Source organism: Gossypium arboreum, chromosome 5, assembly GCF_025698485.1.
Source record: "Gossypium arboreum isolate Shixiya-1 chromosome 5, ASM2569848v2, whole genome shotgun sequence".
Classification (NCBI taxonomy): Eukaryota; Viridiplantae; Streptophyta; class Magnoliopsida; order Malvales; family Malvaceae; genus Gossypium; species Gossypium arboreum.
The window spans coordinates 26784661-26928839 of NC_069074.1; the positions used below are offsets into that span (position 1 = coordinate 26784661).

Genomic DNA, 144179 nt, shown 5'->3' on the forward strand with positions numbered 1-144179 from the left:
TTTCCATTGGTAAGCACAGTGCTATAGCATGCAGTCCATATTGGCCACTTTGCTTGTTCTTTTCCTTTTTTATGCGCAATAACCCGTAGCAGATAAACTTTATCACTGAGAATGAAGCTACTTGCAGGCATTCCAGATGGCCTTGGAACAGTCATTTGCATCGCGAATCCCAGGTTTTAAAAAACCCAAAGATAAACGTCTTTGTAAGGTCACGGAACTTGTATTTGCTGACCAAAAAGGTTACTGGGGCACTCCTCTTATTCCAACCGAACGCCAGCCTGGCCTCAATGATGTTGGCATGATAGCCTGGAGCATGGAAATGTCAACTCCCGAGTTTCCTTCTGGAAGAACAATTTTGATAGTAGCAAATGATGTTACCTTCAAAGCTGGTTCTTTTGGCCCAAGAGAGGATGCATTCTTTCTTGCCGTGACCGATCTTGCATGCAATAAGAAACTGCCTTTAATTTATTTGGCTGCTAACTCTGGTGCCCGTATTGGGGTAGCTGAGGAAGTCAAAGCCTGCTTTAAAGTTGGTTGGTCCGATGAATCCAGCCCTGAGAACGGTTTTCAATATGTTTACTTGACCCCTGAGGATTATGCAAGGATTGGATCATCTGTCATTGCACATGAGATGAGGCTAGCCAGTGGAAAAACCAGGTGGGTGATCGATGCTATTGTGGGTAAGGAGGATGGTTTGGGGGTAGAGAACTTATCGGGTAGTGGGGCCATTGCAAGTGCATACTCAAGGGCATACAAGGAAACCTTTACCTTAACATATGTGACTGGTAGAACTGTGGGTATAGGTGCTTATCTTGCTCGTCTTGGCATGCGATGCATACAGAGACTTGACCAGCCAATTATTTTGACTGGTTTCTCTGCATTGAATAAACTTCTTGGTCGTGAGGTTTATAGCTCCCACATGCAACTTGGTGGACCTAAAATCATGGCAACAAATGGGGTTGTACATCTCACTGTCTCGGATGACCTTGAAGGGGTATCAGCGATTTTGAACTGGCTAAGTTGCATTCCTCCTCATCTAGGTGGGCCAATACCCGTTTTAAATCCTTTTGATCCTCCAGAACGATCTGTGGAGTACTTCCCAGAAACTTCATGTGATCCTCATGCTGCTATTTGTGGTACTTTAGATAGTAATGGGAACTGGCAGGGGGGTATTTTCGACAGGGATAGCTTTGTCGAGACACTGGAAGGATGGGCCAGAACAGTTGTGACAGGAAGGGCAAAGCTTGGAGGAATCCCTGTAGGAATAGTAGCTGTCGAGACGCAGACAGTGATGCAGGTTATCCCTGCTGATCCGGGACAACTTGATTCACATGAGAGGGTCGTCCCTCAAGCTGGACAGGTATGGTTTCCGGATTCTGCTACAAAAACAGCTCAAGCAATAATGGATTTCAATAGGGAAGAGCTTCCACTTTTCATCCTTGCCAATTGGAGAGGCTTTTCGGGCGGGCAAAGGGATCTTTTTGAGGGCATCCTTCAGGCTGGGTCAACCATTGTTGAGAATCTCAGAACATATGGACAACCCGTCTTTGTTTACATTCCCATGATGGGTGAGCTTCGTGGTGGGGCATGGGTTGTTGTGGATAGTCGGATAAATTCAGACCAGATAGAAATGTATGCCGAGCGCACTGCTAAAGGTAATGTCCTTGAGCCAGAAGGAATAATCGAAATCAAGTTTAGGAAAAAGGAACTAATAGAGTGCATGGGAAGGCTCGACCAACAGCTTATAAATTTGAACGAAAAACTTCACAAAGCCAACAGCAATGGAGGCCATGCCAAGGCAGAGTCTCTGCAGCAGCAAATACAATCACGTGAGAAGCAACTGTTGCCAGTGTACACGCAAATAGCCACTAAATTTGCTGAACTTCACGATACTTCTTTGAAGATGGCTGCAAAAGGGGTAATAAAAGAAGTTGTTGACTGGGACCGTTCACGCTCATTCTTCTACAGAAGACTGCGCCGGAGAATTTCTGAGAATTCTCTGGTCAAAACTGTAAAAGATGCAGCCGGTGACCAACTGTCATATAAATCTGCAATGGACTTGATCAAGAGATGGTTTTTTGATTCCAATGTTGCAAAGGGAAGAGAAGATGCTTGGGTTAATGATGAAGCTTTCTTTTCATGGAAGGATGATACGAGAAACTACAATGAGAAGCTACAAGAGCTTCGTGTCCAAAAGGTATTGCTTCAGCTTACGAATATTGGCAGTTCAGCTTCGGATATGCAAGCTCTACCCCGAGGCCTTGCTGCCCTTCTAAGTAAGGTAAACCATCTTGCTTCCCTTCTAAAATATCCCTTCTTGCTTTTATAGCATTCTTGTCTATATCAGAACTGAAAATGATTGTTTTAATCCAACGCAGATGGAGCCATCAAGTAGGAAACAAATAGCTAACGAAATCCGTAAGGTTCTGAGTTGATTAGACGTCTTCATGAGAATAACGTCCAACAATCTTCTCACTCTCATTTAAATTTTGGTAACTCGATGCGAGTTGATAATCAAACCATACCTGTAGTGGAACTTCTGCAACAATTCTAGTATTTATGATGGCAATTCGGTCCAACGACGTGAGGCTTCATGAGAATTGGAGACGATGGTGGAGTCTGCGGCAAAGTCCATAGCTTTCGTAAGTGTAATTTTAGGGGGGTCCAAGTTGATGGAGTATTAGATTTTTAGTGGCATTAGGAAATCATCATGCATTAGCAATCTAGTTTAATGGTTTTGCTGCAGATCTCATGAAAACTTTGCTTGTACTAATAGTTTCCATAATCTATGTTTACTCAAACTTGGCTTTGAGTCTGTATTCAACGTAGGTATGTTTTATCTTTTATAAGTTTTTCCATGTATTTGCAAAGGGTGATATTATACCATGTCCGAATATATGTCAGACACCAGGTACTTTCAGCAAAATGAAGGCCTATTTCTGAATGCAAATTTATCAGGTTTTGACATTTTGTATCAGCAGTTTTAGCCCACGTGAAGAATATCAGTGTTCATTTTAAATAATAAACATAATAAATATTAAAATATTTAAAACATAAAATATTTTATGGTAAAAGAATAGCATAAAATAATTTATAAAAATTTCGAATCACTCTATATTAAAATAATTTTATCTTTATTTTTAAAAAAATTATGATAAATTTATCTCTTAATGTTTAATTTTATTACTTGGCCTTATTTTTGGATCATTTTGGTCATCCATTTTCAAAATTTAGTCAGATAATTTCTTTTAAATAAAAATAACTAATTGAATAGTTAAAATTTTAATGACCTTAATATGGCAGTTTGCATTGTGGTCTACATGCATATCATTTCTAAAGTGGATAATTTAAAAAATATCTATGAACATTTTTAAATTTATTAAACTTTTAATATTTTTATTAATTTTAAAATTTTTATGAAGAATATATGAATTGGCACATAAATTGTCATATTAGTGTCATTAAATTTTTAACTTTTTATTTAAAAATAAGAAATTTGATTAAATTTAAAAGTTAATGGTCAAAGTGATTAAGAAAAGCAGGTTGAAGTGACAAAAGAGGTCAATATTAGGGTTAATTTTATCATTATATCAAAGTAAAAATATCATAATTTCAAGGATTAAATTATAATATATATTCAAATAATTAATTTATCATAATTTTAAATAAAAATTCTGACATATAATAATGATACATAGGAATATAATAATTTAATTTATGTTCATGCAAAGGGATTCTTTCACCGGTACCCCTCCCAATGGATCAACATTGTTTTGAAAAGTTGTATTTCATGCGCAAAGGACTCTCAACACTATTAACCCAATAAACGTGAGTTAATCTATGCATAAAAGAAAATCTTAACAAAAGGGTAAAAAGGAGATACAAAGACAAATCCATAAACAACCCTCATACACAAATGCGTCGAAAGATGCCTGCAGAACCCAATATGAGAACATCCGTCCATTTGTAACAACTCAAAACATCACCCCACACACTAATAATCAAGAAAAAGAATACGACATTAAACTTTGAAAGCAGGAATTCAACTAAAAGAAGGAAGGTAACCCAACACTCAAATGTCTCCATAGTCTCCTTAATGATCACGCTATAACCCAACTCGGCAATTTATCGGTTGAAACTCTCCATTTCCACTGACACAACATAAAAAAAAAGTCATCAAAACATATTAAAGAAACATCCACCCTTCATCTCCTTGATCAATGAAAGACCCTAATTCACATGTAAGAAAAGCATTGGTCAATAGTTTATTGAAGCATCAGTAATCAAAAGAAACATCAACACAATAAACAATCACCCATCTAAACCTACTTAACACTCGAGAGGAAATTTCTTCCCCGAGATTTTTTTTGTATTTATGCTTTCCAATTTCTCCTCTTTAAACTTATCTCTCAAGTATCTAACTTCAAAAAAATTTATGTAGTAACAATCAATCATTTTCTACAATATATGCATAGCTTCATTAACAAAACCAACAACTAGTTTCTTAAATTCTAATAATATATTATCTTTAATACACCCATCACATTTCATGGGTGTAGATTTTAACTCTTAAGACCTTGTACATATCGAAAGATCTATTTGATTGAAATTTAGAAGAGAAATTCTTAAAAGTCTATCCAAACTCTACTACTAACCATAAACTTGTTTAATTTTCCACTTTGGTTTCACCATAATTTTCACCTCATAAAATACAATAAAGCAGCATATATCATCAACTCCATTCTTAAAAGTTCCATTTGGTTAAACAAAACCCACAATTTCATGGTATTGAATGTAAAAATTAGTGTATAAAGAAACAACAATATCCCATTTATTAATAACTTCACGAACTTCTATACATAAATAAATTCATTCAAGTTAGGCTCAATTGCATAACATTCACTACATCCTTCTTTTTTTTCCCTTTGTGATCAAGCAACAATTAAAGTCTTTAATATCTCATCATATAGTTTTTCTACTTATCAATCTCGCATAATGCATACATATTAATCATCACCGTTATTCTTGGTTAGGGCTTTAAGCTCTAATATATCATCTAATAGTTTTTTGCATATCAATTTCACACAATGCATAAAACATAGGCCATCAAAATTTTAAAAATTTCTTACACCCACATTCTTTTAATAACAAGCAATCATGCTTAATACTATTCAAATCCCAAAGCTCTACCATCTATCATTGAAAAAATTGAACAATCACTCGACTAAAGTGTATCTTCGATCTTTTCAAGAGTTTTCGCTTTCTTTATTTTTACTTATGAACCCTTATCATCTTCAATTCTTTTTTGAGTTTTCTATTACTATCTGTTCCCCTTAATTTCAAGGTTATTATATTTATTTTCATTCTCCAAAAAATTGGTCATAACCACATTAATACATGAGCTCATGGAATATGTGTCTACATTAATTGAAGTTCATGAATTATTATGGTTCAATATTGGTGTTTTAAGCTCCCTTCATCTTCAATGTTGATCGTTTCATATTTCTCAACTTAATTTTACTATTTACATCCTCAGTGTTTAATGAGAGAATATCATGATTTTGAAATCCAACGTCAAAGGATTACCTTTGAAAAAAATTATGTATATACCTTAAACACTAAACCCTAATTTTAAGATTAAGTTTATTAATGATTAACTAATCATCACATTTTGCTAATAATCAAATGAGTTTTCTTATCCTCTATGTCTCCTCTACGTTTTTGCACAAAATTATCCTGTAATTTGCATATCAGAATTAGTAAAGACTTATCTGCGTATTTCACACTTCTGTTAATCAGTTATTACACCTCTCTCATTCGTTTGCTCTTTTCTTTTCTTTTTTTCCCTTCAAGTTTCTAACTAAAACGCATCTTCAATCTCTTCAAAAAAAAATTTACTGTCTTTATTTTTACTTATGGACCTTTATTCTCTTAAATACTTTTTTGAGTTTGACCATCATTATCCGTTCCATTAGTTCCAAGACTATTATATCTATTTTCATTCTCAAAAAACTTGGTCATAACCACATTAACAACATCTGCTCAAGGATTTTGTGCCCATATTAATTGAAGAAGCCTATGAACTATTTTTGTCCAATGCTGGTGTACTAAGCTTCCTTTATATCCGCTTGTCATTTCACTTTCTATTGTAATTTCTTGATAACTTCTTCCACATAGATACTCAACATCTACCTTTTATCAATTCATACATGGTTATGCTTGATACCATGCTTCTTTTTTTATTGTTATGATGCTTTTTTTTTTTTATGTTCATCATAAAAATCTCAAAACCAATTCATTAAATGCGCACATCTTTTTTTTTTTTTCCACGACTTATACAAACATGTTCCTTTCTTTCCTAGTTTTTTTTTTTTTATTTTATCAACAAAGACACTTGATTTAACATCAGATGGTATTGGAGATATGGATTGTTAGAATAATTTTCTAGACAAAAATAATTAACTGATGCCAATACTTCTTTGTATTCGAAAATAGGGAACTTAATGCAACCACAATTGATCATCAAAACCTCTTTAATATGACTTAATTGATTAATTAAATCTGCATAGTTATTTTATCGTAATCATAATTTTCTATGAGCGATTATTTCACTAATACTATCTCTTCTCACATATCAACAATGTTTCATATAGTCCAAATGTGTTGATGATTCCACCTCTTCAAATCATCTCGATTTCCAATCCAATCCCCTCTTAAGAAACATTTCTTTAATCCCATCCACTTGAAACTCGAGAAGAGATTGCATATATGATATTATTCAATATTTAGACAAAAAGTACAATTAAAAATATTAATTAGAAGAGTTTCACATTAATAAAAATTTAATGAAATAATAACACCAATAAAATTAATTAATATTTTAATTTAATAAAAATAAAATTATTTACGATTTGAATATTTAATTTTAAAATTTATTTTGATATAAATTTTAAAACTATTAAGTCCAAAAGTTTTGAAGTGAAAAATCTAATTAAATAATGTACGTTGAAAAGGAAAAGTATAATTAAAAATATTAAATAGAAGAATAAAATATTAAATAAAAAATTTCACATTAATAAGTTTTTAATAAAATAATACAACCAATAAAATTAATTAATATTTTAATTTAATAAAATAAAATTATTTACGATTTGAATATTTAATTTTAAAAATTATTTTAATATAAATTTTAAAATTATTAAGTCCAAAAATTTTGAAGTAAAAATCTAATTAAATAATGTACGTTTGAAAAGGAAAGTATAATTAAAAATATTAAATAGAAGAATAAAATATTAAATAAAAATTCACATTAATAAGATTTTTAATAAAATAATACAACCAATAAAATTAATTAATATTTTAATTTATTAAAATAGAATTAATTAAGTTTTAAATATTTAAAATTATTAATAGCATAATTACGGTTTAAATACTTAATTATAAAAAATATCTAGGGCAAATATGTCGTTTACTATTTGCAATTTTCAAGTTACTTTTATACATAATAGATAGATAGATAAAAATATAAGTTTGGCAAATAATGGTGGAAGTCCTATATTATAGGGATTGAATCAAACTAGCCTCTCTATTATTAAATGAATTGATATAGTTTTGTACCACTAAAAGGAATAAAAAGTTAAAATTTCAACAGAGTTAACATTTATTATTTAAAAAATCATTTATTGCTAATATTTTTAAGTGTTTTATGATTCTACAAATGAAATATTTATGACAAAGATTTTTATTCTTGGATAGGCCCAAGTTGAATTAAATAAACTTTAAAATATTTTTATTTAAATTTAATTATAAAAATATATAAACATTAATATAAAATTATCTATTTTATTATTTTATTATTTTTAAAGAGTGAAATGAGTTTTTTTCTGGGCGGGCTAACTCGGGCTTGGAAATTTCTTAAAATCAACCATCGGCCTGGCCCAATCAATAAGTACCTTAATGCCTTATATTTGTGTACTATTTTTGTATATCCTACATGTTCTGTTATTGCACTTCGGTGCATTTGTGTATTATTTTCGTATATCCTACATGTTCTGTTAAGTCTATTTTGGGCCTCTGTTGAATAATAAAAAACAAAAATAAAGCTATGAATAATATGAGAAGATTATGCGATAGTGATGAAATGATAATGAAAGGAAGTATAATAATTGAGTTGTTGTATGGAGATACTAATACTAAATTGTTTTATACTTATTTGTTACTATGCTATTAAACTATGTTTTCATTTATTTAATAAAAGGTAATTTTTTAATTCTTACTGTACTTACTAAGCTTTCACAAGTTTATCGCGTTATTTTTAATATGTAAGTAAACATGACGTGAGGATTTATCGAGGATTAGTCTCTTCACATCTCATCACATCCCAAGAACTTGGAGAAGAGTATGCTATCTCCACTATTTTGTTTTAAGTATATGACATGTACCTAGGTGAATGTTTATATAAGTAAATAAGAAACTAATTGATTCTGAAACTTGTGTTTGATGTATTTTGGTGAGAAAATATAATGTATTATTTGGTATGAGCTATGGTTTGTTATGAATGATTTTGGTATGGTTTGGATGTGTTTAAAAATAGAGTTTTTAAGTCCCCTATTCCAAGTCTCAAGACATGTGAAATGTGTTCGAGACATATAAACTTCAAAGCGAAACATCTTCAATAGTCGAGCCATGTCTCGAGACATAAGCTTCTTTGTCTCAAGGCTTACACTCACTTGTCTCGAGACAGAACAACATCAAAGCTAAACTTCTACAGTGCCTTGGCAATGTCTTGAGGTATATAGACTTGTAGCTGACAATTTTTATTTGAATTAAATAAGACTTGAAACAAATTTTATATGCAATTAATCTTTATTAATAGTCTAGTTATATTCCTAAAAATGTAATAAGATCTTGAATTCATTATTAAAAGTTTAATTTTAAAGTGTTTGAAATCATAAGTGTATGTTCAGTATTAAATGTAACATTTATTGTTGAAGTTCACTTGGGTAAGGGGTTTTACAAGTATACCCTTTATTATTCATTATATTACTAAGTTTACATTAAAAATAAATAAATTTTTATATTTTTAAATTAATAGAATTTTTATTCAAACTATATAGTTGAGTTGAAATTAAATTTAACATATTAAGAATATGTAAAAATAATTATTAATTATATTTATATTTATATTTATATTTATTTGGATTTGGATTTGAATTTCTAAAATATTTTATTAGAAGCTTAATTAAGATTAGACTTATCTTTATTTAATCAGTTCAGTAGGATCTTTTATCTTTTATTTTCCATTGTTATTCCTTTAATTCCATATTGTAGCCTCAACTCAACAAAAGTTCAGTGTTTGAATTGCGAGATCTGAAATTATACTTTATTTTCTTTTTCTTTGAATTACATAAAAAAATAGGATTATTTCCTAATTTTGGTTTTTGGTATTGTTCCGATAAGGGCCTCGTCTAATGCTTTGAATAATACATAATCAGTAAAAACAATTCAGTCCGTGATTGTCATTTTATTTTACCAAAAAAATAAACTAGCGTGGTTCAATTGGGTGCGCAATTGGGTGATGTCATGGGAACTAATTATCTAATTTAAAAGATTTGCATAGTTTAAGTTATTAATTAGAGTTGAGTTCTTTTCATTTGCAAGGCTATTGAATAATTAAATTATGAGAGTTGATAATGTTATTCGCTTGACAAGAATTAATTGCCAGGTGGCTCTCAGCCATAATTAATTTACCACCACAAAAGAGTTGAGATTGTTCCTCAATCAATTTAATTGATTTATCATCAAATGATGAGCCATTTATAATTCATGATCAGTTTAGAACTTAAAAGTGAAGTTACGCTTGAGCCTAGAGTTTTTATCCTTTTGATTCAATCTACTTTTAGTACAAAATTTTATATTTTATTCCGCATTTATTTTTATTTTATTTGTTTAATTTTGTTATACTTTCAACCCCTTACTTTATTTACGCAATTTCACACAAATCTTGGATAAAAATTATCTATTTAATATATGTGAGACTTTTTATTGGTTTGAATTCTAGGGTGTAGGATTTTTATTTTTGGTGGATTAATCAACATTGATCGGCATTTTATTTTTTTCATAGAATTTTTATTGGTTTGAACTACACACTTGAGTATATTAATTATTAATGATAAATACTATTTAAGATTGATTATCATTTAATTAGTGCCATAATTATGTACCAATTATATATTCTTTCATCATATATTTATTTAGTTTATTTTACATATTATACTAAGTTTATTTTAAATTCAATTTTATTCACTTTTCCTATCATTCTATTGTCATGAAAGTTACAGACCTACAAAAAGAATACAAGTAAAGCCTCAAGAATACAATGCCCACTAATAGATAAGGTATTGTACTCCAAATACGTGATGCTAGGAGTCTCTTGTCGATGATGTTCCTCAGACGCGAACAAAAGTCTACAAATATGAATATTAAGACAATTTGAAGGCTCAGCTTTACAGGCTCAGTGGTACACAACAAATCTACCATACTTCAAGCAATTCATAAATATAAACATGCAAATCAAATGAATACATAGAAACATGACATGAGTATCGAATAATTAAATCACGAGTCATTAAATCTATATAACCAAATCACTTGCATATCAAACTTGTCAAACTTGTTAGATTGCACATACTACTCAAATAATCAAGTATCCAGATGGTCCTGCGCCACTCATGGCCGCTAGTCAAATAATCACGGGTGTCCGTAGGGTTATCCTGAGCGCCACTCATGGTCGCTAGTTAGGTTAGAGCCTGAAGGCTGAGTGATGTGTTACTAAACCAACTAAAATCACGACAAAGGCAAGCGCACCTATCGAATAATAGTATAGCTATGGTGAGTCGGGAACATCGTATCCACGAGGACTAAAAGTACTTGTAATGATTGTTTTTCTATTATTTAGCCGATAAATTAATGGGATTGATTTTTATCTAAAATTAACTAACTAATTACTAAGAACGCAACAGAGAATGAATTAGGAAAATATTTGAAGAAAACCAATAAAATAGACAATACCCAGGGAAGAATCCACCTAGACTTCACTTATTATCCCGAATCTAAATTAAATGATTTATTCACTTATGCCTTGATCTGTAGAAATCTCTAAATCATGTTAATATGTCTTTCGAGAGTAAAAACAATGACTCTAGGTTGATTAATTGAAATCCCTTTCTAATTAAAACCCTTATTGTCGCATTAACTCGATCTATGCATGGATTCCCCTATTAGATTTGACTCTAATCCGATAGATTTATGTCGTCCTATTTCTAGGATTGCATGCAACTCTACTCAATTATGCTAGATTTACTCTTAAACAGAGACTTTTTCTCCACTGAATAAACACATTTAACATGAATCAATATCCTAAAAATATCAAAACATGAAATAAGCTTACATAATTGAGAACAAGAATTCAAGTATTGATCATGTAAATTAGAAATTAAATAACAAGATCTATCATAGCTTTCATCTTCCCTAGGTATCCTGGGAATTTAGTTCATAATCTGGAATAACATCATCTCAAAGTTAAGAAAACAACAAGACATAAAGAAACCCAATAGAACTTCTAAAGAAATTGAATGGAGATCTTCAATCTTGAAGGAGATCCACTTCTGAAATGAATCCGATAGCGTTTTTCGAGTCTTTTCTTTGTTCTTTTCTGCGTACTCCCTTAGGTCCTCTTCTAATGTGCATTTATAGACTTTAGAATGCTCAAAAAGCGTAAAAAAATTTTGCGTGTTTGGGAAACAGGGAGCTATATCTACATGGGCTGGTACATGAGCGTGTGGCCAGCTCGTGTGACTTACACGGGCATGTGCCCAGCCTGTGTGGAAGTGCCCAGGTTGTGTGGTTCCTGAAAATAGCTCTTTTTGTCCTATTTTGGCCCGATCTTCATCCTTTCACTTTTCTATGCTCACCAGAGCATAGAAACATAAATTTAAAGGATTAGGAGCATCAAATTCACTATTTTACATAATAAATAATCCAAAAACATGTCAAGCATGAGATTAAAACATGTTACTTTTATGGTTTATCACTAAGCGCAAACAAAGCATCAAACATATAATCACAAAAATATAACCATGGCATTTGAGTCTCATACTCGTTTCAACTTGCTTATCATTCCAACTAAAATATTAACTAATGAGATGTGACAGTCTGCTACCTTGACATTCTAACATTTTCTCATTCAAAAATTAATAACTCTTAATATATAATTATAAATTGAGCACCGTTTGTTTTAAATGAAACTAGACTTTTGTATATAAGGCTCACTTCCTATTTTATCTTATGAAATTTTTGGTGATTTTTCAAAGTCACTGCTAAATCTGTTTTATAAAAATTCGATCTGCTGTCAGATTTTTATGACCTTTCAACACTCAAAAATTCATATATTTTAAAATACAAATAGAAATCAATCTCTGTTTGTTCTAAATGAAACTAGACTGACTCACGGTTACAATGATGTATAGATCACTTTTTAATTATTTTTGAAGAATTTATGGTAAATTTTTAAACTTACTGTTCATGTAATAATTTGTTTCTGGCAGATTTCACAACTAAATTTTTAGCTTCATTTTAAATCATCCAAACATGATTTCCACCCAAAGACATATAACATGCATGCATTATCACACAAGCATCATATTTATGACTTAACAAGAAGCATAGGAGAATTGGAGGGCACCATCTTGATGGAAGAACACCAACAAAGTTTCTTATCTAGCTCTCCACCAATTTGCCTTTACCCTTAACTTTAGAAGATTCACCACCCTCTTTAACTAATAACCATGTAACACACAAGATTTTTTCTAAAAAAAAAAAGTAAAAGTTGATAGGATGCAAAAATACATGCTTTAAATAAATAAATAAATAATATATGAGAAGATGGGTAGAGACTTCCTCAAACTCAAACCCTCCCAAATACTCAAAAATCTCCACCTTCATCCTTAACGAACATAGATTTTTTTCCATGGAACTTAAAAAAAAAAAAGCTAGATCAAGATCCTTATCTTTTTTGAGATTTAGAGGATGAAAAATTGTGAGAACTCACTCAAATCTCTCTCCTTCTGCACAGTTTGCTAAGGGAAATAGATGGAAAGAAGAAAAAAAATGAAGAAATGTAAAAAAAAAAAAAGGATGATTATAATATAGGGAAAAATTGGGACAATTCCACTTTATCCCATACTTAAATCTGCCAAGCTATCTTTTCCTATTAATTGAGAGAAGACTTTTATTAAAAAATGCTAAAATCACCATATTAGCTATCCATCTTCTCTGTATTTCATACAAGCTTCCCAACATCCTTAATTTCTTATAAAAACATCCAAAATCCACCTAAATTAATTCTAACAAAATCCAATCCCAAAATAAATTTATCCATCGCCAATCCAGATCAACGCTCGAACGTTGACTCGAGAATTTGGAGCTGTTACAAATTATAATTTTATAAAAGCTCCAATTCACAATAATAAATTACTATTATTATAGTTTTGTAATTTTTAGGTAATTAATACATCAGAAGTCCAATGTTGATTGAAGATGATGATGAGAATGATAGATTGAAGAAGAATATCCAGATAAAAGATGATGACAAGAATGGTAAATTGCAACATAAGATTATAAATAAAAAAATTAAATAGACTTGTAATATTATTAATATTGATTTTTTAAATTATATTATATTATATTTTTTTAGGAAGTTGGATTTTTTAATTTGTAACTTTTATTTAACTCTTAAAAAGTGTTAAAATTAATCCATAGTCATTTTCACTATATTTTAAACTATTCAATTTAATCAATGAAAAAAGAGGTCTGCTACCCTAGCAAGCTATTGTCTGCCGTCTCTGGCAAGAAGTTTTAGGTTTTGCTGTTTTTTTACGTTAGTTTGTTGTGCTTGTTTGATTTTGGTCTCTGTGAGGCGGCGCCCTTGAGTGCTTAGCGGCTATTATCCGTAGGAAGGAAAGTTTGCAATCTACACCTGCAAGCATGGAGAACGAATTGGCTCAACTTTCAATTAATGAAGAAGAAGCCGAAATTATTCAAATTCAACCAGATCTGAACAGGCAAGAAGAGGGGGATAGTTTTCTATTAGTGGGTTGTTTCTTAACAGCCAGTATCATTCACTTTCCTGCAATGAAGAGTACTTTGGCAAATTTATGGCATCTGGTGAGGGGAGTTCAGATTCGAGATCTGGGGGAAAAAAGGTATTTGTTCCAATTTTTTTATATGATAGACTTGGAAAGGGTTCTTAAAAGCTTTCCTTGGACTTTTAATAATTATTTACTGCTTCTTTATAAACTGCAATGGGGGGGATCCGTTACAAGTACCTTTAGTTATGGCACCTTTTTGGGTGCAGATTCACGATGTACCTATTGGTTTATTCTCTGAAAATTTGGTGATGCAAATAGGGAATTTTATAGGTGTTTTTCTGGAATATGATCGATCGAATCTGGGGAAGGAAAATGGGACTTTCATGAGAATCAGAATTCAAATTGATGTTAGGCGCCCTTTGAAAAGGAAAAAACAGATTCTATTTTGTGGGAGACGTTTATATGTCAATTTTAAATATGAGCGATTACCATTATTTTGCTTTTATTGTGGTTGACTAGGTTTATAGTGACTCCTTTTGTGAAGCTAAGATGATGCTTGGTGTGGAAGCCACTGATATGGGTTGGGATCTATCTTTACGAGCTCAATCTCGAAGAGCCCTAGCTATGAATAGTATCTAGCTACGTCAGGTTGGAGATGGTAAAGTGGATGGTAGTAACGAAGTTAATGGATTCATAGGGAATGGACAATGGCGGGCGGAAGATAAAAAGAGTTGCAGAAAGAGGGTAGACCCAATTCTTGGATTCAACATAGAAGGGGGATCATCAGGTTTTGACGAACGGATGAAAGACGTTCTGTTAGGTCAGATCTATACTACAATGGAACATGACATGGAGGATACAACATTAATAGGAGAGGAGGGCAAGAGGGGAAGTTGATGAGTCATCAGGAACAAATGATGTTAGAGTAAATTAATGTCAAGAAGCGGGAGAATAGGGGATCAAAATCATTTATTATCGGCGGCTACCAGGAGGCAAGCCGACCGAACGCAATGAAAATTCGAAGACTTCGGCATATGCTGAAGCTTTATAATCCCCAAGTAATCTTCTTCATGGAGACTAAACTATGCAGAATTCAGATGGAGAGAGTAAAGAGGAGTTGTGGTTTTGTACATGGTATCGAAGTTTATGTGGAAGGCACTAGAGGAGGATTGTGTTTGGCGTGGAGACACGATATGTCCATAGCTCTTCAAAGTTTTTCAAAAAGACATATCGACGTACTAGTTGAGGATACTGAAATTAAAGCTAAATGGCTATTTACAGGGTTTTATGGTACCCCATATGTCCAGGACAGAGAAGACTCATGGGCCACTTTGAAGAATCTCTATCGTGCTGATGATATTCCTTGGCTTGTGGCTGGTGATTTCAATAAGATTATGTACAGGTTTGAAAAGAAGGGAGGGCTTCCAAGGGATGAAAATAGGATGAAGCATTCTGAAAAACGTTAGAGGACTGTCGATTACATGATATCAGGTTTTCTAGTAGATGGTTTACATGGGAGAGAGGAAATTTACCATAGACAAACATTCAAGAACGACTTGATAGAGGAGTAGCAAACGCGACATGGATGCTATTGTTTCTCGAGGCAAAAATTCAGCACCTGGTTCATTCTTTATCTGATCATTGCCCTCTTTTAATTGTTAAAAATAAAGTAGTTAAAGGGCGAAAAGAGGGTTGCTTTAAATTTGAGGCTTGATGGACTTTGGAAGACTCATTTGTTGATGAAGTAAAATGATTATGGAGAATGAAGGTAGGAGACTTACTGCAGAAAATATTTTAAAATTTAATAAAATAATAACACCAATAAAATTAATTAATATTTTAATTTAATAAAAATAAAATTATTTACTGATTTAAATATTTAATTTTAAAAATTATTTTGATATAAATTTTAAAACTATTAAGTCCAAAATTTTGAAGTAAAAAGATCTAATTAAATAATGTACGTTGAAAAGGAAAGTATAATTAAAAATATTAAATAGAATAATTGTAACACCCCATACCCGTAACCGACACCGGAACAGGGTACGAGGCATTACCGGACTTACAACGAATCATTCAGTCACATTTCACAATAAAAACTTGCATACAATTTAAAACTTTTGTACATTCATCCATATTGTCTCTTATAAAGTTCTATTGTACCATAAAATATGCTTAAAAGGGGCTCGGGATTAAATCAATAACTCAAGAAAACTTTACAAAACTTAGAAAATTTTCATCACTGCATGGGTCACACGCCCGTGTGCCCAACCCGTGTCACTCACAAGGTCAAAAGACACGCCCGTGTCTCAAACCGTGTGGATACAGAGCATACATACTGACTTCCTCACACGGCCAGACCACACACCCGTGTGTCCAGCCCGTGTGCCTTGCATACGCCGGTGTTCAGGCCGTGTGCTTGACCGTGCCAAAACTAGCATGTATTCTATTCATGACGTCAGCAATTAATAAGGGGCACATGGCCAAGGCACACGCCCGTGTCCTCATCCCGTATGGCAAATAAAATTCCAAAATCAATGTGCAGACTTCACACGGCCAGGGCACATGCCCATTGTGCAGGCCGTGTGTCACACACGGTCAAGACACACGCCCGTGTATCTACTCATGTGGACAAATCAAGGCTATTTTTCAAGCCGACTTGTCATCCTCACTTAATACACACAAGCACATATTCACCAGCCATTAACAAAGCACATTTCGAAACATGAATTAGGCTATCAAAACAACCTCATTTGAGTCTAAATCATACCATTCCTAGCATCAACTAAAACGTGCTTCATGACCTACTAAATCAACAACTAAATCACATACCACAATAAACCATCACCTAGGCATTATATATGGATCACATAATATGAGCCAAATTCACCATTTAAAGCCAATCAAAATGACCATAAACACACTTCATTTACGAGCCAAAATATACTATTATGACACTAGCCTTTACATGCCATATACGAATATATACATAACTTAAAAAGTACCAAAATATTGATTGATAGTGTGATAACGCTTCTAGACGATCCCTGAATCCAAGTTAGCTTCGATGATCTATAAAACAGTGGAAAAATAAACACAATAAGCTTTAAAAGCTTAGTAAACCATATACAAATAAATCATCTCATGCATCAATATCAATTTCATCATTTTAACAAGTTATACATAAGCACATATAAATGCATAAACAAATTCACAAACCTACTACATGATATACACATTCAATTCTAGAATTAAATCCATCCAATACTTTCTGTTTCAATACTCAAATGAGTCTCGTACGTACTATAGTCACTTGATTCACTTACACTTTCTTTCCCGATTTAACTTTGCCCGTTGAACCGTTGGGAATCGTTAAGGATACTCGATAATCACTTATAGCTCGTACAATGCCATATCCTTGATATGGTCTTACATGTTAACATGTATCGATGCCACTGTCCCACACAGGGTCTTACACGAAGTCGATTAACGATGCCAATGTTTCACACATGGTTTTACACGTAATCGTAATACAATGCCACTGTCCCATACAAGGTCTTACATGTAATCACATCTCAATACCTAATGTCATGACATTTATATCCTATACTATTCCTAAGGTTCGTACGGGGCTTTCGAATATCGCAACTTTGTCGATTCTTGCTCATAGACAATCATTCAACATTCATGGTAATTCAATGACAAAATAACATAAGCATTTCAATGTAATGATATTTATTTGCATATGAACTTACCTCGTACGGAATGAATGGAAACGAATGGTTATTCAACTACTTTTGATTTCTCCCGATCTAATTCTATTTTCTTTGGTTCTTGATCTCAATTTGATCATGCAATTGCTGAAATTTTAAAGGCTTCAAATACTTTCTTTTTCTTAAATATTCGGCAGACAACAACACAAAATGGCTAAATTTTGTTTTTGTTTTATTTAGATATCTAATATACATTATTTTACTATTTTTATTATGAAAAAATTCATTAAACATTTAACTACTATATGTCCATCAATATCCACTACCAATGTAATAGCCCAAAATTGGGTCTAGTTGGAACAGAGGTTTCGGGACCACAAAATCTGAGATAAAAATATTTATTTTATGATTATTTTGAGGTCTATGATATGATTTCATGATTGTGTGAAAATTTCATGAAGAAATTCTATGCATAAAGTGCTCAATTTGAAGTTAGGGACTAAATTGAATAAGTTGCAAAACTTGCATTCTAGAAGTTTCTAGTATGAAATTGCTTTGAAATATTAATTAGGAGGTCTTAAATAGAAATTTGACCAATTTCTAAGTGATGCAAAAAAATTGGATATGGATAGAATTTTTGAAAGTTTAGTAAGGAAGGGCATTTTGGTCATTTGTAATTAAAAGAAATAAAAAGGGAAAATAAAGCCAAAAATTGACTCATCTTTCTCATAGAGGCCGAAATTAGCATGGGGGAAGCCATGGATAGGGTTTTCAAGCTTTCCAATCTCAATAGTAAGTCCGTTCTAACCCTGTTTTTCAAGTTCTTTACGTTTTTGGAATCCCGGTAATTTGATTAAGCTTATTCTAGTAATAATTTAAGCTAGGGTCATATTTGAAAAAATACCCATAGGTGAAATGTGTTTATTTTACTGTTTTAGGATAGAATATGAGGTTTTAAATTATGTTAGACAACTTGTGCTACTCGGTTTTGAGTGAAAACGAGTAAAAGCGCTTAATCGGTAAAAATACCTAATAGTCATAAGTATATGTTAGAGTGAGAATTTGATGTTGCCACAGAAGGGAAATGTGATCAGCATGTCATAAAACATAAGAATAGGGGATGAAGTTTAATTCCCGAGCCTAGGGGCAAAAGTGTAAATATGCAAAAGTTTAGGGGAAAAATTATAATTTTTCCAAAGTTTGAGTTAAGGACTGTTTTCAATATTACATTAATTAAATAAGTAAAATATGATGTTTTAGATCCCGGAAAATGAGATTTGAACCTAGAATGAGAGAAAAATCGAAAATTGGGAAAGTTGGTAAAATGATCGTTTTAGTATCGAGTAAGTTCATATGTATAATAAGCATTAATTTATGCATGTTTCAATGTAAAATTGATATATTCATTATGATTTTCGAGGTGTTGAAAGTATGTAAGTTGGTATGATAATAATACAATGAAATAATCTTTGTAATTTATATTTGAAAGTTAAATTTAGTGAATTAATTGAATTATATTAAATTAAATGATTATGGTGCCAAGTTTATGAATTGATTTAAAAATATGTCTATGGTACATGAAGTGCATTGAATTATCATACATAAATGTGATTTCTATGATTATGGATATTATGGGAAATTGTAAGTTCATATGATTTTTAATAAGGCAATGTGTAATTTAATGTTATTGCCTTGATATTAAATGAGATGCAAGTTTATATGTAAGTAATACATAAATATTACTTGTATTATGATATTTTATAATAATATTGGAAATATGTTTGTGGATAATTACTTGATTGGTGAAATTGTTGGAAAAGAGAGAAATCCGGTTGAACCTTCGGAAAGATTGGATGATACAGATAGTATGTAGCTAGGTCACATGTATGGTGCTGAGTGCACATCATGTGTACAAGAGAGCTACAAGACATTATGATGTAGCTAGGTCGCATGGGTGATACTATGTGTACACCATGTAGACAAGAGAGCTACGGGATATATGTAGCTAGGTCGCATGCGTGGCTCCAGGTGAAGGACACCATGTAGACAAGAGAGCTACGAGATAAATTGGCTAGGTCACAGAGGTGGTACTAAGTGTTCACCATGTGTACAAGAGAGCCGAACTATATGATGGGTGGAGCTATGTGCTGAAACCACCAAGTATCGAGGATTGATCCGAAGTGTTCAACGGGAGACTCTCTATGTATTGCTTTGTGAGTTTTGTGATGAATAAGTGCAGGAACTTGATTATATGAATGATGTGTTCATTAAGTGACCAAGATGTGTTGAGGTTATAAACAAGTAAGTTATACAGGAGGATGATTTTATGGTGACCTTGTGATCATGGGCCTATACTTGTGATGTATGAAATGTGGTGAAAATGATTTGTGATATGTATGTTAAAATGAGGTTAATACAAAGAAAGTGTGAAAGAGTGAATTAGCAATAAAACTGATTTGGATAGTAGCAGTGATGTGATTTTGAAAAATCACAAAAAATAGTATAAATTGAATCAGAGACTAAATTAGATATCAAATTAAATCTTAATGAGTCTATTTTCATATAAAAGAAATAGAGCAAGAAAAGGAGTTCTATATTTTGAGATATTTATGTTTTTGTGAGACTGGTTCAGAATGATTACGTGATCCCCTGTTCTGACTTTGGAAAATAAAAAAAATTGGATAAAAATAATTAGAGGCTTAAACTTATATTTTTAAAATCCCTAATGAGTCTATTTTCAATATAAATCAACAAGAACATTATCCGATTTCTGTATTGTGAGATAATTAATTTTTAGTGAAGAGTGGTCAGAACTGTCAGAATGTGAAATAGGGGAAATTTTAATGAATAAACTGTACTAATTGGATAAACCAAAAATTATGAAACTTTTATGGTGGAAATATATGTGAGTCTAGTTTCAGGGGAAATTTACGGATCTTAATTTGGAGCTCTGTAGCTCGAATTATAAATAAGTAAGTGACTATGACTCGTGTGGATAGTTTGATGTGAGCATTTATTAGTAAATTGTGAAATCGTACTTACAAGAATGCTATATACATTAAGGATGTGGAATGGAGAGGAGGAGGAGGAAAATAAATATATGTGAAATACATGGAAACTATGGTATATGAAATTTTGATATAATGAAATAAATGATATGTGTTTATAAGAAAACAGAAAGAGAATGATATGTATCATGACATGTATATATATATATGACTAGTCTCAATGTAATGCTTGTTGGGTATGGAGTTGAATTGAAATGTTTCAGGAAAACATGTTATTTTATGTGTGTCTGAATTGTGGTATTTTATAAAGATATGATCTAGTTTTAAATATGAATGCTTGATGATTAAGCTGAAGATATTTGGTAAGATGATAATCTTGGTATAAATGTATAAGTGGTACTATAATAAACAAGGTAAAATGAGTATGAGAGACACATGTATGATGACATACAAATGTCATGTTTGTGGTTTAATTGAGAATATTTAATCATTAAATGAATACCATGTTATATGCTTTTGATTTTCTATAAGTGTGTAAGAGATTAAGGTTGACCAAAGCTTGGAAAATAGCCTAGGTATATTCCACACAGGCAGAGACACGACCATGTGTCTCAGCCGTGTATGGAACACGACTTTGGGACACGGGCATGTAGAGCCTTAAAGCATGAAATTTTCAAGATTTTCATAAGTTCTCGGTTTAGTCCCGAACCCTTTCTAAAGTATGTTTTGGGCTTCGTAGACTCAAATAAGGGACTATGTGTAAGTGAATGAACGTTTTGAAATATGAATGAAATTTTATGGCCCGTATTTTAGTTTAATGTTTGTATGTTTGTCCAGTAACGCCTCGTACCTTATCCCGGCCTCGGGTACGGGTAAGGGGTGTTACAACCAATATTAATGGTATAATTACCATGCAAAGACCCTTACTTTAAAAGCTAATGTTAATTAACACCTTTAACAAATAGCATGCAACTTTCACATTTTATACGATTAGGTCCTTTTTAGTAATTTCACATTCAAACGCTAAAATTAATTCACGAAAATTTCACACATAGCAATTGATATATTCTAAACACCAAAAATAATATTAAAATAATTTTACGACCTCATATTTATGGTCCCAAAACCACTATTTTGACTAGGGTCTAAACCGAGCTGTTATAACTCTCCCCCCTAAGGGATTTTTGTCCCCGAAAAGCTTACCATTGAAAAGGTTCGTGTATTATTTTCTCATAGCATCCTTAGGTTCCCACATAGCTGCTGTGACCCCGTGTCGGTGCCATAAGACTTTCACTAATGAAATTTTCTTATTTCTTAGTTCTTTGTTCTCACTAGCTAGAATTCAAATCGGTTCCTCACCATACGACATATCTGGCTGAATTTCAACTTCTATTGGGGAAATAACATGTGATGGGTCAGACCATTATCGTCAAAGCATCGATACTTGAAACACATTATGTATTTTTTCTAACTCAGACGGTAAATATAATCGGTAAGCCACTAGCCCGATTCGTTCAATAACCTCATACGGTCCGATAAATCTTGAACTTAACTTTCCTTTTCGACCAAATCTCAATATCTTTTTCCACGGCGACACTTTTAAAAACACTTTATCCCCGATTTGAAACTCAATGTCTTTCCATTTCAAATCTGCATACAATTTCTGAAGATCTGACGCAGCTTTCAAACTTTCACGGATTACTTTCACTTTTTCTTCAGTCTCTAGGATCACATCAACCCCGTGAATCTTACTCTCACTGAGTTCAGTCCAATACAATGGAGTTCGGCATTTACGACCGTATAAATCTTCGTACGGTGTCATTTTAATACTAGACTGAAAGTTGTTGTTGTAAGCAAATTCAATCAATGACAAATACTTTTTCCACGTACTTTCAAACTCAAGAATGCAACAACGTAACATATACTTGAGTGTCTGAATAACTCTCTCGGATTGACCATCCGTCTGTGGGTGAAATGCCGTACTGAAATGTAACTTTGTACCCAGTGCATCTTGCAACTTCTTCCAAAACTGTGACGTGAACCTCCAATCTCTATCCGAAACAATAAAAATAGGTACCCCGTGCAATTTCACTATCTCAGAAATATATAATTCCGCTAGTTTGTCAAGCGAATAATCCATTCGTACAGAAATGAAGTGAGCTGCTTTCGTCAATCGATCCACAATAACCCATATTGCATCATTCTTTCTCGGAGATAAGGGCAAACCCGTCATAAAATTCATAGTCACTCTATCCCATTTCCACTCGGGAATCATGATTGGTTGCAATAAACCCGACGGTACTTGATGCTCGGCTTTAACTAGTTGACAAATCAAACATTGTGAAATAAACTCTAAAATATCACGTTTCATACCATGCCACCAATAAAGCTGTTTCAAATCATTATACATTTTTGTGTTACTCGGATAAACAGATAAACGACTATTGTGTGCTTCGTTCAATATTACTTGTATCAACTCTGAATTTCTCGGAACATATATTCGGCCTCTAAATCTCAAACAATCATGTGAATCAACTTGAAACTTTGAATCAGGCTTTGAATCACATTGAGCTCATCTGGCTAACATCTCATTATCAACTTTTTAAACTTCACAAATTTGTTGTAAAAACAACGGTTTAGCTTTCAACTCGGTTATGATCAAACTGTCCTTGAATAAAGTCAACTGAGTATTCATTGCACGCAAGGCAAACAAAGATTTTCGACTTAATGCATCAGCCACAATATTAGCTTTTCCCAGATGATAATCAATTACCAGCTAGTAATCTTTTAACAATTCAAGCCATCTACGTTGTCGCAAATTCAAATCTTTCTGAGTCATTAAATACTTCAAACTCTTATGATCTGAATAAACATGATATTTTTCACCGAACAAATAATGACGCCAAATCTTTAACGTAAACACAATAGTTGCCAATTCTAAATCATGCGTCGGATAATTCTTTTCATGTGGCTTCAACTGTCTCGAGGCATAAGCTATGACTTTGCCTTCTTGTATCAATTGCAACCCAACCCATTCAACGATTGCATCACTATAAATCACGAATTCTTTACCCATTTCTGGCTGAACTAACACTGGAGCTTTAGTTAAAAGAGCTTTCAACTAATCAAAGCTTTTCTGACACTTCTCAGACTATTCAAACTTCACATCTTTTTGAAGAAATCTCGTTAATGGAGTCGTAATCATCGTAAAGCCTTTCACAAACTGTCTATAACAACCGGTGAGTCCTAGAAAGCTGCAAACTTCAGAAACATTTCTCGGAGGCTTCCAATCTATTATTGCCGAGATCTTATTTGAATCAACCCGAATACCCGATGCGGACACAACATGCCCTAAAAAACCAACTTCGTGCAACCAGAATTCACATTTATTAAATTTTGCATACAACTGCTTATCACGTAGGGTCTGTAACACTATTCTTAAATGCTCAGCATGCTCAGTTTCAACCTTTGAATAAATCAAATTATCATCTATGAACACAACAAAAAATTGATCAAGATACGGTCTAAAAATCTGATTAATCAAATCCATAAATATAGCAGGTGCATTCGTTAATCCAAAAGGCATAACCAAAAGTTCATAGTGACCATACCTCTTTCTGAATGCAGTTTTCAGCATATCAGAGTCTTTAACTCTCAACTGGTAATAACTCAATCTCAAATCTATCTTTGAAAAGACTGTAGCCCCTTTCAATTGATCAAACAAATCATCTATTCTAGGTAAAGGGTACTTATTCTTAATTGTCACTTTGTTGAGTTATCGATAGTCTATACACATTCTCATCGTGCCATCTTTCTTTTTCACAAACAACACTGGAGCACCCCAAGGCTAAAAACTCGGATGTGCAAAACCTCTATCGGTCAATTCTTGCAAATGAGATTTTAATTTTTTTTAATTCTATCGGAGCTAGTCTGTACGGAGCTATCGATATAGGCGTAGTTCCCGGTACTAACTCAACGCCAAACTTGTAACACCCCAAACCCGGCCCAGACGTTATGACCGGATCCGACATGCATTCAAAACATTTTATATTATTGGTCCAGAAAAACTTACTTAGTGTTTTAAAGGATAATTTCATTATAGGTTAAAGTGAATGGAAGTTGTGCACCAGGTAGGAAACCGGAAAAGAGGTGGTGAGTCCATCGGACTGCTTAAGTACCAAGCTCCCTTCGGATCCAATCCTAGACATGCATACCGCCATTGCCACACCTTAACGTCATGGATATTTCTAGGAAACCGATTTGATTAAGTCATTTTTAGGAAAAGTGATTAATTTTGGAAAATACTTTCATTGCGGAAACTTTGTTTATTGTCGTATTATTTTGAAATCAATTGTTTTTTTTGAAAACTCGCCCTAAAGCTATCCAATTTCAACAGTTAAAATAAGTAATACCTATCTTAGTAATACATATTAAAACTATCAAAAATAATTAAGCGGCCTTATTGCATTTAAAACCCAAAACTTCAAACGTAAATAAAAGGATGTCCAGTTCACGGAAGAAAATCAAACTTTCGAGCGGGTGGCCACTCAAAATTCCCTCACGACTCAAGCCCACTATGGTTGGGGATTTCTGCGTGGATGAAAATAAAAGGGTGAGTTTGGGGAAACTCGGTGTAAGGAAAACCCATTCAAAGCCCAAGTCACTCAAGCCTATTGGGCCTAAGCCCATTCAGTAACAATGGTACTGGGTCGAGCCCTTTTCAGATTGCAATAAACGGGCCTTAGCCCTTATTCAGATAATGATATGGCCCATAGGCCCATTTCAAAATACATGCAACATCAAGAAACATGCAAGCCCATTTAGGAGACTACTCAACCCACCAACCACTACACTCCACCGTACCAGCCATACACTCCATGTGGGAATAGCTCAACCCACCCAAACATTCCACATTCCACGACCTTTTTGCTAGTTATCATAAATTGAGGCAAAGCCTCCAATACGTGGACAAGCCACTTTCAGACTTCCTCCGTCAATATCCCATCCCATGCATCAAATAATAACAACATGGCATGCAAGAAATAACAACATCAAACATGCATTTAGGTCAATTTAACCCTAGGGGTATTTGGTAATTTATCTCCTAGGGGTAAACTGTAAATTTTCCACTTTTAAAGGTATTTCAGTAATTTATCTATTTTAGGGTTTTTCATGCATATTCCTACCTTTCACGTACTAATGTAATCACTACTGAGGGTTCTTATCGAATTGGGCCGTTGGCCCATCATTCCAATTTTGGCCCATTAAGCCCAAAAATATCGAGGGCACAGAAATCATGCACTTTGCAGTCCAAACATTGCAGCTTACCTAAAACATTAATCGATTTACCTCACGAGCATTTGCACACTCGCAAATCTACAAAATACCGATTTTCGGCATTTCGGCTTTTCGACTTTTGCCGATCTAACTATTCAAATACGAACTACGTATTAACCCCTTACAATATTCGGCCAACCACACCTACAGATCATAGTAAGCTTATAAGAAAACAATAAGCAACTCATTAACAAATTTTTGTCAATGTTTACCACATAATCATAATTTCACTGCAAGCTGTCTTCCTGAGCAACAGTCACTAAATTATTTATAACTGGAGCTACGAAACTCCAAATCAAGTTCCGTTAATTTTCTCTGAAAATAGATTCATATATCTTCTATCCATAAAATTTTCAGAATTTTTGGTATGGCCAATCAATACCAGATTTTTCTTAAAGTTTCCCATGTTTCACTGTTTGACTAATCTGACCACTCTTCATTACGAATCAAATTTCTCATTGTAAAGAATTCAAAATATGTTCTTGTTTATTCCATTTGAAACTAGACTCATTAAGATTTAATTACATAATTTATGCAGCTTCTAACTCATCTCCCACAATTTATGGTGATTTTCCAAAGTCACGTTACTGCTGCTGTCCCAAGCAGATTTATTACCAAATCACTCTTTCACACCTAACTTGCATGCCTGTTATTTAAACATGTATATCACCAATCAATATAACCAAATCACTTGCATATCAAACTTGTCAAACTTGTTAGATTGTACATACTACTCAAATAATTAGGTATCCGGATGATCCTGCGCCACTTATGGCCGCTAGTCAAATAATCTCGGGTGTCCGTAGGATTATCCCAAGCGCCACTCATGGTCGCTAGTTAGGTTAGGCCTGAAGGCTGAGTGATGAGTTACTAAACCAACTAAAATCACAATAAAGGCAAGCACACCTATCAAATGATAGTATAGCTATGGTGAGTCGAGAATATCGTATCCACGAGGACTAAAAGTACTAGTAATGATTGTTTTTCTATGATTTAGCCGACAAATTAATGGGATTGATTTTTATCTAAAATTAACTAACTAATTACTAAGAAAGCAACAGAGAATGAATTATAAAATATTCGAAGAAAACCAATGAGATAGACAATATCCAGGGAAAAATCCACCTAGACTTCACTTATTATCCCAAATCTAAATTAAACAATTTCTTCACTTGTGCCTTGATCCATAGAAATCCCTAAATTATGTTAATATGTCTTTCGAGAGTAAAAACAATTGACTCTAGGTTGATTAATTGAAATCTCTTTCTAATTAAAACCCCTATTGTCCATTAACTCGATCTATGGATTCCCCTATTAGATTTGACTCTAATCCGACAGATTTATGTCGTTATATTCCTAGGATTGCATGCAACTCTACTCAATTATGCTATATTTACTCTTAAACAGTGACTTTTTCTCCGCTGAATAAGCATATTTAACATGAATCAATATCCTGAAAATATCAAAACATGAAATAAGCTTACATAATTGAGAAAAAGAATTCAAGTATTTATCATGTAAATTAGAAATTAAATAACAAGATCCATCATAGGTTTCATCTTCCCTAGGTATCTAGGGAATTTAGTTCATAATCTGGAATAACATCATCTTAAAGTTAAGAAAACAACAACACATAAAGAAACCCAATAAAACTTCTAAAGAAATTGAATGGAGATCTTCAATCTTGAAGAAGATCCACTTCTGAAATGAATCCAATAGCATTTTTTAAGTCTTTTCTTTGTTCTTCTCTGCGTACTCCCTTAGGTCCTCTTCTAATGTGTATTTATAGACTTTAGAATGCTCAAAAAGCCTAAAAAATTTTCACGTGTTTGGGAAACAGGGAGAGATATCGACATGGGCTGGCACATGAGCATGTGGCCAGCCCGTATGACTCACACGGGCATGTGCCCAGCCTGTGTGGAAGTGCCCAAGTTGTGTGGTTCCTGAAAACAGCTCTTTTTGTTCTATTTTGGCCCGATTTTCGCTCCTTTCACTTCTCTATGCTCACCAGAGTATAGAAACATAAATTTAAAGGATTTGGAGCATCAAATTCACTAATTTACATAATAAATCATCCAAAAACATGTCAAGCGTGGGATTAAAACATGTTACTTTTATGGTTTATCACTGAGCGCAAACAAAGCATCAAACATATAATCACAAAAATACAACCATGGCATTTGAGTCTCATACTCGTTTCAACTTGCTTATCATTCTAGCTAAAATATTAACTAATGAGATGTGACAGTCTGCTACCTTGACATTCTAACATTTTCTCATTCAAAAATTAATTACTCTTAATATATAATTATAACTTGTGCACCGTTTGTTTTAAATGAAACTAGACTTCTGTATATAAGGCTCACTTCCTATTTTATCTTATGAAATTTTTGGTGATTTTTTAAAGTCACAGCTAAATCTGTTTTATAAAAATTCTGCTGTCAGATTTTTACGGCCTTTCTACACTCAAAAATTCATATATTTTAAAATACAAATAGAAATCAATCTCTATTTGTTCTAAATGAAACTAGACTGACTCACGGTTACAATGATGTATAGATCACTTCTTAATTATTTTTGCAGAATTTATGGTAAATTTTTAAACTTATTGTTCATGTAATAATTTATTTTTGGCAGATTTCACAACTAAATTTTTAGCTTCATTTTAAATCATCCAAACATGATTTCCACCCAAAGACATATAACATGCATGCATTATCACACAAGCATCATATTTATGACTTAACAAGAAGCATAGGAGAATTGGAGGGCACCATCTTGATGGAAGAACACCAATAAAGTTTCTTATCTAGCTCTCCACCAATTTGCCTTTACCCTTAGCTTTAGAAGTTTCACCACCCTCTTTAACTAATAACCATGTAACACACAAGATTTTTCAAAAAAAAAAAAAAGTAAAAGTTGATAGGATGCAAAAATACATGTTTTAAATAAATAAATAAATAATATATGAGAAGATGGGTAGAGACCCCTCATACTCAAACCTTCCTAAACACCCAAAAACCTCCACCTTCATCCTTAACGAACATAGTTTTTTTTCCATGGAACTTAAAAAAAAAAAAAGCTAGATCAAGATCCTTATCTTTTTTGAGATTTAGAGGATGAAAATTTATGAGAACTCACTCAAATCTCTCTCCTTTTGCACAGTTTGCTAAGGGAAATAGATGGAAAGAAGAAAAAAAATGAAGAAATGTAAAAAAAAAAAAGAAGAGGATGATTATAATATAGAGAAAAATTGGGACAATTCCACTTTATCCCATACCTTAATCTGCCAAGCTATCTTTATTAAAAAAATGCTATCCATACAAGCTAAAATCACCATATTAGCTATCCATCTTCTCTCTACTTTATTAAAAAATGCTAAAATCACCATATTAGCTATCCATCTTCTCTCTACTTCATACAAGCTTCCCAAGATCCTTAATTTCTTATAAAAAGATCCAAAATCCACCTAAATTAATTCTAACAAAACCCAATCCTAAAATAAATTTATCCATCACCAACCCAGATCAACGTTCGAACGTTGACTTTAGAATTTGGAACCGTTAAAATTATAATTTTATGAAAGCTCCAATTCACAACAATAAATTATTATTATTATAGTTTTGTAATTTTTAGGTAATTAATACATCAGAAGTCTAACGTTGATTGAAGATGATGATGAGAATGATAGATTGAAGAAGAATACCCAGATAAAAGATGATGACAAGAATGATAAATTGTAACATAAGATTATAAATAAAAAATTAAATAGATTTGTAATATTATTAATATTTATTTTAAATTATATTATATTTTATTTTTAGGAAGTTGGATTTTTAATTTGTAACTTTTATTTAAACTCATAAAAGTGTTAAAATTAATCAAATTAATCCATAGTCACTTTCACTATATTTTAAACTATTCAATTTAATCAATGAATAACATTTTATTATTTTAAATTATTATTTTATTTAAACCGAGGTTAATTCTATTATCATATGACAAAAACACAAAAAGAGGCATATATAAATAATCTAGCATACAAAGAGTTGTTACTACATAATAGACACAAATTAAACATTTATTCTATAACTGAAAATAACATTATTATTTAATATATTTAATTACATTGATTTTTAGTGATTAAAAGACTAAGATAGAAGAATTAAAATATAATTCATCTTTTAAATATTGTATAGATATAATTTTTAATATTGAGTTAATTATGGTTTAAAAGTCTTTTATGTTTTTAATATTATATATTAATTATTTTATAATAAATACAAAATATAAATATAAACACATATATTCCCTGCAACTTAAGTGATATTGAAAATTAATTTTTTAAAAGTATAATATTAATAGAAAAATAAAATTGAATATTATAGTTAAAATCCAACCATTGTTTTAAGGGTAAACTATTAAAATTGTTACTTTTGTTTACCTCATATTACATTTTTGTCACTTATGTTTAAAATGTTACGTTTTAGTCACTTACATTATCGCGTTGTAACATTTTAGTCATTGGGTTGTTAATTTCCATTAATGGTGTAATGGTAAATTGACGTGGCATGTTAAGTCATCATTTCAAACAAAAATTTTAAGTTAATTTATACAATCAGTCTCCATATTTTTTTTGTTTTGAACAATTTAATTTTTTCTTTTATTCTCTTTTAACTTTTCTTTTTTTTCTTTATTTTTCATTCACTTCTCCTCCCCCCTCTATTTTCCTCTCTTTTCCATTTCTTTTAATGTAGTTTTTCTATGTTTTTCATTTGTTAAAACTAGTCCCTATACTTTTATTTTTTTAATAATTTAATTTTTTTCGAGTGAGGCAAGCTTGTGGGCTAGTTTTAACAAATGAAAAATATAAAAAAACTACATTAAAATAAATGGAGAAGGGAGAAAAACATAGGGAGAAGCAGAAGAGAATGGAAAATAAAAGAAAGTTAAAAGAACATAAAAGAGAAAAAATTAAATTGCTCAAAATGAAAAAATATAGGGACCAATTGTAAATTTTTTGTTTGAAATAATGATTTAACGTGCCACATCAGTTTACCGTTACACTGTTAACGACTATTAATGGCTCAGTGACTAAAATATTACAACACAATAACGTAACATTTTAAATATAAGTGATTAAAATGTAACTTGAGAAAAAAAAAGTGACTATTTTAATAGTTTACCGTTATTTTAAATAGGTAATATATATTATTTAATGAAAACTCATTTTTCAAATATTTTATGGATAATTTTCGTATATAAACTATAAAAGCTTATATATGGATAAAACGATGAAGTTTTTTTTTTTTTACAGTTATTTTAGGTAAAAACAAGAAAATACTAAACTTTATCCGTCTGGCCGACTATTTTTATATAGAAAGTTGTTGATTCTAAATTTAGTTTTAGTCGAGGAAACAAAAAACAAATTACCCTTGTTGTTTGTATTTGATATAATGCAGCCCTCTGAGCCTCATAGACGTTCAAAAGTGCAATCAGCTTGGTCTCGAGGTCTTAAGTTCTTAAACCAATCTGAAAATCCTTTTAACGATGTTTAGTTCAAGCCTTGTTTCAAGATCAGCTTCTTCTTCTTCTTTGATCGGTGATTACATTGGCATCGAGAGTTGCTCTAGTATCGGCATTGATAACCAATACCAAGAGCTTTGCTGCGGAGGTGGCGGTGTTAAGGAGCCAGAAAATCGGGGTAGGAAGAGGAAGATTAATTTTGAGAGGGAAATTCCGCCGCCGATACCCTCGCTTGCTAAGTCCGAGAATCAGCCGTGGCAGTCGCTTTGGGTGCTTAAAAGGTATTACACTAGCGACGGACGGTTGATTCTCAGGGAAGAAAAAGTGAGACACCATGAATATTTCCGAGCTCATCGATCCAATGGTCGTTTAACGTTGCATCTCCTGATGGATTGCACCCACGACATTGATCATGTAGAAGCAAACGAGGCTCAAGTTCAACTCGATGTTAAAAACATCAATAACGACGCCCAAGGTGGTTCATAAGAACAAGTAGCAGTGTTGAAGATTTCATATTCAATTTCCGAATTACGAAAAAATGGAGGAAAGTGCTTGAACTGCAGCTTTGTAAGAGCAAAGTCCCTCATGTGTTTGCCATTGCCGGCAAGTAGCTTTAGGCTTTGATGCCTTTTCTTTTTCCTCCCTTTTTGGTTGGGTCATCTTCATCGATGAGATAAACTTGAGGTTGGCGATTGGGTATATATGATTTTATTAGGGTTTATTTGGATTTTTTTTTTTTTTGGCTCAAACAAAGGTTTCATCAAACAAACAGTTAATGTGCACTGGGTACAAGAAAAAGAATAGCTTCGACAGAAGGAACACCCTAAATATTACCCAAGTGAAGAAATATATTATAAGCGTAAGCACAAACAGGAATAAAACATAAACATGACGGCATAAAACTTGTAACCATCAAATTCCTAAAAGCTAGAGATAGAAGCATAAGAGCGTAAAAGCCAGAAACCATTGTTCGACCAACGATGCTTACAATAACGACACCAAACCTCGTGTAGCAGGCTTCAGCCAGCAGTCCTGAGAAAACCCAGACCAGTGCATTGGGAACGGTAAACCAGCGAGCAACAAGGACGCTAGCGGCGGACAAGTGAACACCTACCCCATGGGCACAAGGGCCGGGGTTTTGGAGGAAAGTTGAACGGTAACACTACAAGTGGAAACGTGACATTGAAACGAAGATAAGATTAGAAAGTTTTCATAGGAATGTATCTATATATTGTGCTAATTCAGAATCTCCGTATTTACTTGTTGGATATTTTTTATCAGATTTTACCTAAATCGTGACATTGAAAGTTTGCTCTCTTTGTAAGTGGTTTTTTACAGGAATTGCTTGATTCATTGGAATAGTGACAATTAATCGGAAGATGTTGTAGTAATTTAAAATCTTAGATTTTGTATTTTGTGAATAGAAAAAATAAAATTAGAAAAACTTTTTGATAAGGATACGAATCAAAAGGTTTTAAGAAAGGGAAAAAAAGGCAGTTAATCTGTAAGTTTTAAGTATATATAGATGTCGTCGTGGTTTAACAACTTACAGATCAATCATCATGCGTCTCTTGTAATCGCATTGTGGAAACGTGTGTGCATGTTCTATGAGGTTGTCCATTTGTTTCTTTAGTTTGGCTTATAGTTTTACCGGCATCGTCTTACAACGGTTTCTTTTCAGCTCCATGTGGACAAGACAATGTCGCGTGGTCAACTATGTTTGCTTTGACTTGCTGCTACCATGGAAACATAGGAACCCTTTATTTTTGCGAAAGCTGGCTACGTCTATTAGGAAAGCTAAGACTATTCAATCTGGCCACCTGTATACCACCAATAGCGGACTTGCATGGTCGACACCTCCAGATTCTTGGATGAAATTCGGATTCAACCATGGGTAAGCTAGAATTGTTGATGAAGGGTTGGAATATTATATAACATATAAATATTCTACTTTTAACAAAATATTTAAATTTGGGATAATTTTGGTTAGGAAAAATAAAATAAGTTAAATACTTAATTTGTGATAGATATTATTATTTAAGTTTATTTTTATCTAAATATTTAGATACTATTGATACTTAAATATTGCAATTATTAAATTTTATTTTACTAAATTAATATTTAGATGTTACTTTTTATTAGTTTACTAAATTATACTAAAAATGTTACTAAATTTATCATTCAAAATTATAAATCTTATAAAAATTCAAATTAAAAAACTTTCAAAAACTTTAGGGGACCAAACAAAATTTTATCATTTTTAAATACTAATTATAATATTAAAATAAAATTTTCAAAACTCAAAAGGTTTTAAGAGTAATTTTGCAAATTTTAAGGGATCAAGCCCTGCCAACCCCTAGATTCGCCTCTAAATATAGTGTTAGTACCACATCCATGTTGGCTTCAATAGAAATTTGATCCGATTCTTTTCAAGCTTATAATTTGCATTTTTATTTTTTATTTTATATATTATGTAAATTATATCATATGAAATTAAATATATATTATGTTTAGAAATTTAATAAAGGAAAATATATATAATGGTACTAAAAATATAAGGAAAATTATGGGAAAAAGCCAAAAAAATATTTGCAAAGTAGGTATTTTTTTTTCATATTTATAAAAATAGGCTAATTTTGGAGAGAGAAATAGGAACGTTTTCAGCTGACATGTTGGAAAACACTTTTTACAAAACGTGTTTTTTTTTAACACATCAGCTTTTTCGATTAGCTAGTTAAATACTAGTGGTTTTGTCATTACGCATCAAGTTTAGTTCCTCTCCTACTCACAATTATATTTTTTTTTATTTCATGTTGTTTTAAACTTTTTTTTTATTTTAATTAATAAATATATTATTTTCAATTTTTTAAATTTATCTTTGATGTGTTAATGGGGCGAAGTCAGAAAATTTTTTTAGGGGGCGGACGAAATTTTAATTTTCTATAGTTTATATCTTTATAATTTGTAAAGGATTAAATCAAATTTTTATAATTTTAGGGGGTCAAAGTGAAATTTTACCTTTACTAATTTAAAATTTTTAAAAAATTTAAAGGGCCAAAAATATAATTTTACATTTTAGGGGGGGCCGGAGCTGATGCCAGCCCCCCTAGCTACGCCCCTGTGTGTTAAAAGAAAATGTGTTTTGTAGAAAACATTTTTCAATATGTCACTAAAACATTCCCTGCAAGAAGTGTTTTTTTTGCTTCTCTTTCCAAAATTGACTTATTTCTCTAAATTAAAAAAAAGCGATCTACTTTACTAAATATATTTTAAAACCAACATTTTTTTTTAATTTACCCTAAAACATACATATATAATTATTATATATTACATAAAATCAAATATTTTAAAATAATATATATGAATGAAACACCTTAAATAAATTTGAGTTAACCATTTATGAATATGGACAAAATTTAATAAAATTTAAAACATATATTTCAAGTTCAACCGAACTTCAACAAAAATATATACTATTAGAAACTCTATCACTCATGTATGTGTGTGAAACCACATCTTAGAAAATATTCAACTGAACCTCAACAAAATATATAATATTAGAAAATCTATTACACGTATGCATATAAAAACCACGTATTAATAGATAACAATATATAAAACACATCAAAATGAAGCTTTGGTTAAGTAATAAATTTAAAGTTTTACTAATGTAATAATTGGTATGAGTTCAAATCTTATTATATGCATATTTTTATTGATTTTTGTTAAAATTAAAAATCAAAACACCTTCAAATAATATAATTTATTTTAATTACAAATAAATATTTTCGTAAATTTTCAAATCGAATTAGTTGAGATTAATTTTTCACCAAATAGCTTAAATAATAGTAAATCATTCATAAACTGTCGATAAATACACTATATACAGGTAATAATAGTAAGACTTCATAATCACACATATTATCGTTTCTACCTTCTTTAACAATATAAAACATCTTTCTCTCGCCATAACACTACTAATCTATAAGGTTAAGCAACCAAAAATTTATTTATTTATTAATGCATCCAATCTAAAAGAAATTCCAATTATTTTGAACTTTTATTTTTGAAAAAGATATATTTACTGAAATTCTCGTTAATAGAATCAAACCTTATTCCATTATATTTACATGAGATTTTTTATTTAAGCAAGTTTCTTAAAAGATTTAGTTGATCCATAATTTATGTTTCAACTTTCATTTCCTTTTCATTTGTTTTGAAAAATATATCTATCAATTCCTATTCTTTTCTTTAAAAAACAACAACAACAACAACAACAAAAAATCTAACTACTTTTAACAACAAAAACACATAATTAAAAGAACAACATGGTCCTGCCTAAAGGGGATCATGGGTTGGGCTACTTGGCCCGGCTCGAAGGCCCGCCCGAAAAATAGAATGAATCGAGTAAAAATATAGGCTCGAAATATGGGCTTGGGCAAAAAAATAGGCCCGTTTAGAAAAGAGGCAGGGCCTGAGGTAAATTTTTTGGGGCCCGGGCTCGGCCTGGCCCGACCCGAATTATATACTAAATAATTTTTTTATTTTTAATCATACTTACTTTTTTTATTTTCAATTTTAATATAACCACTTTTTATTATATTTTCAATTTGTGTATTGTTTTAAGAATTATTTGTCTTATTTTTTATTTGTTTTTATGTTTTTATATGTATTTGATTTATTATATTTTTAATTTTTTATTTAATGAAATAAGCTAAAAAAATTAATATGGCCGAGCCGGGCTTAGGCTTAGCAATTTTATTTTGGGCCAGGCTTGGACAAATTTTCAGGCCCATATTTTGGGTCGTGCTGGACCCGGACCTAAAAAAAGGGCCTAAAATTTTGTCTGGGCCCAGCCTGGCCCACTATCACCTCTAGTCCTGCCTGAAGACAACTATTGGTCTTAAATGGAATTTTCTATAGAATTAGAAACCTTGGAAGAACGGGTTTTCTTGGATACCCAGAAAAAGCAACCAGTCGTAGTGACTTCCTTTTCAATAACAAAAACCTTATTATCGTCAGTTTTTGTCTCTCGTTTCTCCATTTCCTTCATTTTCTCTTTACATAAAGATAGCATCACGTAAGCCTCTACTAGACCCCCTCCTCCCACCATGGCCATTGATGAACTGATATAAAAAAACCTTTTTTTCTTATTTATAAACTTTCTCTTTGAGAACTGAGATGCGAATAAAGGTTTTATTTTAGGAGGTGGGAAAATTTATAGGTTACTGTAAGGGGAAAAAGGTTAGAAATTTACATATTTGTGATGTGGAGTGTAAGCACATGTCGGATTTGCTGTTCTTTTTCAGGGTGTTCAACAGCTCATGCTTTTTTCTTCAATGGTCACCGTTGATTTCTCGTGAACGTTTTAAGGGTCTGGTTATGTTAAAACCTGAACAGCTTTACATTAGTTCATGTCAAATAGGAGGGGTTTTCTTTTCTCGAGGTAAAAAGCAGAGAAAAATTAGTATTTTACTTTAATGATATTTTATGTATTTTTATGTTTTAAGTATATATTAAATATAGTTTCAAAAAATGTATATATTAAAATTATAGATATATAGATATGTTAAATATTTTATATATTATTAAACATGTATTAAAGAATTATATGTGCGATGAATTAATTATAAAAAATATATATTTTGTTAAACCCTAAAAACTTTTCGATTTTTTTTTTGTCTAAGTAGTTTATTTCTTATCTTTTGTTTTATTCAGCAGCGGTGCCAACCTCCGGGATGACTATTGCCCACTTTTTTCCTCTCCCACCAACTCTTTCTTTCTTTCTTTCTTCTTATCAGTCACTCTACATGTCTTCTCTCTTTTTCATTTTGCATGTATCTTTGTTGTCTTCACAAGTTATGATAGATAGATAACGATGCTTGTTGTTCGCTAAAACTCCACTGGCCACCAATAGTTTTTTTGGAAAGTGGATGGCTCTTCTTCAATTTCTTAATTTGTTTCTGTTTTGAAAATATTTTAGAATAATAAATGATTTCACAAGTCAATTTGGACTCGTGTTGTCTTAAGCTTTATATGTTTTTTGATTTGTTTTTTAATTATTTAATAAGTCTTCGGTTTTAGAAGTTTTTGTCTGCTCTTGTAGCACGGTTTTTAGTCTTGTTTATGCATGTAATCTTAGTTTTACAAGTGATGTTAGGGATGATTTTGTGCCGAGTTTCATGGAGGCAATTTAAGTCGATGAATCCATCAAAGAACCTGACTGATTCGGAAAATCCATGAATAGAACAGGTTTCTTCCTCAAGGAGATAAGTTTCATGAGAAAACATGGTCAATATAGCAGATTTGGAGAAGAAGATAGAGAAAGAGTTATGTGATAAGGGGAAATGGGAACTGTAACACTCCCAACCCTTATCTGTCGCCGGAACAGGGTTACGAAGCATTATTAGACTTTTCAGATTAAATACGAACATTTACATAATCATTTAACATATACATCATCATTTTACATACACATCATAATTTAATCATATTGTCCCTCTATTAAGCCTTCAAGGCCTAAAATATATGTTAGAAACAAATCAGGACTAAATCAAGTACTCTAGAAATTTTTCGTGAAATTTTAAAAGTTTTCCTAGGTGCAAGGGTCACACGCCCGTGTGGCCATTAAACATGTCGGTGCCTCAAGCCTTGTTCGACCCCGTGTAACTCTCTGACTTAGGTCACACGGCCAGCCACACACCTATGTGCTAGGCCGTGTGCCTCACACGGCTGAGAGACACGCCCGTGTTTCTATCCGTGTGAAATTACCTGGACATTCTGTTTTGAAATTTTGAAGTTGCAAGGGACACACGGCCAAACCACACGCCCAAGAGTTAGCTGTGTGTCTCACACGATCTAGTCACACCTGTGTGTCTGGCCGTGTAGACTCAAAATGAACCTTATACTTCAAGTTTTCTATACCTTGCAATCTTGAACACCAATCAACTAAAAACCATTTATTCAACCAATCCAAAACACATTCAAATACATCTAAAACATGTCAAAAGTATCAACCTAATGACCTATCCAAAGTATACTCATAGGTATTTCACATATATTATCCAAACAATCCATTAAGAACACCATTCAAGCTAATTCAAATTTTCATACCATTTCACCCAAATTAAACCTCAACATATTAAACCTCAACATAACACATATATTCATTTATATAAGTAACCAATATCATCTTATATCATCATTTACATTCATTTTCCCAAAATGACAACTTAAGACATCCTAGGTACATGTCCTTATCAAAAAGAAACATACTTCGCCACATTTGAGTTCGGAATCTCTGATGGATGCTGAATCGTTAGTCTGACTTTAACCTAACTTGCGCACGGATATCAAACCTGTAACACCCCGTACCCGAGTCCGTTACCGGAGCCGAACACAAGGTGCACACAAACTTGACTTAATCATTTTCACTGTCCATTTAAAAATTTCCAGACAAGCTGGTTACTGCGTCACTGTCGCCTTAAAAATCATATCTTGAGTTTCAAAACTTGAAAATCAGTTTCGTAATTTTTCCCCGAGACTAGACTCATATGTCCATCTACAGTTTTTTTCTAGAATTTTTGGTCGGGCCAATTAGTACAGTTTATTAGTTAAAGTCTCCCCTATTCCAGGGTTCGACTATACTGACCTTTATGCATTACGAATTGGATATCTTCCTATACAGGTCTTCAATACTGATGCCGTTTGTTTCTTTAGAAACTAGACTTAAAGAGGAATCTATACATATATGGCATGACTCCTAATCATTTCTGGTTAATTTATAATAAATTTTCAAATTCGAAAAAGGGAATCCAGAAACTGTTCTGGCCCTGTTTCACAAGAACTTTAATATCTCTTAACATATAACTCATATGACCTTTTCGTTTCTTCCATATGAAAGTAGATTCATCAGGATTCATTCACATAATTTATTCACTATTTAATTCCTTTCCTACAAATTTTAGTGATTTTTCAAATCCACACCACTGCTGCTGTCAGTATCTGTTTTCAAGGTAAACTTTACCTATTTCGTGGTTTCCATGGACCATCTAGAGTTTTGTCATACATAGGTCCACATATACTCATATTTAGCCATTCCAATGGCTGATCATTTGCCCAACACTTCCATTCCAGTCCATACTCACAACATGAAACCATACATATATACATAAACACAAATAGTCTAATGCCATACCCCACTTTTACGAGCCATTTTCGCATGGTCGTACACACATACTTCACAAAACGTATTTGAAAAAAACAGCAAAGGGTAGTACTATACATGCCATATCCGAGTTCAACTAAAAGAATACCAAAAGGCTTTGATAGTGTGGATGACTTGACTTGATGATCCCGAATCCGATAGCTAACGAGCAAAATCTATAAAACAGAGAAACAGAGAAACGGAGTAAGCAATTTATGCTTAGTAAGTTTGAGCAAGGGATTCAAGCACAACAAAAGCATAGCATTCATATAGCTAACGGATAATTTCGTATGCACAAATTCTCAATATCATACTTATTTCACATTCCAACCCTATATTCATACATAAGGGATCATCTTAGCCAAATGCCTAAGCTCATTACTCGATTGAGCGAATATCATTCAAGGAATCAACTAATTTCAAGCACATCCGAACATACCTCATTGCTGGAATTTTTCAAGCGTATTGACTGAAATTTTACAGCAAGCACGCTCGTTCTCGAATCACGTATCTTGAAATTTAACCGGATATAATGACTCGCTCAAATGCCTTGGGACAAAGCCGGTTATAGTAACTCGCACGAATGCCTTCGGACTTAACCCGGGTTTAGTAACTCACACAAATGCCTTGGGCTTAGCCCGATTTATTAACTCGCACGAACGCCTTGGATCTTAGTCCGGATATAGTCACTTAACACAAAGCCTTGGGACTTAGCCCGACATCATTCAAATAGCCAAGCACAATTATCAATAAATCATGACACATTCAGTATTTCATTCTCATTAGCAAAATTCAAACACAAGTCACTTATCACATTTGCAAATTTCGGCTCAATAGCCACACACAAAGAGCATGATCTAATCAAACCATAATCTAAGTTCCATTACTCGAGAACTTGCCTTGGACGTTGTCGAGCAATTTCGACGGCTACTCGACTACTTTTTCCTTCCCTTTATCGGATTTAACTCCCCTTTGCTCTTGAGCTTAATTTGACAAATAAATTGATTTAATCATTTGAGCATCGAAAGAGGAATTCAAGGTACTTAGCCAATATATATACTCATTAGGCATCAAAGTCGCATGTGTACGAAATCATGAATCGAACTCAACACATTAGTTAATATTCCTCTTAGCCGAATTTTCTAAGCCAAGAATAGGCATCAATATGCTTGCCTCTAACCGAATGCATGCACACCAATTTCCCTCATGTGGCCGAATATGCATGTCCATGTTGAGGCCAATTATACACTTAATACCACACAAAACAGCATACATTTTACTAACTAACGCATTACATATCGTAGCTCAATACACATCTCTCATTTACTTCATAACAAAACATCATCACAAGTAAATATACACCTTGAAATAGTATATATGTCATACCAATACATCATGTACAAACATATATACATATATATATGCTAGAGCGAATCTCAAGTTGATTGTAACTAAACATGAACATAATTTCAAAACACAATCTTACTTTCCATGCAATGAGCATAAATCACGCTTTTGGATGTACCATGGCGAATACATCACAACACCATAATTTTGGTCATGATTAAACAAAGAACTTAATGTCTTACTCAAAAATACTAAAAAGAAAGTCCAAGAGCCATCAATCCACCATCACATATATCATTAGCAAGCTTCATATTTAACATGCAATGGCATTAACACAAAATCCACCTTGGCCAAATACCATCCCCATGATATAACAAAGGTTTGAACCATGGGCTAACAAGAGCATCAAGCTATCAACTAAAAACATGCATGAATCTCATGGCACAACCTCAAACATACCTTAATCTTGATGCAAGTATAGCCAAACCTCTTCCTAATCCTCTTCCAAACCAAGCATGAAGCAAAATTCCTCCTTCCCTCTAGTATTTTTTGGTCAAGAGAGAATGAAAATGGATGAACAAATTTTTTCTTTTCTCTTCCTCAATACACAGCAATGGGGCATGCATGAGACCATTTTTTCTTTTTCCATTTCTTTATTACCCATGCTCATTAATTTATTTTTTCACCCATGATTCACCAACAAAACATGTCTATGACATGTTTTGCCCATATTCTTTGTCATGGCCGGCCATCACTTGTAAAAAGAGGGTATTTGACATGCAAGGCCATTGTTTTGCATGCATGCTTTAATTAGTCATCACACATTCCCCATCATACTTTCAAAGTTTTCTACTAGGTCCTTTCTAGTGAAATTCACATTTATAACTCTAAATTAAAGCATCAAAATGTCACACATGAGTTAACACATATTATAGGCATCAAAATAAATATCAAATTATTTTTATGCCTCTGTTTTTTGTGGTCCCGAAACCACATTCCGACTAGGGTCGTTTTAAAGGTCATCACAACTCTCCCCACTTAAGAAATTTTCGTCCCCGAAAATCTTACCGGTAAATAGACTTGTGTATCGCTCTTTCATAGAGTTCTCGGGTTCCCAAGTAGCTTCTTCTATTCCGTGTTTAAGCCATAATACCTTCACTAGCGGAACCCTTTGTTTCGCAACTCTTTTACTTCACGAGCTAGGATACGAATCGGTTCTTCTTCATAACTCATATCGGCTTGAATTTCAACCTCTGATGGACTAATTACGTGCGATGGATCAGATCTATAGCGTCGAAGCATTGAAACATGGAAGACGTTGTGAATCTTTTCGAGTTCGGGGCAAAATCAAGCGATACATGCAATCGGGCCAACTCGTTCGAGATTTCGTACGGCCCAATGAATCTCGGGCTCAACTTGCCCTTACGGCCGAATCTGAGTATCTTTTTCCAAGGCGAAACTTTAAGAAACACTTTATCTCCCACCTAATACTCAATGTCCTTTTGTTTCAAATCCGCGTACGATTTCTGACGATCTGTGGCCGCCTTCAGACTTTCACGGATTACCTTTACCTTCTGTTCAGCATCTTTAATCAAATCCACTCCGAAAATTTTGTTTTCACCGAGCTCGGTCCAAAACAATGGTGTACGGCATTTACGCCCGTATAAAGCCTCGTAAGGCGCCATCTTAATACTTGATTGAAAACTATTGTTGTAAACGAATTCAATCAAAGGTAGATACCGTTCCCATGAACCACTAAATTCGAGGATGCAACATCTCAACATATCCTCAAGTATCTGAATTATCCGCTCGGATTGACCATCGATTTGAGGGTGAAAGGCGGTGCTGAAATGCAACTTGGTACCCAAAGCTTCTTGCAATTTCTTCCAAAATCGCGAGGTGAACCTCGGATCTCTATCCGACACAACAGAAATCGGTACCCCATGTAATCTCACAATCGAGAAACGTACAATTCAGCTAGTTTATCCAATGAAAATCCGTGCGACGAGGATAAAGTGAGCCGACTTAGTCGGTCTATCAACAACAACCCAAATCGCATCCTTCTTACTTGCGACAATGGCGGTCCGGACACAAAGTCCATTGTGACTCGATCCCATTTCCACTCGGGTATCGTAATCGGTGAAGTAATCTCGAAGGCACTTGATGTTCTGCTTTCACTTGTTGACATATTAAACATCTTGAAACAAAGTCGAGATGACTCGTTTCATACCATGCCACCAAAACCGACGTTTCAAATCGTTGTACATCTTCGTACTCCCGGGTGGATTGCCATTCGGCTACAATGGGCTTCGTTCGAATTATCGAAATAAGTTCAATTCTTTGGAACACACAGACGGCTTCGAACCTCAAACAATCGTCATCATCAATTTGAAACTCGATTCCTTGTTGAACACACTCACCCGTTTTGCAACCAACTCATCGTCGACTTTACGAGCTTCACGAATTTGATGAGTCAATAATGGTTTGGCCTTTAATTCGCTACTAACACATTGTCGGGTAGAATAGACAAGTGTACATTCATTGCTCATAAAGCAAACAGTGATTTCCGGCTCAAGGCATCCGCGACCACATTAGCCTTTCCCGGGTGATAATCAATGACAAGCTCATAATCTTTTAACAACTCGAGCCAACGTCTTTGTCGCAGATTTAAGTCTCTTTGAGTCATCAAGTATTTGAGACTTTTGTGATCCGAATACACATGGCACTTCTCACCAAATAAGTAATGTCGCCATATCTTTAAGGCGAATACGATGGGAGCCAATTCGAGATCATGGGTCAAATAATTTTTCTCATGTGGCTTTAATTATCTCGACGCATAGGCCACAACTCGACCTTCTTGCATCAATACGCAACCTAACCCAAGTAGGGAGGCGTCACTATAGATGACAAACTCTTTGCCAGATTCGAGCTGCACTAATACTGGAGCTTCCGTCAAATGAGTTTTCAATTGATCGAAACTTTTCGACACTTTTCCGTCCATTCAAACTTGACATCTTTACGAAGCGGTTTACGTCATGGGTGTGGCTATCATCGAGAATCCTTTTACAAACCGTCGGTAATGTAAGCAAGTCCCAAAAAGCTCCGAACCCCATAATATTTCTGAGGCTTCCGTTAAGTATGGCTGAAATTTTACTCGGTCGACTCGAATACCGTCTGCGATACCACGTGACCCAAGAAGCTAACCTCTCTTAACCGAACTCACACTTGCTAAACTTAGCGATAACCGCTTATCCCGTAAAATTTGCAACACTAATCTCAAGTGCTCCGCATGTTCGGCCTCATCTCTTGAATAGACCAAGATGTCATCAATGAACACAACTACGAACCGATCCAAATAAGGTCTGAAGATCCGATTCATCAAATCCATAAATACCGCAGGGGTATTAGTGAGCCCAAACGGCATCACTAAGAACTCGTAGTGACCATATCTCGTTCTGAAGGCGGTTTTGGGTATATCCGAATCTCGGATTCGCAACTGATAATAGCCCAATCTCAAATCTATTTTTGAGAACACTGAGGCTCCCTTCAGTTGATCGAACAAATCATCGATACGCGGTAACGGATATTTGTTCTTTATTGTCACCTTATTAAGCTGACGATAGTCGATGCACAACCTCATGGTTCCGTCTTTCTTTTTCACAAACAACACTGGTGCACCCCAAGGTGAAAAACTCGGGCGAGCAAAACCTCTATCCACCAACTCTTGCAACTGAGCTTTCAACTCCTTTAATTCCGTTGGTGCCATACGATACGGAGCTATCGAAATCGGTGTGGTCCCAAGTACAAGCTCAATACCAAACTCTATCTCCCGAACAGGTGGCAAACCCGGTAATTCTTCGGGAAAAACATCCGGGTAATCACAAACCACCGCATGATTCGGTTTTATTTCTAACTCCTTATCATCAAGTACATACGCAAGGTATGCTTCGCACCCTTTCTTACATATTTTGGGCCAACATTGATGATATTACGGTGGCAACCCTTTAAGTCCGTAGACTCAACTCGGATCATCTCGTTATTTCGCACCTCAAATCAATAGTCTTGCTTTTGCAATTCACAATCGCATCATGCACGGTCAACCAATCCAACCCAAGAATAACATCAAATTCATCGAATCGCAAAAGCATCAAGTCTGCGGAAAAGCAGAACCTCGAATTACTAGGGACATTTCTTACACACTTTGTCGACCCGAGACGTAACGACCCAAGGGATTTGACACCGAATTACGAACTCGATGAGACTCAATAGGTAAAGTCTTCTTGGATGCTAAGGTTTCGCATATATAAGAATGAGTAGAACCAGAGTCAATCAAAGCAATCACATTAGTATCAAAGAGAGTGAAAGTACCGATAATAACATCTGGAGAGGAAGCATCCACGCGTGTGCGTATAACATAAGCCCTAGCAGGAGCGCGAGCCTCGGATCTGGTCGTAGCATCTCTAGATCCTCTCTAACCACCACTAGCATTGCCCGTATTTCCAGATGGTCTACCTCGAGCGGTGGTAGCACCCGATTTCCCACTCTGATTTGTATTCTGTTCAGGCAACCTCGGACAATCTTTAATAAAGTGGTCGACCGATCCGCACTTGTAACAGGAGCGGTCACGGAATCTACTGTAACGGCCTAATTTTCAGTGGTGTCGGAAATGGTGATTTGAGATCACTAAATTCGACAAATAAGATTGAACAAGATAGTAATTTAATATTTATGAGTCAAGTAAGAATTTAGAAGAATTTGTGAAATGGTGAAATTAGTGAATTAAAAGAATTTATTAGGTCAAACGGGTCAAAAATGAGGTATCGAGACCTCAAAGTTGAAAATCGAGCTATAAATATTTTTATAAATATTTATGGAGTGTCATTGAGTTAAAGTTTTGTTAGAAAATTTTAACGTTTGGATGGCTAATTAATTAAAAAGGATTAAATTGAAAATAGCACAAAATTTGTTAAATTGTGAGTAAATAGCTTAAGTATTTAAAAGATGGATTTAAAGAGCAATTAGACCCAAAGGTTAATGGCTGGACGGTTTGGGTATGAAATAAGCAAGAAAACAATGTGAACAAGGGCAAAATTGGAAATAGATAAAAGTTAATAGTTAAATAATGATGTAATTGAAAATCTAGACATTTCTTCATATTTTCTCAGCCAAAACGCCATAGAAGGTCTGGAGAAAGCTGGTTTTCATATTTTTACATCATGTGAGTCTAATTCTTGCTTTTTCTTGATAATTTTATGTTTTATGACTTTTACAATTAGGTCCACTTGTAGAATTCATTAGTTTTGATTTTATGAGTGAAATTGGAAGTTACCCTGGATGGATAAGGGAATTTTATGATGAATTATTATGAAATTTAAGTTCTAATTTCATATTAAGGTGGTTTTATTAAGTGATTTTGATAGGAAATGATATTTAGGACCTAATTGTGAAAAAGTTGTGAATTGAAGGTTGCTGTTGAAATTCAGAATATAAAAGGTTTTGAAATAGTTTATAATGATAAAATAAAGTGTTAATTGAGAAAAATTAGTTCAATTGATGGGTGAATTGAGTAGGGACTAAATTGTGAAAGCTGTAAATTTTGGGGTAAAAGTGCAATTTCGAAATTTGAACAGCATAAATTGTGAAGTGAAATAGAAATCAAATAAATGCTAATGAGTAGAAATATTTTATATTATAGATCAAGAATCCAAAGAAGAACGAGGAAAAGAAAAAGTTGCGGAATAGTCCCTAAATTTCAATATCTTCTACAAATTAGCGGGTAAGTTCATATGGTTGAATTTAGATGTTTATTTGTGAATGATTGAAGTTTATAATGTGTTATTATATACTGAATTTGTTGTGGGATTGTGTAGATTTTGTTAATGAAAGAATAAATGTGGAAATGCAAATTAGGAAAAGCGAGGATTGAGTACGTTAAGTATCGTGACGTGTGATGAATTGATGGATAAGACCATGGTTGTTCCATGGCAAAGTGTGAAATGTAGGTATGGTATCATCCATCTTGAGTTGTGAAATGTAGGTATGGTATTATCCATCTTGAAATGTGAAATGTAGGTATGGTATTATCAAATCCATCTTGAGTTAAGAAATGTAGGTATGGCATTTCCCATACCGAGTTGAAAAATGTAGGTATGGTATTTCAATGAGGAAAACCATACTGAGTTGTGAATCGTGGCATTGAGCAACGACGTACTCAATTTAAATAAGCCGTTTCCTAATTTGATTATAAGAAATAAAAGAGAAGTGATCCAAATGGAAGAGATTGAGTAGTTATTCTTGTTGAACTCAACTATATGAATTATTATAACAATGGTTGTGAATCCCGGAAACTTTAGTAAGTGTTTTGGTATTGTTTGGAAATATTATGTTTGGTAAGCATTACTTTTAACCTATGAACTTACTAAGCTTCAATAAGTTTACTTGTGTGTGTTTAATATTTTTATGTAGATTGACTTGAAGTGAAGTGGGTAGATCGGATCAACACAACAAAGCACACTATCCAGATCAATTCCGGTAGCTTTTGTTTTATGTTTGAAGATTTATATGGCATGTATAGAGTTTAAATGAAATGAAGTAAAGATGTTATAAACTAGTTAACAACATTTTGTACTAAAATAGTTTTTGGTTAGTAGCAGTAGTCTGAGTTTGAAAATTCACCATAAATCATAAAAATATAATTATAGGTTGAATAAAATATGAAATTAAATCTTATTGAATCTAGTTTCACATAGAAGAAACGGTGTAAGCAAAAGGCTTTCATATCAGGAGATATTTGAATTTTTGTGAGACAAGGTCAGAGTGATTTTGAACTCCCCTGTTCTGATTTGTAAAAATCATTAAAATTATAAAAATTAATTAGGAGTCATACTATATATGTATGGATTCCTTATTGAGTCTATTTTTAATAGAAATAAATGTCTTGGTTATTTTAATTCTGTACATGGAGAAATTTGGTTCGTAGTGAACAGGGGTCAGAGCAGCCGAACCCTGAAATAGGGGAGACTTCAACTAATAAACTGTACTAATTGGCCCAACCAAAAATTCTAGAAAAAAATTAGTAAGTAGATATATGAGCCTAGATTTGGGGAAAATTTACAGATTTAGATTTCGAGTTTTGTAACTCGAGATATGATTTTTTTTCATCTGTAACGCAGTTGGACAGCTTGTCTGGAAAGTGTGATATAAATTGTTTGAATTTGTTTAAGCGCTCAAATAAGTTTAGTAATGCCTCGTGCTCGACTCCGGCGACGGTCTCGGGTAAAGGGGGCGTTACATCTACAACTTCCAGAATGCCATTTGCCACAATACTGGCACTCCATTCTCTCTCGACGATCATTTCCACCACTGGCGATCGAAGTGACTCGTGTGGTCACAGGGGGTCGATCGCGATCTCGTCTAGAAAAGCCCGAAGTGTCTCTAGACCGGCCTAAGCCATCTCTAAATTTCTTTGATGACTGTGGGAAGGGCTTCCCCGAAGACCTCTTACGAAACTCCCTTGCTCCCACTTCAGCTTTTCTTTTCTCCATACTGAGCTCCTCGGCTTTGCACGCTCGCTCGACAAGAGCCACAAACTCTCGGATTTCCAAAATGCCAACATACAGCTTTATATCATCATTCAGTCCATCTTCGAAGCGTTTACACATCACAGCTTCTGAAGAAATGCATTCTCGCGCGTACCGGCTAAGCCTCACAAATTTTCGTTCATAGTCGGTAACCGACATGGAACCTTGTTTAAGTTCAAGAAATTCCTTCCGTTTTTGATCTATAAATCTCGGTGATATACTTTTTCCAAACTCGGTTTGGAAAAACTCCCAAATTACTTGCTCTCGGGGCTGTGAAGTCGAGTGCACCACCAATAGTAAGCGAATCACGTAGCAAGGAGATAGTACACTTTAGGCATTCATCGGGTGTACAAGATAGCTCATCGAGTGCGGATAGTGTTGTCCAACCAAAATTCAGCTTGCTCGGCATCGTCGCTATCCGTAGCTTTAAATTCAGTAGCCCCATGTTTTCGGATTACATCAAGCTGGGGCTTATTCGACCTTATTTGGTCGATTCTGGAGGCATTGTAGGTGCGAGGGTTGTATTAGTCGGGAATGGAGATTGTGGAACAGTAGTATTAGTTCGAATATATTGGTTGAACCAATCATTCATCACGCTATAAAAGGCTTGCCTAGCCTCATCATTCGGATTGCTAGCAATAGGTTGAGAGTCCGCGTGTGTCCCTTGTCGGAGCAGCGCCACACTCTCCACATCATCACTATCGCTTTCGGTTGGGATCGGGATCTATTACTATAAATAAACACAATTTCAGACGTCAGAAATCACCACACTATCAAATAATCACATAAAATGGCATGTATAGCTAGACCCTAACGCATTACGGTAGTCCTAGAATCGACTAAACCGTAGCTCTGATACCAATAAAATTGTAACACCCCGTACCCGAGTCCGTTACCGGAGTCGAACACAAGGTGCACACAAACTTGACTTAATCATTTGAGCATCGAAAGAGGAATTCAAGGTACTTAGCCAATATATATACTCATTAGGCATCAAAGTCGCATGTGTACAAAATCATGAATCAAACTCAACACATTAGTTAATATTCCTCTTAGCCGAATTTTCTAAGCCAAGAATAGGCATCAATATGCTTGCCTCTAACCGAATGCATGCACACCAATTTCCCTCATGTGGCGAATATGCATGTCCATGTTGAGGCCAATTATACACTTAATACCACACAAAACAGCATACATTTTACTAACTAACGCATTACATGTCGTAGCTCAATACACATCTCTCATTTACTTCATAACCAAACATCATCACAAGCAAATATACACCTTGAAATAGTATATATGTCATACCAATACATCATGTACAAACATATATACATATATATATGCTAGAGCCGAATCTCAAGTTGATTGTAACTAAACATGAACATAATTTCAAAACACAATCTTACTTTCCATGCAATGAGCATAAATCACACTTTTGGATGTACCATGGCGAATACATCACAACACCATAATTTTGGTCATGATTAAACAAAGAACTTAATGTCTTACTCAAAAATACTAAAAAGAAAGTCCAAGAGCCATCAATCCACCATCACATATATCATTAGCAAGCTTCATATTTAACATGCAATGGCATTAACACAAAATCCACCTTGGCCAAATACCATCCCCATGATATAACAAAGGTTTGAACCATGGGCTAACAAGAGCATCAAGCTATCAACTAAAAACATGCATGAATCTCATGGCACAACCTCAAACATACCTTAATCTTGATGCAAGTATAGCCAAACCTCTTCCTAATCCTCTTCCAAACCAAGCATGAAGCAAAATTCCTCCCTTCCCCTCTAGTATTTTCGGTCAAGAGAGAATGAAAAATGGATGAACAAATTTTTTCTTTTCTCTTCCTCAATACACGCAATGGGGCATGCATGAGACCATTTTTTCTTTTCCATTTCTTTATTACCCATGCTCATTAATTTATTTTTTCACCCATGATTCACCAACAAAACATGTCTATGACATGTTTTGCCCATATTCTTTGTCATGGCGGCCATCACTTGTAAAAAGAGGGTATTTGACATGCAAGGCCATTGTTTTGCATGCATGCTTTAATTAGTCATCACACATTCCCCATCATACTTTCAAAGTTTTCTACTAGGTCCTTTCTAGTGAAATTCACATTTATAACTCTAAATTAAAGCATCAAAAATGTCACACATGAGTTAACACATATTATAGGCATCAAAATAAATATCAAATTATTTTTATGCCTCTGTTTTTTTGTGGTCCCGAAACCACATTCCGACTAGGGTCGTTTTAAGGCTGTCACAAAACCGTACGCTGAGTATAAACTCAGTGGTATTTCTATAATCTGAATACTTTAAAATAATATAAATAAACATATACATTAAATCATACAAAACCTTAATCATACGACTAATCAATTTATAGACATAACATTTATAATTCATTCAATTCTTATCAAATGTTATCCCAGATAGCTTTTCACAATATTAACGCATATTACTTGAACTATAATATTGATCATTCATATTCAATTCACAAATACTCTATTCATATGTCTTCATCCATATCTCATTTCACCATTTAATATCAATCATAACACTGCTTATTTCAATAACCCTTATTAACATGACTCGAACTCGGACGGATATATGGATCCAACCAAAACACACAAGTTTAGCACTCAGTGTCTCATCGGCCATGCCGAAGTAAGTTGGTACCCAGTACCTCATCGAATTTATCCGAAGTAATAAATTGACACCCAGTGTCTTATTGACTCGAAGTCGAAGTATCCCTAAACTCTTTCAATCCTATGACATGCCAACTATATCCGACTCAGCTCGATATAGTTAATAGGGTTTCAATTCACTTTTCAAGTATAACAATATCCAATGTTCAATTTCCATAATAATCACATGTTCATATCAATTTCATCACACACCAAATCAATTCATCTCAATTGTAAACACAATAATTCTTACCTTCCATACTTACCATATACAAGAAATCAAAGTACAATAATTTTAATAATTAAATTCAGATTATAGAAATACAAACCGTAATTTCTAAGCTACTTCTCGTTGACTTTTTCCTTTCCCTTCTTAGCCGAAGTTTCTGGCACAACGTTAGCTACAGAATTGAAACAATTGAAAATCATCAATACAACACAATTTCACATTGAATATTTCAATTTATATTCAACTTTTGCCTAAATTCCAATTTAGTCCCTACACCAAGACAAACTTTATTTCTCCAAACTAATTCCATATTTTCATTCAATTTCTACTTTAGACTAATTTAAACTCTCTAATTTCACTTAAATCCATAAATTTTGAATTTTTCACAATTTAGTCCATATTACTCAAAACTTATAATTTATTTTACAATTCAATCCCTTTTTCATTTCTACCTTAAAATTCTACCAATTTAACCCCAAACATGTAAATTATCCAACATGAACAACATCTAGGAATCCACTAATTTCTAAAATTTCAACATAAATCAAGTAGTATTTTATCCTAGAATTCTAAAAACTTAAAAATTACAAGAAAATAGACTAAATTAATAAACCAATTTGAGCTTGAACCCTTGAAATCCCTAATTTTTCTCCTTATTTCCTTTCTCTTTTTCTTTCTTTCTTTTTCCCCACTATTTCGTTCTACTCTCTATTTCTTTCTATTCCTTTTCTTTTCTTTTATTTACTTTATTTTAATTAATATCATATAATAATATAATATAATAATATAATAATATTTTCTTAAATAATAAGTAAGTATATATAATTATTACAAGTATATGTATATAATTATTACACATGTCATGTCCAATACCAAACACTTGTCAATTTATGATTTAATTCTTATTTAGTCCCTTCACTTTTCTTTAGTCTATAATTCAACTTTCTTTCTATATTCAATTTAGTCCTTACACCTAATTACTCTTAATTTAAACAAATTCACCTAACCAAAACTTAATTAACTACACAACTAACTTTGTAAATATTTCTAATAAATATTTACGAATCCGTTTTACGAAAATAGAGACCCAAAAGTATACTTTCCGATACCCGTGGCTATCGGGTCGTTACACCTTTGGGAAAAGTTGTTGTAGATCTTGGGTGTGACGGGCTATCCGATTCTCAAGGGAGTGGGCAATTAATGTTAATTAGCTATTATTAAGTCGGTTTCTTTTTAGTTGTCTTTTATTTCTTTGTGGTTTTTATTTTAGGCCTGGGTTGATTTGTTTTGCTTTGGGCCTGAGTTTTTTTAGTTAATTTGTTGTATAAGTCCTTACTTTGAATTAATAAAAGTCTTTCTCCTATTTTATTCAAAAAAAATACACTAAAAAAAAGAAAATTATATTTTTGTATTTTTAATTTTAGAGTAAACTATAAAAAATAGTCACTTTTGTTTACTTCAAATTACATTTTAGTCACTTATGTTTGAAATGTTATGTTTTAGTCACTTACGTTATCGTTTTGTTACGAAGTGGCCACTCTACTGTTAAACTTCGTTACCTCCCTAATAGCGTCCAAATTAAATTTATTTAATTAAAAACTTATTTTCATTCCGGCAACTGGATATTCAAGTTGGCATTTAAAACCTATTTGAACTGTGATGTAGGACTGCCGTTAGGGAGATAATGAAGTTTAACAATAGATTGACCACTTCATAACAAAACGATAACATAAGTGACTAAAACTGTAACGCCTCAATTTTTGGGAATTCTGTGAATGTTGGCATAGGTTTAATTATGTTTGTGGGCCTCTAGAAGGCCCAAGCTTAAGATAGAACCCGGTAATTTTAGTTAATTTTTGTTCCATAAGAAAAAGGGAGTGAAATTATGAAATAGGACCTATGTGAAAATGTTTGAAAATGCTATAGGCTAAATTGAAGTGGCCAAATAAATAGGAGTGCAAAATAGGAGGATTTGCATGACAAACCTCCTATTTTACATGAAGTGGCCAGCCATCATGTTGTTGTAGACAATATGAGCACTTGATATCCATAATTTATGGTACAAATTAATACAAATTGATAATGGGTTAGGTAAATGTTCCATGATAATGGATTAGGTAAATATTCCATGATAATGGGTTAGGTAAATGTTCCATGATAATGGTTTAGGTAAATGTTCCCTGATGGGAATTTCATGTCTTTTGTATTAAAGAACTAAATGGATGAAATATGAAATTTTATTAAAAGAAAAAGGGGTGAAAAGAACAAAGTTTTGTCCATCTTTGTTCATCATAGCCTAAAGTTAGAGAAGAGAAAGGAGAGGAGAAAGCTCTTGAATGTTCGGTCACTTGGGGAAGAAAATTGAAGGTAAGTTCATGGTAGTTTGCTTCTATCTTGATGTTCATGAGTTCTTCTTGATTCTACCTTAACTCTTGAAGCATATTTTGGTTTTTAGCTGTGTTGTGAGCATTTAGTCATGAATTAAAATGAAGGAAATGGTTGTTGTTTCATGTTCTTTTGATGAAAAATGGAAGATAGGTGAAGTTGAGCCAAACAAATGAGCATGCATGTGCCTTAGATACTAAGGGGAAAAATCGGCTAACATGTTGTGCTTTAAAATGATGAAATGAAGATTATACTTAAGTAAAATCATAGATATGTGATGATTGATTGGTGATATACATGTTTAAATAACAAGCATGCAAGTAAGGTGTGAAAGAGTGATTTGGTAATAAATCTGCTTGGGACAGCAGCAGTAACGTGACTTTGGAAAATCACCATAAATTGTGGGAGATGAGTTAGAAGCTGCATAAATTATGTAATTAAATCTTAATGAGTCTAGTTTCAAATGGAATAAACGAGAACATATTTTGAATTCTGTACAATGAGAAATTTGATTCGTAATGAAGAGTGGTCAGATTAGTCAGACAGTGAAACATGGGAAACTTTAAGAAAAATCTGGTATTGATTGGACAAACCAAAAATTCTGAAAATTTTATGGATAGAAGATATATGAGTCTATTTTCAGGTAAAATTAACGGAACTTGATTTGGAGTTTCGTAGCTCTAGTTATAAATAATTTAGTGACTGTTGCTCAGGAAGACAGCTTGCAGTGAAATTATGATTATGTGGTAAACATTGACAAAAATTTGTTAATGAGTTGCTTATTGATTTCTTATAAGCTTACTATGATCTGTAGGTGTGGTTGGCCGAATATTGTAAGGGGTTAATACGTAGTTTGTATTTGAATAGTTAGATTAACTTGTTAGTAATCCAATTGTAGGCAGTTCGTGTGTGGATCTCGTCAGCATATCGTCGCAAATAGGTGTGTAACTAACACCCTCTTTCTTAGTTTGGATCGGCAAAAGTCGAAAAGCCGAAATGCTGAAAACTAGTATTTTGTAGATTTGCGAGTGTGCGAATGCTCGTGAGGTAAATCGATTAATGTTTTTGGTAGCTGCAATGTTTGGACTGCAAAGTGCATGATTTACATACCCTCGATATTTTTGGGCTTAATGGGCCAAAATTGGAATGATGGGCCAACGGCCCAATTCGATAAGAACCCTCGGTAGTGATTACATTAGTACGTGAAAGGTAGGAATATGCATGAAAAACCGTAAAATAGATAAATTCTTGAAATACCTTTAAAAGTGAAAAATTTACGCTTTACCCTAGGAGATAAATTACCAAATACCCATAAGGTTAAATTGACCTAAATGCATGTTTGATTGTTGTTATTTATTGCATGCCATGTTGTTATTATCGATGCATGGGACCGGGATATTGACGGAGGAAATTTGAAAATGGCTTGTCCACGTCTTGGAGGCTTTGCCTCAATTCTTCGATAATCGAGCGATAAGGCTACAAGCGTGGAGTGTTGGGTGGGTGGGTTGAGCTATTCCCACATGGAGTGTATGGCTGGTACGGGTGGAGTGTAGTGGTTGGTGGGTTGAGTAGTCTCCTCAAATGGGCTTGCATATGTTTCTTGATGTTGCATGTATTTTGAAATAGGCCTATGGGCCATCTTGTTATCTGAATAAGGGCTAAGGCCCGGTTATTATAATGAAAAAGGCTCGGTCCAGTACCATTGTTACTGAATGGGCTTAGGCCCAATAGGCTTGAGTGACTTGGGCTTTGAATGGGTTTTCCTTACACTGAGTTTCCCAAACTCACCTCTTTTATTTTCATCCACGCAGAAATCCCCAACCATAGTGGGCTTAGAGTCGTGAGGGAATTGGAGTGGCCACCGTTCGAAAGTTTGATTTTCTTCGGTGAACTGGACATCCTTTTATTTACGTTTGAAGTTTTGGGCTTTTAAATATAATAAGGCCGCTTAATTATTTTGATGGTTTTAATATGTATTACTAAGATAGGTAATACTTATTTTAACTGTTGAAATTGGATAGCTTTAGGCGCGTTTTCAAAAACAACAGTTGATTTCAAAATAACACGACAACAAGCAAAGCTTCCGCAATGAAAGTATTTTCCAAAATTAATCACTTTTCCTAAAAATAACTTAATCGAATCGGTTTCCTAGAAATATCCATGACGTTAAGGTGTGGCAATGGCGGTATGCATGTCTAGGATTGGATCCGAAGGAGCTTGGTATTAAGCGATCCGATGGACTCACCACCTCTTTTCCGGTTTCCTACGGTGCACTGACTTCCATTCACTTTAACCCTTAATGAATTAATCTTTTGAACATCAAATGCGATTTTACGGACTTAGAATGGAAATTTTTTTAACGTTTTGATGTGGCATGCGATCCGCCATAACTTCTGGGCCGGGTTTGGGGTGCTACAAAAACATAATATTTTAAATATAAATAATTAAAATATAATATAAAACAAATAAAATAACTATTTTTATAATTTACCCTTAATTTTATTTTCACAAGATAAAACAAGTTGATACATACAAGTCCATAGTTTGGCATAAAACCAAGACCATGAAGACTAATTAAGTTAATTAGACAAAAGAAACACAAGGAAAACAAAATCAACAAATCAGGAAGAATAATCAGCATGACAAGCATGTCACACAGACATCACCCAAAGGTAAATCTCGATTATATAAGCTGATTAAGAGTTAGTTCTCCATTATTGTTGTATTTGAAAAACGTTTTTCAAAAATATTTTTTAAAAAAAGTATATTTGAAAAGTGTGGTAGAAAACTACTGTAAAAAGTATAGTTTGTTAATTTTAATATTTTCATTACCACCAAAATTATAATTAAATGTTAAAATGTTCTTTTAAACATGATAGTAGAAAGTTTAAAATTAGTTAAGTTAAATGATATTTAAATAAGTTGATACATGAAGTATAAATTTTAAATATCTTTTAAGTAATTAATATAAATTATTTATAAAATTAATGATATATAAAATATTTTAAAATTTTAAATATAATAGTAAATTATATTTAAACAATTTAATATAATGATACATAAAATATAATTTAATTTAATTTTTATACACTTTTAAATAGTTAATATAAATAAGAGTATTTTGATATTTTGACTTTCAAACGCAAAAAATCAAAAGCACCTAAATTTCAATTTTTGCGTTTGGGTGAAAAACATTTTTTCACTATAGTTTTAGCCTCAAAAATCAAGCGTTATTTGCTTATGTGGTAGAAAAGAGCTTTTGGCTTCCCAAACGTAATTGTAGACACTCAATTTTGCCCGGGCCCAGAAATAAGTCTAAAAACAAAAATAATAAACCAAAAAGAAAAAGAAAAAAGTCCAAGTTCAGTCTAGAATTACAAATATAATTTGGCCCAATCGGAATGGCCATTACTTGAAAAGATTTAAGGTCCATCTACAAGTTTGACTCATATGGAAATATAATCTTCAATGATATGCAATCTTAGATATGATACAATCTTAGATATGATTGCAATCTTAGAAGATATGATTTTGTAATCTTAGAGATTTAATTTGTAGATACCTTTTAATTTTAACCGTTGATGTAATTGACCTGTACCGTTGGATTTGAGGACGTTCAACTATAAATAGAGGCCTCTCCCTTCATTGTAAACACACTGGAGTTTTGGGAAACAATAAAAATTTTTGAGAGCTTTCACTCAAATTTCTCTCCCTCTTACGTTCTTATTTTCTACGGTTTGTTCTTATTTTATTCTTTGTTCATCTTCGTTTTCAACCTTTTTATTTTGATTTAATCCATGTTTCCGGATTATTTTTTTATATATTTTAATTTTTTAATAATTTTAGTATCGTATCAAACTCTTTTATTTTTAATAATTTTTTAGTATTACTCTTAGTAAATTATTTTTAAATTTTACTCAAATCATTATTTTTAAAAAATATATTTCATTTAATTGTCATATTTTATCCAAAAGTTTTCTAAAATGAAGCAATATTTTTCGTATTTAGGAATTCGGGAAATAGTGCCCTAACATGCTAGGTTGCGATTTCCCGTTTGTCTAAATGCCTAAAGCATCCTTCTAAATAGCTTTTGTAAATCACGAGATGATTTCAGTTACGAGAGTTTAAGAATATCGTGTCCTATCATACTGGATGTGATGTTTGTATTCTTTCGGAGCTAAAGAATCTCGATTTTTTAACTTAAATAATTCCGGTTTTAAAAAAGGGATCCTATTTTTAAATCCTTTCAAATTTTTGACATTAAGACAGAAAACTATTCAATTTGGTACCAATTTTAGGTGTTGTGAGGGTGCTAATCCTTCCTCGTATGTAACCGACTCCCAAACCTGTTTTCTTAATTTTCGTAGACCAAAACGTTTTATAAGGTGATCCAATCACACCTAAAAAGGTTGGTGGCGACTCCCGTTTTCGTTTTTCAAAAGTCGATCCCTATTTTTCAAACATCCCTTTAAAAAATGGTTTCGACAGTAATGAAGGATGAGGGCTAATAGAGATCTAAACTTAAATGTAGATACACTAATTATAATGAAAAAGTCCAACAATTATTTGACAAGTAATTCGACACTCATGGGTGTTAATGGTCTTTAATAATATAATAATTACATTTTTTGTACTTACTAGGAACCTTAGGCTTAAAAAATTTTAGGGTTGAATAAGATATAAAACAACTTGACACCTGTGAGTGTTAAAGTAACCCTAAAAAGAACTTATTTTGAATAATAATTTTAAATATATCTATTTTAATACCTAACTAATTTTGCTTTATTCAAATAAAAATGATTAATATAAATTATCTAACATATAAAAAAATTAATGTTTTTCTTGACATCATCGATTAAATTGGATAATAAAATAATAGTGTAAGTATCAAATTAAAATAAAATAAAAATAGTTACCAAAAAAAAAGGTATAGCTTGAGAGTCAACGTGAGCATTAAGCCATTATAAAATTATAATAGTTGAATACATACTTTTGTTCCTAAAGTACACCATTTAATCTCTAATGTTTTCATTGGTGAGATCCTTTGGGCATTAAAAAAAAATTAGTTGGTGTTAGATTTGTAAAATAAATCTAAAATAAAAATTAATAAATTAGGATCTGTCATGTCAAATCATTAAGAATAAATTAAGAATAAAACTAGATGCGGAAGCGTACCTAAATCTATGAATTCCTTGAAGTTTTACCGGATCTTGGGGAGTGATCTTCCAAAATAGCACACAAGAAATTCAGAGAATATCTGCTCTTTCTTTCCTAATGATGGGATATTAGAAAAGATATCTTGTTGTGTAATTTGGGGACCATAATTCTAATATTTATAACATTGGAATATTAGTTCTAATCAAATTCTAATTAGCCCATCATTAATTAGAATTTGATTAGAACTCAATTACTAGAGTATCTACACATATTAGACCTATACTTTATAATTACATATTTGATTAAAACCCAATAAAATTTTACTAATTACTCTATAATTACATGTCTATATTTTCCATATTTTCCAACAATCTCTCACTTGGACCACATATATATACTAATTACTCTATAATTACATATCATTATATAACTTTATGAGCTCAAAATTTTACTTTCATATCCAAAAGGTATTCCGAACAATCTCGTCCATTAATTATGTTAACATAGAACCAAGGCGACTTTCGTTACATATATTGTAACTAAATCCATCAATGATCACGTATATTAACACAACCAAATGACATAGATCAAGTATGGATGTGTAGCATAGAAATTAAATGCAATATGATCTAAACATGTCTATTTCCAACTGGTCCTCTTTAGTGAAATCAAACCTTACCAAAATCAGAATGTGAATAAACCAAATAAACTTTATTTCTGCAGAAAATAAACTTAATATCTTTAAACTGAAATAACTAAAAATGTGTCTATAACATAAAAGCATTTAGAAGTACAAACTCCCACTAAAACCAAATATCCTTAAATGATATTACACCCATATGAGTAATGTCCTCATGAAAAACCTTGGGTGTAGTCCCTTAATAAGCAGATCCGCAATCATAGAGTTTTTCCTAATATGCTTTATAGACACCTAATAACTCTGAACGTTTACTTTAACAACCAGGAACTTAAAGTCTATGTGTTTTGACTTTGATGTGCTCTTGTTGCTACTGGAATAAAAGACTACAATTTGTTTTCACAATTTGCACCTTAGTGACAAAATCTTGTATCCATATTCCATCAAAAAATCGGAGTCTATATACCTGATGATCTCTAACTGATTAGACCTACGATATGTGAGCTTGTAATCTTTTGTTCTCTGAAAATACCTTATAACCTTCTTAGATGCTATCCAATGGTCCAAACCAGGGTTGCTTAAAATATCTGCCTAACATCCCAATAGTGTACACAATATTCCAATATATACAAACCTAAACATACATTAGACTTTCTACTGCTAAAGTGTAAAAAATCTAATGCATTTTTTTGTAATATCAAAATCATTCTTAAGGCATTGATTGAGGCTATACTTATTATTGACAAGCATTATGTCTGTAGCGACTTAAAATTTTTCTTTGGTCGCTAATTGGGGTGTTTGATTGAAAGTTTAAAGACCGAGGTTTGATTTTAAAAAGGGAGTTGCCACCGATCTTTTTTCTAGGTGCGATCGGACACCTTATAAAATTTTTTTTTAAACAAAAATAAGGCCGAATTTAGGTCTACGTTAAAAGCCAGAGAAAAAATAGGGTCCGATAGTCGGTTAAGCACGGGGAAGGTATTAGCACCCCCGTGACGCCCAAAATTGGTATCTTTATTAAACTCGTGTTGTCTTGATTTTCAAAAGTACGAATTCAATTTGACATTTAATCGTGATCCACTTGAAAAATGAGAATTTTTAGTTTCTTTGGTTTTTGAGTAGGTCATATCGTTTTAACACAAGTCGATTGATGCTCACCCAACATAGCGATGAAATCGATGACGTAATGTTAAATCGGTACGTTGCCTTGCTTATTGAAATTAAAAGAACATGAATAAAAAGATCTTTAAAGTAGTGAATAACAAAATGATATAAAATGGGTCGGAGACAAGAGCTAGAAATATATCGAAGCATATAACAAATATGACGATAATATTAAAAACAATAACAATGCATGCGAGATTAAACGTAATAATAGTATCAAACATGAAAAAACAATGAATATATATATAATAATGATATTAAGAGTATATACGTAATACATATATATATATATATATATATATATATGTATATATATATAAATAGTAATAGTGTTAGCAATATACTATATAAAATATTTGAAATATACATAACGTAGTAAAAATATATATAACCAAGAATGTTAAAGTATATACATAATAATATATAAAATAAATAAATATTGAAGAATGTATGTACATAATATATGAGAAATATATATATATATATATATATATATATATAATAAGTAAAAATTTTAACATAGTATTCAAATATATACATGATATATAAAAGATATAATATTAAAAATATATACACACGTAATATATAAAAATGCATATATAATATAACGTTAGAATATTTACATAATATATACATAGTAAAAAAATGATGTAAAAACCTATTAACAATATTACATAAATACATACCTATATATATATTAAAGATATATACATATATAATAAAACATATACCTAGATTAATAATAATAATAATAAGGGTAATATAAAAATATATACATGAAATAGTATAAAAATATATATATAACTAATAATATTTAAATAAAATAAAATAAAAATAAAATATACATGATATATATATAAACATATACGATATATATATATATTAGAAATGATAATAATATGAAAAACATTAATACAATACATAAATACGTATATGTATATACACATAATGATGTTGGAAATATGCAATGGTATTATACATAAAATAGTATAAAAGATAAATAACTAATAATATTAAAATATTTACATAATATATACATATTAGGAATAAAAACGACTAATAACAATGCTACATAAGTGTATACATAAATACATTTAATACATATACATATATATTAAAAATTATACACTAAGATATAATAATAATGATAATAATAATATTGAAATATAAAAGCAAATATAATAAAGATATTAAAATAAAGTAATAAAGTAACACCATCTATAAATATGCATATACATATACGTACATAATAAAATATACACTACTACATATAATAAATACAATAAATATAATATATAGAGATTATAATTAATAATGATAATAAAAAACAGAAAATAATACAAGTAATTTGAAAATAAAACAGTAGACTAACACAAAAGGGACTAAATCGAACGTAAAAACAAAATTTTGGGGCGAATTCAAAAAAGAAATAAAGAAAAAGGATCAAAATGCCACGTGCGCATAATCTAGGAGGACCAAAACAGTAAATATTCCTTCCCATTAAAACACAGCATATCAGTGGGGACTGAATTGAAAAGCGTTAAAACTTCGGGGCCAAATTAAAAACATGAAAGATTTAATTACAAAATATTAAAAAGCGGAGGGGTTAATGTAACATTCCGAAATAGGGCCTAAACGGAACAGTGGTTGCGAAACCACAAATTCAGGGTAAAAAAATAAAATAAAATAAAAAATATTTTATTATTATTTTGAGGTTCATGGTATGATTACATGATTGTGTGAAAATTTCGTGATAAAATTCTATGCATAAAGTGCTTAAATTGAGGTTAGGGACTAAATCGAATAATTTGCAAAACTTGCATTCTAGAAGTTTTAGTATGAAATTATTTTGGAATATTAATTAGGAGATCTTAAATGGTAATTTGACCAATTTTAAGTTCATGGACAAAATTAGGACATGGAAGGAATTTTTAAAAGTTTAGTAAGGAGGGCATTTTGGTCATTTGGTTATTAACATTAATAAAAGGTAAAAAGATGATAAAATTGTATCATCTTCTTCAAGTTACCAGCAGAACCTTACCTCTCTCCATAGCTGGGGTTTCTTCAACTTTCAAGCTTCATAGTAAGTGATTCCAAGCCCGCTTTTAATGATCTTTACGTTTTTGAAGTCCCTGACTCGATAAAGCTTATGCTAGCAATAATTTAAGTTAGGAATCAAATTTGGAAAAATACCCATAGGTGAAATTTATGTATTTTGATGTTTTATGATGGAATATGAGGTTTTAAATTATGTTAGACAACTTGTGCTACTTGGTTTTAAGTGAAAACGAGTAAAAGGCTTAATCGGTAAAAATACCTAATAGTCATAAGTACATGTTAGTGTGTGAATTTGATGTTGCCCTAGAAGGAAAAATGATCAGCATGTCATAAAACATAAGAAAATAGGATGAAGTTTAATTTACGAGCCTTGGGGCAAAAGTGCAAATATGTGAAAGTTTAGGGCAAAATGTAATTTTTCCAAAGTTTGAGTAAAGGGTTGTTTTGATAAATGTTGATATTAAATAAGCTAAATTTGCTATTATAGATCAAGAAGAGCGAAATTCGAGAGTAGATCGGGAAAAGAAAAGTAAAGGACTAAATTGTAAAGTTTAGTCACATTTTGTATCGAGGTAAGTTTACAGAAATAAATGCAATATTCTTTTATTTTACATTATTGTTGTCAATTTCCAGCATTTATGTATTTATGTTATGAAAATATTTAAAGTCGAATTTAAGGTGAAGTGACGGAGGAAAAGTGTTAGAAAGCCGGTTGAACCCTAGGAATATTAGGATATTAGGGTTGACAGACGTAACGAAATGAGCCATGTAAGTCCATATTAGAAATATGGCTCTGGAGACAGGATTGAGCCATGTAAGTCCATATTATATATGGCATTGGAGACAGGAATAATTCATGTAAGTCCATGTCAAAGACATGGCATTGGCAGGATATTGATAGACAGGAACGACCCTAGTATCCTTAGTATTCCGAGTGGTTCAACGGGTCAGGATACGAGTTAAATTACAGTGAATTAACAGCAAAGGAAAAGTAGATTATAGTTATGAAAAAGGAAAGGTCAGGTAAGAAAGAAGGTAAGGGAATAAAGAAGAAGATAGAAATTGAGAAGTAAAGAAATTTATGATGTTAAATGATATTATGCATAATTATCCATTATGTTGAATGTTGTGATTTATTTGCTTGTAAGCTTACTAAGCCTAGTGCTTAATCTCTTTATTTTCTTCTTCTTATAGTACTTATCTAGTCACTCGGGGATCGAAGGAAATGTCGGAGGCCGATCACACTATCAAAGAAATAACTCGGTATAACTAGACGTTTTGTTTTGGGTATGGCATGTATAGAAACTTAGCTACTTTTGGTATAAAATGAATAATGAATGATGTGTAAATACTTGCTAGTGATTAGCTAAGAAAATAGCTGATGATATACATGTTTATTAATATGTATGATTGAATGATGATTATCACATGAAAATTATGAAAATGTGAAAGTAACCTAAAACAGATTCAAGTAATGAAATGATGTAACTTTGAAAAATAACTAAAATTGTAGAAACATAGTTTGAAGATGAATAATATATGAAATTAAAGCTTATTATGTATATTTTCTTATGGAATAAGCAAAACAGGTAAAAGTATTATATTTTATGATATATCTAAGTTTTAGTGAAACAGGGTCGAGCGATTTCTGGATCCCTGTTTCAACTTTGGAAATTCACCATAAATTGTACAAAACTAATTAGAAGGTATAATTTATATGGTTAGAATGCTTGTTGAATATAGTTTTGAGAGAAACAAATGACTTAGTCATATGAATTTTGTACAGGAAGAAAAATGGTTTGTAGTAAGAAGAGGTCAGTGCAGTCGAGTTTTGAAACAGGGGAAACTTTAACTAATAAACTGTACTAATTGGATAAGTCAAAAATTCTAGAAAAAAATTAGTAGATATATATATGAGTCTAGTTTCATGAAAAATTTACGGATCTTAATTTCGAGTTTTGAAACTCGAGAAATTAATTTTTAAGTAACCATGACGCAGAAAAATAGTTTATTCCGAAAATTAAAATAAGTGATTTAGAGTTGTTTAAAAGGTAAGATAAGTTTAGTAACACCTCAAGCTTGACTCCGGTGATGGTTTCGGGCGTGGGGGCGTTACATTTATTGGTATCAGAGCAGGTTTAGTCGGTTCTCGGAACAGCTAGTGTGAGAAAAGTCTAGCTATACATGCCATACTTGTATTTTGATAGTGTGACGACTCGACGATTTTTAAATATTTTGTTTTATTGTAATGGATCCCGAGTGAGCTGGTGATGATGATGTAGAAAGTAATGCGCTTTGCTCCGTAGAAGGGTAGCGCCATCCGAGAATAGGCCATGAATGATTAATCAGGGAGGAGTGACTCGAGAAGCTCTCTTCCAAGCTTTAAATGATTTGTTTGCCGAGTTCGTTCGTACGAATCCGGCAGTTAGACCTCCACCCCCTCATGATTCTCAGGCTACCCATGTAGCTCAAGCTCCCCCAATCACAAGTACAGTGATAAGAGAAAAGCCACCAGTTGATAGAATCAGGAAACAAGGCGAAAGAGTTCGAGCAACAAAAGATGATGATGCGAAAGAGCGAATTTTGGTTAGAAAATACTATCGAGTCTTTGATGAGTTATCTTGTACACCCGAGGAATGTATGGAATGTGTAGTATCACTTCTTAGAGACTCAGCCTACTACTGGTGGAAGACACTTGTATCAGTTGTACCAAAGGAGAGGGTCACTTGGGATTTCTTTCAGGAGGAATTTCGTAAAAAGTACATCAGTCAGAGGTTTATTGACCAGAAGAGAAAGGAATTCCTGGAATTGAAACAAGGTAATATGACGGATCGATGAGATTGTGCTTAAATTATCGGCAACTTAACAAGGTAACAGTAAAGAACAAGTATCCATTGCCTAGAATTGATGATCTGTTTGATCAATTGAAGGAGCTCTGTGTTTTCAAGATAGATTTGAGATCCGGATATTATCGGTTGTGAGTTAAAGAGTCGATGTCTTGAAGACGCTTCCGGACTAGGTATGGTCATTATGAGTTCCTTGTGATGCCATTTGACTTGACTAATGCTCCTGCCATTTTCATGGACTTAATGAACCGAATTTTTAGACCGTACTTGGATAGTTTGTAGTTTTGTTTATTGATGATATCTTGATTTATTCTCATGATGAGACTGAGCATGCAGAGTATTTGAGAACAGTTTTACAGATTCTGAAAGATAATCAATTGTATGTCAAGTTCAGCAAAAGTGAGTCTTGGTTACGAAGTTGGTTTTCTTGGACATATTGTTTCGTGAAGGTATTAAGGTTGATCCGAGCAAGATTTCAGCCATTGTTGATTGGAAGCTTCCTAGAAATGTATCAAAAGTTAAAAGTTTTCTTGGTCTTACCGGATATTATAGGCGATTTGTAGAGGATTTTCCATGATAGCTACCCACGACAAGATTGTCATGAAAGGATGTCAAGTTTGAATGGATGAGAAGTGTCAACGAGTTTTGACAAGTTAAAAGCATTGTTGACTAAAGCTCTGCTTTAGTGCAACTAGAACCGGTAAGGAGTTTGTGATTCTGATGATGCGTCCATGAATGGACTTGGTTGTGTACTTATGCAGAAAGGAAGATAATTGCTTATGCCTCTAGACAACTAAAGCCACATGAGAAGAACTATCCGACACATGATTTAGAGCTAGCTGCCATTGTTTTTGCAATCAAGATTTGGAGACATCATTTGTACGGTGAGAAGTGCCACATATTCACCGATCACAAAAGTTTGAAATATTTGATGACTCAAAAGATTTGAATTTGAGGCAAAGAAGATGGTTAGAGTTGATTAAAGATTATGAGCTAGTGATCGATTATCACCTGTAAGGCAAACGTTGTTGCTTGATGCTTTGAGTAGAAATCTTTATTTGCATTAAGAGCTTTGAACACTAGTCTAGCCTTATCAGATGATGGTTTTATCTTAGCTGAGTTGAGAGCTAAACCGATGTTTCTTGAAGAAATTTGTGAAGCTCAAAAAAAAATGACAGTGAGTTGTTAACCAAAAGAGATCAGTGCGAGTCGGATGTAGAGTCGATTTTCGGATCGATTCGACGGTTGTTTGATGTTCCGAGACAGGTATGCATACCAAGAATGATGAGCTTATTCGAAAGATTTTACAGGAAGCACATAGTAGTTCTTTGTCTATTCATCCAGGTAGTATAAAGATGTATAATGATTTAAAAAAAATGTACTGGTGGGTAGGAATGAAAAGGGACATTTCAGAGTTTGTTTTTAGATGTTTGATCTGTCAGCAGGTAAAGGTCGAACATCAGGTACCTTCAGGTTTATTGCAGCCTGTGCTAGTCCCTGAGTGGAAATGGGATCGAGTTACTATGGATTTTGTGACAGGATTGCCGTTTACACCGAGAAAGAAAGATGCAGTATAGGTTGTGATTGATAAGTTAACGAAGTCGGCTCATTTTATCCCAGTTCGTATGGATTATTCACTTGACAAGTTGGCCGAGTTGTATATGTCAAAGATAGTCAAACTACACAAGGTACCATTATCGATCATTTTAGACAGAGATCCAAGATTTACTTCACGGTTTTGGAAGAAATTACAGAAGGCTTTGGGCACAAAGTTGAGTTTTAGTACAGCTTTCCACCCTCAAACCGACGGTCGGTCGAGAGAGCTATTCGTACTTGAAGATATGCTTAGATGTTGTGTCTTTGGAATTTCAAGGCGCTTGGGAAAAATATTTACCATTAGTAGAGTTTGCCTACAATAATAGTTATCAATCGAGTTTGAAGATGGCACCTTATGAAGCTTTGTATGGACGTAAATGCCGCACACCTTTATATTGGATGAGCTTAAAGAAAGCCGATTCTGGGTTGATCTAGTTAAAGAAACGGAAGAAAAAGTGAAAGTTATCGAAATTGTTTAAAAGCGACTTCGCATGCATGTAAGTCGATGCGATTTAAAAAGAAAAGAGATCGAATATCAAGTTGGTGACAAAGTTTTTTTGAAAGTATCCCCGTGGAAGAAAGTTCTCAGATTTGGCAAGAAAGGCAAACTAAGTCCACGTTTTATTGGACCGTTTGAAGTGATTGAGAGAGTCAGACCATTAGCATATCGGTTAGCTTTACCGATTGAGTTAGAGAAGATTCATCATGTATTTCATGTGTCTATGCTACATCGTTATCGTTCAGATCCGTCACATGTGATTTCTCAAACAGAGGTTGAGATTCACGAGACATGACTTACGGTGAAGAACCCAGAAAGATTCTAGCTCGAGAGGTAAAGCAATTAAGGAACAAAAGTATTGTACTTGTGAAAGTACTATGGAATAGACATGGGGTAGACGAGGCTACATGGGAACCCGAAGAGGCTATGCGAAAACAGTACCCATATCTCTTCACAGTAAGATTTTGGACGAAAATCCCTAAAGGGGGAGAAATGTAACATTCAAAATAGGGCCTAAGCGGAACAAAGGTTGCGAAACCACAAATTGTAGTAAAAAATAAAATAAAATAAAAATATTTTATTATTATTTTGAGGTTCATGGTATGATTACATGATTGTGTGAAAATTTCGTGATAAAATTCTATGCATAAAGTGCTTAAATTGAGGTTAGGGACTAAATCGAATAATTTGCAAAACTTGCATTCTAGAAGTTTTAGTATGAAATTATTTTGGAATATTAATTAGGAGATCTTAAATGGTAATTTGACCAATTTTAAGTTCATGGACAAAATTAGGACATGGAAGGAATTTTGAAAGTTTAGTAAGGAGGGCATTTTGGTCATTTGGTTATTAACATTAATAAAAGGTAAAAAGATGATAAAATTGTATCATCTTCTTCAAGTTACCAGCAGAACCTTACCTCTCTCCATAGCTGGGGTTTCTTCAGCTTTCAAGCTTCATAGTAAGTGATTCCAAGCCCGCTTTTAATGATCTTTACGTTTTTGAAGTCCCGGTAGCTCGATAAAGCTTATGCTAGCAATAATTTAAGTTAGGAATCAAATTTGGAAAAATACCCATAGGTGAAATTTATGTATTTTGATGTTTTATGATGGAATATGAGGTTTTAAATTATGTTAGACAACTTGTGCTACTTGGTTTTAAGTGAAAACGAGTAAAAGGCTTAATCGGTAAAAATACCTAATAATCATAAGTACATGTTAGTGTGTGAATTTGATGTTGCCATAGAAGGAAAAATGATCAGCATGTCATAAAACATAAGAAAATAGGATGAAGTTTAATTTACGAGCCTTGGGGCAAAAGTGCAAATATGTGAAAGTTTAGGGGCAAAATGTAATTTTTCCAAAGTTTGAGTAAAGGGTTGTTTTGATAAATGTTGATATTAAATAAGCTAAATTTGCTATTATAGATCAAGAAGAGCGAAATTCGAGAGTAGATCGGGAAAAGAAAAAGTAAAGGACTAAATTGTAAAGTTTAGTCACATTTTGTATCGAGGTAAGTTTACAGTAAATAAATGCAATATTCTTTTATTTTACATTATTATTGTCAATTTCAGCATTTATATATTTATGTTATGAAAATATTTAAAGTCGAATTTAAGGTGAAGTGACAGAGGAAAAGTGTTAGAAAGCCCGGTTGAACCCTAGGAATGTTAGGATATTAGGGTTGACAGACGTAATGAAATGAGCCATGTAAGTCCATATTAGAAATATGGCTCGAGAGACAGGATTGAGCCATGTAAGTCCATATTATATATGGCATTGGAGACAGAATAATTCATGTAAGTCCATGTCAAAGACATGGCATTGGCGAGATATTGATAGACAGAAGCGACCCTAGTATCCTTAGTATTCCGAGTGGTTCAACGGGTCAGGATACGAGTTAAATTACAGTGAATTAACAGCAAAGGAAAAGTAGATTATAGTTATGAAAAGGAAAGGTCGGGTAAGAAAGAAGGTAAGGAATAAAGAAGAAGATAGAAATTGAGAAGTAAAGAAATTTATGATGTTAGATGATATTATGCATAATTATCCATTATGTTGAATGTTGTGATTTATTTGCTTGTAAGCTTACTAAGCCTAGTGCTTAATCTCTTTATTTTCTTCTTCTTATAGTACTTATCTAGTCACTCGGGATCGAAGGAAATGTCGGAGGCCGATCACACTATCAAAGAAATAACTCAGATAACTAGACGTTTTGTTTTGGGTATGGCATGTATAGAAACTTAGCTACTTTTGGTATAAAATGAATAATGAATGATGTGTAAATACTTGCTAGTGATTAGCTAAGAAAATAGCTGATGATATACATGTTTATTAATATGTATGATTGAATGATGATTATCACATGAAAATTATGAAAATGTGAAAGTAACCTAAAACAGATTCAAGTAACAGAAATGATGTAACTTTGAAAAATAACTAAAAATTGTAGAAACATAGTTTGAAGATGAATAATATATGAAATTAAAGCTTATTATGTATATTTTCTTATGGAATAAGCAAAACAGGTAAAAGTATTATATTTTATGATATATCTAAGTTTTAGTGAAACAGGGTCAGAGCGATTTCTGGATCCCCTGTTTCAACTTTGGAAATTCACCATAAATTGTACAAAACTAATTAGAAGGTATAATTTATATGGTTAGAATGCTTGTTGAATATAGTTTTGAGAGAAACAAATGACTTAGTCATATGAATTTTGTACAGGAAGAAAAATGGTTCGTAGTAAGAAGAGGTCAGTGCAGTCGAGTTTTGAAACAGGGGAAACTTTAACTAATAAACTGTACTAATTGGATAAGTCAAAATTCTAGAAAAAATTAGTAGATATATATATGAGTCTAGTTTCATGAAAAATTTACGGATCTTAATTTCGAGTTTTGAAACTCGAGAAATTAATTTTAAGTAACCATGACGCAGAAAAACAGTTTATTCGAAAATTAAAATAAGTGATTTAGAGTTGTTTAAAAGGTAAGATAAGTTTAGTAACACCTCAAGCTTGACTCCGGTGATGGTTTCGGGCGTGGGGGCGTTACAGTTAAACGCGCAAATAACCCCTCCATTAAAAAACACGCGAATCCTAAGTGGGTAGGGTCGGGTCGTACCTGAATCTATGAATTCCTTAAAGTTTTACCGAATCTTGAGGATTTGATCTTCCAAATTAGCACGCAAAAAATTTAGAGAATATTTGTTATTTCTTTGCTAATGATGGGATATTAGAAAAGATATCTTGTTGTGTAATTTGGAAACCATAACCCTAAGATTTATAACCTTGGCATATTAGTTCTAATCAAATTCTAATTAGCCTATCATTAATTAGAATTTGATTTAATTAGAATTTGATTAGAACTCAATTACTAGAGTATCTACACATATTTGACCTAATATAAATATTATAAATTTTAATAAAAATATTAAAAACTGTAAAAAAGTATTACAAATTATAAAAAATTATATGATACATGATAAGAAAATTTTAATCTTGTAACTTAGGGTGTGTTTGATAAATTGAGAAATTAAGTGCTGAATTTTTACTGCTAATTTATAAGTGCTGAATTTTTATTAAAAATTGTTTGGTAAATTAGTAAACATAAATATGGAATATAATTATGTTGTTTGATAAAAGTAAATATTGGTTTTAAATTATTATTTATTTTAATTTTAATCTTATGAATATAATACTTTATATTATTTTGGATAATTTTTGTAAAAGATGCTTAAATTTTTTTTAAAAGTGATAATTTATTTTAATTTTTAATAAAATAAAATCAACATAGTATTTTCAATGAAATGAAAATTTTAACCCTTAATCTCACTATTATAATACTATCATATTTAATTTTATCATAATAATCTAAAGCAAGCTATCAATCTAATTCACTAAGACATGTATATGTTACAATTCAGAACAAGGCTACCTCAAGTACTGCAACAAGTCCGAAATGGTGCATATGCAAGAATAATGAGTCAAGATGTTGCCGGAACATCTCGAAAGATTTTGAAAGTCAAAAAAAGGGATCGAATCCCTGTAAAACCTAATAGAAGATTTAGAATGCTCTAGAAAGATCTACACATGTATAGCATTCAATAGAGTCACGTAGATTATTTATGAGAATCAATCTAGATCGTCTGTTGTATTTGATTTTAACCATTAGACCTAAAGGGTTTGCCTATATAAGAAAAGACACTCATCCTCATTTGTAACCAAACTAGCATAATAATACTTTTACTGTTAGATTTGAGTATTGATGCAAATAACAATAGTTAATTCATTGACTAGATTTAATAGTGAATAATATGTGAAATTAATAAGTTGATATGAAATTACACATAAGGTAATATGTTTGCCGCATCAAATTTTAGAAAATAATAAATTTTAACTTAATGAATGTAATCATTATAGTTTGATAAAAAATAATAATGGTCAAATTGATAAAAAAATATAAATATTAAGGATTAAATATGACATTATACTTTTTTTATTTCTAAATATTTTTCTAGAATATCTGATGATGTCATCATATGACAAGTGCTAATTTAGGGTTGGTTGGATATCTTTTCTTAACATTCAAAGGACTGAATCAGTGAATAATAGAAAACATTAAGGACTAAAGTATAAAAAAAAACTTCAAGGATGGGTCAGAAAGTAAAAGTGACGCCGTTTCCCTTAACAAAATAATAATCGGCGGTGACTTGCATCATTATTCATTCCGTCCATACGTCTCTCAGTTCAGCATCTGTTACGCTTTCTCCTTCAAAAAGCAAAACATAAAAAAGAAAAAACAGAAAAAAAATTCTTAATACTTTTAATCTACAATACCATATTTTCTTGTCAACCAAACACGAAAATTTCCTTTCCGTTTCAATTCTCTTCTTTGTGATTTCGATTCTCGATTCTTTTTGATGAAGAAGGAAAAGATTTTAGTTGTATTGGTGTGACGATGTCCAAAAAAGCCAGCAACTGCGCAATTTGCGACAATTCAAATCGCGCTTCCATTTGCGCAGTTTGTGTTAATTACAGGTGTATATATACAGATATATGTATAATCGTCATTGTTAAATTTAAACTTCTTTTTTTATTCTTCTCATGAATTCTTGTTTGCAGATTAAATGAATATAATTCTTTGTTAATATCGTTGAAAAGCCGTCGTGATTTTTTCTATTCAAAATTAACCGAAGTGCTTGCCGCAAAGGTTTGATTTCTTTCACTTAATTTGAAATTAGTTTTTTGATACCACTTTTTGAGTATTTTTTTTTTTTTAAATTTTGATTTGTTTTGTTGTTAGGGGAAAACTGATGATCAGCTGAATTGGAAAATTCGTCAAAACGAGAAGCTAACTTACTTGAAAGAGAAGCTTCGTCTTAGTAAAGAACAATTAGCTCAAGGTTTTGATGCTTGCTCCTCACTGTTTATTTTTTCTTTTTAATGTTTATATTCGTTAGGCGTATGCTAAATGGTGCTTTACATATAGGGAAAGCTAAGATTGAGAGGGCGTCTCATGACTTAAAGTTTAATTACGGAGTGCTTGATTCTGCTCGAGCTGCAGTACCAATTCTGTTCCATTTTGGTTTATTGGCCAGAATTACAAGTTGTATGAACATTAACTTTAGGAATTATATTTTTTTCTCTGCAGTTGGAAAAGAATCGTGTGGAACAGATCAAAAAGTACTATCCGAACCTTATTTGCACGCAAAGCTTGGGCCATGTGAGATCCCTTTGTTTTTTTTTTATGTTATTGTTATTTTTGAGGCATTACATATCTCTTTATGTTTTTTTGTTTCTTTTTGTTTTTTGGCTTATTAGAATGTCTTTTATTTTATCTGAAAGATGTGACTTTAGACATTTTCTAAGTTGCAGATGGCAATTACCTCGGAACGTCTTCATAAGCAGTCTGTGGTCATAAAACAGATATGCAAATTGTTTCCCCAACGTCGGGTAAGTGCTTCTATTTTAAAATTGTTTTGGTCCCTGGTAGTGACTGGTGACTAGTCAGTGTGCTTCATATGCTTCTTCTAGTTATGAGCCTTACCTTGACAATCTTTATTGATCATGCATGTTACAGAGATTTAACCAAAAGTCTAGTGATATTTTCCTTTACAGTTACTTAAATATGCAGCTAATGTGGTTAAGATTAGGATATTCACCCCAGACTTATTCATTTCTCTGCCTCTAAGCTTTTATATTCTAGCCACTATCTCCTAGGTTAAAGATAAGTAAGCTGAACTTCTTCTACTTTCGCAGGTAAATTTAGAGGGGGGAAGAAAAGATGGATCCAGTGGTCAGTATGATCTTATTTGCAATGCTCGCTTACCAAGAGGGCTTGATCCCCATTCTGTTCCATCAGAGGAGCTCGCTGCCTCGTTAGGGTAAATTTTGGATATTTATATAAGGCTATATGACAACTGTAATCCGCCTACATTTATTTACACCTCATTGAATAATATGACATTGGGACAATCACTTCCCTCAGCTTTGCATCTTCTTTGTTATCTAAGCCATCTATGAGCTTGAATGTACAGTTTCTGACACTTTGGTGATCCGCTTGAAATCAGATACATGGTGCAACTTCTGAATCTTGTTGTTCGTAACTTGGCTGTTCCTGCACTTCATAACTCAGGTTTTGCGGTATGAACTAGGAATCAATTTCACTTTTATGCTAAGTCTAATAAACTTCTTGAAGCTTCTGCTTTTGGATTTTTTTTATATAATATATATACATGACATATATGCATATATAGTTTTGCATTATTTGGGTTTCCTGTGGGTAATCTTTAAGTGCTCTAAAACTGTAAATCATAATGGACTATTGCTAAAGAAAAATTCTATTGTCCTAGGTACTGTTAGTAAAAAATAGTTGAGCCTTCTTAATTTTCTTAAGCATTTCTTTTGTATTTTCTTCATTTTATTAGTATGACTTGTGGTTTCAAAATTTATTGATTTCTGTATAAAAAAGTAATTTTCATTTCATTTTTGAACTACCTTTCTGGTTTCTAGAATGACTATCAAAGAATTCAAAGTCCATGAATTTTTCTGATGCATAGCATTGTGATGATTGTTCTTCCTTCAAATCAAATATGGTTTTAAATAAAAGTGGTGAAAATACCAGCACAAAAACATCAAGAAGTGAACTTTTTATCTTACATTTTTCATTAAATTTTCTAGTGTTCCATTGTTTGGTTCTGGTGGTTTAAAATGAGTACTAGCAGCTATACTTTCAAAATATATCCCTGTTTTGAAGCTCTTCCATTTCACATTGAAGTATATTGGTTTCTATAATGATAGCAACCAAATCAAGCATAGATGAGATCTATTTTACCCCATTATTATTGTACTCATGATGTTATAGTTTCTCCTCAGGGGTCTTGCTCACGAATATGGCAACGAGATTCTTATTGGGATGCATGCCCGTCTTCTCGAAGGTATCTCACCCGCAATGTTATTTGACTTGGTTGACTAAGGTTTTTCTCTGGTGGGACTGAATATGTTTGTTTGTTTGCAGCAATGAGTATCCACTTTTTATACCTCGCCAAAATTATTGCTCTGCTAGTGGGGATAATTCATGGACAGATAGAAGCTCTAGTAATTTTGGTGTTGCTTCAATGGAATCTGATAAAAGATTCCGTCTGGATTCATCTGGAAGTAGTAGCTTCAATTGTTCTTCTGGTTCTCCCCACACTGCTGAAACACATAAGGAGTTGCAGAAAGGGATTTCTCTTCTGAAGAAAAGTGTGGCATGCATTACCGCTTACTGCTACAACTCACTCTGTTTAGATGTTCCTACTGAGGCATCTACTTTTGAAGCATTTTCTAAATTACTGGCCACGCTATCTTCAACCAAGGAAGTTCAATCTGTTTTTTCGGTGAAGATGGCTTGTTCAAGGTACAGCCTGGTTTCCTGCCTTATATTTCTGATATATATGAGCTGAATCATATGTTTAATTTGTACTTTTGGTAAAGTTTTGAAGTATAAAAACAGCTTTTCTAACCTTAAATAAGACTTACAGAGAGTATTTGTTGTTATCTTTGAGATGATAGTTTTAAGTTCTAAAATGGGTTCTCTTTACAAGTATATTTTGAGAAGCTTATAGCTAAGCTGGAAATCTCACGAGTTGGATTCATGAATGAGTCATCTTGAATTGTTAAAATGAACAGTTACTTATCTTCCGGGAAGAGTTTGGGTGTCACCATCCATACTTAAACCTAAGTATTGTGTTTCCTATAGTATCCCTTTGGTTTTAAGATGCTTCTCTGTTCAAACTTTCTTCAAGTGAATAAATGGTTAGAAATGCTTTTGGATAGGATATAAATTTATTTTTTCCCCTTCTAGTTATCATGTAACTTCATTCGCTAAACTTAGCTTCAGCTTGTAGTTTAATTTTAACCCAATTGTTATTTTTTTGGTCTTGTGGAAGTAGAAATTGTCTTCTTGACAATCAAGTGTGAAGGAAAAGACTTAGAAATTGACATGTCGTATCTTATAAAATAGAGGGGAGCTGAGATTGGACTTACTCTGTTATCCATGTTTAAAATCCTGTTGTTTTGGTTGCTGCTCAATCAACCTTTCAAAATTGTTGGCATGATGAGGACTAGAAGAGTTGTTATATTTTCTTTGGTGCTTTTTTTCATAGTTTATACACATGTATGTATCTATTTTGTGTTAGGTGCTTTGTCGAGCTTATCTTTTCAATTTCAGGTCAAGCAAGCAAGTCCAGCAACTTAACAAATCTGTATGGAATGTGAATTCTGCCATGTCATCGAGCACGTTACTGGAGAGTGCACACACGCTTCCTTTGACGGTATAATATTGCCTTTGACTTTGTTTTAACTTCAAACATTTTGAAATTTTAATTTGTTGAATTTTCTGATTCACAAGATGTTTGACGTGTTTTTGTTATATGGTTTTTTAACCAACACGCACCTATATATACATTCTATTCTACATACTTTTCTTTTAAGTGTTGGAAAAGTATGACTAATATATATTCCACTTCTCAGTAGTTTCCATTCAATTGGGAAGTCATTTGCATGGTTGGATTATGCCTGTTATTCATACTAGCTTTGAAAATGAATGTATATGCTTTTCACATATGTTACTCGAACTCAAGTATTAATGCCAGATATGGATGTCTGACATGAGTGTTTTTTTTATTTCTAAGCTTTTCCACCTATATGAAGTATCCCTACAGGGTCATATCTTCATATCCTTGTTATATGCGTCAAACGAGTGCCAAGTTTGGATATTTTTAGAAAAATGAACATTGAAGCAATAGCTTTTCTATCGTTATCTTCGCTGAGAAATTCTAGCAACCTTGTCGATGAGATTGGTTTGGACTTTTTAAGTTAGATGCTTCATAATTTGGATACATTATTTTGATTTTGTTTTGCAATGATCATGAAGAAAAACTTCTCTGATAGCAACCTTCGTAGTTCGGCTGCCAGTTTTCTTTTTGCTACTGAGATGTCTGATACTAGGAAGAATGAAAACTCAATTGATGAATGGGATCTTGTGGAGCATCCAACATTTCCCCCTCCACAATCAGAAACTGAGGATGTCAAGCATTGGACTCGAGCCATGTTTATTGATGCTACAAAGCGATGACCAGTTACCTGTAAGTGACATGTTGGTTATCTAATCATCAAGTGTCCAAGTAATGGCATTATCAGCTATATGCATCTAACGCCAATGCTTATTTCCTCAAATTATAGCTTTAAACAAAACCTTGGTGTTTTGCATTACCATTGCTGATGTTATTCAATTTCATGAAGATATCGATCATGTAATCTGGATTTGGAGGTGTCAGAGAAAAGTATGTTTCTGACATGATTATACCCGGTCTTTTTTCTAATATGTTTTCATATATTTGGAGAACCATGTTTTCATACCCACAAATGTGTTTAACGTAACAGTCATACATAGATACTTCTAAAAAAAATTGAAGAGTTTGGATCACATATTTGAGGATTTCTATAGAAGACATCAATCATGTATCGTATGCTATCCAGATTCAGAAGTGTCAGATACAAGTATGTTTCTGACACGATAATACCCAAATTTTCTAAGTCTTTTCATATATTAAAAGAAATCATATATTCATACTCATATTCGAGACGTGTGCTTGATGTAGGTGTCGGACATAGATAAGAAAAATGAGTAGTCTGGGTCACATAGTTGCTCTCCATTGTTCGATGTTAACTTTTCTCTCTTAGCGTATGAATTTCTTCTGTGTTTTCATTGGATAGGTTTTTTGAAGAAATTCTAAGATGGAGGATGGGCAAATCTTTAAATTCCGGGCCTTGACTAGTGTTACATGTAAATAGAGGTGATTTCGTTATTCATGTTGTGTATATAGTTATATTTATTTTATTCACTTTCAAGTTGTTTGAGGATTCTTTCTCCTATTTTCAATGGAAAAAGAATTAATAGGAAAAAATTGTTTAACAAAGTTTACCTTGGTAAAATGCTTTATATAGATTTGTAATATTTGTTCTTATGTTTAATTTTAATATAACTATTTATTTGTGTTTTATTATTTTTCTATTTTTGATACGAGTAATTTCACATTTTATATAGTTTTCTCTTAAAAAGGTCGTTGGCAAAGAGAAATTATTGCATTAGACGTGGTTAAATATTAAATTAAATTTAAATATGGTGTTTAAATTATAATTTGTTAATTTAGTCTTTAAACTATCATTTTTTACCCGTTGTTTCATTAATTTTACTGTTAAATGTCAATAAGTGATACGAATCACCATCTGTACTCTGTAGCAAAACCTATCTGTTTTTCAAACTTGTTTTTCCATTTTTAATTTATTCCTTTTTCCCCGTTATAGATTCTTTGGCTTAATCCTAGGGTTGGATTCTTTTTATGCTAAGTTTAAATTCACACACTACACAGAGGACAGATAAATTTACTTTATTCAATGGGTTTATTGTTTAAGTTCAAATTGAATTTTATTTTATTTTGATTTAATTTCTTTAGTAAAGCTATGTAAAACTCATATATAAATAAAGCAACTCTAGAGATGAAACAAATAATTTTTTTTCTTAGTCTATTTTCGTATATATTATTTTCCAAGTATCATTTAAATGGTATTAGAGGTTTTTTTTCTCTATTTATTGAATTTGTATTTTGTTATTTTAAACACAAACAGTTTAGATACTTCTTAAGTCATTTTTTCAAAATGATTTTTTAGGTACATCGTCGGCATAAGGAGGTGTACCATCATCTCTATAGGCGATTTGTAGTTTTTAACAATCAAATACACTGTACATGAGGTTCACACGCCAATTAAGACCGTAACCCCTTTATATGCACCAATTGACATTTAGTGAGAAACTTAAAATAATGGACGAAGGAAAAACATCATTAAAACTATACTTGAAAACTTAATTAGAACATTTAGGATTTAAAAACCAATTTAAATATTTACCAAAAAAAAACAACCAATTTAAATTATAGCGAATGGTTTGAGAAAAATTAATACCATTAACCGTTTAAAAACTAAAATAATAAAAACCGAGACATGTACTGGTTTTTAGATTCCCTTCCCTTACAGATATAAATCCTAAAACACTTTACACCACCATCTCAAATAATCACCATTTTATTAGAACTCTAAAAACCTCAATCATCTCTGAGTGCTTTCTTAGTTTAACCCTCCTCTCTTGGGGCTTTTTTTGTGGCCAACTAGTAACAGGTTGTCACCTCCCCCACCGAACCCTCCCCCCAACTCTTCCTTTCCCCCTTTTATCCTTTCTTCTAACTCTTATATCTTCTCTTTCCGTTACCTCTTTTATGAACTTTGATTGCCTGTCCCATATGGCTGGTCAAACATTAATTGGAATAACAATTTGCGACATTCAAATTCATTTTGTATTGTTGACATTTTTTACTAGTATAAAATTTATATTTGATCTCTAAAATGTATCTAGGCAGCAAATGCAGGTTAGTTAGTGTAAAAGGGGAACTAGAGATGATGGGTTTTTAACCTTATCCTTGTGGCTGCAATATTGTAGGGATAAAGAGAATCAAAAAATGCATAGGTTCTATCCTTTGGATTTGAAACTGAAGCTGATCAGATTTACTTAGAGAGGAAGCCCTTTTCGAAAATAAAAAGTACACTATATTTTAAGATAATTATGTATTAAATTTTGAAGGCTTGCTATTGAATTTTCGAAAACATAATATGCTACTGATTTCGCACAAGGGGCAGCTTGGGGTGAGTGTTTTTACTTGTTATTTCGAGAGCCGATCATTGTATTTACGTATTCTTTTTAGGTTATTCTTGGAAAATTTTATTAATTACACGTTAGGTTATTTGGAAAAATTATTGTAACAATTTGAACTTTGTAGCTACAATTATTTATTGTGAGAGGTAGATTGGTCTTAAGTAAATAATTGTTTAGGATGAATTGTTAAATAAATTCATTTTATGAGTAAAATTACGTAAAAGTAAAATTAATAAATTCGAACTGCATTAATAAATATTATGTGTTGATAGTCATTTTCTTATTATCCTTACAAAACTTTTCTGTTCTATTTTCATGTCCCAATATTAGAAGGCTTACTTGGGACAAAGGGCAAACCGTTATTCCAAACTCGTTCTTTTCCCCTCTCACTATTTGTTGCCAGTGTTCCTAATGCCTCTCTCATCTCCATTGCTTGTTAATATTTTTTTCCCTTTGTTTTGTAAGGTGAAAGGGTTTGTTGAGATTGCTCAATCTGTTACGAGACTCAATGCTTCATGTCGGGACTTTTCGATCAATAGGACGGTGCCACTCTATGTAGGCATATGTGGAGCTAGAGAGGGTTAGGTAGTTACCTTTGCCATCCTAAAATGAAAAATTATTCTTTTAGTCTCATTAGAAATTATAAAATTTCAAATTAATCTAATGATAAAATTACATTTTGTCCCTTAAATTTTATAATTTAATTTTGATCCTCAAAAATAAAAAATCAAAATTGTAAAATTTTAAATTAATATAACAATAAAATTACATTTTAGCTCTCTCCAAAGTTACAATTCAAATTCGGTCTTTTAAAAAATTTCTAGCTTCACCCTGTTACATTCCTAAGACTTTTGATGTCAGTGGATCTCCTTCAACCTAGTTTGATCAACATAGTCTTTTTTTTTATCTAGTTACCTCCTAAATTTAAATGATATTTTCAATATGTTAAATTCAAATTATTCTTGCAATAATATAAACATATTTAAAATTGATTCATATGTTTTAAATATACTCAAACATTAAAATTAAGCTGATATTTACCACCTAAATTGATGTTAAACTAATATAAAACCTAATTGATACAAGAGCAATATTTTGAAAACTCAATTATAATATCTTAAAGTTTATGAACCAAGCATAATTTGAAAATACCTAATACAATTAACTATAAAAATTTCTAGAAATTTATTAACATTTTAAAACATAGAAATCCTTAAATGCTTACTTAATTGATTAATAATTATTATAATAAATAATGTAAAATTTACTTAATTCATCAAATAATTTTATTTAATTACCATAATAATTCATGTAAAATATGAAATGAATTATTGTATTGTATACTCAATATAAATATACAAACTATTTAATTTGACGAGGAACTTTTCTTCTTGTCAATTTCAGTTCATTGCGCGGGAAGGTAGTAAAGCAGCACATGCAATGGCGGCTGAGGGTTTGCGAGCCGAAGAGGACTTGCTGTGGGTTGAGGATGCGCCTTCGAAAGCCATGGAAGCGATCGATTCTGATCAATGATTCAGTCGACCACCATAGTCTTTGCTTCGGTTTTGCTGTTTAGGTTGAGAAATTCTGAAATTTGGCTGACTATCTCAACTAATCTTCTTTCTCGGGGTGATTCATTGCCGAGTTTAGGGGTTTTTTGCCGTTTATTGGGAGGGTTCTTGGACATGAGAAAAGCCTGAAATTTGTTGGCCGGAGAGGATGATGTTTCTATTTCCTTTCTCTTTCCATTTTGTTTTTCGTTTTTTTGTTTTTGTTTGGTTCATGTTGTGACTATTTTTGGATCTTCTTCGGGTGATTTTTCAAGCTCATTAATAAACAGACTATTTTTCAAAAATATATATATATACAAACTATTTATACTCTTTCATACAATTTAAAAATGACTGTTAAATTGTTAGGAGGCTTTAAAATGTGTCTTACGTTTTTTTGGCTTAATACAAACTTTAACCCCTAAAATATACCATCTTTTCCATTTTGATCCTTAAAAAGCCCACTTCATTCCCTAATATTATCACACTCCCGCTTTAATTCCTCTCGATTTAATCCCTAACATTATTAGTCGTTCCTGATTTAATTTTTGGACATTATAAAAACCAATTAGAATATCCAACCAATCATGTCACTTATCATACAATTACATCGAAAAATTCTATAAAATCTTTAAAAATGAAAAAATTAAAAATATATATTAAAAATATAAAATTACAATAAAAAACTATAAAATTTACTAAAATTTCAAATATTTAATAAATTCAAATATCCTACAAATATCGCATTGTAATATCATGTAATTTGATCAACTTCGGATACTTGACAAATTACAAATATCTTATCTGTTGAATCACAATCAAATAACTTCATGTTAAGCTTAACTAAATCAAAATATTGAATGAATTGAAAAGATAAGCATGGAATAATAATAATGATAATAGTAATATAATAAATAAATAAAATGAACTAAACTAAATTAAACTTCTTTTATTTCCACATATTTTTCCATAAAATTAACCATAAACACAAATAAGCTATATTTCTATGAACTCTCTTCAAAGTAAAAGGAAGAAAAAGGAGGAAGTATCTCCCTAAAGATGCAACAACTTTCACTGCATCTTTTCCAAATCAATTCTTATCCTAGACCCACCATGGAAAACTAATCAATTCTCTCTTATACGAACCTAGGACCTATGTTACTCAAACCTGGTTTGAGTGTGAGTCTTGGATATGTCTGCACGGATTCTAAGTTTTTTTTTCTTGTCATGTATGTGAAGTGTCCTTGAAGAGTCATATCCTTGTACAAGGTTCGGAAGTATATCGAGCATAATATCCGGATTTGGGTACTTCAAGAAAGATGAAGAACCCGTGAAACATAAGAAAGGACTTATTGCAACATTTGCAAAATGAACTGTCAAACCAAAACCTACCCACTAAAATACCTAACTCATCAGCTTTGTTTCTAACAGAAGACATCAAAAAAGAGATAAAGTGAGGCAAAGAAAGGGAAAAAAATAAAAAGAAGAAGAAGAAGAAGAAGAAGAAGAAGAACTAATCATCTGCAATAATAAAAAAAATTGGAACTCCTTTGGATTTGACTATGTAAGAACAGTCAAAAGTCAAGTTTCAGACCCTGAGTCGGATGAACTCAATTCAGAAGCTCCATCCAAATTATTTGCAAAAGATTGAGATAGCTTTGGTTGCATGCCACGGCAAACTTTCAGAGATGGCCTCAGTTTCATGTACTGCAAAACCAAATCGATAGGCAAGCTAAGCAAACAGCATACAAACCATGAAAAGAAACTAAGCTAAGCAGCCATGGGACTGGATTGCAAATAAAAGCATTAGAAAATGTACTAAACCTTCAAATAACTTCATGCGTATAAAGAAAAAAAAAACATAATTTTCGGTATACTTCTAGGTTCATTAGAAACGTTAATACTAGGAAACAAGTCATACAATGACTTCAATGAGAATTTATTGAATAAATCTGTTATATATCATTAAAGGGGAAGGGAAATATAGCAAAAAGACAAAAGGGAAAGTACCACTTACCTCCTGATAAAAAGCATTAATCTCCTCTTCCGTAAGCCCTTCATCCTCACCAGTATTTTCTTCCCAACCAAGAGAACGAAGGAATGCAGCCTCTTCCTCATCAGGATAAACCATAGCAGTAGCACTCATGTTCTTTTCCCCATCATCAGAACAGGTGTCACCATTGCTAGCAGCTGCAGTACCATTCTCATCAGCATGAGCAGTTGCAGAAGCCGCGTCTACTTCCTTTGTAACTTCAGATTTCTCTGTAGTGGAAGTTGAAATATGAGGATCCGGATCTGAAAGACCAGCAGAAGTGTTTGTTGAGGCCTTCTTCAGGAGATTAAAAAAATCATTTCGGCTCTGGGTTTGAGCCAAAGAAGGTCTCTTTTCCACAGTGAACCCAGCTATTGGATTAATGGAAGCTGCCTTGAGTTCCCCAGAAGAAAGCTTTGGGCTGTTTGAGTTTCTTGCAGGAGCAGATTTAATAGGAGCAACAGCATGTTGGCTAGTAGTAACCCTGTTGTTTGTGATTGTTGTTGAACTAGCAATATCTTTTTGAGTAGGAGACGAGACCCCATTCTCCCATCCTGGTTTGAGAACCAAAAGCTTCCCAGATGTCTTTGGCATATCGGACTTGACATGTCCACCATGAGGAGACTGATTACCTTGATGAGTCAAAGGCTGTGGCTGTGGTCCACTCTTGACAGCTACATTTGTCTCACTTATTCTGGCTGCAGGTTTGGCTTTTGATTTATCTGCTGAATTTAGAACCTGGGACAAGAGAATTAGATTAATCATTACCTTTAGTTTCCAATTACTAAACAAATGGATCTTTTATCCGTGCAGAAGCAGTAGACAGGTAACAGATAGGAAACAGAACAACTTCATAAACAGTTTACGAACAGGCAGCAGACAAGCTAACCTCAGAAAATATTGGCATTTCACAGTCCCTTGAATATGTACAAGAACAGTAATAAATTATGATTCAATCACAAGACTATATCAGAAAAGTCGTGTGATAAAGAGAGAGTCCCCATGAACTTCAAACCAAAATCCAGTATAAAGAAAACCAGGGTGGAAAAAGAAAAAGAAATAAGGCTTGCTTATAAAATTAGATATAAATAAATATAGGGCTTTCAAAATCAATAGATGATTTGCAAGAAGACTGATGGAAAAGGTAGGGGGACCAAAACTGTTTAATAGGACTAAAACAACAAACTTAAAGCAGCTAAGATTCAAGAGACAATATTTGCTGAAACTGAGGCAGTTGGCTTACAGAACCCTTAGGCATAGAAGGCGTCACTGGTATTAGTTGCCTTGATTGCTTAATAGCCAGTTCCTCACGCCTTTGAGTGTTAACAGATAACTAAATAAAATAGAAATGTATGGTTAGATCACAGGTATAAGTTATACATGTAATGAGAACTTAGTTACTAAGGCAGTTACCATGGGAGGCGTACGGGTTCGTGAAGGAGCCTGTGCTAATGCTTCAGCCATATTAAGACTAGATGAGATGCTTGAAGCCCCAGAACCTGAGATGGAAGCAGCTTGTGAGGCAGACAAGGCACCTGTGCTACTACTTCCAACTACACTGGGCACTTCTGCCAAAGCTGATGTCCATCCTTCTCCATCAATCAAAGCTGAATTACCAACAGGCAAACTCTGAGAAGCTGAGCTCAAACCAGGAGAGGAAACTCTAACCATCTCAGGAACCCCTAGCCTCTCTTCACTTCCAAGTGAAGGAAAATCTTTCTCAAACACAGCCTTGGGGATGCTACTCCCGACAGTACCCCCAGAATGCAGACCATTGCTACTGTTATGGTTACTGTTACCATTATCTCTAGAGTCCACTACCATCCTTCGTGGCAAAGGCTCAATCTGTTTCCTGTAGAGCATAGAATGAGAACGACGCAATGTATCTATCTCTACCCTACTGGTCGAGATACCTCCTAATTTCTCAACCCTACTGGTCAAGATACTTTCTAAAGGGTCCGAACAATAACGGTCCCAATGGTCCCCAAAGCTTGTCCTCTCTTTATCCCTTTCTCGATCCTTATCACGGTGACTCCTACTAAAGCTACTGTAAGCATGCTTTGCAGAAACATTTCCAGAACTCCTCCCTGAATTCAACGAACAAGTCCGATCCAAAAATGCTGAACGAGGGGAATGGAAATCACTTATATTCCTAGAATTTCTATGTCTCCCATGATGCAGCAAAGAAGAAACATCTATTATAACAACAAGAACACAATTATTATATATATACACATTCTCAACAATCAAAGGCTATAAAACTAGAATAAATGCAATGAGAAGCACAATGATAATAATAAAATAATAAAAGGGCATAAAATGTGTCTAACAGACAGATGTATGTCCAAAGAACATTATAATCAAGTATAAATGCAATGAAAAATAAATGGGTATCTAAAAGTTGGCTTGTCAAACGGTACCTGAGTTAGAAGAAGAGGAAGTAAAGTGGTGGGCTGAATTGCCACCCCCAGTAACAGTGCCAGTACTTCTCAGCCATTCTGGAACTAATGCAGGTTCACTTCTTTCCATAAGGGATACCAAACATGATCATCAGAAAAAGAAAAAAGAAAAAGGTTATGTAACCTTCTTCAAATCCTAACCCACCAAATTAATTTTCTTCCTCTTAACCCAACCCTAATCACTCAAACCACCAAAATTAAGGTTGCTGGATTTAAAGTGGCAAAGAAGGAAATGTTTGGATCAAAGGAAACAGAATTTTAACACAAGTGCGAAGCCACAGCAACGAAAACAAAGGCAATCACAATGAGGAGATTACATTTCAATTAACTCTCTCCTACGCCTCCATCTTTGATTAAAGATGGATTTGCAGATTACTGATTTTCCAGTTCCAAATGAAACTCATATGTTCCAATAATAATAGTAATAAAAGAAAGGATCTAACCCTCTTTTCAAATCAATAACTTAGGCAAAAATACAGCAAAAATAACTTTCCAAAACAATAGTTAACGCCCACTTAAAACCAGTTTAATTAAGGAGAAGGAAGGTAAACAGACATAAATTTGGAGTAAAATTAAAACCCTGAATTAAATTTTAATTATAAGTATCCGACTGCTAGGGCTTCAAACTAAAGAGGCAACAACAAAATTTGGGGAAATTCTATACAAATGAAGAGCAGATGAAACAAAAAACAGAATCCAAACCCTAACACCCCCCGCAACAATTCCTCGCTATTGCCTCAAAAAAACGTAACCTTTATAAAAATAATATAATAATAACCGTCCCATTCCAATGCGTTTCTTTTTTCCGGGAAAATTATTAAAAAGGAAAAATTACGAGAAAAAAAAAACGAGGGAGTTTCAGTGAGAGAAAGAAAGTGAAGCAGAAGATAATATAGATAAAAAAAAATAGATAAATACTGATTATTCAAAAAAAAAACAATTGCAATTTAGGGTTTTGATTTGATTGAAGATAAAGAACGAAGCTTAAATTTCTTTTTTTTTTCCCTTTTCTGATATATATTTTTCTTAATACTCGGCATCTTGTTCTAAAAAGAAAAAACATTTTTCCTTTAAAAAAAACAAATATTTAAATTCGTTGGTATAATATTATTTTATGATATTGAAATTGAACAAGGCTTTTCAATGATAAAACTTTGGCTTATGTTATGTTTGGTAAGGTATGGTGTGCTGTTTTTCTCTGGGTTCTCTCTGCTTTGTTTGGTCAATAAAGGCCGTACGTTGTTATTTATATGTGTCCATTCTGGGTCGGTCCACATGCCTATTTTTCTCTTTATTTTTTCAATATTAAATATTTTAATTTAAAATTATTATTCAAAGCAAATTCGACTATTCGAGCTGGACTCCGTGACCTGCGTACGAGTTTAGTTGCCAGCTGACCGTATTTGTTCGTAATTGAAATTTTGTATATTAAAATAAAATTTGTTTTATTTTTCAAAAATTAAAAAAAAAGTCAGATTTTAATCTAGACGTTGTATATTTTGTGGTTCATTATATGATTAAGGCATTCTTATATAATTGATTTTTTTACCGGTTAATTTATCGAAGATGTTCAATTTATTGAAAATTGATATTTTTATTAATTTAATTTTTAAATGTGTTCGATAATAAATATAAAAAATCATTTCTTATAATTTTTAATGAAAATCATTGAAAAGATAAATAGATAAGTGGTAACTTATCATTTAATGAAATGTAATCAATCTTTAATTTTTTTTCTTTTACAATATGTATTATTCTTTAATTTACAAATCAATCCATAATAATCTAAATTAATTATTTTATTAATACTTTAGATATTGTTTGAGAATAAGTAACTCGTTGCCACGTTTCATATTTATCAATTCATACAATGTTAATTAGAGGATATCTTAGCCATTTAATCGAGCTATGAATTCCATTGTTTCTAGTAAAGTCATGTCATACACAAGTCATGTACCCAACATACTGGCTATGTGTATGATAATCTTTAAAGCATAAGCCTCCACTTATATCAAAGCATATGAGTTACATACATATGGTCAATGACTAACTCAAGATTTTGGTAAATCACACCATGAACGTCACAAGTGGATTAATTCACAAACAGATTCAGAATTAATTCATCCTGGGTCCAATCCAATATATCATTCTTTCAATGAATACATCTATATCTCTATCCGTGAAGTCAACTGCTCCGATAACCAATACTAATCATCTCTCAATTTGAAATTGTAGACGGCATAATAATCTTTCTAAGTTAGTAGTTTGCTGCTTGTGGATGTGATTGGTATTGCGATTACTAATTAATTGTTTAGGGTTCCATATCTAAAAGTTATAATATTTTAAGTTCAAATATAAAAATATAAAAAAACACTCATGATAATATAATTTATTTCAGTAAAATAATTTTTAACTATCTTTCAATTGAATTAGTATTTGATTGATTAATTACAACTTAATTTTTTTTAAGTTTAATGGTATAAATAATCAATTAATTGTTATAACCTTTATAATAAACAATCAATAATAGTATATACCAACATTACTAGTAATAAATTTGATGAGGTTCATGATTTAGCTTGAAATTTACTATTGTGATTCAATATCGATTTGAGCTTACTCTGAATTTGATTTAGACAAAGTTCTTGTTGGTTCAAGACGATCACGAGTATGATATGTATTTATTTTAAATTAATTTTTGTTTTAGTCATTTAGAGAAATAATGTTTTTTTAAAAATTTGTCAGATATTTTATTTTCATATAAATTGTAGCTATCTTTAAAGTACTTCGCTATCATTCTTAAAATTTTATAAATATAAAATTATTTCATTAGCGTATTATTAATTAGTTACAATTTTTAAAAATAAATTTGTTGAATATATTTAACATAAAATAAATTTAATCCGTCTGTTGATATGTGAGATTGATGAGGAGGAGACACGGAGGAGGGTGTAATATCTCGGATTTTCGGGTTAAAAGTTTTGAGATTTGAAGTAAGGGTCAGTGAGTAGGTTGAACATTAGGGTTCATTTTCGCGTTTTAATGTTAGAATGAGTTTGCTGGTTCGGTGGTGGTGAATGTGTTAGTTTACCTTTGGGTTTTGGGTTTGAGTCCTTATGTGTGTTTTGAGGAATTTGTTTATTTTTTTGTTGTTTTTAAGTTTTGAATATTTATTTATTTTTATTTTTATTTGGAAATAGGGAGCTTTTCAAAAAGGAAAGCACATTCTTTTCCTCTCTCTGGACCTTTTTCTTTCTTTTTCTTTTGTTTCCTAATTTCCAGATCTTTCTTCTAGGAGGGTATAATTGTTTCTTCCGTTTATCAATCCATTTCTTTTGTTCTTCAATTTTCTTTTTCTACTCCAATTACGGGGTTGACTTCCGTTCTCGTTTCAAGTTGGATTCGAGTAGAAGTATTGTTGAGTTTTCATAATCAAGTTCAGAACGATAGTTGAGGCGCGTCGATCGATTGCTAGTGCGTAAGAAGCGTATATCAAGTGTGTGTTCTGAACTGTTCAATCTTGATATTGAATTGTTGTTGGATTCTATGGAATTCGACAGTCTCTTGCGTGTTTCTGAACTGTTTGAATGCGGTAACGAATTATTGTTGGATTGTGGGGAAATCTGCAAAATTCTGATGTATCTTGAACGATTAGCGATTGAGGTTCGTTTTGTTATTGCAAAACTACGATTTCAGCTATTTCGGTGTGGTTTCGTGACCACACAGGCGTGTGCCACACACGGCTGTATGACTTTGAGAATTATGGATTTTGGATGTTTTCAGTGCCACATGGTCATGTGGCGACTATTTGGGGAGTTTTGTCGTTTTTCACATGAGTGTGTCTGCTCTGCACCTTATTTTGGCACTTTTGGACAGTGAGTAACACGAGCTACTCACACAGCCATGTAACTCGGTCACACGAGCGTGTGTCTCTTGCATATGGGCGTGTGCCTCTTCTACACGGGCGTGTAGACCCTCACATGGCCAGGGCACACGGTCGTATGGCCCTGCTTTGCAAGTTTTTGTTTTGTGTTGAAATTTGACTCGTTTTGTGTTTCTGTATGTTTTGACCCTCGGTTAAGCCTTGGCAAGTGTGTTTGGGACTCAGTCAAGTTTGGATTTGTGGATATTTGTGCATTTATGTGCTTTAATCTAATTGTTCATTTATATGATGAAGAAGTCTGAATTTATTGTTGCTTTCATAATTGAGTATTGAAACATTAGTGTAATCAAATCTGAATCTGTGCAACTGGAAACGTGAATGTCTATTTCCATATGTATGTCTGCGTACTGTGTGCATTACTACATTAGCATGAAAAATTTGGGATTTGGTTATTGAGAGAAGGAAGACTGATCTGATTTGGCAGTTTTAACTATAATACATTTGTACAGCGGTTTATAGCACTATACTATGCATATGCTAGCTCAGCTGCATATTTTTATTTCAGTGGCTTAGTTCCACATTGTGGTGTGTAGAGTAGATGAGCCAATTATGGTTTTATGTGGCGTGCAAAGTGGACGAAGCGGTGTTTGGTTGGTGGGATGGAATCTTTGATTGGTTGCATTCGTTTTGCATCTAAATATACGTCTGTTTGTGTAATCATTTGGTTATCGACAATATGGTTAATGTGTTTTGATGTGTTTCAATTATTATGTATAGTTGGGACATCGTTTCTGTGGTTTGATAGTGTACTTTAAATTTCTGTTTTGAGATTTTCATAAGTGAATTTTTATACATATACTTGTCTGAAATAAGTGTTGTGTCACTCCGTCTTTTGCCATCTGTTTTATGTTTCCGGCTCACACTGAGCTCCCTAGCTCACCTCATTGTAGTGTTCTTTCTTTTAGGTACTTTTTGTGTTTTGGAAGTTGGATTCAGCATACCGGAGGTCTCAAAAAAATATGATTTGATTCGGTTTAAGTAAAATTTCATAAGTTTTATACGGTTGGTTTTAAATCAGTTTGTAAAACGATTATATAAACTATGGTACAAATTTTTATGTTGGACTTTCGTAAAGTGTTATTTGGATTGAACTTTAGAAACTGTGGATTTTACTACTGAATGTTTTGACGCTGGTTTAATATTGTTCAAACATAATGCACAAAAGTGTTTTCTTGGTTTGAATTAAAGTTTTTGTTTCCGCCACTTTTGGTGACCAATGTAGTCTTCGAAATTCAGTCTAAACTTCTAGGCCAAGTTTTGGGGTGTTACAAAGGGAGTGATGGTGTTGATAAAGACTAGTTCATCTTGTCGGGGCAGAAAGCCAAAGAGTGAAGATAGTGGAGGTGGAAGTTGAGAGTAAATTGGTAGAGTGTAGGTAAGTTTGTTGGAGAGTCGATCCCTTCTTCATTGCATTGAATATTATTTATAGGCGAGCTCCCATGTTAGGTAGCATTAACGTAGTGGACTAGCTATCAAGCCATCATTATAAGACGCATGAGGCGGATGTCCTCGATGGAACGAAGATGTCTGTGATGGTACGCATTCTGTCATTCATTCTTATTCAGAGTATGGAGTGGTTGGCTTCCTTGAATAACTACCTTCCTCTGTTAGAACCGTAAAACTTTGATACAAAATTTAATAAATCAAGATCTGTCATGTAAAATCATCAAAAACAAAACTAAATGTGGAAGCATACCTAAATCCATTGAAATCTTGAGATCTTTTGGTTTTGATCTTCCAAATCAACATACGAGCAATTTAGAGAATGTGGCTCTTTCTTTTTTGAAGATAAGATGTCAAAAAAATTACGCATGTGTAATATGGGGGCATAACCCTAATTTATAACTTTTGCACATTAACCAGAATTTCTAATTAGCCCATTATCAATTAAAAATTAGTTACTAGAGTATCTACATGTATTTGACCCATACTTTATTTAACAACTGAAGCCAATAAGCCTTGATCAAATTAGGTCACTTTTAATTTGAGCTAACATTTCATGATAGTAAATAATAATATATAATTATTCTTATTATACATGTGATGTCAATATTTTTCCAACACCCATTTGACCACATGGTTAAGACAGGAAATGAAGCTTTTGGTGATTTTCCCAATTTGCAACGGGTGGTGTATGTCCCTTAGATGGCCTTCCGTGTTGCCACATATTTCTATTGGTGGGGGGTATACCAATATTTGTCGAAGAGAAAACATTTGTATTAATATTTGTTTAATAATATTATTCTAAAGACTTAATCTATCATTTGATATACAAGTTTGACATTTTTTTTCTAACATGGTACCTATGTTATCTTTTGGTTCATTCTGGTACCTGTATTTAACAAAAGTTATATATTTTGGTACTTAAAGATAGCGGTGTTAACTTTTTAGAATTTAATTTGGATTTTAAAGCTGATTTGGTGAAAGTAAATTGGTAATATTATTTGGTTTGAATTTTTATTATCAATAGAATAAATTTAGTATTAATTGTGGATCGATTAATTTTACATTTAATTTATCAAATTCAATCTAATAGATTTAATTTAATTCAAACTTTAGAGTTAATAAGATTATTAGTTAATTATGAATTTTATCCGATTGACTCTAAAACCCAAACGGTTAATACTATTAGCATGATACCAAATTATGTGTTAAGTATTTTAAAATCGGCACAGGTATGAAACGATAGGGAAATTACGGGCCTCCAGAAACTATAAGAGAAAACATTTGTTATTTTCAATGGGCTTATAGTTAGGCCTATGTTTTCGGCCCATGTGATTAATAATACCCCATAAGAATCTAAATTCGTGTAGAACTATCGACATAATGGCGTTAAAGTTACCTTAAAATGCCAATCACTGATCTGCTACATTTAATATTTATATATAAAGTAAAGAGGTAAAGCAAAATTGGGCTCCTCTCTCCACACCACCAATTGCGGCGGCGGGAGCGGCGGCGGAAAGTGAACCACCTCAAAAGCAGTCTCCTTCGTCTACCGGAACATCGTTTTCCTTCCCCTCTCTCCCTTCCGCTCTCCGAATACCAATTTTTTCTCTTTCAAAAAAATTTCAGATCAACAGTGAAATATCCAGGTACGCTAGATTCGGGTTTTTCTGTTTTATCTCTACTGTTGAATGTTGATATCTCCCATGTTCATTTCATTTTGTTTTCAATTTCGTTCTCAATTTCGATTTTATTGTTTTTGAAAATGTTCTAGCCTAGGTTTTATGCTTTCTCCGTTCCTTACACGACACTCACTCTTATATTAGCTTTCCGCCCTTTTTAGTAATGATTAATTGGTGCTATATATGTTTCTTCTTTAAAAATTTTCATTTTCATTTCCGTTTTTGAATATTCCACGTTTCTTGTTTGCTTTTTTTTTTTAATTATGTAAATGAATGCTAGTGAGTAGTTATTAATGGAGGAGAATCATAAACAAGATTATTGCTTCAAAAAATTTCTAGAGTTTCACTTTAGCTTTTCATGACTAATAATGAAAAATGATTCAAAGCTTCCTGCCCATTATAGTTCAAAGCATAAGATTACCTTGTTGCAGATAGTGCATTACATATTCTACATTGATTATAAATCTTACTGTTACTTGAAAGTTTGTACTGTCTCAGTTTTTGGGTATTGAGAATCTTACCAATGGAAAGAATAACATGAAATTCTAATCAGTCAACAGGCCTATACGTTTATTATTATTATTATTATTATTATTATTATTATTATGTTTATTGGTTTTCAATGTTTTAGCAATGAATTTCATTCTTTATTGCCTTAGAAATGAGTGGTTTTAGCAAGTTAGACTGTGTTACTTGGACTCGGGTGAGTGCTGGATATAGAATGAGTTCAATGTGGGTATATTTTAATGTTTTTTTTATTTTTATAAATATGTATTTAAATCAGTAGCTGATCTTGGGACTAAGTTTTGGAGGGACTAGTAAAATTTTAAAAAATTTTAAGAGTTTAATGAGATTTTTTTTTTAAAAAAATTGAGGGTCTAATTAAAATTTTTAAATTTTTGTGAGATTAATGTGAATTTTCAAATATTTTAAGTGAGCTTAATTAAAATTTTCAAAAAAATTAAAAGGTATAATGAGAAACTTCAAAATTTTGAGATAAACTTCTCTAAAAACTTTAAAGGAGAAATGAAATTTTCCAAAAATTTTGGGAGGCATAATTAAAATGTTCTAAATATTTCAAGGAAAAATGTAATTTCCCAAAATTTTGTGGGGCCTTTAAGCGGGTCCGTCTCTGATTTGGATGGTCATATCCCATTCTCGTGTCTGAATGTGTGCCGAAAATATGTTGAGCATGCTCCTAGAAAAAATGAAGAGTAGGATTAACAGTCATAGATGTTAATTGTCTTCTGGGTATGCACCCATTCCAACTATAAGCACTCCTCTTGAGGCATATCTACTTGTCTTGGGTTTTGTCCCATTTTGTACCCAAAACCAAACATAATTAATTGTTATTTACACTTTTTAAGGTCCATGCATTAAATGTGAGAAGTTTGATCTTGTTGAAAGTGCAAGGCGGATATCGGTCTTGTTTGTGTTTTATAAAATCTTGTATTATTACAATGATTTGATCTCTATCTATCTCTCCTTTGCTTTAGGTTTAAATTGCCAATGGCAAAAGTTAGCAAAGTGCATAAGTCCGATTCTCAGCATAAAAGAGTGCCTTATCCATTGCCCTCTCATCCTAAGAGGGCTGGAAAAGGTTCCAGAAAGAAGAGATGTTCCAAAGCTTCGGAGAAGAAAGATTGGGAAGCTGCAAAATGTTCCGTTTGTCTGGAGTTCCCACACAATGCCGTTCTCCTTCTTTGTTCCTCTTACGATAAGGGTTGCCGCCCTTACATGTGTGCGACTAGCAAGCGGTTTTCCAATTGTCTTGAGCAATACAAGAAAGCCTACACTAAAGTAACATCAGCTGACTCAATGGATAATTCCAGTCTTACTTCAGGTGTGGAGCAGCCCACTGAAAAGATGGAAGTGCCAGAGCTTCTATGCCCGCTCTGCCGAGGACAAGTTAAGGGCTGGACAGTGGTAGAACCTGTACGGAAATATCTAAATCGGGAAAAAAGGTCATGTATGCAAGACAAGTGCTCGTTTGTTGGAACTTACAAAGAGCTTAAGAAACATGTTAGGACAAAGCACCCACTGGCACGACCTCGAGCAGTAGATCCTGTACGTGAAGAAAAATGGAAAAAGCTTGAAAACGAGAGAGAGCGAAATGATGTGATCAGTACAATTATGTCATCAACACCAGGAGCAATGGTGTTGGGTGATTATGTGATTGATCCGGGCTATCATGATATCTATGCGGATGAATATGGTTCAGATGATTCTTTTGATGACCCTTTCGATGATGGCTTTATCCATCTAGATTCATCCGTTCGCTTGCGTGGTAGATTCTTGGATTATGATCTATTTGATGATGATGACTTTGGGATGCACCATCCTTTCCGTCCTGTTTCCCCAGTAACCCGCACTTGGCCTGCTCGCTTTTTGGGGTCAATGGGACTAAGGCGAATCCCGAGGGTCCGAGGACGTAATGGAAACCAATAACTTCTTTGTCTACCAATTACATGGTGAAATCTATACCTTGATATCAGGTAAAATGAACAGATCGTTGGAGAGTCCGACATCAGTAATCAATCAGCTGTTTAGTTGTCGAGGTGAATTAAACGTATCTTTAGCTTTGAGTTCCCTCCGTAGTTATATGTATCGACTATCATTCATCATCATGCATAGTAGCAGCATAACATTAAAACATTCTTTCTTAACTCTTTGTTCTAGAAGCCGGCTGGCAGCATTTGTTCATGGTGAACTTTATGTTCCTCTATGCTCCATGATATACATGTTTGTAGTGTACAGCTTCAAGAAATATCGGAGGAGAATTAAATAATTCTTTAGTGGTTTCTCCATCATATATAAGTTCGACGCTTTTTCGAGTCCATTGAGTTGAAAGAAGTTTGAGTTTTACTCAAAATTCAAGTTTCGAAGCTCAGCTCGAGCTTGAACGAATTTCATTTTTAGACCTTGAGTATGATTCAAGATAAAAACATCTTTTTTCTCTCTGACATCCCTTTTTAAGTTTGAGACTTTCAATGTCAATTGAGTTGAGACTGATTCAAATTGTTTCAAGTTTTGAGTTTAAGCCCAAGTTCAAGGCTTGAAGCTCAAAAGCAAGTTTGAATTTGATTAGACATAACTAATGAAATACTCAAACTTGTTAGATTAAGCTTGTTTTAAAAGATTACTTATTTTTATGTTCAACCCCAAGTTTGTGCTTGAACTGAAGTTAAGTTTGAATTGAAATTACAATACTAATTAAAAAATAAAAGGCTAAAATGTGCTCTAGGTTCTCTACATATTTTGAATTTAATCTCTTTTAATTTTATTTTAAGTAATTTAATCTCTTATTTTTTCTCAAATTTTGAAAGTACAATTATTAACACTGTAAACGATTTTGTTAAATTCATGTTAAAATTATTTTTTCTACTACATTATTACTAAGTATTTTTTCAGTTTAGAATATCAACTATGTTAGCAATTGGATTTTAAAATCCAAAAAATATAACTAAAATTTGAAAATAGAAATTGGGGGATTAAGCTTGGAATGTATTAATAGTACAGGGATTAGGTGTGGATTTTTAACAAAAATAAAAAAGTTTGATTGAGTTTGGGATTTACTCGAATCATTAGTGATATTGCGATCCAGGTAGACCGGGTCTAAGTTTTTTTTTTCTTTAAACTTATATTTACAATTCAAATTGGATTGGATCAAGTTTGATGTATAAGAATTTTGTTGCGAAACTCGTTCCAAGTCAATTGAAGTAGGCTTTTTTTTGGATTGTCCAAAATAGATGCCTTCCAATACTTCAATATAATGGGCTATTTTTGCCCAATTTATGAAGAAATAAAGCAAGTATTGTTGCAATTTGGATTCTTGTTATATAATACTAGTTTCTATTGTGATATAATGTGATTTTATGTGTTTAATTTTTCATTAATTTTTAATATAATATTTTTAATTAATGTAATTAATCATAATATAATATTTTTCAGGTTGTTAAAATAATTAAATTATATTAAATTATTTAAAAGTTAAATAATAAATTTGAAATCATAATTAAAATATTTTTAACAAATTCAATGTACAATTTATTTCTAAATTGTGTAATTAATAAAAAACAATATCATTATAAATAATAATTAATTAACATAATAATATATATCAATCATGTCACATGTATTACATGTGAATATGTGTATTTAATGTTTGAAAGATGATGAATATGTTACATATCAATAGTTTCTACTCTTCAATCTTTATTATTTTGATCTCGAAAAATTGATATAAATAAAATAAATATTTAACTAAAAATAATTAAACATAAAAATTTGGAACTACGTAAGTAAATTATAATATTAAATTAAAAAACAAATCATGATAAATATGAAAATATTTAGACTAAAATAATAAATAGGTTTAATAATAATGATTAAAATTATTGTTGAGGACATTTTTCAACTAAACCAAACAAATAATAATAAACTAAAAAATAAAAGAATGTTTTTATCACACAATATAAACAACTTCAAAAAAATTCTTTAAAAAATTAATAATAATAACCACGCCAATAATATCTAGCAAAATACGAAAAAGTGAAAATAAAATTTTTACCGATATGCTTACCCATATGCTTTTTAGATCATCAAAACAAATAAAATCATAGAATAAAATACTTTTGTGAATACGAGAAATTATTTCTTTAACAATAATTCATATTTATTATAAAAACTATTATTCTCATCATAACTAATTTCTTTTCCTTTTCGTATAAGTTTTTCCTTGAAAAATATCTTTAAATTTTGTCACAGCATTGTTGAACGTCACCGCTTGAATTTTAGTTCTTTCAAATAATTTAAATCATTAAAAATTAACAAACATAAAATTAATAAAATATAAAATTAAGTATATTATTATATTATCTCATCATCAATTAAAATAATTTTTCATCTCTATTCACTATCATTATTATTCGAATTTGATTCAATATTAAATATTCGAACCACCATTGCTTCAATACTCCATTTTTTATTGAAATAATTATAATTTATTAATGCTAACAATCTTCTAAACAATTTTATAGATACAATTTGATTAAATGTGATTAACCAAAAAATAATATTTATAGAACTAAATTTAAATTTAAATTTATATATAATTGTAATATTCTTTTTCTATATTATATTTAAAATTCTATTTAGATTTAAACTTGATGTAAAAATTAAACAGAGATTATATTATGATTATATTTGTATGCTAATTTAGTAATATAATAGAAAAAGAGAATATTCTTATCAATTTAATTTTTTTCAAACTCCTGCAATTGAATAGAAAAAATGATAATAAATATTAATAGATTATTATCATTAAATTAAAAATAAGAATAAAATATCATAAAATGATAAAACAGGGCAGCTAAGGTGAGTCGAAGTCGCAAAAATCTTGTCCAACCAACCCTAACTCTAGAGAAACCTATTGGTGGCAGCATTTGGAATCATAATCAAAGCAATTGGGACCCTAACATTGTCAAAATGGACATGTAGGTCCCCATTTTTAAGTGGCAGTTGCAAACAACAATTGTGTGTTTGCTTCAATAATTTCGGTCCAATTTCAAAAAAATTCTTTTCTAAGAGTGTCCATTTTAAAAAAAAAAATGAAAATAGAAGGAAATTCTAAACCAGCTAACAATAAATGACATCGCTCACATGTTGTTGTCCACTTCATTTTCTCACCACCATTATAAGCCATAAGAAAAACCCTACTCCCTCTGCTTCTGTCCCCTTCTTGCTTACAATTTGTCCCTTGCCATTCTCTTTCATTGTTTTTTTTTTTTTTTTTTAAATATCATCGAGGTGCTCATATAAATAATCAGTTTATAGCAATGCGACTAGTACGATTCAAACTCAAGTCACACTTGGGACAATAAACGTTTTGACCATCAGATAAACACACGAATTTTGAGCCAGTTTATTTTTTAATCTAATGTATAGAGATTAATTTACCTATTTTTAAATAAATGGGACAAAATACAATCAAACTCTTAATACAAATGTGTCTATGAAACTTCTATTTTAATTTTCAAATAAAAGCATTAGATGTAGCAAATAATTAATATGAGGTTTGAGGTGGAATTAATTGCAATAGTTGCATCGAGCAATTGAATTGAAATGATGGATGATGTTTTGGGGTAGATGGAAATTGAATTGCTGGAAATAAACGTAGAAGAATAAATCTGGGGAAGACATTGGGGTTGTGTAGACAAGGTTCATGTCTGGTATGATTAAGGCTTTTTCCCGACAAAGGACGACACACCATTTAAGAAATTTGGAAGACTTATATCTTTATCATTTGTGGTTTATTACTTCATTTCATATTTATATGTTTCAAGTTGACACCCACATACTACAACCTTACATTCTGGATTCCTCCTTCTCTGGATACAATGATTTAAACCCTAAATTTTAAATTCTAATTTATCAATGATGAAGTAATGTTCCAACGGTGAATATTTTTTATTTAAAATATATTTATAAAAGATATAAAATTTCGGTTTCATATTTAAATATTTATTTTATTTTAAAAAGCAATTCTTTAATGATTTTATTTTTATTTAAAATTTAGATTAAAAAGATAAATCGAAAATGTATAGTTAGATGCATGTGTATCATTTATCATTTTATTCCTCTCAATTTTGATATTAAATAAATTAATTTCTCTAAAATGAAAGTAAATCAGTCCCTATCAATACTGCAATTGAGTATCTAAGGAAAATTAATTATCAATTTATTTTTCCATTAATTTATCTTACTTTAATTGATATAATAACAAATTCAACTTTCAATGTTTACAAATTTAAATTATTTTAGTTTTGATTCTAAAATTTCATCTAATTTATCTCTTATCGGATACCAAAGAATTTAGAACCATGACCAAATTGATTAAATGTGTAAAAATTAAGGTCTAAATGTGTTAAAATTTTAGAATTAAGATAAAATTGATAGAATCCATAAATGTTAAAGACTATTATACTAATTAAAAGTAGAATAAATTAATTCAAGAAGTAAACATGATGATTAATTGTTGTTATTTACTATTTTAAAATTGAGATTTAAAAAATATATTTAAAATCAAAATTCGAAGGAAGAAAGAAAATTTTCTTTTTTACATTTAAAAATAAAAAAAATTCAAAGGGACATATCATAATCAAAAGGTCCCACTAATCAACAGACCTGTGTTCTGGGTCTGAGCAATCAGACAGTTGAAGGTCCCTTATAAATCAAAGTTAGACTTTGACTCCCTTCAGTAATAAAAATAACCATAATCTCAATCACTTAATGATTAATATTTAATTTGATATTTAAATTTTAAATTTTAAATTTTGTTATTTAATTTAGTATTTAAAATAGAGGTGTTAAATTTGATATTAGTTTGAATAACGAAATCTAAAGTTTGGTACTTAATTGAAAAAATATAAACAAAAACTAAAGTAAAATATAAAATGATAGATTAACCCATTATTTAATATTATTTAAAAAATAAAGTGGGTTTTGACACGTGGAGGGTTGATTTGATAGCTCAAATCTATTTGGAGGATTCAAATGGCAACAGTGACAGGGTTGTGTGTGTAGTCCCAAATTTGGTTTTGCCAAACATTTCTTTATTTTCTCCTTGCACTATTCCAATAGGTGACAAAATAAAATATATTTAAAAACAATTTATTGATTATAATATATTGTTTTGAGGTTTTAGGTTAACATTTAGCAATGTATAAAATACAAAACAATTTAAATAGTTATACTTATTCCTATATTTTTATTATATTTAAATAAATCTTTAACTTGTACCCAAAAAATATCTTTTAACATACATGCAGTTTTAATTAATTTATGGATAAATTACACCAACTGTTACTCAACTTTTGAGATAGCTGACAAAATAGTCACGCTATTTTTAATTCAACCATTTAACTTTTGAAAAATAATAAAACTTAGCTTGTATTTAAATAAATCCTTATTTAAGTAAACTTAGATTGTACATAACCCTTAATTGTTATAGCTCTTATACTTTGTATTACTCTCAAGTGAACTCTTAGCTTGTATTTAAACAAATCCTTGTTTGATAAATAAAATCATGAAATTACTATTTTAAGAACAAGAAATAGTTTATTTTTAAAAATATTTTAGTAAAAAGCAACAAGAGAAATCATGTATTTTTCGTACGTTTAGGATTTATTCTCTATTTTTATATTTTTTAAATTTCAAAATAATGAATATTCATAATTACATCCAAACTTAAAATTCTTAAAAATAATCATTTTGAATGTACCAAAAAGGATATTTATTTGAAGTTATATTTAGAAGAAAGAAACAGCAGAGCAGAGGATTTTTATATGTTTTGTTCTCTCAGCTTTCTATCCTTTTCATGGCTTTAAAAACCCCTCTTTTTCCCTGACCCCTATGTCTCTTCCCTTTCACCACTTATAGCAATGCACTCAGACCCTTTTCTTAGATTCAAATCCCAAACGACGTCGCTCTACCCCTCCACCTTTGACTTTGACTCAAATTTCAAATCTTGTTGACTTCTAAATTTGATTCCTTTAACCTTATAATAATAGTAATTAAGTTCAATTCATTTGGAAGTGAAGACTGTAGAAATGAAATATTATAAATATAGACTGCAAATGGAATTATATACTATAAATATAATCTCCTCACGAAAACATACATCATAAAATCCCCATCCTTTTTCCATAACCTGTACACTTTTTCTTATTCCTATCTTTCATATCTTCTCAATTCACATTCCTTGGACACCACAAAAACATGTCACCCCAAGAAACTGAAAATGTCTACATATATATATGTCACCACTCGCCAGAATCCAAATTTCCCTACCTCCTTTCAATGTACATGGCGCCTGCATCTTCATCATCATCATCATCATGGGCTGATCATCAAAATTCAGCTATCAACATTTCCCCACAACACTTTGCTGCTGCAAATCTCTCCAACAACTTTACACTCAATGCCTTGTTTAAGTGTAATCCATGGAGTTTCTGCTCAAAAAGATATCAGGGAGTTGCATAGTTCCCATCAAATGCCACACTCTTTCAATGGTGCAGTCCACGTTGAAAGTGCCATTGTCTCTGATTTAAAGACATGAAGCTGGATATTTTTAACCCGATTTTCCTTTTTCTGGTGATGCTCTCTCTCTCTACCTGTCTTCCACAAAAATTCTCCCAATAAAATCCCGAAACCTCTTTGAGTAGAGTTTTGGATCAACAGCTGATATTGAAGTAGGATCCACTTGAAGGGATTTGTATGCATGCTCTAATTTCTTGCTGATATCGTAATCTTGCAAGATATCGATGATGCCAAAGTATAAGACTACTTCGTAAACATCACCACTATGTGAAAAGTGACCGACTCCACCGTGAGTATACTGATCAAAGTCGCTTCTTCTGGCCATTTGCTCTGCTCTTGCCGGCATGTTTGCTCCTAGTCTAATCAGTGGTTTCCTGATTAAACAAAATTAAATACCAAATCTGTGTAAGTACTTGTTCATCCTCTACCAAATACCTCAAGTTTTTTCACTTTGAAATTACACCAAGAAAATTCAATAAAGAAAGAAAAGTAGGAATTTCATTTGAACTTGGTTGTGAATGTTAAAAAAGGGTATACGACTGCCATGGGTATGTTCAATTTTCTTTTTCCTAAGTTGTTCACATATAACCATATCCGCACCAGTACTGGTACTTGAAGATAATAGAAGGTTCAATTCCCTAAAAAGATCTTGCATGCCATACAACTTTTCTCCAGAGAGAAAGATACACATGGCATGCCTAATAGTGATGGATCAACATCATTATAAGGAGATTTCAAAAAGAACTAACGATAATGGGCAACAAAAATTCATGGATCACTCCAGAAAAAGCTAGATAATGGGCAACAAAAATCAAGGGAACCCTTGGTTATTATCTAGGATCATAAAGGACCACCCTTCCTACATGCCCCGCAAAGAACTGTCGTATTCGGAATTATGCCCACAAGATCACTCAGACATGAGACAACATAATGAACCTTCTATTATTCCATGTGATTTGATCAATCTAGACCAAATGTTGGCAAATTCCATCATGGCAAAAAGACATAACTCAAACTCACCATAAACTTTAAACTCGATAGTTACAACACATACTCTAAAATCTAAGCATCGTCTGTGCGTGTGTGTGGTTGGGATGGGGTTGGAGGAGATAATTTGAACCACAAAAAACAAGACAGCCAAACATACCTGCCAGCTAAAACCCGATCCATGTCTTGTAGCTCTGCTTCAAGGAATCTACAGCCGCGCATATACTTTTCATTTTGATAGGAATCATTTTTACCTGCATAGGACTTCATAATCAAATCTGTATTCTTATTGCAACAGAGATTTTCCACTCAAATTTCATATGGAATACAATGAATGTCTCCTAACTTACCAGTGCGCAAGAGAAATGGCGATAATCCCATTTTATCACCTCTATTATCATCACGAAAGTGTAGTCCAACCAAAAGACTGTAATCCATAATTCTCTCAGCCTCCAAGAACTCACAATCTCGATCGATTTGCCTGCCACCATTTGGTTAACAAAATTAGTGATAAATACAAGGATGAATTGACATAAGGAGTTGCAAGGAGAGGAAAAAAAATGTAAAACAGCTTACTTCATAAGCTCCTCAAACCAATTTCTTTGGAGACGAAACACAAAATTGAGATCCAGGTCTTTAAGGGTTGTCGTTTCATCAATTTCCTCTTCTGGCTTATCAGTTGAGCGGCCGTGGGAGGATCCTTTAAGGTCAAACCGTCTATGGATTCGGTACTCAGAGCAGAACAAATTACCCATCACAATGAACCGGGTCTGGTATTTAACAACAACAATAATTTTTGAGCAAGTGAGACGATTTCATGAAAGAACAAAACCTTGAAGTAATTCAGTTCATTTTCTATTTATTTCAAACGCATACCTTTTGGCCACCAACTGGTTTGACACAGTGCACGCCGTAAAATTTTGTCACAAGAGAATTTTCATACCGACAAACATGTTGGTAATAACTTGGAAGCATCTTTATAAGGACCTGATATTGTTAATCACACTTTAGATTCATTCTAATCATGTACAGGTATTTATGTTTAATTTAACTGAGAGAGTAATCTTAAATAATGAGAAACAAAAACAAAAAAAATTCTGACTGTTAAGAATGCCATTCGAGAAATGTATGCATCAAGACACAAAACAACTTTAGCATGAAGTCCAAGTGCATTGGCAACTAACCTTGACTTCAGATTTCTTTACTGTTTTTATCATGAATCGATCATCTTGAGTAAGGTAAAAGAAGCTTCCACTCTTCCCCGGAGAAGAAAACTCTCTAAGCGCATCATTGCCACAAATAGCTAGCATGTAATCAGCAGGATCGATTTGGAATAGCTCCCTCAAATGTCTGAAACTCGCAAAAGGGAATGCCGTTACCAATATAGTAAATGCCGGTGAAACACGAATGATGGCAAAATGCTATTTATATCAGAATCAGTGGAAACTAGTATGCAATCAAGCAAACTCATTACTATACTATTTTTATTCTTCAGTTTGCAGATAAATCAACTAAAAAGGTTTGCAGATAAATCAACTAAAAAGCAGGAGGAACATACCGAAACACCACCGGGCAATAATCCTTCCATCGGAACTCGATGGACTGATGAGGCGGTGTAAGCTTTGATCCTTCAGACGGAAACTTCGTCCAGAACTTCTCTTTCGGATCAAAATCTGATGGCTTTAAATCCTGCAACATCGAAGCATGTTTCCCAACAGAATACCTGCAACAAAAATACGTTACAACCCCCAAATTCAAAGATCCAAAACGTATATATTCACCAACAAAAGCCTGAAAATTTTTTTCACCTGATACCCAATTGCAAATTAAGCATTAAATCATAATGCTTATGGCCTTTGTAAATCATTTTTCCTGGTTTCTTTATTTCCTCACTAAAACAACAAGGGTTTCTTCTAAAGTCCCTAAACCCATCTCTGTAAATCATCGAAGCTTCAACATTATCGACTATATCACAGGTAATATCTCCTTCTTCACCATCACTTTCCCATATGCAAATCCTCGGGAAATTTATGTTTCTTTCCCCTAAGCTTCCCCTCCCATCACAATGCTCTTTCCCGTCGTTCCCGTTAGAAAATGTTTCGTTTAACTGTTGAACTTTCTTCATGGTATCATCGTTCCAAGCTCCGATATAACGACTGCCGTCCGGCCAAGAGAAAACTCCGTTCCCTTTGGGGACTCCGTTTTCCCATTGCCCGTCGTAACGGTTTTTGTTCGCCCATATCAAGGTTCCACGACCGGAAATAACGCCGTTCTTCCATTCCCCGATGTATTCGATCCCGTTGCACCAAACATAGCGGCCGTATCCGTCTTGTAGGTCTTTCTTCCACGATCCTTCATAGTAATCCCCATTGGCATAACGTTTACGGCCCTGCCCATGTTTACGATTAGAGATCCACGAGCCCCGGTACGTGTCGTCATCGGATCCGATAAACGTCCCGATTCCTTCCATCCGACCCGACTTGAAATCCCCTTCATAACAGGCTCCTGACGGCCACGAGAACTTCCCTTTCCCTGAAGCTTTCCCGCGCCGCCAGTCGCCTTCATACATGCACCCATCTTTCCACAGGTACTTCCCCGATCCATGAGGCGCGCTACCGGAGAAGCTACCGGTGTAAATATCGCCGTTGGGGAGGACTTTCTCGACGGCAGCCCCGACGGTAGCAGCAGTCGTGGGAGTCACGCGCCGGCTCCGATGATTGTGAGACATGGGAGTAGTAACAGCAACCACGAGGTGGTCTTTCTCGTCGTCGGATTTCTTCTTCTTGGCGTTTGAAACGACGTCGCTCTGCTCATTTAACGCTGCTTCGTGCATTGAACTCTCTTCGCTTTCAAACTCTCTGTTTTACCTTTTCCGTTGTAAGAATCTCTTAGTTCCCTTCCTCAACTTACAGCATTTGTGAAACTATGGCCAAACATAGAAGAACCCAAAACGGCGCCGGCGGAGACAAGAACATTTCCGGCGTCAAATTTCTCCCCCTTTTTTTTCCTCTTTGTTATTGCTTTTGGTGTTTCCTGTAAACGTTCTTTGGTTTGGTGAAATGGGTGGAAAAATTGGAATCCTGCAAAACTGTGCAAATGAAATGAAACCCAAAGCAAATGAGAGGGCAAGAAAAAAATATATATATAATTATAAGAAAAAAGATAAAAAGGAAAAAAAAATTAGGGAAATTCAAAAGGGAGAACAGGAAGGAAAGCGTAGGAGGGGATTAGGTATGTCATGCTAGTGAAAAACCGGATATTCCATTTTTTTGCCCTTTATTATTTAAATATGAATATATATTTGATGAATTTATGGTATATAAATATTATATATTACTCCAACATAAATTTTCAATCTTTATCATTAAAATAAAACCCCATTGGTTTGAAGCAATTATTTTAGAAAGTTACCATGAACAAAAATAGAGATTATATAAAAAATCACTTTTAAAATTAAAAATATTTATTTAATTACTTTTACAAAACAATTTAATCTAAAATATTAAAATTTTATTTATCTCCACTAAAAACATTTAAAATAAATTTTTCCATAATCTAATATATTCTTAAAAGCTATTATGAAATCCGTACATATCCTATCTATCAAACATGTGATATTGGGGTTATAAACAAAATCCCAAATGGTTTGAAGGAGAAAACACAGATTTGGCAGAAAAATGATTGATTGGAGGATCAAAATTAAAGTTTTAAGTGGAATTTAATTTTATAATTTAAATCTTTGATCAATGTTTGTTTTGGGGTTATAAATGTTTGATCAATGTTGGGGGAAGCTTTGGAAATGGTGTACATGGAAGCAAAGCAAAGCATCATTAAATAAATAACTTATTTTTGTTTACACTTTTGAATGGACCCACCTTTAAGGCAACTTCTTTTATGTGTTGGATACTTCATGTTGTGCTATCCCTAAACTTTTCAGTTTTGATTTAATTAAAATTTTAAATATTAATTTTAATTATATAATGATAAATCAATTTATATATATTTATTCATCTATATCTAAACTTATATTTAAATTTTTTATTAAATTGATGTTACGAATCAGATTGAATACTAACTCAATTAAAAAATTATAAAATATCGATCAAAATAACATATAATTAAATTTGAACATAAGTCATAATAAATCTTTTTTTATACAATATTAACAATAGAGGTGACACAATTTGAGCCCGTACTACTCCATATAAGTCATAATGAATCTTAAACTTTTAATTTTACAAATTCGGTTAAAACTATGTTTGTCTTTTACATGGATTTTAATAAATATATTTATTATATAATTCTTTTCATCTAAATTGTAGGACGGCGTTGGCAGGGCCCAGTACCCCTAAAATGAATTTTTTTTGTATGATTCATTTGAAATCTTAAAAATTTTAAAATAGTAATGGTAAAATTGTACTTTACCTCCACTAAAAATATAAAAATTTGATTTAATTCTTTAAAAATTATAAAGATATAGTCTATTAAAATTATGAAATTATATTTTTTCGATCGTAAAAATTACAATTTAATTTCAACCTCTCTTACAAAAATTTCTAGTTTAGCCATTGACTATAGCCTAGCTATTATTTAATAACTTGATGTAATTAGTGTCACAATTAATTAGAGAATTAACTCAAATGAGAAACTATCAAATGGTCTAACTTTTAAACAAAAGCTATTTATTAAAAAGATTATTTATACTATTATTTAAGCCTTGAATAAATTGGTGTATGCAGTCGAATATCTTTATATTTTTGTTACTTTATCAATAATTATTATTTTTAATAATCATAAGTTAAAAAGAAGGATTTTTTAATATAAAAAATTTATATTATTCTTTTATTTTGGCATCATATAATTGTATTGTGTGGAAATAGAAAAAAAATGGTGGACAACACCATATTAATAAAATTGCATGATTTTAGTCCAAAGTCAAGAAAAGAAAAGAAATCATGAAACACATTAATTTCATATCACACTTTATCAAAGCTTTAGTATTTATTTTTCTTGGGTATCATAAATTATGGAATGAATATTACAACACATTTCGCACCTCCCCTAATTAATAAGTGTTGCCTCTCTTTTATGTTCAAAAATTAAGAAATTTTGAAAATTTGTGCATTCTTCTTCTTATTATTATTAGTGGTAGAGTTAGGAAAAAATTTGGGAGGTAAGAGTTAAATTGTATATTTTAATGACAGTAAAAATATAATTTTATTATTTTAATGGTTTATATATTTATAATTTTTAAAAGATGAAATTAAAATTTAAATATTTTGTAAAGTTAAAGTACAATTTTATTATTATTAATTTAAAATTTTATAAATAAAAATTATTTTAAAAGGATGGAAGCCCTTAGTAGCCCCTGACTCTATTTTTATAATTCTATTTTCATATCATAATTTTATTAATAGTTTTTATATATTTATTTATGGCAATGGTTTTTAGGAATATAAATAGAATGATATGGATTAACATAAAATAGAAGTTAGGGTTGAATCTCAAATCCGAATAGACAACCGTATGGTGATTTTATTTATAAATTGTAGTGTCAGCAAAATACGGGATCTTATCCCATAACTTTTGTGATGCGTAGTGAATGAGCTTTAGACGTAGATTTTCAACCACCTATTAATTAGAAAACATGTCAATTTCTTTCTCATTCATTTCCTCTTTAGTTTAGTTGGGGGCTACCATTTTAATTGTTTATATTTGGACACTTTGTTTTACAAATTTTAACAACATTTATCTTTTCAAGTGTTGGGTGTGCAATGATAATATTATTAAAAATATAATTATAAATTCTAAAATAGATCAAAATTATCAAAAAATATTTAAATTTAATATCAAATAATCTTAATATTATGTCTCTCTAGATAATTTTATTTCGATAATATGCTATTTTTAACATTTTTTTCTCATTATTAATGAGTGAATTTAACCTCTCCGTCATTTCATCGAACCAAGTCATATTGTAATTTAATTTTTTTATCCGAGTTCAATTGGAAGCAAATACTAAAAAAGTTATTCTTAAAAATAATTTAATGGAATTAAGTTGAATTAAAATTTTAATTTTTTAAAACTTTACTATACAAGCAAAATTTCTCAACTCAATTGGGTAATTGGATCCCTAAACGAATCCAACATGAATGATATTGATAAATTATATTAAAAAGTAGAAAATAAAAAATAATGAAATGAGACCAAACCCACCTTACACAAGAGAAGGAAAAAAAACCCGGATTAAACTGTATAATTTTATAGGTGATTTGCTTTTTAGAATAAGAATAATGATAAATTTAGTTTTTAGTGTTTATATTTTTGTTAATTTGACTTTTATTATTATTTCAAACTAAATTTAGTTCTCAACTTTTACAAAAAAAACTTTTACAATAATAACAATAAAATAGTAACGATATAAGAGCTAAACGACACCAAAATAGTGACAAAAAAAAGCAATACGTTTTTTTTTTAAATTCAGGTCGACCCCGGGCCAAAAAAGCTTACTCAATGCTCAGCCTGTTTAGAAAATCAGCCTCTCTTTTTTTGCCCAAACCCATTTTTCGAGCCTATATTTTTTTCTAAACCCCTCACTTTTTGGGCAGACATTCGAACCAAGACGAATGGCCTGACCCATGATCAGGTCTAGTTGAACTCGAGCCTTAGATTCCTTCTATCCAAAAAAAAATGCATATTTTATTTTCAGTTGGCCCCTAGACTTTTACCTAATGTGTAATGTAGTACTTGTACAAATAAAATGTGCAATTTGATACACTATGTTGTCGTGTATCCATACGGTCCAAAATTTTAACACTATTCAATTCACACGCTCACTTGACACCAACGAATAAATAGATACAATGTGACTTCCTATGATTGGTTTTAAAATTTACCTATAATTACCAATCTTACCTATGCCAAACCATCTTGGAACATACCATTTCACTTTCATTATAAATACATATGAACACACATGCATTTCTATGACATATAAGCATTAAGCATATCCAAAACACCAATTCAACATGATAGGTAATGCTTAAAACAAACTTGCCACAAGTATACACATTCACATACTAAGACACTTAATGTTACCTATATACATGCCACAACTTTTGACTCAAAATGACTAAATAGCTACCGAATTAAGGATAGTGTGAGCTTTGAGACAATCCGGTTTTACATGTTCCACAAGGTAACCATCTACAAGGAAAAGGGAAAACAACTAGGTAAACATATAAAATGCTTAACAAGTTCATATGCATTTACAAAACTTACCTTATCTTTCTATAAAGTAAAAATAAACTACATAACTTAGCATAGGTTGGCTAGACATGGCAAATCACACATCAATGAGGTGAGCACAATCTTATATTCAAATTATATGAAATCACACTTATATAACAAACTAAAGCATACCGTTTTAAATAGTCAATCTCAAAATCTTATTGATTCCAAGAGTACCACAATCACATACATATTTCAGCATTGTACTCAATTCATTCATTTGAACTTCAAATCCACTTTATCTAATTTCTATTCCGTGATTTATATAATCTGTCTCATCCGATGAACCCTAGTAAACGAACTCGGATACAAATATATCTACATCACACAAATTGCTTGTCCGAGCTGAATATATCTGTGTCAGGTTACCCATCTGAGCTAAACCTTTGTAATGGCACACCTAATTACTTGTCCAAGTTGAACATGTCAGCTTACCTGTCTGGGTTAAACCTTTAAAATGACATTAGTTTACTCGTCCGAGCTAAACCTGTGTCACATGTATTAAAGTATCCATAACAAATATTGGACCTCAGTAATATCTGTAATTAATCTCGTACGAGTACGCACAAAACCCTATTGGCATGCCAATCGTAACCTAACCTTTTCTAAGTTCACACAAGTATCTATTTCACATATAATCACCACTTTTCAATTTAGTCCATTTATCACATTTTGCACCAATTCACAACCAATTTAATTTACAATCAAGCATACATACATATAATTAAAATACATACAATCTAAGTTATAAATACCATATGAACTTACTTGGTCAGAACAAAAAACAAGCTAAATCTTCAGGGACTAATCGAAAATTTTGGTTTTTTCTCGTTAATCTCTGGTTTGATCCAATTATTTATCTAAATAATTATTTTAGACAAATTATCAATACCAAACATTTTTATATTATGCCATGATATGTATGAACCTATATAATTGGTTTTTAAATCTCTAAAAGTTTATATTTTATTCAATTTAGTCCCTAAAATTGAAATAACCATAATTTTAATTTTAAGCCTCGGTTTAAAAATCAAATTCAATTACATACCTTATGGACTCTCTATTATCTATTTTTACTAAAATTTTACAAAAAATCATATTTTATTCACTTTAGTCCTTATATGCAAAACTAATAATTAAACTTTACAATCTAGTCCTTTTTCATAATCTAAGCTTAAAATATGTCAATTTAACACCAATTTCTTCAAGAAATCAACAAAGGAAACTTTCAAAAACTATAATAAATTTGCAAATTGGTACATGGGCTAGCTAAATAAAGCTCTCATGACATCAAAAACATAGAAATTGTAAGAAAAGGGCTTGGAAATGCTTACCAATCAAGGGCCAAATGCTAAAGCATCAAAATTGGACGGTGAAGGAGATGAAAGTGATGACAAGTCCACTAATTTGTTCTTTTATACCATGATTAAAACTTAATTAAATTAGTTTAATTAAGCTAATCATGTTTAATTAACTTAAGTCACCACAATCCACTAACTACTATTTGGTACGTGATTGTGGCTTTAAAATGTCTTAATTATCCATCTTAGGACTTTCAAATTGTGTAAGAGTTTGAACATAAGCCATCTAGTGTTATGCAAGTTTATATGGAAATTCAAGCGATACCATGGTGCATTTGTTCACATTGAGTATGGAAGTAACATATTATTCTTTTTTTCAAGACATATTCTGTAGATGCTGATGGTGCTCTTTTCGACACTGCATTACTCTCAGTTGTTGCTGCCTTTTCTCATTGTAAGCGTTTCTCTCATTTTCATCAAATATTGTAACATCAATTCACCATACCACTAAATATGATAATACTTTCCGAAAACAACCAACCTTTTCCATGAGAAAGAAGATTGACAATCGAGGGAAAAAATATTTGAGATGGTTAGGAAGAATTTGGATTGCTAGCAAGAATTTTAAGAAAATGACAAGACATTAAAACATTTTCCATGTAGTTTGGCATGACATTTCATCTTACTTTGATTACTTATAAAAATATTCTTTTAATTTTGCATTCAATTAAATTTTGGCACGATAGTTTGGCATCTTAATTTTACATTCAATCTAATTTTGTTTGGTAGGGCAGTTTGGCATTTTGGCATGATAATCTCCAACACAAAGTCTAAATAAACCTTATCTCAAGCAATGCAAAACAATCATCAATAAATCAATATACATAATGGATGAGAAACCAGGGGTGTTGATGTTCTGTTTACTGTTAGGGATCCTTGTTAGTTCCCCACGTCAAGATGTTACAGCACTCGTCCCAATTAGGTTAAAGTATACGTTTTGCTTAACTACCTGCGTCAGCAACAGAACTTCCCTTAAAGATTGTATTCAATATTGCCTGGTGTCGGAAGCACTAGTGGAGACTTTAGAGGAAACCCACCTCATGAGCAGCTTTGGATTTTGCATAGTTGGGTGTGCCACCATGACGTGTTCGAGGCTAAGCAGCTAAGGGAAGATGCCTGGTAGTTTTTCTTTTTTCTTTTTATATTAATATTTGATGGTAAGTAAGTATGTATATTAACTTAACGATTTGTTTTGTTTTTGTTAGCTGCAAGGGAAGTTGTAGGCTACGTCAATACTTGCGTAGAGAGATGCGCCATGAAGAACTGATGATCATCGCCTATGGATGAAATTATAATAAAAGGCCTTGAATTACATTTAGCTTGAAGGAAGAAAACATAATTGGGTTGCTGTTTTATTTTCAGTTTTATATTTGCCAAAGTAGTATATAAAAGAAAGTAATAATACCATATGAATTTACTTTGTCAGAACAAAAAACAAGCTGAATCTTCAGGGACTAATCGAAAATTTTGGTTTTTCCCCGTTTATCTCTGGTTTGATCCAATTATTTATCTAAACAATTATTTTAGACAAATCATCAAGAACAAACATTTTTATATTATGCCATGATATATATGAACCTATATAATTGATTTATTTTTATATCTCTACAATTTTATATTTTATTCAATTTACTCCATAAAATTGAAATAACCATAATTTTTAATTTTAAGCCTCAGTTTAAAAATCAAATTCAATTACATCCCTTATGGACTCTCTATTATCTATTTTTACTGAAATTTCACAAAAAAATCATATTTTATTCACTTTAGTCCTTATATGCAAAACTGATAATTAACTTTACAATCTAGTCCTTTTTCATAATCTAAGCTTAAAATATGTCAATTTAACACCAATTTCTTCAAGAAATCAATAAAGGAAACTTCCAAAAACTATAACAATCAAATTGGTAAATGGGCTAGCTAAATCAAGCTCCCATGACATCAAAAATATAGAAATTATAAGAAAAGGGCATGGAAAAGCTTACTAATCAAGGGCCAAATGCTAAAGCATCAAAATTGGACGATGAATGAGATGAAAGTGATGACAAGTCCACTAATTTGCTCTTTTATAGCAAGATTAAAACTTAATTAACTTAGTTTAATTAAACTAATCATGTTTAATTAACTTAAGTCACCACAATCCACTAACTACTATTTGGTACGTGATTGTGGCTTTAAAATGTCTTAATTATCCATCTTAGGACTTTCAAATTGTGTAAGAGTTTGAACATAAGCCATCTAGTGTTTATGCAAGTTTATATGGAAATTCCAGCGATACCATGCTGCCTTTGTTCACATTAAGTATGGAAGTAACATAGTATTCTTTTTTAGGACATATACTCTGTAGATGCTGATGGTGCTCTTTTCGACACTGCATTACTCTCAGTAGTTTTTTTCTTTTCTCATTGTAAGCGTTTCTCTCATTTTTATCAAATATTGTAACATCAATTCACCATGCCACTAAATATGATAATACTTGTCGAAAACAGCCAACCTCTTCCGTGAGAAAGAAGATTGACAATCAGAGGGAAAAAAATATTTGAGATGGCTAGGAAGAATTTAGATTGCTAGGAAGAATTCTAAAAAAAGGACAAGACATTAAAGCTTCTTTCATGTAGTTTGGCATGACAAATCCATTTCATCTTACTTTAAATACTTATAAAAATGTTCTCTCAATTTTGCATTCAATTAAATTTTGGCATGATAGTTTGGCATCTTAATTTTGCATTCAATTAATTTTACATTCAATCTAAATTTGTTTGGCAGGGCAGTTTGGCATTTTGGCATGACAATCTCCAACACAAAGTCTAAATAAACCTTATCTCAAGCAATGTAAAACAATCGTCAATAAATCAATATATCAATAAATCAATATACATAATGGAGGAGAAACCAGGGGTGTTGATGTTCTGTTTACTGTTGGGGATCCTTGTTAGTCCCTTACGTCAAAGATGTTACAGCACTCATCCCAATTGGGTTAAAGTTTACGTTTTGCTTAACTACTTGCATCACCAACGGAACTTCCCTTAAAGATTGTATTCAATATTGCCTGGTGTCGGAAGCACTAGTGGAGACTCTGGAGGAAATCTACCTCACGAGTAGCTTTAGATTTTGCATAGTTGGGTGTGCCACCATGACATTTTCGAGGCTAAGCAGCCAAGGGAGGACTCCTGGTTTTAAAATGTCTTAATTATCTGTCTTAGGACTTTCAACTTGTGTAAGAGTTTGAACATAAACCATCTAGTGCTAATGCAATTTGATAAGGAAATTCAAGTGATACTATGGTGCCTTTGTTTTCATTGAGTATTGAAGTAACATAGTATTCTGTTTTTTCAGGACATATACTATGTAGATGCAGATGGTGTTCTTTTTGGCACTACATTACTCTCAATTGTTGCTGCCTTTTCTCATTGTAAGCGCTTATCTCATTTTCATCAAATATTGTAACACTAATCCACCATGCCACTAAATATGATAATACTTGCCGAAAACAACCAACCTCTTCCATGAGAAAGAAGATTGACAATCAGAGGGAAAATAATATTTGGGATGGTTAGGAAGAATTTGGATTGTTAGAAAGAATTTTAAAAAAAAGGACAAGACATTAAAACATTTTCCATGTAGTTTGGCATGACAAATCCATTTCATCTTACTTTAATTACTTATAAAAATGTTCTTTTAATTTTGCATTCAATTAAATTTTGGCATAATAGTTTGGAATCTTAATTTTACATTCAATGTAATTTTGTTTGGAAGTGCAGTTTGGCATGACAATCTCCCACACAAGTTCTATATAAACCCTATCTCAAGCAATGCAAAACAATCATCAACAAATCAATTACATAATGGGGGAGAAATCAGGGGTGTTGATGTTCTATTTGGTGTCAGGGATCCATGTTAGTCCCACAGGTCAAGATGTTACAGCACTCGTCCCAATTGGGTTAAGGTATACATTTTGCTTAACTACTTGTGTCGCCAATGGAACTTCCCTTGAGGATTGTATTCAATATTGCCTGGTACAGGAAGCACTAGTGGAGACTCTAGAGGAAACCCACCTCACGAGCAGCTTTGGGTTTTGTATAGTTGGGTGTGTAACCACGACGTGTTCAAGGCTAAGCAGCTAAATAAGGACTGATAGTTTTTCTTTTTTCTTTTTATATTAATATTTGATGTTGAGTAAGTTTGTATATTAATGATTTGTTTTATTTTTGTTAGCTGCAAGGAAAGTTGTAGGCTTCGTCAATACTTGTGTAGAGAGATGCACCATGAAGAACTGATGATCATCGCTTATAAATGAAATTATAATAAAATGCCTTGAATTACATTTAGCCTGAATGAAGAAAACATAAATAAAAGGCCTTGAACTACATTTAGCCTGAATGAAGAAAACATAATTGGGTTGCTGTTGTATTTTCACTTTTATATTTGTTAAAGTAGTATATAAAAAAAAAGTAATAATACCATATGAATTTACCTTGTCAGAACAAAAAACAAGCTGAATCTTCAAGGACTAATCGAAAATTTTAGTTTTTCCCCGTTTATCTCTGATTTGATCCAATTATTTATCTAAATAATTATTTTAGGCAAATCATCAATACCAAACATTTTTATATTATGCCATGATATCTATGAACCTATATAATTGATTTATTTTTACATCTCTAAAAAATTATATTTTATTCAATTTAGTTGCTAAAATTGAAATAACCATAATTTTGAATTTTAAGCCTTAGTTTAAAAATCAAATTCAATTACATCCCTTATGGACTCTCTATTATCTATTTTTACTGAAATTTCACAAAAATCATATTTTATTCACTTTATCCTTATATGCAAAATTAATAATTAAATTTTACAATCTAGTCCTTTTTCGTAATCTAAGCTTAAAATATGTCAATTTAACACCAATTTCTTCAAGAAATCAACAAAGGGAACTTTCAAAAACTATAACATCTTTGCAAAATTGGTACATGGGCTAGCTAAATTAAACTCCCTTGACATCAAAAACATAGAAATTATAAGAAAAGGGATTGGAAAAGCTTACCAATAAAGGGCTAAATGCTATAGCTTCAAAATTGGATAGTGAAGGAGATGAAAGTGATGAAAACTCCACTAATTTATTCTTTTATATCATGATTAAAACTTAATTGACTTAGTTTTATTAAGTTAATCATGTTTAATTAGCTTAAGTCACCACCATCCACTAACTACTATTTACTACGTGATTGTGGTTTTAAAATGTCTTAATTATCCGTCTTAGGACTTTCAAATTGTGTAAGAGTTTAAACATAAACCATCTAGTGTTTACGCAATTTGATATGGAAATTCAAGTGACACCATGGTGCCTTTGTTCTCTTTGAGTATGGAAGTAACATAGTATTCTATTTTTATAGGACATATACTGTGTAGATGCTGATGGTGCTCTTTTCGACACTGCATTACTCTCAGTTGTTTTTGCCTTTTCTCATTGTAAGCGTTTCTCTCATTTTCATCAAATATTGTAACATTAATTCACCATGCCACTAAATATAATAATACTTGCCGAAAACAACCAACCTCTTCCATGAGAAAGAAGATTGACAATCAGAGGTAAAACAATATTTGGGATGGTTATAAAGAATTTGGATTGTTAGAAAGAATTCTAAAAAAAGGACAAGACATTAAAGCATTTTCCATGTAGTTTAGCATGACAAATCCATTTCATCCTACTTTAATTACTTATAAAAATGTTCTCTTAATTTTGCATTCAATTAAATTTTGGCACGATAGTTTGGAATCTTAATTTTACATTCAATCTAATTTTGTTTGGCAGGGCAATTTGGCATTTTGGCATGACAATCTCCTACACAAATTCTATATAAACCCTATCACAAACAATGCAAAACAATCATCAACAAATCAATATACAAAATGGGAGAGAAATAAAGGGTGTTGATGTTCTATTTGCTGTTGGGGATCCTTGTTAGTCCCTTACGTTAAGATGTTATAGCACCCGTCCCGATTGGGTTAAAGTATATGTTTTGCTTAACTACCAGTGTCGCCAACGAAACTTCCCTTAAGGATTGTATTGAATATTGCCTGGTGTCCGAAGCACTAATGGAGACTCTGGAGGAAACCTACCTTACGAGCAGCTTTGGATTTTGCATAGTTGGGTGTGCCACCACGATGTGTTCGAGGCTAAGCAGCCAAGGGACGGTGCCTGGTAGTTTTCCTTTTTTCTTTTTATATTAATATTTGATGGTAAGTAAGTATGTATATTAACTTAACAATTTGTTTTGTTTTTGTTAGCTGCAACAGAACTTGCAGGCTGCGTCAATACTTGCGTAGAGAGATGCACCATGAAGAATTGATGATCATTGCCTATGAATGAAATTATAATAAAAGGCTTTGAATTACATTTAGCCTAAATGAAAAAAAAACATAATTGGGTTGCTGTTGTATTTTTAGTTTTATATATATATAAAAAAGTAATAATACAAGTACGTCTAAACTACTGTAACCCAAGAATCACAGTGATGTTCCTTGTTTGTTGTCTTGTTGGATCCTTCATGTTATATTATTTAATTGATCTTAAAGTTTTCTTTATTTTTTGAGGATTTTATGTAATGGGGCCTCTATATTTAGGAAAAGATATGCTAAATGCACCCTAGAATTTCTTCAGTAGCTCACCTACAAAAGCAGATTAGTTGTTCTGAGTGCACAATGCCAAGGCTTCTTGTAAGTTATTTGAGCCAAAATCGCCTTTTTTAACACCAATAAAAATCGGGCTGTTACATACACATTGCCCGACCAACCATGTCTCATTGGCTTGAAAAGAAACGTGCACGTAGCCCTTAAATTTGGCCAATTAAAAATCTATAGTGGTAAGACTTTTACAATTTAGTCATTGTATTAAAATTAACTATTAATTTTACAAAATTTTTGGACAAAACTTTAATATATTTTTTACACCAAGTCCGTAAATATTCAAACTTAATATTTATGGACCTGGCTTAAGGAATTGGGGTTCCAAAATCACATTTTCTAGCACCATTGAAAATCGGGCTGTTACATACAGACATCCGGGCCTACCATGTCTCACTTGCTTGAAAAGAAATGTACACGTAGCCCTTCAATTCTGGGTTCCTTTAAAGGATCTATCTTAAACAAAGCATGCTTTATTTCTTCGTCTAAGATAACTGGATTAAGCATAGCTAAATCAGATGCTCCCAATTGTGAAAAATGATCTTTGATAAAAAATCGGACAATGACCCTACCCTCATCAGCTTATAAAGTAATAAAAAAATGTATTGCCTCTAATTTCAATGTCTCATAATCAAAACACTTATCTCTATTCTCTAGATGAAGACTTTTGATACGCTTTCTTGTAACAACCCGTTTTTCAGTGGTGTCGAAAATAGTGGTTTCAGGACCATAGTTCTGATGAGTGAGTCTGTTAATATTATTATTTAATATTTATGAGTCAAATATAGTAATACAGTGAATCATGATATGATAGAATTGTTAATTGGTCAGTTAGGCACATACAAATGGTTTGTACTAAAAGTTAGTGATTTTGGAAAATGAGTTATCTGAACCTCATGTTTGTAAACCGAGCCTGTAAATATTTCCATTGAATATTTATAGACCTATTATATAGGTGAATTGAGGTTGGGTCCGAAAATTTTGGTGTTTAAATAGTTAATTAAGGAAAAACGATTAAATCGTAAAAATTGTAAAAGTTAATTAATACTGATTTTTATTAGTTAAAATGCTTAATTAATAAATTTTTTAGGATTTAAAAGGAAATTAAACCCTCATTTTTTATAATAGACAGTTTGAGCATGTTTTGGATAGAAATTATGAGTTAATTATAAGGGTAAATTAGTAATTAAATTAAATGTTAAATCTTAAAGTGAGGAAAAGTCTTTATCTTCTCCATTTTTTTTCTTACAATAGAAAATCACCATTTTTGAGTGAGGGGAGAATCAACCAAGCTTCCTTCCTTGCATGTAAATCCTCCGGATGCCCTTTTTTCGTAATTTTTATGTTTTTGAGATCATTGTAACTTAATCTAGCTAAATTGTACCTCCATTTTCAAAATTTTTAAAGATTTTAAAATTTTATATTGTTGTTTTTGAAGCTTTTTGGATGATTAATGGAAGATTTTGAAGCTTGGAAATGTTTTAGGACTATTTTGTTAAGTTAATTTTGTTGGTTTTGCATATAGGGACTAATTTGTAATTATGAAAAAATAACACAAAAATTTGTAAATTTAGCATTTAAAGGGTTTTATAAGGATATAATTGAAATTATAATGAAAAATGAAGTTCAATTGTGAAGTTATATTTGTTTCAATTTTAGGGTCTAAATTGAATAAAATGAAATTTGCAAGGAAATTATGTAAAATGAAATTAAAAGGTTAAATGCATGCATTTGAGTGTCTTAATGCATTTGGAATTTATAATTTGAATTTTAACTATTATATAGATCAATTTGTTGATAACTGGGGAAATGAGAAAACTATAGAATAGTCCTTACGTTTTAGTTTGTTAGTTGATTGTCGTAGATAAGTTCGTACAACTTATGATCAGTATAAATTTTGATCAATTGCATTATGAATACTTGTATATACTTAATGAATCTTGAATGAAATAGCATTGATATAAAAGTTAAGTTTTGACTTAATTGAAAGGTAATTAGATGTGTACATGAGAATTAAACCCTATGTAGAGTATTGCATAATATGGAGATGAATCTTTTACATGTTTTAGTTATTGGAAATGTAGTGATAACATGAATGTACTGAATCTTGAATAAGTGCTCCTAATAGTACTTTCGTACTCCAGCTAACACTACGGTGCTCCTGATAGCACATTTGTGTTCTTGTTAGCACTACAATGTAACAACCCGATTTTGGGCCTAGTCGGAACAGTGGTTTCTGGACCACTATTTCAAGGCCAGAGAAAATTATTTTAGTATTATTTTATGTGTTATAATATAATTTTATAAGTGCATGTAAATTTTGGTAAGTTAATTTTAGCAATTTCTAGTCCAATTTCGAAAAAGGGCTAAATCGCGTAAAAGGTAAAAGTTGTGTTTTAATACCTAAAGGTGTTAAATTGCCTTGTATCTTAAATTGGGGGTATTTAAAGTGAAATTAGGCCATTGAAAGTGTGATGGCCGGCCATGGGAGACAAAATTGTTGAAAAGTCAAAATTAGGTGAAATTTGGTCACCAATTTTGACTAGTTTTATTATTAACAAATCAAAAAGAAAAAGCTATCATTTTTCTCTTCTCCTTCACCGAAATATGCAGCAAAGAAAGGGCTTTGAAGCTGGAAAATTTCAGCAACATATTTCCCTTGCTTGTAAGTGATTTTAATGTCTTTGCTTGATGATTTTTACATTTTTGGAACCCCTAAAGAATGAGCTTTCATATGAGGGGTCTATTTTGCAAAATGATGAAGAGTCTAGGGTTTTGCCATGAGAGTAAATGTGTTGTTTTCTATGTTTTTATGGAATATTATGAGTCCTAGTTGTCTAATAAACAACTTTTGTGAAAGAAATTGCATGAAAACACCTTAAAAAGGGCTAGATTGCTAAGTTGTAAAATGAGTTGTAAATGTGTGAAATGGTTGAAATTATGAGTTGCTATAGTTATGAAAATGGTTCATCTAGACTCAAGGAGTAAAGAAATGTGATAAAAATTATTTTACGAGCCTAGGGGTAATTTGGTAATTTTGGCAAAATATAGGGGCAAAATTGTAAAAATTGCCCAAGTGTGTCAATGGACTAATTTGATCAGTACATTGTTTTAATAAGTTGAATGTGATATTTTAGATGATGAAAATCGAGATTTGGACCTAGAACGGAAAGAAATCGATTAAGGGATAATTACGTCTTTTTTTTTCACCTTTGTGGTATCGAGGTAAGTTCATGTGTAAATAAAGTAGCATAATTGTTATTTTTAAGTTATTGATGTTAAATATATGATATGCTGGTTTCTATCATGAAATATATGCTTTGTGGTTATTTTCGAATAAAATGCAAGTTATGTGTATTATCTGTTAAATATAAAGTGCTACCGAGTATTGGTTTCGGTATTTTACGGAAGATGGCAAGGAGATATGTTCGAGGAAAATCCCGTTTGAACCTTAGGAATAAATTAGGATACAAGTGACATGTCACTAGGATGGTTGAGCATCCGAACTCGTTGAGTTGAGTCCGAGTTCACTTATGGATGCGAATGTTCGAACTCGTTGAGTTGAGTCCGAGTTCGTGAGATGTAACTAGGCATCCGAGCTCGTTGAGTTGAGTCGAGTCCGAGTTCACTTATGGATGAGAATGCCCGAGCTCGTTGAGTTGAGTCCGAGTTCACTTATGGGCGGGTTACATGGTAGCTTGGTTACATATGTGGCACTTATGTGCAAACTTTCCATGTATCCGAATTATATTCCGATGTGTTCAACAGGTAAAATTCTACTCAAATGGAGGAATACTCGAGATGAAAGGGACATATTGGTAAATGTTGTGAAATGGATACTTTGAACAGGTATGTACTTAACCTTCGGGTTGAAAACTCGACATAACAACAATATGGTAAGATGATAAATGAAAATGTGATATGAATGTCTCGGTGATGATTATACAAACGATGTTGTATTAATTTTGTGAACAATGATCATGAATGAGTAATTTAGCCTTGACAGATTTGTGTTACTGCAGTAGTGTAACTTTGAAAATACACTAAAAATAGTGAAAAATGAGTTAGAGGCAGAATAAAATATGGGATTAAAGCTTAATGAGTCTATTTTCACATTAAAGAAACAGGGGAAGAAAAAGAATTCCATATTGTGTGATATTTGAATTCTTGTGAAACAAGGTCTAAATGAATTAGAGATCCCCTGTTCTGAATTTATAAATTCACCAAAAATTGTACAAAAATTATTAAGAGTCATACCTTACATGTATGGATTCCTTATTGAGTCTATTTTTAGGGGAAATAAACTCCATGGTCGTTGGAATTTTGTACAGGAAGAAATTCAGTTTGTAGTGCACAGGGGTCAGAGTGGTCATACCCTGAAACAGGGGAGACTTTAACTAATAAACTGTACTAATTGGCCAAACCAAAAATTCTAGAAAAAAATTAGTAAGTAGACATATGAGTCTAGTTTCAATAGAAATAGACAAGAACATTATTCGAGTCTTGTACTATGAGATAATTGAACTTTAGTACAGAAGGGTCGGAACTGTCAGACAGTGAATCAAGGGTAACTTTGAGGAATAAACTGTACTATTTGGCTTAACCAAAAATTCTGAAAATTTTATGGAAGAAATTAAAATAAGTCTAGTTTCAGGGAAAATTAACGGAACTTAATTCGGAGTTTCGTAACTCCAGATATAAATAATTTAGTGACTGTTGCTCAGAAAGACAACTTGTAGTGAACTTGAGAATATGTTGTAAACATTGATAAAACAAGTTAATGGGTGCTTATTGTTTTCATATGAACTTACTAAGCAAAAGCTTACCCCCCTCTTCTTTCCCATGTTTTCTAGAGTTTCCAGGTTAGCTCGGGTTGGAGGCTGTCAGAGATATTATCACACTGTCAAGCTAACGCTATTGGTGTAGTAATTTTAAGTACTTTGAGCCTATGGCATGTATAGGAGTTTAAATATTAGAGTATGTGATATGGCTTTAACCATATGTGTTGGCCTATTTTGATTATGGGGTTGTAAATCTATTTTAATTATGCATGCATGTGCTATGGTATTATGTGATGAGTTTATAATGATTATAGTATAAATGTGGTAAAGATGTGAGTAAAATCTATGATATCTATTACATGTGAAATTGCCATAATCATGACATGTTAGGAATGTTTAAGTACCTAATTTTGCCACGTTGTATGTTATTGTATAAGTATGCGTGTATCTATTGTGAGTGTGACAAAATGGCTTGAAAAATAGCCTTGTATTTGTCCAGGTTTTTGGACACGGGTTTGGGACAAGGGCATATCCCTAGCACACGGGCGTGTGCTCTATACCCACACGGGCATATGAAGTCTTGATGCAAAATATTTTCTAAGTTTTTCATAAGTTCTCGGTTGGGTCCTGAACCACTCCGGATGTATGTTTTGGGCCTCGTAAGCCCGTATATGGGACAGATTGTATGTGAAAATAAATGTTTTTAATTATTTGAGATTTCATGGCCCTATTTAGTATGAAAGTGTTAGTAAAAGTCAGGTAGCACCTCGAACTCCGTCCCGGCGTCGGATACGGGCGAGGGGTGTTACATTTAGTGGTATCAGAGCATGGTTTAGTCGGTTCTCGGACTAACCTAGCGTAAGAGAGTCTAGCTATACATGCCATAGTATTACTCGTGATAGTGTGATATCTCTCGGCCTTAACAAAATTGTTGGTTAAGACAGGAATGAATTTGAACCGAGCAAATCTTGATAAAGATAAGAGTAAAGTTGAGATTATTGAATCATGCTTGTGACATGCTGAAAATGGGAATGTTATGAAAAGATATTCATGATTTTCATATGAACTAGTATTCACTATGTGATACTCTTGAGTTAAAGAATGTGAAATAGTGGAGTAAAACACAGTTAAGTTGTGAAAAACGTTTTTATGCATGTTAGTATTCATACGATGTTAAATGTCCAACTTGATTTGGCCAAGTGTTTATGAAAAGAAAGAAATTTGCTTGAAGTGACAGAATGTATGTTTGAATACTTTTATTGCATGATTAGTAATCAGTATATACATGAGGTTGACATTTATGTCTAGATTAATGAAGTCAAGATGCTGAAATGTTATGCCTTATAATCTTACTTACAGAATCATAAATGTCACAATAGCATGAAAATTGTAATGAAAGATCAAATTGGGTGGAACGCAGGGAATGAGTACGATCGTTCACTAATGAATTGACGGAAAAGACTATGGTTGGACCATGATAATACATGAGATTTGTGTGCCAGTGTAAGACCATGTATGAGACATGGCATCGGCATTGAGACGAGGGCCAGTGTAAGACATGTCTGGGACATGCATCAGCCATAGTACGAGAGCCAGTGTAAGACATGTCTGGGACATGCATCGGCCTCGAGATGTTGCCAGTGTCAAACATGTCTGGGACATGCGTCGGCTACGAGATGTGCTAGTGTAAGACATGTCTAGGACATGCGTCAGCACGGTTACATGTGTCGATGTAAGACACATGCAGGACACGGCATCGACACAGATGGATGAGAGCTAGTACAAGACCATAGTTGAACTATGGCATCAAGTAAACGATGTAGTCAAAACCATAAGACATTCTCCAATTTGATAAATATTGGCAAGTGATTAAGACTAAATATGGGAATTTGATAAGACATTAAGGGTAATTTGAGAAAAAAGAAATGAAAGTTTGAGTTATGATAAATTCACTTATGTTTAGCTAATATTCGCATGAAATAAAGTTACATGTATTACTGAGATATGTGAAAATATGTTTGTAACAAGTTGGAAATTTGAAATGTTTGAATCAATATGCGTAAAGCTATGTTGTTGTTGAATATGTATTTGCTTGAGAGTCAAAAGTTTAGAGGCTTTACAATCTTCGCCCCCTTACCAAAATAGAGTTATACGATGAGATTCTCGAGAGATATGTTGCATAAGCTTGCAAAAGTGAAACTGAAGAGTACAAAAATGGAATAGTATGAGATTAGCGAAGACAGAATTAGTTAGAGGAATAATGTTGGACTTGCACAGATGTCTGAGTATGACGAATTCAATTAAACAAAAGTGATGGCTATCTTTCTCTTCTGAGTATTCTATGTTTTCCTCTATTCCGGGGAATACATATGGTTATCCCTTTCGAGTGGGAATTCTATTGTGTGAGGATGCTGGAGACTGTGATATTAGATGAAAAGTTCTATTGGTCCGATTAGTTATGATCTACATTTCCCATCTCTTGATTTCTATTCGATATATTGGAATGAAGTTGACAGTAAAAATCTATGTAAGATTATTCTGATGTTCTATTGATTATGGTTTATATATGCGAGAATTATATTATCTCTGTTACGAGAAATTCTAGAGCGTACAGACAGTAGTTTCCTTCTGGTTTTCTCTAAGGGATTTTCCGGATCATCTTCATTATTTTCTTCTAGATTATATTCTCGGATTTCTGGTATAGTCTTTATATATTGGAATTTCTTATATTGGTTTTTCTCTCGTTCTTGTTTCGAGAATTATCAAGCTTGGTTTATCTTTACGAGTAATCTTTGACTTGCGATATTAGAATCTGTTATGATTAAGCTTCTGGCTCGACCATAGAAGTGTGGGGATTTCAGTGTCGAGATTTCTTTAAAATTCCTGGGGTAAAGAATGGTTATTCTGCAAAAGTAAATCTGAGTTATGTGCATTTAAGATTATTCTCTGGTTCGAGAATACTGTTACGTGTTCTTTGGTAAGTAGTCGTACAGTTAGAAATGATGGGGTTTTATTCTTGAAAGTATGTTATGGAAACAAATTAGTTGGATTTCTCTTGTTCGAGAGATGTTATAAGTATAGTTATCCTAATTAATAAAGAGACCACATCTATGAAGTTGGAATCATTTGATTCATGTTAGTAAAGTTTCTAAACAGTTGATGATCAAAGTATAGAAATGTGGCTATAAGTGGTAAATTAAACAAGTACAGCATGATTCGACTTTTAATTTGGAATTGCAAGGAAGATTTGATTTCGGTTTACATTACTATTATTTGAGTAAGATTAGGTCTTGAGAAACTTGAGCTATGCAGAGAATTGTGTCTGAGTTCACAATCTTTTGTTTATTCTTCCAAAGGATGTTAAATTGACTACCGGTAAAGCCGATTATCGATATATTCAAGATTATAATTGTCAGTCTTGACATTGAAAGAAAAATTGAGAAATGATTAGTATGAATTTTGTATCGGGATGTCTCTTTTCTCCGAGAAATAAGAGATACCATAATGGATTGTGATAGATTGATGATAGTAGTTCGCATGACTATTTTGGTATATACAGAGGTATTGTTAGACGGATTGGGACGAGTTGTGTTACTAAGCTTATAGTTCTTAGAATGTCAGTTTTCAGTATTTCGAATTGAGCCGAGAATTTTATGGTAATTGTGGAAAGGTTACAGAAATCCTAAGTATCAGCTTCAGCTGAGTTGTTTTGTAAGTTTTGAGAAAAAGATATAAGTGACTCGTGAAAGTAGAGAGCAACTTTTTCTGGTAAGATTTTCGAGGACGAAAATCCCTAAAGGGGGGAAGAAATGTAACAGTCCGATTTTGGGCCTAGTCGGAACAGTGGTTTCGGGACCACTATTTCAAGGCCAGAGAAAATTATTTTAGTATTATTTTATGTGTTATAATATAATTTTATAAGTGCATGTAAATTTTGGTAAGTTAATTTTAGCAATTTCTAGTCCAATTTCGAAAAAGGACTAAATCGCGTAAAAGGTAAAAGTTATGTTTTAATACCTAAAGGTGTTAAATTTCCTTGTATCTTAAATTGGGGGTATTTAAAGTGAAATTAGGCCATTGAAAGTGTGATGGCCGGCCATGGGAGACAAAATTGTTGAAAAGTCAAAATTAGGTGAAATTTAGTCACCAATTTTGACTAGTTTTATTATTAACAAATCAAAAAGAAAAAGCTATCATTTTTCTCTTCTCCTTCACCGAAATATGCAGCAAAGAAAGGGCTTTGAAGCTGGAAAATTTCAGCAACATATTTCCCTTTCTTGTAAGTGATTTTAATGTCTTTGCTTGATGATTTTTACATTTTTGGAACCCCTAAAGCATGAGCTTTCATATGAGGGGTCTATTTTGCAAAATGATGAAGAGTCTAGGGTTTTGCATGAGAGTAAATGTGTTGTTTTCTGTGTTTTTATGGAAGATTATGAGTCCTAGTTGTCTAATAAACAACTTTTGTGAAAGAAATTGCATGAAAACACCTTAAAAAGGGCTAGATTGCTAAGTTGTAAAATGAGTTGTAAATGTGTGAAATAGTTGAAATTATGAGTTGCTATAGTTATGAAAATGGTTCATCTAGACTTAAGGAGTAAAGAAATGTGATAAAAATTATTTTACGAGCCTAGGGGTAATTTGGTAATTTTGGCAAAGTATAGGGGCAAAATTGTAAAAATTGCCCAAGTGTGTCAATGGACTAATTTGATCAGTACATTGTTTTAATAAGTTGAATATGATATTTTAGATGATGAAAATCGAGATTTGGACCTAGAACGGAAAGAAATCGATTAAGGGATAATTACGTCTTTTTTTTTTCACCTTTGTGGTATCGAGGTAAGTTCATGTGTAAATAAAGTAGCATAATTGTTATTTTTAAGTTATTGGTGTTAAATATATGATATGCTGGTTTCTATCATGAAATATATGCTTTGTGGTTATTTTCGAATAAAATGCAAGTTATGTGTATTATCTGTTAAATATAAAGTGCTACCGAGTATTGGTTTCGGTATTTTACGGAAGATGGCAAGGAGATGTGTTCGAGGAAAATCCCGTTTGAACCTTAGGAATAGATTAGGATACAAGTGACATGTCACTAGGATGGTTGAGCATCCGAACTCGTTGAGTTGAGTCCGAGTTCACTTATGGATGCGAATGTTCGAACTCGTTGAGTTGAGTCCGAGTTCGTGAGATGTAACTAGGCATCCGAGCTCGTTGAGTTGAGTCGAGTCTGAGTTCACTTATGGATGAGAACGCCCGAGCTCATTGAGTTGAGTCCGAGTTCACTTATGGGCGGGTTACATGGTAGCTTGACTACATATGTGGCACTTATGTGCAAACTTTCCATGTATCCGAATTATATTCCGATGTGTTCAACGGGTAAAATTCTACTCAAATGGAGGAATACTCGAGATGAAAGGGACGTATTGGTAAATGTTGTGAAATGGATACTTTGAACAGGTATGTACTTAACCCTCGGGTTGAAAACTCGACATAACAACAATATGGTAAGATGATAAATGAAAATGTGATATGAATGTCTCGGTAATGATTATACAAACGATGTTGTATTAATTTTGTGAACAATGATCATGAATGAGTAATTTAGCCTTGACAGATTTGAGTTACTGCAGTAGTTTAACTTTTAAAATACACTAAAAATAGTGAAAAATGAGTTAGAGGCAGAATAAAATATGGGATTAAAGCTTAATGAGTCTATTTTCACATGAAAGAAACAGAGGAAGAAAACGAATTCCATATTGTGTGATATTTGAATTCTTGTGAAATAGGGTCTAAATGAATTAGAGATCCCCTGTACTGACTTTAGAAATTCACCAAAAATTGTAAAAAAATTATTAAGAGTCATACCTTACATGTATGGATTCCTTATTGAGTTTATTTAAGGGGAAATAAACTCCATGGTCATTGGAATTTTGTACAGGAAGAAATTTAATTTGTAGTGCACAGGGGTTAGAGTGGTCATACCCTGAAACAGGGGAGACTTTAACTAATAAACTGTACTAATTGGCCCAACCAAAAATTCTATAAAAAAATTAGTAAGTAGACATATGAGTCTAGTTTCAATAGAAATAGACAAGAACATTATTCGAGTCTTGTACTATGAGATAATTGAACTTTAGTACAGAAGGGTCGGAACTGTCAGACAGTGAATCAAGGGTAACTTTGAGGAATAAACTGTACTATTTGGCTTAACCAAAAATTCTGAAAATTTTATGGAAGAAATTAAAATAAGTCTAGTTTCAGGGAAAATTAACGGAACTTAATTCGGAGTTTCGTAACTCCAGATATAAATAATTTAGTGACCGTTGCTCAGAAAGACAATTTGTAGTGAACTTGAGAATATGTTGTAAACATTGATAAAACAAGTTAATGGGTGCTTATTGTTTTCATATGAACTTACTAAGTGAAAGCTTACCCCCCTCCTTTTCCCATGTTTTCTAGAGTTTCCAGGTTAGCTCGGGTTGGAGGCCGTCAGAGATATTATCACACTGTCAAGCTAACGCTATTGGTGTAGTGATTTCAAGTACTTTGAGCCTATGGCATGTATAGGAGTTTAAATATTAGAGTATGTGATATGGCTTTCACCATATGTGTTGGCCTATTTTGATTATGGGGTTGTAAATCTATTTTAATTATGCATGCATGTGCTATGGTATTATGTGATGAGTTTATAATGATTATAGTATGAATGTGGTAAAGATGTGAGTAAAATCTATGATATCTATTGCATGTGAAATTGCCATAATCATGACATGTTAGGAATGTTTAAGTACCTAATTTTGCCACGTTGTATGTTATTGTATAAGTATGCGTGTATCTATTGTGAGTGTGACAAAATGGCTTGGAAAATAGCCTTGTATTTGTCCAGGTTTTTGGACACGGGTTTGGGACACGAGCGTGTGCTCTATACCCACACGGGCGTATGAAGCCTTGATGCAAGAGATTTTCTAAGTTTTTCATGAGTTCTCGGTTGGGTCCCTAACCACTCCGAATGTATGTTTTGGGCCTCGTAAGCCCGTATATGGGACAGATTGTATGTGAAAATAAAAGTTTTTAATTATTTGAGATTTCATGGCCCTGTTTAGTATGAAAGTGTTAGTAAAAGTCAGGTAGCACCTCGAACCCCGTCCCAGCGTCGGATGCGGGCGAGGGGTGTTACACTACAATGCTCTTGATAGAATATTTATGCTCCTATTTGCATTACGATGCCCCGACTGCACATCTTTGTCCTGAGTCTCAGGTGATTTGACAAGCACTTCGGTGTTCTAGTACGCACTTTCGTACCATATTTAACACCTGAGTGTTTCTCGATATTGTAACCTGTGTAACCGAACTTTTTACTATTGTTCATCGGCCTGTCATGTTTAAATAAAAGAGATGAGTGACTTATTAATATGAATGAGTTTGAGTACTTAGATTGAATTGAATGAAATGTTACATCGATTGTGCTATTACATGAATTTGTGAAAGACTCATCTGTTTCTTGTGAAATGAAATGTCAGGATTGAATATGCCATGAATACTTAGTTTTATAACTGTATTTTTGGATGATAAGGTAAGTTAATGTATATGTTTTCATATGAACTTACTAAGCTTTTGTAAAGCTTACTTGATTTTGTTTTCTATATCTTATAATTGACGTTTTGCGAAACACGACTATCGTATCTCTTCAAAACTCACACTATCCAACATTTGTCTCAGTAGTTCTTTTGAATTGTCCTTTATTAACTATGTGGCATGTATATAGGCTGAATGGTACTGAAGTTGTATTCTGAGAAAATGATATGAATCGTGTGAATTTCTTGTTTTAAGGTATTGTAAATGTGTATATATGTGTTTTAAATATGTATAAAAATGCATGGATTGAGAATGATTATGAACCACTTGTTTTATGTTGATTTTGGTATGTTTTATCAAGCTAATGATGAATGGTTGGAATGTATGCATACTATCAATGAATTGATAGAATGGAATGGTATGTTATACTTGAAAGTCATTAGAACAATTGATGGTATTTATATGCATATCATGTTGTTGTGAAATGGTGCCATTGAGGCATATTGGTTAGAAGATTAGAAAATGGATATATGGAATGTATTGAGTAGAGTTGAGAATGTTAAGTTAAAAAATATGTTTTGTGTGTCTAGTTGTTGAATGCACAAGCTATTAAACTTGTTAAAAGGAAAATCTTAGGTGATATGGATGAATGGTATTGTGGTTGGTTAGTTACATGTTTTAGCATGAATGTAAGTTGAATGTTATGCAAGTTTTTTGTAGCCATGTAAATAATACTTGAATTATAGGTTGTTTGGCACAAGTTAGGCAATTAGAAAGACACATGTATGTTCAACACGGGCTAGCACACAGGCGTGCGCCACAAATAGTCTGGCCACATGCCCTTTGTGAGTACTATAGTTTTGGTAAATTTTGTACCAAAAGATCACAGTTGATTACATGGCCCGGCCACACGACTATGTGACACCTGAATTGCAATTTGGTCTTTCTTTTATGAAAAGTTTCAAATCGGTTATTGATTGATTCTGTAATGGTTTTTGAGCTTTAATAAGCTCGATTTAAGGCCAAACTTGTATGCAAAGCATGAATTGTGTTATTGTTTGAGATTCAAAGATTGTTGTGATCAATTCTCGATTTGAAATCTCATATTCTTGTTCTGTTATTTACTGTAGCGTCCCGTAATCGATTCCAGTGACGGAAACTAGTGAGGGGTGTTACATTTCTCCTTCTTATGCCTTCGGCCCCCTTTATTAATCCACTCACATTTCAACTTTTGCTTTCATAGAGTTTCTTCGTAGTCTAGAATTGCTTCTAGATATTCATTGAGTTGCATTTTCAACTCCACAAGGTTCCTCAAATTGTGAACTTCCAAGACTCTCTAGATTCCTTTCAATATTGTTATTAATCTCTTCTTTATTCTAAAAATGTTACCAACCACTTCCTCATTCAAGGTTTTGCTTGTATCAATAAAATGATATATAATACTCTTAATATTTTAATCCCATTTCCACACTTCTTTAACAGAATCCTTAAATGATTATGGTGTAGCCACTCTTTAAAGAAGTAAAACAGTCTATCCACTCTCCTAATATCCACCTTAGTCTTAATCAGTATTAGACAATCCGAAGCACTTAGAATAACGTTGAAATCACCCGTAATGATTCAAGGATCATCCATATCATCTGCAATCAAATTCTATACTATGTATAAGTTTTAAATTTAGTTTTTGTACTTTAATTTGATCATTTTTAATCCTTGTACTTTTTCTACTTTTAAAATTTCAATCCTGACCAACAATATCTGTTAAAATCATTGAGTTATGATATTATCACATGTGTAATGTCGTATTAGCTTACTATTTTTACATATTACTCAAAAAAGTTACTTGATAGATTTAATAACTGTTATTTGCATCAATATTGAAACTTCAAAAGTCTAGATCATATAGAGACTACGAACGATCAAATTGAGGAACACGACTAGATCTACAATTTTATATATAGTATAGGTCTAATAAAAGAATTTAACCAAATAGATTTAACGATATCATTTGGATAATGAATGAAATTTCAAAATTCAAAAACTATAGGAGTTAAAATTGACTAATTCAAAAGTACATAAACTTAAAAAAAAACAAAATTTAAAGTACATATACTAAACTTATGACTTACGATAGTATAGGGGTTAATAGTAAAATTTATCTTTTGTTAATTTTAAACTCCATCATTTTTATATATCATCACCATTGACCTCTACCCAATTAATTGATACCTATATTATTAATAAATTTTGATGTGAAGTAATATAAACTTTGAATTAAAATTAAAGCGAATTTATCAAAAAAATTATAGCATAAAATATAAAAGGTTAAAATATGTTATTAACCTCTATATTTCTATAGAATTTAAGATTTAATTTTATATTTTAAAAGTTAAAAATTAATCATTCTATCTTTTAATTTAAAAGTTCTCATCCAATCATCATCATGTTGATAATTTTGTCAAAATTTATCAACTTACTATGTTTCTTTTCCATCAATTGTATGTCACGTCATATAAAATCAACTTAATCAATGTGCGAAGTTAACAATTTTTACTGAAAATACAAATGATGTCAGTGATTGGATTGATATTTTTAAATAAAAAATAAAAACATTTAATTTTTAACTTTTAAATACATAAACCAAATCTCATATTTGATCAAAACATCATATTTTAACCAATATAAAACATATTTTAGCATGAAATTTAATAATTTTATAAGAATATTTGACAAGGATTCTCTACTTCTATAAACTTCTATTTCATACTATCTTTTACACATATTCTCTTTACTAGTATGTATGTTTTTTTTTAGCACAATGATAAATTTAGCTCTCAATATTTATATTTTTTGTCAATTTTAGTTTTTATTCTTTGTTTTCTAGTTAAATTTGATTATTAACCTTTTGAAAAGTGTCAAATTTTTTAACGAAAATACTTGATTAAATCATTAAATTTTTGTAATTATATTGGTGTGACAACGCATATGACAAATCCACATGTACTTTATAATGATATGACACTATTTTTCGTATAAGCCACATTAACAAATAATTTAGAAAAAGTATAAAATTTTCACCAAAAAAAATGAAGTATACATGGATGCCATCTGCTTCTATGTTTAAAATTTTAATATTTTAGTTAATATTTGATTTAAAAAACAAATAGACTCTTCTCAAATATTAATGATTAAATTTGACTCTTTTGAAAAAGTTAAAAGCCAAATTTAGCTAAAAAAATAAAGACTAAATTGATAAAAGAAAATATAAATATTAAAGGTTAAATTTAAATTAATACCTATTTTTACCAAATGAATTGAAATTTGACCATTACTTTTAAAATTATTATATTAAATTAAAACTTGATAATAGATATAGAAAATTCTGAGCTTAGAATTTATGAATTAATATTATTTAATTTCATGATTTTATTAAGAATAATGATCTGTTATATTCAAGATATCAACAGAAAAACATATATAATGAAACAGGAAATCCAGCACTCAGCAGCTGTGGCGTTGGTATACAAATTATAATAAAAAAAAAAATAGGGTTAAGGGATTAATTAACTTAAGAGGCATTGTTCCAAAATCTCATTTATTGGCTCATCAACAATTTAACACATAAATGAATCTAATTTTCATTGTCCACCATTTCTATATTACATACACACTTAATGATTTAATTTAATCTGTTTATTTCAAACACACTGTTTTTTCTTCTTTTTTTTTAATATTTGAGTATAAATTGAATTAAAACCAACCATATTTTTTAATATCTAACCTTTCTATCTTTCCATTAATTATTTTATAAGTATTATTAAGCCAAAACAGTCGCATCCAACGTTGAAACTATCAGCATGAGCTGGCAAATCAGTGGGTCCCATTGACCAGATTTTTTAGCGGTCGAGCGGGGGTGAGTTTTACGACGTCGCCTTCGAAAAGTTCGACGTGCAAGGCATCTCGCGTATTTTAATGCCACGTCAGACGGGGGGATCAATTGTTTCTGACCAACTATTTGAACTTTTAGATTATGCTAATTGCTTATTTATTGTATTAATATTCCAAAAATAAAACGTATGCAAATGTTACAAAAATAGGTTAAACTATGATTCATTTCAAAGACTATCCTTTTAAAATAGGTTCATCTCACCAATACCCACCACTTCATGGTGAAGTATATGGTTGTAAGTCCTTTCAAACTTGGCGTATATTATTAAATTGTCACGTATTAATTGAATATTCATTTTTTTAAAATAATTTAAATTAAATTTTAAAGAGGAAAAATAAAAACAATTATCACTAAATATTTTTAAAACTAAGTCTTCGAATATTATCTATTAATATTGAATAAATTCTTAAATTAGTCATAACAATAAACTAACATCGTGCTCACCATAAACACAATAGAACTTATTGAAACTTTCAGAAATCTTTGAATGTATCATAATCTCAAATCATAAAAGCGTCGTGCATAAAATGTAAACTTAGACTAAGAAGTACTTAATCTATAATGACATGAGTTAATGGTTGCGTTTGTTGGAAAAGTAAGCAGGAATGTGTGTGTTGAATTGATAATTGATTTCATAAAAAAAAAAAAATGGTATAATAAGTTTAAGTGACTGTGATGATATTTTCGTGTTGATATATTTAAGTTATATTAGTGACGATTGTTGATAAGATGTGTATTTATGCCTGATTGAATTACAAACTTAGAAGATAAGTGAATAAATAAATGTACAAAAATTTTAGAAACATAAGCCTAGTATTATGACTTAATTCACCTTTGAAACTCGAGTAGGTAGTAGTAGAAATCCTTGTAAGATTTTGTTTAGAATTTGGATTGAAAAGTTCAATGAGATTTTAAGTGAAGTACTATGTTCTCATATGTATATATGAGATCCTTTATTATGTTTTGAGAATACTGAGCGAATGAAAGAAATAGTAATGCTTCTAGTGTGTATTGATGATGTGTCATTGATCTTGTACCGGAAATGGGTAATGATTGATTGTATATTTATGCATTTCAATATCTAATTCGAGATTAGAATCCTGAGCTTAAAAGTATGATAGAATATAGTATGTGAATGATTGGTGAATCTATAAAAGTCATTTATAGATAAAAAATATGAATACTTAACGTCACATCAGGTGAGCCCACACAATCCTCAAATAATATATAAGGGAGAGTTCTTGACAACACTCATCAATTCATAGCACCCCCAATCAAATGAACTCCTTGTACAGTCCTTCCACATTGACTCCAATAGTCCTCTCAACTAACATTCGCCACTCCACCATTTGCACTTAAGGAGTAAACTTAATGGTTGTGATCCATACCGAGCCAACCTCTTTAGCACCGACACAAGGAGAGGAGACATAAGTAGTTCTTGTTGTCTACGCTCTACTAAAATATTACTTCAGCACCTGAAAAACTCTATTTTAACAGCTCTGTGTACCTTATACAATACAAACCACCCTTATTTTAGCGACTATTCGCACGCCTAAATAAAAGTTTTATAACATGTTAATAATTTATTTTATATGAATTTTCACGTTGTTGTCATTTTCGTTGGAAAATTTCAAATCTAAGTGATACTATTGAAATGATTCCCAATTTTGTATCAGTTATCAAATAATGTGTGCCAAAATGGTTGTATGTTAAAATTTGTAGTTGTTAATTTGCTAAAGTCAAACATTGTGATGATAAAAAATGCATAAAAACAATGAGTAGTGGATCCTGATTGTTGCCCACTCACAAATCTTATTTATTCCATATTCAACGATGTGTTCCTAACCCAAAAGGCAAAACTCTGTTTTTGGAATAAATAAAACACTTCTTCTTAGCTTCGAAAGGAAGTTTGCAGATAAGGAGGAATTTAAATAAAGATAATATTTAAAAATTTAATCTTTATATTTATATTTTATAACCTTTGAAAATAAAATCAATAATCACAAATATTTGGTATTGGACAAGTCTTGTCAATGCATGCTGAAATATCCTGATTCATCCCATAATCTCCCCAAGGTTTTTCATATATACACCCTACTATCCACTGCTAGAAAAGACCTTTAACAACAAATGACTTACAAGTGTTTCTAACATTTACATGTACCAAATGAGAACGATGAATAGGAGTGTTTTATTGGTTAATCGACTTAAACTATTAATAATTTAATTAATTAATTTTTAAAATTTTAACTGTTAATTAAATCGAATCAAAATTTATTCAAAAAAATTAACCGAATTGAACTTTTTCGATTAATTAAGTTGATTAACCGAATTAACTGAAATTTATATATATTTTTATTTTTGGTTAAAACAAATATAAAACATATCAAAATTAATTGACTTAACCGACCAATTAATTTATATTTCTAAAAATTAACCGAACCGATTGAATACTTATATATTATAATATTATTTATTATTTATTAAATTCTATTAATTTAGTTAACCGAACGATTTCAAACCTAATTAACCGTTAACTGAATTTTTTAAAAAATTATTAACTGACCCCGACTGAATTAATTCAATAAATCAAGCGATTAACCGAACTAATTTAATTTTACTCGAAATTTACACACCCCAAAAGCACTACTAATTTCTATACAATTAATCAAATTAACAGAGTTAAAAGTGCATCTTCAACTTTTTTTTTCCACTTTAACTGAATAATGAAGGTTGGATACTTATGCTTTCCAATTTTTTTTATATAGAGGATGTACTATAATAGTGAAAGATGTAGCACAATTGACAAGTCTTTCAGTTGACAGTGACGTGGTAATGAGAGATGGTGAATTCTAATTGATGTAAGTACTTATTGATTGCTTGGGCATATTCTCAAATGGGTGATGAATTACAAGGGGAAGTCAAGTGAAATTTACGTGGTTGTAGAGTCAATTTGGAAAGCGAAATCCAACTGCAGTTTAAAACACTCAACATGATAGAGCTTATTTCCTCTAATCTACTGAAAAAGTACCACCGATAGAAAAGTCTGACAATTTAGTTCATTGCATACATTTCCGATTGTGATGCAATTTCTAGTAGACCACAAGATATAATTGGGGGTTAGTAGTTTTGGTATTCTTATACGGAATGCTAAGCAAGACATCTCAATGAGAGAACAATGAAATAAATGATTGCATTATACTACAAGCGCGGGATGATATTGATTATCGTGCTTAGCGTCCATCATTTTTGTTCTACAGACATTCTCTTTTATTAAAAGATTGTTATAAAATGTATTACATTATAAAAGTTTTACTAATATACTTATAATAAATATTTTGACTATATCGATATTTTATATCACACAAATTATAAGAACTATTATCTTAGACGGGTATAATGAAAAATCCATAAATATGCACATAATTTATTTATTTGATGATTTATTCATATTTAATTAATATAAATTTTAACATAAACAAAATTGACTATATTAATTTAATTCTATATTAAATTGTATGACAACAAGTGTTTATGACGTAGAAAACAACTTCTATTAGAAGGTAATCTAAACAACATCCATGAGGTCATGAATGAGCAAGTGACTCATTTAGGACTATTATGTAATCTATAAGTACAAATGAGGAGATAACTTGTCTTAGCTATCCAAGTTGGATTAACTCCCAAGTAGACGTGTGCATGGGGTGGGAGGGTTTGGGCAAAAAATATAGGCCTGAAAAATGGGCTTGGGTAAAAAAATAAGGTCCGTTTAAAAAACGGGCCGGGCCTTGGATAAGATATTTTTGGCCCGGGCCCGGCCTGGCCCGAATTCACTAAATGAATTTTTTTTATTTTTTAATATTATTTTTCCCTATTTTCCTACTATTTACTATTATGTTGCTACTATTTTGTTGTTATTGTTTGGATATTATATAAAACTTATTTTATTGTTAATTTTTTATTATTTTAAAGACATTTGCTAATTTTGTTACTATTTTAGAGGCATTTGCTTGTTAAATTGCATCTATTTTAGTGTTAGCTAAGTATACATATTTTTAAAATTTATTTTAATTTGTTGAGAAATATTTATTTTAATATTTTTAGTATTTTGATGGTTTATAAATATTTTAAAATTATATAAAAATAATATAAAATTAGTATGGGCAGGCCGGGTTGGGCTCGGGTTTTAACATTTTTATTCGGGTCGGACTTGGGCAAAGTTTTAGGCCCATTTTTTGGGTCGGGCCTGGGCCTGAGCCTGGCAAATGGGCCTAAATTTTTAGTTGGGCCCGACCCGGCCCGGCCCGGCCCATGCACACCTCTACTCCCAAGATAGAGATATAGATGTAATTGTTTAGATTGATAAAACATTGAATTGTACACAAGATGAATTGATCCTAAATCTATTTGTGGATTAATTGACTTGTAATTTTTATAGTATGACTTACCTAAATCCTAACTTAATAACTACGTTTGCATATCTTATATATTTTGATACATTACTAATTTACGCATCTCAAAATAGTATGTTGGGTATATGAGACATAGATCTACTTATAATAGTGGAATCTTAGGAGCATTGTATGGTTTATGCAAATAGAACATGGCTATGGGTAATTTGTGTGGATCATTATTTGTATAAAGTAATGATCATTTTCTTTACAAAGATATAATGACGATTATGAGATGAAAATAATCAAATTAAGTGAATCAATTTAACCTTAAAAGATATTAAATATATGATAAGAGTAACACACATCTCATAAAATAATTGAACTAGTAGGTTTCCTAATAATATAAGAAGAGTTAGTACTTATTTACATGTTATTTTATAATACGAGCCTTGTAAGTCATGTATCAGTGTCGCAAAACATAACTTTGCCTAATGGACCAATTACAAGAAGCAAGACAAGACAATTGAAAATCAAATTGAATTCTTATGTTCCAGAATTCATTTCTTCTAGCTTGAAAAAGAATCACGATGACCATGACGTCGAGAAGTGCAAGTTTGACTTTTGTTAGACCAATTTCCGAGTCTTGGAAAAGTTTCCTCTTTAGGAAATTGCCACTTTTGGGAAGTTAATAATTTTCAAATTTTTCAATTTAGAAACTTTTATTTTTAGTATATTTTATCTTTTAAATATTTTTTATTTTGATTCATTTTTTACAATAATTATTTGAATGTATGTTATTCTTAAAAAAGGTGAACACTTAACTAATAGAATTTTATAAAATTCATTTAGCAACCTTTTTGGTAATAAACAAAAGAAAAAATTACATTACATTAAATTAAATTAAGTGAAAGTAAACTTGATTAGGAGCGCATCAATAACCTATAGGCTTGACCTCCATGCTAAATTCAACTAAGCTAAACAATCAGCAACTAGATTACATTCTCTAGAAATATATCTTATCCGCCACCGACCTTTAATTATTATTTTTTAGACTTTTTCAATTTGATAACTTTCCTTTTTTGTGCATAAAAAGTCCTAATTAGCTATTTTGTAGGAATGTCATCCGTATAAATTTTTTGTGCATAAAAAGTCTTAATTAGCTATTTTCTAGGAATGTCATTCGTATAAAGTTTGAACATTTCAATAGTATGTAAACTTTGCCAAGTATGGAATTACTATCTTCTTGGACATATGGTTATGGTTTATGGCACCATATTGGAGATTGAAAAAAAAAATTGACGTGGTTACTTTGGCCTTTCATGATGTTGCCACACTTGGTTTTATTTAATTTGATTTCTTGGATTAACGGACTCTATTTTTGTCTTGCAGGTCGTGCTCTTGTTGGATTGAAGTGAGAAAAGCCTTGATTGATCGAATTCGTCATGGATTAACTCTTAACAACCCAAAGAAAATAAAACAAATTTTGGTAGCACATGCTGTAAGGAAGTACAACACATCTTGGTGAATTCTATATCAACTAAAATCATCTCCACATGCAATGGGTATAGGAAGACAACTTCCATAAGTAGATTTAAAGTGATCAGTCAAATATAAGGATTAAGACGAGATAATTCTTTTCATTTTATCTAAATTTGTAGCCTATAAATAGAGTCCTTGGCGGTCGTTTTTTCGCAAGTTAGTAGAATTGTAAGAGTTGCAGAGAACTCAAGCTTCTTCCTTTGATAGATGTTTGTATAAACTAAGGGTTTTGTAGGAACCCACTCAATAATTGAAGTTTTTGGATTACTTTGTTCAAAGATTTCATTAAGTTTCTATACCATTTTATTTTTATTTACTCTTCATTTTATTATTGTGATAAGTGGACTTTCAAATCTTACTTCTTTTACAATTTATCTTGTTTTGCTCCATTCAGACTTAATTTCCAACTTGGCTGTCCACTCAAAAACAATTTAGGTTGGATTCGTAGTAAACCTTTTTTCTTTTGGTTATAATCTAAAACTCGTACAAAAAGTGAGAAAGTTTAAATAAAAATATAATTGTTTAGGCAAAAAATATAAATAAAGTACTGAATTTTTGTTTGTTATTAAAATTCATTGACAATCTTGATGATACAATATGAGCTAAAGATTTTTTTCATATTTTCTCGACACTAAAACTCGTTGCTAACAGGTTCAAGCTCTCTGCACACAAGTTGATCGCAATATTGTCACTTTGCCAGTACACAAATGTCTCGACATTTCTTCACTAAAAGCCACCTCATAATACTCAAGTCCTCCTTTGATAGACCCAAAAAAAATCTCAACTTCAGACTTGATGTCCTCTACGTATCTCTAATTTGGGTTTTCCTCCAAATCAATTTTTTCATTTGTTCAAAATGTTAATCAAAGATTTTGATTGAAATAAAAATAATTGATCATATAATCAACTAGGACAATAAATCAATTGGCCACCTTATCTAAGATTGTAATATATTAATTACTAGCATTAGAAAGATAATGTTCACAAGCTCAATAGTTCTTAATAACATATCATTCAACAAAGGAAATATTAAAATAGTAATAAAATAACATAATATATAACATATTCAAGAATTTTTATAACACTTTATAATATTCGTCATAAAAACATTTACATGATAAATTGAGTTGTAAAGAGTAATTGAAAAATGCTTAAAGCATTTTGATTGTTTTAGGTTCGAATATATATAATGATAAGATAAAAAGAAAGAAGAGATTGATAAGATTTGAGAAAAATTATATGGGTAAAACCTAAACTCTTATCTCAACATCTATGAATGTCAAACTCATGCCAGTTAATAAACTCATATTAATTGAAATACAATATTCCTTAGGACATCTATAAAAACGACCATAACCACAATATCTTGAATATCTAGTTTAAGGAGTGGTCATCTCATGTCCCAGTCCCAAACAATGGAAGTTAGATTTTGCAATGAATCTTTGACATAATAACATCTTGATAACTATTAAGTAAAATTAAAAACCCTTTTCCCATTGCATAGGGTTTCAAAAAGCTCCATAGTGGATTTTCTCTTTTATATATATAATATATATATTATATTTCTCTTGTTTGGCAATTTAAACATTTGATGGGGAAAGAAAATATGTATTTTATTGTAAAATTTAAGTTAATTTACATAAATTTTTTACATTATTTATATTTAATGGCGGATTTATTAATATAAATAAATTTAAGCTTTGAATTGATCCGACATTTTCTTTTCAATAAAAATAACACTTTCAGTGGAATTTTAACTTTTACAAATAGTATTGAAGGGTGACATTGTGAGTATAAAATATATATTACATGTATAAAATTCCACAAACAATATATAAAATAATATCCTATTATATATATATATATATACATTTCTCAAAAACAAAATAAAATTTCCTCAGTCGACGATTTAATATACAAATCATCTAACATTTCATTTCCATCTGTCTACTATTTTTGCCTCTAGTAGTTTTCACACTTAAAAAAAATAAGTAAATTCAATTTCCCCAACATATGCGTATGAAAATAAAATGGACATATTAAAACAACTTCAGACAGAGACAAATCATTCAAATACATAAAAACATTGATGGTCGGGTCTCTGTTGTTAATCCACAGGCTTGTCAGAAATATTTTATGTTAAAATTACCAAGTTCCAAATTTGTATTTTTTATTAGTTGTTTTTATTTGAGAAACTAAAACCCAGTCGCTGTGTAATTCTTTTCCTTAAATCTCATGGATCACAACTTGTTATCACATCACCAAATATGAACCCAGAAGCAAAAGGATGGAAAAAAAACAATAACCTTCTATTATTTTCTTAATAAACTTTTTAATCTAAAAACTTACATTCTTGTTGTCGGGGCAACCCGAAAATGATTTGGCCCAGTTGATGCGTGCCCCATCACATCTGGTGAAAAAAATTGAAGAAGAATCAACAAGGAAAAAAATAAGGATTTTCAATTTAGTCAAGGGGATGATCAGAAGGGATTTGGCCAAAAATATCAGGACATGAATCCCATTTCCGTTGCTCTCTAGCCTCCCAATATCCACCAATATATCGATATGAATCACTATTTTTATCCTTTGCAAACCACCTTGGCTTCCAACCTCTCTCTTGCATGTTCCGAGCCTGAATTCGATTTGAAAAAAGAAACCCCAATTAGACATAAAACAACCTTCAAAATTATTTGCTAAATCCAGTAGTATAATAAAAAGTACAATTAGTTTTTATTCTTTGCATGTCTGAGATTTGATGCAAACAAATAATATTGATATCAGTGTTAATGAGAAACCGTCTAAATGGTAGACTTCTAAAATCTAACGAAGTATATGGGTTGAAATCCCACAATGCATACGTTCTTTAAGAGAATGAATTCTTCTACTACTTTAGTTCTATACGCAGCTCAGTGTTATAACATATCAGAAGTCCATATCAACACTTCGATGGTTTTTCATTAATTCAAGTTTACTTGTTTGCACCAAAATCAAGTGCAAAATGATT

At 32.1% G+C, this 144179-nt stretch overlaps 7 protein-coding genes and 3 long non-coding RNA genes across 13 annotated transcripts in view; 7 read left to right on the forward strand and 3 right to left on the reverse strand.

Annotated features, from left to right (window-relative positions):
* The window catches only part of LOC108454108 (acetyl-CoA carboxylase 1-like), a 13016-nt gene extending 10090 nt beyond the window's left edge, over positions 1–2926 (forward strand). For both annotated transcript variants that reach the window (XM_017752436.2, XM_053028207.1), the window contains exons 30-32: positions 1–9; positions 128–2281; positions 2379–2926. The exon at positions 1–9 is cut by the window's left edge and continues 168 nt beyond it. In XM_017752436.2, the coding sequence (XP_017607925.1) occupies positions 1–9; positions 128–2281; positions 2379–2435 (2220 nt within the window). In that variant the 3' untranslated portion in view covers positions 2436–2926. The remainder of the gene's footprint in view (positions 10–127; positions 2282–2378) is intronic.
* A 28735-nt stretch (positions 2927–31661) lies between these two features.
* On the forward strand, positions 31662–32221 carry LOC108478704 (uncharacterized). Its single transcript, XM_017781180.2, has one exon. The coding sequence runs from the start codon at positions 31756–31758 to the stop codon at positions 32215–32217; it is 462 nt and encodes a 153-aa protein (XP_017636669.1). The 5' UTR covers positions 31662–31755; the 3' UTR covers positions 32218–32221.
* A 31513-nt stretch (positions 32222–63734) lies between these two features.
* On the forward strand, positions 63735–64657 carry LOC128292602 (uncharacterized). The gene is made up of 2 exons (XR_008282587.1): positions 63735–63785; positions 64408–64657. It is a non-coding gene; the product is annotated as an uncharacterized LOC128292602 (long non-coding RNA).
* An 8200-nt stretch (positions 64658–72857) lies between these two features.
* Positions 72858–78662, forward strand: LOC108468941 (uncharacterized). 2 transcript variants are annotated; one of them, XR_008282743.1, is made up of 13 exons: positions 72858–73191; positions 73276–73363; positions 73457–73556; positions 73643–73716; positions 73805–73876; positions 74029–74106; positions 74413–74537; positions 74724–74796; positions 75529–75590; positions 75671–76051; positions 76865–76967; positions 77644–77780; positions 78412–78662. XR_008282743.1 is itself a non-coding variant. In XM_017769812.2 (13 exons), the coding sequence occupies exons 1-12, from the start codon at positions 73112–73114 to the stop codon at positions 77768–77770; spliced, it is 1437 nt and encodes a 478-aa protein (XP_017625301.1). In that variant the 5' UTR covers positions 72858–73111; the 3' UTR covers positions 77771–77780; positions 78412–78662. The 2 variants fall into 2 exon arrangements, 1 of the variants encoding a protein (XP_017625301.1); XM_017769812.2 differs by having other exon boundaries at positions 77570–77780.
* A 4213-nt stretch (positions 78663–82875) lies between these two features.
* Positions 82876–87660, reverse strand: LOC108457603 (uncharacterized). Its single transcript, XM_017756650.2, has 5 exons — positions 86404–87660; positions 85397–86178; positions 85227–85316; positions 83969–84721; positions 82876–83658 (listed from the first exon to the last, which is right to left on the reverse strand). The coding sequence occupies exons 1-5, from the start codon at positions 86510–86512 to the stop codon at positions 83533–83535; spliced, it is 1860 nt and encodes a 619-aa protein (XP_017612139.1). The 5' UTR covers positions 86513–87660; the 3' UTR covers positions 82876–83532.
* Positions 87661–93198: 5538 nt separating this feature from the next.
* Positions 93199–96298, forward strand: LOC108453793 (uncharacterized). Its single transcript, XM_017752134.2, has 2 exons — positions 93199–93477; positions 95007–96298. Exon 2 carries the CDS (start codon positions 95020–95022, stop codon positions 95956–95958), a length of 939 nt encoding a protein of 312 aa, XP_017607623.1. The 5' UTR covers positions 93199–93477; positions 95007–95019; the 3' UTR covers positions 95959–96298.
* Positions 96299–102097: 5799 nt separating this feature from the next.
* On the reverse strand, positions 102098–106891 carry LOC108456090 (phosphatidylinositol 4-phosphate 5-kinase 1-like). Its single transcript, XM_017754687.2, has 8 exons — positions 105405–106891; positions 105155–105319; positions 104781–104946; positions 104473–104583; positions 104173–104366; positions 103947–104077; positions 103757–103850; positions 102098–102983 (listed from the first exon to the last, which is right to left on the reverse strand). Exons 1-8 carry the CDS (start codon positions 106427–106429, stop codon positions 102680–102682), a joined length of 2190 nt encoding a protein of 729 aa, XP_017610176.1. The 5' UTR covers positions 106430–106891; the 3' UTR covers positions 102098–102679.
* A 14574-nt stretch (positions 106892–121465) lies between these two features.
* Positions 121466–124032, forward strand: LOC128293165 (uncharacterized). The gene is made up of 4 exons (XR_008283262.1): positions 121466–121596; positions 122069–122156; positions 122700–122780; positions 123785–124032. It is a non-coding gene; the product is annotated as an uncharacterized LOC128293165 (long non-coding RNA).
* Positions 124033–127866: 3834 nt separating this feature from the next.
* Positions 127867–130434, forward strand: LOC128293166 (uncharacterized). Its single transcript, XR_008283263.1, has 3 exons — positions 127867–127991; positions 128463–128551; positions 130178–130434. It is a non-coding gene; the product is annotated as an uncharacterized LOC128293166 (long non-coding RNA).
* Positions 130435–143328: 12894 nt separating this feature from the next.
* Positions 143329–144179, reverse strand: part of LOC108474783 (oxysterol-binding protein-related protein 1C-like) — a 7011-nt gene continuing 6160 nt past the window's right edge. For both annotated transcript variants that reach the window (XM_017776906.2, XM_017776835.2), the window contains exon 10: positions 143329–143807. In XM_017776906.2, coding sequence (XP_017632395.1) covers positions 143640–143807 — 168 coding nt within the window. In that variant the 3' untranslated portion in view covers positions 143329–143639. The remainder of the gene's footprint in view (positions 143808–144179) is intronic.

Excerpts from the sequence above, each read along its gene's own strand:
- LOC108453793 (XM_017752134.2), top strand. The coding sequence starts at position 95,020 with ATGGCAAAAGTTAGCAAAGTGCATAAGTCCGATTCTCAGCATAAAAGA.
- LOC108456090 (XM_017754687.2), bottom strand. The coding sequence starts at position 106,429 with ATGCACGAAGCAGCGTTAAATGAGCAGAGCGACGTCGTTTCAAACGCC. Across the intron at positions 104,078-104,172 it reads TGGTTTGAGGAGCTTATGAA|GCAAATCGATCGAGATTGTG; the intron begins GTAAGCTGTTTT and ends AAATGGTGGCAG. Across the intron at positions 102,984-103,756 it reads GATCGGGTTTTAGCTGGCAG|GAAACCACTGATTAGACTAG; the intron begins GTATGTTTGGCT and ends TTGTTTAATCAG.
- LOC108468941 (XM_017769812.2), top strand. The coding sequence starts at position 73,112 with ATGTCCAAAAAAGCCAGCAACTGCGCAATTTGCGACAATTCAAATCGC. Across the intron at positions 73,717-73,804 it reads TTGATTCTGCTCGAGCTGCA|TTGGAAAAGAATCGTGTGGA; the intron begins GTACCAATTCTG and ends TTTTCTCTGCAG. Across the intron at positions 73,877-74,028 it reads GCACGCAAAGCTTGGGCCAT|ATGGCAATTACCTCGGAACG; the intron begins GTGAGATCCCTT and ends TCTAAGTTGCAG.
- LOC108478704 (XM_017781180.2), top strand. The coding sequence starts at position 31,756 with ATGTTTAGTTCAAGCCTTGTTTCAAGATCAGCTTCTTCTTCTTCTTTG.
- LOC108457603 (XM_017756650.2), bottom strand. The coding sequence starts at position 86,512 with ATGGAAAGAAGTGAACCTGCATTAGTTCCAGAATGGCTGAGAAGTACT. Across the intron at positions 85,317-85,396 it reads GAACCCGTACGCCTCCCATG|TTATCTGTTAACACTCAAAG; the intron begins GTAACTGCCTTA and ends TATTTTATTTAG. Across the intron at positions 84,722-85,226 it reads CTTCTATGCCTAAGGGTTCT|GTTCTAAATTCAGCAGATAA; the intron begins GTAAGCCAACTG and ends CTCTTGTCCCAG.